Below are 115408 nucleotides of genomic sequence, written 5' to 3' on the forward strand. Positions count from 1 at the left end.
TTTCTGGTGAAGGGGTCTTCCGAGGCCTGCAGTGATCACAGGACAGGCTGGCGGCCTGTGCGTCCGGTTTGAGGTGATGCCGCCACAGTAGAAAACATATATCAGTGAAGCAGAAGCTATTATCCAGTTATTTACTACTATAAGGACTGCTGGGAGAAATATGTTCACAGTGGAGGAGGAGGATGTAGAAAAGGAGAGTCAGTGTTAGTCTGGAGCCTCCAATGAGTAACGTTCGACTGATTAGAACAGAAGTTCCCAAACATTTTATTTTTACCTGTGAACTGCATGAAAATAATGACATCATTGAAACTTACATACATTTCACTTGGTAACACTGTGCTCATTAAAGAATTACTAAAATGTAAACATGAAAACAAACATTGCTCCTTTATTTGCTCTATTTGGCTGAACAGCCACAGTAAATAAAAAAAGAGAAATAAAATAGTGAGAGCAGCCACTTAACAACAGCAGGAATAAAAATAAAAGTCCCCTGTGGAAAACATTAATTGGCCTTCAGAGAGCAACAGTCCCATCATGGTTATGGGACAGCAGAGATCGCCATGACCTGCTAAAAACAGACGCTACAATACTTGAAAATGCACAGGCCCTAGAACAAAAAGTCTCTGTTTGAAACTTATAATGTCCATTTTCTTTTGTTCAAACTAAGAATTTGCTTCAGCACTGAAGCACAATAGAAGCAGCTGCCATCCTAAATACAATCTTTGCACAAACACATAGTGGTGCGTGTTCTTAGAAAGTCATTACAATATTTTTACAGCTTCACAATAAATAAGAACAATATAAAACATGTTGGTCACATAGAAAAATGAAATATATCAGATATCTACCAAACACAGTTGCCTTGTGCAATTTGTTGTTTCTTCTCTGTCAATAGCTACTCTGACCTCCTGATGCCCCACTGTAAAGTGTCCTGAGCTGATTTAGGATTATTTTTAAATCAGGAGCTGTCAGTTTGACGGGATGAGGATGGGGTATCCCTGGAGGCCTTGTAAATCTGGGCAGTTTAAAACAGGGGGGGAGGAAATGGCCTCATACTCTCCCCGTCCAAGCCTGGTGTAATCCCACGACTTCCTCTCCTTCGCCCTGCTGGCCAGGCTCACGCCATAATGCATTTTCTGTAACTAACAGCCGTTGTTTCCCGATTGTCACGCTCCCATCCCTTTCTCTTGGAATGTGTGTATGTGTATATACTTGGGGTGTTGGGGTTTAGAGAGCTGTGGAAATGTGGAGAAAAAAGCGAAAGACTGATAGTAGAAGGTCTGGGATAGCAGTTAATATTAACACCACACTCCTCCATTACCGTTTACCACCTCCGCCTCCTCCTTGCCCTATGACTGAGCTCTGGCAGCCAGGCGGGGTGCTGCAACCTGGGCCCCCTTCTTCCGTCACGCTTGCCCCCTCTCTCTCCAGAAACAAGAACACATGGGTGTCAAGTCCTCTCGTGCTGGCAGTGTCCAGCCCCTTTCAACAGCTTTTACTCCATTTAATTAGCCATGTCCCCCTAGCTCCACATACAGGGGGCATGACAGGCTGAACACATACATACTCAACACAGGATGGCACACTAAGTGCGTTTTGGCAGCAGTCAGAGGGCAATCAATTCACACTCTTCTCTCTCAGTAACATTCTTCACTACGCTTCCTGACAGGTCTGAGTCAAGTAGCTCATGTGCTCCACATCACTTAGTGAAGCTGACTAGGAGGTCAAATCCCTCAAAGCAGCGCAACAGGTTTTCGGGATGTTTGCCAGCTTTAGGTGATGAGCACATCTACAATAAAACTCACCTGTCCTGTCTTGCTGCTGTCTAATTTATTTTTATAGGGATTTTTGGATAGTTATCATGACGTATTGGGCCTTTAAAGCTGAGATAGCAGGCTATTAATGATTCTTCTTCTCATGATGCTGCATAGAGTCCCGTGTCTTCACATTCAAGTGGACCAATCCTGTTGTAGGGTCTTGCTTTAATCATGACGTTGAAAGAAACAACAAAAAAAGTGACAGGAATGAAAGATAACCTCAATTCTTCAAAGCTCTCTGTAATCCCACCTTGGAGCACTCTGAACTCCAGTAATCTGCTCACCCCTGCTGCACAGGAGGTGAGGCTCGCTTGTATGAACTGCATGTTTTCACTATAATAGATCCTGGCCAGCCAGCCTGACCCTTGAGGAAGGGGATCACTGCAGGTCCAGTTCAGGTTGTGGCAGGGAATCAGAGCACTGCAGCCAGAGCTGAAGGCTAAAGGTTGAATGCTCTGTGAGGTAGCCTATGACCCCCCGATTTGGCTCGGGCGTTACATCTGAGCTCTCAGGGGGAAATCCCTGCATGACCCAGCTCACCCTGTGGGCAGGCCATGGCCAATACCACGATGCCACCACCACACTGCCTTCACAACCATAAAGGAGGAAGTAAAGACGACATAAAATATAAGGAGGGGTGAATAGAGGGAGATTTTAATGGGAGACAAAGTCTGTGTCGTGATTGCACTGGGACTAATGCTGTTTTAGTTCAAGTCTAGGTTAAATGCGTTGGGAATGAGTCAATGCTGGCCACAGAGAGTGTGACTAACAGTGCTGGTCAGTAACTGGGAGCCCTTTTCTGGCTGCTTTCAGACCAAAAACAGGCTGAGAGGAGAGCCAGCGAGGCCTCTTTGTGCAGAGTGAAACAGATGAGATGAATCCATCATCAGCTCCATATTCTCTCTCAACCCTCAACGGTAACGAAGGGTACTCTAAGGGAACAGGCGGGGGTGGAACTAAGTGGAGCGTGGGATGGTGGAATAAACAGAAAGTACCTGACTGTAGTTGTCATCAGGATTCATACCAGACCGCTGAAATGTGTTTTTTTCTAACATTAGGCTGGCAGCTCATTCCAGATCATTTTCCTGTTTCATAGTCAGTAAGTGTCAACATAAAAGCTCCTTGAAAAAAAAAAACAAAAAAGAAAATTATACTCAAACAATTCAACAATTTGCACAAATGAGCTACTTCCAGCAAAGCAGCAAAAAAAGAAAGGCTTGAAAAACTAAGACTATAACAGGGAAAGATTTATTTGCTTTCCTCTTGACTAATTATTCCACATTTTTCTGTTTTTCTATCATTACTATTCCCCCTAGTAAAACAATCACAGGTATGAGTCCATATGACTCTCTGGAACCCCAAATCCTCACAGACAAATCCAACATCTGCTTTGTCTGTTACAGCAAAGACCAAAGAGAACAGTGTTCAGAGCTGCTGCCTGCAGTTTCAGAGCATTCGCACTGTTTTTCAGGCTTATTGTAATTTAATAATATGGTTTTCTGTGTCTGCAGTATTGTCATGCTGTCTCTTAGCCTGTTTGTTGAGTTGAAGATTTGAAAACCATCAGTTTGAGAGTGAAAACGAAAGAACTCCTGAAAACATTTCATATCCTCACATGTAAAAGACATACAGACACTGACCTGAATGCTGGTGAACACACCACCAATAACATTAACTGCTCAGATACAGTGAATATGGATCTTCAGAGCCAGAATGAGCAGAGATCAAATACCAAAACAGCAGAAAAGAGTTTTGGAATTCCGCACATTGTGTGCAGGACTGTCTCAATTAGGCCGCGGCATCAAATCACTGAGCTTGGACTAAAATTTGTCAAGTGTAATTTCTCACTCTAACACAGGAATAATACAAATGTATTATGTTTAGGCAGGATTTTGTTCATTGCTTATATTAAATGAATAGTTTGATGTTTTGAGAAATATGATGATTTTCTTACTTTCAGAGATTTCGATGAGACAGTTGCTATCACCCTCACATCTATATGGTGAATATCATCCTGGCAAATGTATTAATATTTATGCTAAACTAACTGCTGGCACCAGCTCCATATTAGTCGTATTGAGTAGCATTGATCTTCTCATCTAACTCTCTGCAAGAATGTGAGGCAAATTTCCCAAATGTTGTCATATTCCTTTAAGACCATCGTATAAAACAGAGAAAAGCAGAACTCGGTTTGAGAAGACTGTTCTTTGTTTTGTAATAGAAATAGAAATTAAGAACTGATTAATTAGAAAGGTTGACATTGTCATATAAAAATGACTTTTGGTGAAATAACCTGTTGATTTCCTAAAGTGGATGCTTTGGAAAAAAGGATCATTTGGCTATTGATTTATGCCAGGTCTGGTCTCATGTAACTGCTCATGGAGATCACCTCCCCTCAAGGGCAATGCAACAGATAAGCAGCTCTCCCATCATTATCACTTTGGCCCAAACAGCGGCGCGTCGCTCGGCCAAGCTGCATTTCCTTTTCACTAAAGCCAGCATTTGTTGCTGCCTGCTACTGTCCCCTGATCCTCAGCTGCTGGAACCCTCAACCAATTGTTGTTTACTCATTCAGGGCAATGAGGCTTGATGCGGAGTAGACCACTGCAGGGAGGAGGAGGAGGAGGAGGACAGTAATAGTCAATATCTGTTAATAAACATACCTTCCTCTGCGATTTCTTGCTGTCTTTTTGTCTGTGCAGAATAGAGGCTGACTCTGAAAGTAGTAGTAACTGTAGTAGTAGTAGTAGTAGTAGTAGTAGAAGTAACTGAATCTACTGTATGCCATGCTCAAGACCTAATCTGTATACATGCATGTGGGCGTATTTTCTCTATACTTTCATGTGTTAATTGCAGAGTGTGTCTTCATGAAGGCACTGTGAGGAGAGGTGGGGATGAAGTACGAGTGATGACAAAATGCATCCTGGCCTAGCACCTCAGTGTTTGTGTGATTTGGAGACGTAGCGAGGCAGAGGTGTTAACAGAGGAAAGGCAGGTGCTAGCTTCAGACTGTGTGTGTGTGTGTGTGTGTGTGTGTGCACTCAGTCATAAAGAAATAAAACCTGAACATTTATAAAACACCAGGAGAATGACATGACTTTCTGTGTATAAATAATTCAAGCACCTTTGTATTCCAAGTCTAATTTTCTTAATTTACCACAAGAGCACACGTCAATTACATAATTACTAGAAACGCAGCCTGTTAAGAACAAAGGTAAACCAATACAGGTGCCAACATGTTGCACAGATTTGTGGTGCTACAAATTGCATTAACCATGCACTGCTCTAAATGTCACCTTTTATTCATTTGCTGCAGCCATGCATGGATTACTTAAATAAACTTGTAACCAATGCCCCTTTTTCATAAAACAACTTTAATTCATGTTTTAGAGAACAGCTATTAAGAAAAGAAACTCTTAGGTTTCCAACAACAACAACAAATCTCTCTACTGACTAAATGATCATGAGATTTCTTTACTTGCTAACAAGCAATAAAGTCTCTGATTTGAAATCATTAATAAAGGGTAAAAACATCAATAATATAATAATATGAAGTATTAAATGTTCATGTTTGAACAAGCAATCAACAAAAGCTTGTAAATCAGCTGTATTTATAGATTCCATATAAAGTTGGGCTTAACAGGATTTTGAGTTTACATTTAGAAATGCTATAAATACTGGACTGAAGGTCAGATGCTTCAACTGGAGGAGCCTAGCTGATAGAGCACTAAGAAAGACATAAGTGTTATAAAGACCAGCCAGAAGGATGTTTATAGAAACTGGCAACCCAAAAGTTTCTCTCAGTAATAGATCTTTCCTGATAATTAGCTGGTCATTTATCCTGAAGAGATGTTGCTATTTTAAAAGCCTTTTTAATTACTTAACGATTTAATTACTGCAGTTTGCTCTTCCGTTCCCAGCAGACGTTAAGCATGACATTCAGAAAACAAAGATGGAGACCGTTTTTGCCTCCACAAAGAAAACAAACAGGTTTGTGTCACAGCTTCTGCCTCTGTTCCCCGCAGCTTGCTGCATTATGAGTTTCATCTCTGGTGTCAGACCTTATTCCTTGCTACCTTATTTCCTTCAATGGGTGCAGAATGTCCCTGGTGAAGTATTATGGCCTTTAGAGGTGAGGCAGTAGGCAGGGGCACAATATAAACAGTAGTAAACAACAGTAGCGGTGGGGAATGGGTTTCCCTGCTGTGTTGATTATTGGAGGGCTGTAAACAGGCCTGATCCCCCCCAGGGGTTCACCGAGCGGGAACGGCTGCTGCTAGCTGCCCACAGAGAGGCCAACAACATCTGGGCCTCAGCTCAGCTCAGCTCACCTCATCATGCTCCTGTTGTTGTGGTGGAGTGTTTGTGCATCCGCACGGTCAGAGAAAACAAATAGCTGTAACAAGCAATCAGCAGGAAAAGAGGGATGAAGGCTGCAATTTGATCAAAAAAAACCTCAACTGGGGAATAATCAAGAGGCAGGAGAAAATAGGCTGTTTTGTTTTGAGAGTTGCAGAAATTGTCTGTGCAGGATATCAGAGTTAGGAATGTGTGACAAGGTACAACAGAACCAGAAGCCAGAATAATGAAATGTGACATGCTGGTACAGCCAAACTGGTTTCATTATTTTTTCACATACCTGAAAATGGTTGAGTTAAAAAGTTTCCATCGAATCAGCAGTGGAGCACCCTGTCTGGTTACAATATCTCATTTTTAATAACAAAACCAATATACATTTGCATAGGTGTTTCTCTGTACAGAGACTGTAAAATTCAATCTGAGATAGCAGCAAACCAGTGGAGCCGATTTTCTAATGGCTCCAACTGATAAAATGTTTGGATTACTCATTCTACTTTGTCTTTTGGCTCCCTCTGCTGGTGAACTGTAGCAATCAAAATAAGAAAAAGCTAAAGCAAGTAGATGTTTAAAAACTGACTACTGTTAAAATACATTTGAATGGTTAAAAATACAGCTGTTACAGACTTACTGACCACATAAGTGGTATAAATGGTAACACACACTACATATAGGTCATTTTCACCAACAATATTCATGTAACAGCAGGTACATAAGAACACAGGTACATGCTGCTTCACTGGGACTCGTCACACAACGATCATCAATGTGATCAGTAGCACCTGTGCTTTTCCTAAAATGACAAAATGTTTGCTGCCAGTTACCTGCTGAACACATCTGGCACGATAGGCTACCAAAAAGAATTGAGAAAAAAAAAACATTAATTCAAATGAAACTTTCTATCAATCCCCCTAATATTGACAAAGCTGCTGTTTAATAAACTGATCAACCATATTAGAAAGTCTACACAGTATTAAGGTAATAGCTCTTAGGTCTTACACCTTGGTATTTTTGTAGGTATGCCTATTTGTGATCATTCATAATTTCATATTTTTTAATTCAGTGAGCATACACTCATTTCAGTAAAAAACTGTCAGGAAAGGTTGAAAGCACATTATCTGTATAGATGAATGAATAAAACTGACAAATTACATTTTTTGTTCCTCCAATTTATTATGAAAATGTACAGAGCAATTAACGGTAGGACTTCTGGTAGCGGGCACGAGCTCCAGGTCCACCGAACTTCTTGGACTCGCAGCGACGTGGATCAGCGACCAGCAGGGTCCTGTCGTACTGGATCAGGATGTCCTTGATCTCTTTCTTAGAGGCCTCATCCACATCTGCAGGAAGACCAAAGGACTTCAGTTTGAATTGAACAGGCCTACTGCTCTAAAGTATTACTTCAATCTGCGTAGTTAAATGTATACTATATTACCATATTGCATGTACAATTTAGAATGCTGTTCTGTACTATTTTTTCACTTTGTGACACAAAACATGGCTATTGTTGTCAGGCTTATGCAACAGAGCACGAGTGTGATGTGTCTGCCCCAAAGCATTTTAACACTTACACTTCTGATAGTATGCAACCAGGGCTTTGGAAATGGCCTGACGGATAGCTGAAAGAGAAAAATACACAATGAAGTACAATACACACATCACAGATCCATATCACAGAAGGAAGCCATTGCTTTATTTACCGTAGATCTGTGCGACGTGCCCGCCACCCTTCACTCTGACTCTGATGTCAACTCCAGCAAAACGCTCCTTGCCCAGCAGCAGCACTGGCTCCAAAAGCTGAAGGATCATACGGTGACATGACACTTAACATTCAACTCTAGTTTAATTCAATCTATCTGAAAACACTCACTTCCTCACTCCATCACTTATTCTAAGCCCTGCCTCTTTAATGCCTGGCAGACACTGAGTCTGACGTCCAGGTGTCTGAGGACTCACCTTGTACTGGAGAGTGGCAGGCTCCACCATCTCCAGGGGTCTGCCGTTCACCTTGATCAGGCCATTGCCCCTCTTACAGTGGGCAACTGCTGTGGCAGTTTTCTATAACAGAAACAACAAACGGCATCAAAAACAGGCGAACACATGCACTTTACTGTGCACATACGCACAAGAAGCTGAGACGTCTGCTGGTCGTTTCTCACGCCATGATATAAATGTCTTTAAAATCTAAGCTTGACTGTATCACAGTACGTAAGCTAGAGGTTAGCAACCAGGCTAGCGGGGTAAAGTAATACACAGCAACAATCCTACAGGAGCTTTGCAATCGCGTATAAAAGCAGCTGACCTCCACGTAAAGGTTCAGTACCTGGTAGAGTTACATGTACCCACATAAGAGTTTAACTACAGGTTTATATCGGTTTAAAACCGCGACACCACTTCATGTTAGCTGCTTTAGCTAACGTGCTAGTAAGACCGTGCAGCCACAACACCACATGTGGGTTAAATTCAAACATCTACTTACTTTACGTCCAAAAACCTGGACTGATTGCAAAGGACCTTTAGCTGGCATGTTTCTGAAACACAGAGAGGACAACTGTTACATCAGAAACACGTTAATAACCATCATTTATTACAGTTTAATGGACCAAGCTGAGGAACATACCGTCTTCAGCTAGGGTGCCGTACGGAGAGACCGACGGGGTTTCACACGCCGAACATCAGGGGCTATTTCCACGACACCATCTGCTTTGTGGTAGGATTTGCGACAGTTGTTCTCGATCTACCTCCATTTTATATTTTACTATAATAGTAATAATTTTCTTCAAAACATATTTCTATGTAAAACTATGCCGATTTATTATTATTATTATTATTATTATTATTATTATTATTAGTAGTAGTAGTAGTGGTAGTAGTAGTAGTAGTATAAATCGGTATAGTTTTACATAGAAATATTTTTTTAAGAAAATCTAATTTAACCGACTGATGTTTAAAACGTATTTTCTACCTTTCCAGAATAAGCTAATATCAAGATTCTGGACTACAGGATAGACTTTCTGTGTGGACCTTTTGTCTGGGATAGTGAGATCTCTATAAAGATTTTATTACATTTGCAGGAGGTGCACAGGTGTGATTAATAAGGGCTGCAACCCTCTTGTAGCAATGGCTCAGTGGTGTTAGGACATGTAAACGGAGCTGAGCCCTTATAACACTAATAAGGGTAATAAGGAAAACCTGTGCTTTTCCTGTTTCATACTGGCTTCTGTGAAAAAGTTAACACCAGCTCCTCAACATAAAATATTTTAATCAAAAGCAACTATCAAATATATATATATATATACAACACTATTCTGCACCTCCGTAGTATTTTTCAGTGTTTTCTCTCTGGGTTATTGTGTTCTCATTTATCAAAAGAGTAATGGACATAAGTGATGTCAAAACATTTCATAAAACCATAAAACATCAAATAATTACATAGATTCCACAACAGAAAAATATACTTTAAAACCTGTTTCTTTGTTCTGTGATGGCAAAAACAAATATGGTCAAATGGTGTGAATATGCAAACATCTGGCAATACAGAGGTGACTGGGTTTTCTCTATGTTCTCCCAGGAAAGATACATTATGTTCACAGGAGGAAAAGTAGCTGTCTAAACAACAAAAACCAGAAGAAGCTGCAGCATTGTTCTGCTGCCAAATAAAACGGATGGGATATAACAGGACTCTTAGTTTCTTTACATGGATGTTTCTATAAATTGTGATAAGCTGTACCCAGCTTATAAACCATGTTGATGTAATGGTTTGTTAATGCAAGACCTTTTTATACACATATTCAAGTCTAAACATGTCTTCTCATCTTATTTTCCCTTAACAACAGCACCCTCTAATGTTAGGAAAACATATAACACAATTTTAAGTGTGACATCATTGCCATCTCAGCTCATGGCAAAATTCAGTCATCAGCCAGAAGCTGTTTGGCAGAGGTCACTGCAGAGCAATTTGCCCAGAATTAAAACCTGACAGCATACATTACAAACTCACTGGAGCTTGGTTTTATCAAACCTCATTTTTAAGCTTGTGGTGAGTCTAACCACAGGGATCATGTGGTTCAGCACTGCCTGGGGCTGAAGAGCTGAGGGTCAGGGTATGGGAATGGGACATGACATGGGAAAAAGGATGTGGGGAGCATGTTGGACACCAAATATCAAACCATCGTCTTACACAAGAGACAGTGTTTGATCTGACCACAATGTTGGACAATGCTGATGTGACCAAGCTAGACCCTGCAGTTTGTGGGAGGAAACTGGCGTCAAATGGTCCCCTCTCTGCTTTCTCATGATTCACCATTTACAGTTGACAAAACACATGAAGTCTTTGTGTTGATGGATTCAAGCAGATAGAAGTGAGGGTGAAAAAGGGACACTGGGCAAGATTCTTGAGCACACACCTCCTGCAGTCTGACACTGAAAATGAGAAAAAAGTGTCAGCATCAAGGTGTAGTTTTACCCTTAAAGGAGGGAAACAGCAGGGCCATTCTTGGGTCACTGAACGACTGGAGACGGATAGCATCTTGGGAATCTGTATACAGTGATGTGAGTCATGTGTGCGGTGCAGTGCCTACCTTTGCATGACATTTACTGCAGGGGGAATGGTGTTTATAGTGTCGGCCATGGCTGAACAGGCACCTGGCTTCTTTTATTGTCAGAGAGAATGCGTATGCTCCTCACTCCCCGGGCTGCCTGCTGATGAGTCAAAGGATGAATTTAGCTGTTTCCACTCTCTTTATCAGAACCACTGATATTTATGCTTAGTAGATTTAAATGTTGATGTTGGCTCAAATCAAGGTGTTACCTGATTTATTTTACAGGTTAGACCTATGAACAGAAGAACAATTTAGTTAAAAAAGCTTTTTTTTAACATTCTGGCCACTTGGGGGCAGAAAACAAACCATTAACACAATACTGCGATATTATCACCTTACTAGAAATAAAAATGCTAACTCACAAAAGCATTATTTGGAAAAGTGTAGTTATTAAGCAGCTAAATGCTGTTTGATGGCCATTGGCTAGCTTTGTTTGTGTATTTGCTGGCAAGTAGTGTATAGTCATTTTAGCTGAAAACAGCTGCATGCGAAGGCTGAAAATAAGGTGAGAGGAGTCAGGTAATAATTCTCTGTTAGTCTGTCACTGTAAGTGAGTGCTTTCAAAAAATGAAGCCATTTCATCATAGTTAAGGCAGAAATATTGTACAGTCCAGCCTTAAAGTGGTATCAGTGTATGTGTATGTGTTGCAGTGAATGGAGACATACATGCTATATTGATGAGTCTTTATATGATGAGTCTTTATATGAAAGGCTAGTTTGTTCTTTTCTGTTGCACTCTCTGTTTTCCTGAACCTTCAGCTAATGCGTGACAAGTGTGAGGAGTTTAATAGCCAACAGATAAATGTGTGGGATGCAGTGATGGACTGAGAGTGCCAATATCTACACCAGAGTCAGGCAGAGATAGGAAGCACTGTCTGGGGACCCCAGGCTGGATGATAAGCTTTCAGATAAACCCATATTTGTGTTATGGTTTACTAGAGGCCCTATCACCATCTGCATAGGAAGCATGTTAAAGCTGCTGAATTGTCCCCGATTCCCTGATCTGTTTGGCAGCCTGTGAAACCATACAATCCTTTTTCTGTTGTTACCTGTCAAGTTCATCTTACAATTTCCAGACTTCTCAACCATTTAAAGTTAAACGCTCTCAGATCACTGCTTCAAGGAGATATATTTTGAGAACAGGATCGAATACACAAGCACATGATAACTTATTCTGTTTTTATATGTCAGATGAAATGATAATGTGCTTAGAAGATTTAGGACTCTTAAATTCAACTTTCTTTTTAAAGAGACAGACATGAACCTAGAAGTGCAGAGCTTGCAGCAGGAGGAGAGTCTGCAGTCATCTGGTAAAAGAGCTGGCAATAAATAAAGACCACACCATATATGTGCAGTTTCTCTCTGCAGCCTTATGGAAACACATCACCTGGAGGCGTGACCCCTTGACCTTGTCTTGTCACAGCACCCTGAGCACGCTCTCAGATTTACAGGGGAGGAGATGCTGTTCCTGGCCGGCCATAGAGTCTCATTTGACCATAATAGGCTTTGCAGTGGTTGAAAAAGTGTTGCTGGTAATTGAAGTTTCCCTGAACAGAAGGAGAAGATCTGCTAAACCCAGCAGTTGGAGAGGCTGAGAGGGGTGCAAAAGGTTTTGTGAGGTATACAGAAGTGCAGTCGACATGGCAACGAGAGAAACTCACTTGAGCTCACAGAGTTGAAAAGTGTCTTCCCTGCAAAGCAGCTGTGAGGCCAATGAATCTGAAACTCAACAGAAGTATGGTTCAGAGGTCTACAGGTCTTCCCTTTTATATCCCTGTGTGCGGATCTGTAAATAGTTCACTCAATCTCACTATTTGCTGTGAAACGTTCAAATGTACACGTCGTACAAATCAAACTCATGTCTCTTAATGGCATAATGTCACCCCTGGAAGTGACACGTATCAAAATGCCCTGCCACCACCCCTCTTTTTTGCCTGTTGCTTTGTCATGGCAGCGGTAAATATTGATGTCTGTGTGAGAGGATGATAGCTCAAAGTACTAAAATGTAGCCCGGTATTGAACCCCAGTTTGGACTTGAGCCCTTTCCATTAATTTGGCTATTTCAGCATGCATTTACCACATAGCAATGGGCCTTGCAGCTGTCCCATGCTCTGTCAGCTTCCATCTGGCCTTGGAGTTGAGGCCACAGGATAATGCAGGAGAGGACAGGCTCAGTGGTGCAGTGGACATATAGTCTCTCCTCCTAGTAGGCTCTGCAGACAGTAGTATGACTACCTTATAAGTTAGGTCCTTTTTCCTGAAAGTCAGCAATGTTACTGCAAGAACCTGACTTACCCATTATTTATTATTTATGTGATTATGTAATGATTTGTTTTTCTGAGGGATTTGAAGTGGGTATTGTCCTATTGTTTCAGTGTTCCCTTTCCTTTTGTAACAGACGGATATATGTGTTGTAATCTAAAGGAGCGGATTCGTTTTCTATGTTGCTCTTTTTGGGAGTTGTTGAGGAAAGAAGGCATAAAGAGGGATGTATAAGAAAACATGTTGAAACTATGAGTTGTGTTACGGGAATGCAATGTTATTTGTCTGATAGTGTGTCTTACTTGTGGCTTTGAGCGCATTTTGCAAAGTATCAGCTCATGTCAGCCATCAGTGCAGGGATTTTATTGTATTAGTTAAGACTAGACTCAATATATGTAACAATACTATCTTTAGACCTGTACTTTTTATTTAATTAAAAATGCAGGTATGAATTATTTTGGTTGTTTCTATTTCTTATCGAAAACAATGAACCATGTTTCTAAAATCATAATTTATAAGTATGTCTAACTGATGTACTTTATTAATATTGGAATTCAAGCAACAACTACAAAATTCCCACAATTACCAAATTTTAATTCTCACTATTAAACTAAGTGACTTGTGAACTCGCTCTCACTCTGAGCTTCATGTAAGATTTAGATAGATCAGCCTTCAGGCCTCTGACTCAAGTAATGGAAAAAGGGCAGCTCTTCAAATTTTGTGGCTTTGTTCAGACTAATGGGTTGTAATATACCATCAAATTTGGTTCAGGAAAACAAAATGACTCCAGCCAGCTGACTGAAAAAGCCTCATTATGTATTTTTGTAAGGCTTATTGTTTACAGAGCAGGTAGAGGAGCTCAGAGCTTCACTTGAAGTGTTGGATTCATGGGACGGATCTGGCTTTCGAGTGGGGCCAAACCTGCCAACATAACAGCCTTTCACTCGTCATTTGTCTGCTCTGACACACATGCACCAGTACTTCCCCTCTATCAATCTCACTCACCCTCATACACATGCACACACACATACACTCAGCTCGCCCACACAATCTGATGCATCACCCGCCTTCTCCTCTTGTTCCATGCTGCTCTTGTTATTTCCCTCCTTCTCGCTCTTTTTGTGTGAGTTTGTATCTGTGTGTGGGTTGACTCTGGGCAGGGTTCATGCATGAGGCAGTGGCAGTGGGGTGAGACCATGGCCCTGTGGGGTCTGGCTGACATCGACATCGATACAGCCAGTGAGGGTCACTACTTCAGCAAAGTTTTCTTTATTCCTCACTTTTACTCTTTGTTTCCCTCCTCTCCTCTTTCCGCTGTTTCAGGCCGATGGGCTCTGGAACATGGTGCTCCCTCCTGCTGTGTCCCTCACGAACATCTGGGAATACAATGATAAATATATGATCACTGCCAGCAACTAGTGTTCCCTTATTTCTCTCTCCTTACTCTGCTTGTGCCTGCACACATGTTAAAAGGTTGACAAGTTAATGAAGTGCAGCCTAGACAACATAAGTACCTGTTATAATTTATTGTCTCTTCTCTAATAAGTGCATATGACAAATGATTGCCACGTCATGCCGGTGGACTTGTGTTTGGTGTAATATTTACACAGTTTGTCTGAACATTTTTGGTTTGTTTTAAAAGTATATATGATCCATATTGTGTTTCTTGGTCTATGTGTTAAGTCACTTTGTGTTCCAGGCTCCCAGGGGCAGAAGAGACAAGGCTGGGAAGCTCTGATGGGAAAGTGGGCCAGCTCTTTCAGCCCTCCACTGGAGAGTGCCTTAAAAGGCCTGGAGAGATGATGTCGTGGACTCTTTCCTTTCCCCCCTTATGTTTCCCCCCTCCTACAGCAGCGGAGAAGCCCAGCAGCAGGAACAGAGCCAGTCTTTGGCCAAAACTCATCATGAACATCAGAGAAACACACGGCACTGATGACTTCATTGAGCTGAAATAAGGCAGCTATCCATCAGAAGCTGGGAGGGCTTTTTAAGAGAGATAGGATTTCCCGCACTGGAAGTTATTCTGCCTTTCTGTACTCGTTTAGTCTGATTAAACTATGTACTTTTTGAATTTTAGAGAGTTACTAACAATTGCAGAACTGCGACAATGTTCCCTTTATCTGCAAAGCAAAAGCAGAAATGAAAAGAAAGTGCAACAGCAAACTGGCATAGTATTGTCTAAGTTGTGCTTGGCTAATAGTGAAACCCTATTATTTAGCCATTTTTCACATACGTCCACTAGACCTGCAATATGGTGGCAGTTTTGACCAATCAGAATGTCTAAAACTGTGGGCCTTTCTGTTTCAACAAGCTAATATCTTCCATCACAGCCTCTGCAATTGGAGGTAAGAACCACTTAATATACACAAAGTCTGTAAGGCCAAATCCCAGTGCTCCCTTTAACCCCCTACAAACGCACACAGTCATCTCGGAGCCTCCGCTATCCCTTTTCCCAGGTGAGCTTCCTTCTCCTGCATTGGGCATGTGTGGGCGAGCTCTTTACCATTTCCTCATGAGGTCCTAAACGACAGGCCATCTGCTGTTATCTGGGGAATGTACTCTGCACACTTCATGGACATATATGTACCAGTGGTTTGATGTCTTTGGTATTTTTAGCGGCAGCCTGCTGCTGGAGGTCATTATGATGATGTCATCCGCTCTGTTTGTTCATTTTCCTACTTGCTTTTCATGTTGCGTTTGCTTGTGTTTACTCATCTGTCAGGTTTTATTTTGGATCGTAGGGACTTGTTCTGCCTGACTTACATCTTCGTCTTCACAATGTGTCATTCTCAGACCATAACCAATTCCTAACAATGAGACATCTGCAAATGTGTGTGTGAATTCTTTGTGGAATCTAAACAAGGGACTGTAAGTGTATTTCCCAAAATGTCAGACTATTTTTCATGGACAGACTGAGTTTAGGGTATGGATACATTTGGCAGGAAGCCTACTTTAGGAGTCAGGACAAGATGCAGAAAATTCTGTTAATCCCATGTGACTGCAGAGTGGTGTTCTTTCTGATATGGTCACCCTTGAGGTGTGCCTGCAAACACCAGCTCCACCTCCAACACTTACACCCCTTCATCCATCCTCATCTCTGTCTCAGGTAGGAGCACACTGCGGCTGTTGACAGGTACCATGTGTGATGAACAGTGTCAGTTGTCGCCTTGTCAGCTGCAGCACAGTCACCCTGTACTGTGAGGCCCACAGCTAAAAGATAACACAACTGAATGAAATGCTACAGTAGGTCACCGCAATTGACACTTTCCCTGAACGCCAGGCTCAACATGTCATGTTGTCTCTGGGACACGTCCACATTCAAAATGCCCTTAATTTCCTTTCTTTTGGCTGCACTCAGGACACATGAGGAATACTGGCACTAAAACTGCCTTGACCCAATTATAGCGCACTCTAAACCTGAACTACATAACAGGGAGCAGTTCACTAATCAGGTATTTGCATTAAATAGTGCCATGATTTTAAACACGTACTATACTTCAAATGAGATAATATTTAATCTTAGACTTTTTTCTTCTTGTATTTCTGGGAATTTCAAGCCACCGAAAAAAGATTGTGGTGCAAAAATACACATTACTTTGAGGTTGCTTTACTGGTAATCATGCATAGTATAAATCTAGTCAGACAAACAACCCTGCACTAACCTCTTCTGAGCAGTAATTGATTGTCCTAGTATGTGAGGTGAAACAATAAATTCTTGATTTTTTCCCTGTAAAGATTATTCTAGCTCATACTGTATGCAGAGATTGGTGCTGATAATACTGTCAGATGGCTGCATAAACAGTAATATGTGGGTGGCTTCACTGCAATGGGGAGAGTAACACTTATCTATTTTTAAGCCGCTGCTTGAGGGCTTCCTTTGTGAAGTGTGTGCATGGAACTGAACTGCACATCATTTCTGTATGATAGAGAAAAGTGGATTTAAGATGGATTTCATGGCTGCTCCCTGATCTTGGTTGTTTAAATAAAAAACACTTTTGTTAGACATTGCTGTTTTAAACAGGGTTTTAGGAGTTTTCAAAGGTCCTTTACATAATTAATGTGGTGCTTGACATCCCTGGGTTAAGGTCTTAACCTGTGGCTGAAACAAAATGAATGTGATTGGTGCATAGGACACATGTGGATTTTAGGATTACTGAGGTTGTGGGAGATGAGCTTAGTTAGGAAACAAGATATATTACACCTGTTAATTGTTACATGCGTCTGTCCATATGTGAAGCAGAGTACCTTGAAGTACTGCCCTTAACAAATGAGATGACCGGTGACCTTTGACCTCAGAGAACGCACCCACTGATTTGCACCCACTGGTCATCCACGAGGTTCCGCTCACTTCATAACATATAAAAGGAATTTAAACCTGATAGGGCTGAGGCTTTAAAGACTGATCATGGCTCTGTTTTTCCACTCATGCGTCTTTTCACAATGGAAATAATGAGGGCAGAGGTTTTGAATTGCTAAATCTAGACCTCTAAATCAGGAGTACCTTGGCCCTCAAATAATTTAAGAGATAAACAGTATCAGTGGAAGAATGGGAGTATCCTGTTCAGCTTTCATGGAGTGCAGCTGGTGCACACAGTGGAGCATTTTCACAGAGCAGCTAAAGAGCCAATATTTGGACACAGGACCATTGGTAGAAGCAGAAGGACTATTGGACTTATATTCATCAGGTGGACACAGGTTACTAATTACATTAAAAAGGGAACACGTCACAGGCTCCACAATCATTATAAGGTATAAAACATTCTCATCTTCTGAAGCATAATTTTTATTTTTGACAGCAAAAACTGATGAGGTTTTTTCCAGGGCTTGCTTGACTGGAATGATTCATCATAGCTTTTAGCACTAACCCATTACCGCCTTCATGGCAGCTCCAGATTTTTGCCTATTATTAGCCTCTTTTCTCTAGGAAACAAGGTCACTCAAATAGCCTTGTCTTATTAGGCTGTCACTACTGATTTGCCCTTAAAGAAACATGCATCCCTGTCTACATCATACACTATATCTACTGCTCATTTGCACATACTTCACATGATATCACTGTACATTTGAAATGAGTTAGCAGAATCACACATCCGTTGTCATCATGCCAGAGTAATGGCCTGGGATTGAAAGAGCAGAATGAAGTGATGCTCCAGCTCTTACAGCCCTTGCTAAGTGAAAGCGACTGCCCTATTTCTGTCCAGTGTAAGAGCTCAGCTGTCGTCTGGGAGTAGATCACCTCATGAACACCCCCAACCCTCCACTATCCTCCCTGCACCCCTGTTTTGTATGCAGGGTGCTCTTGCTGAGATATCTGCTAATACCAATGCAGACCACAGATTATTTGATCAGATTTGTATTTTGGAGAAACTTCCCGATTACATGTGAAAAGAGGAAATGAGAAGTCTTATTTAAAGTGACATGCTCCCTGAGATTCCAGTTAAAGACCTGAATTTGTGCATGAATCACTCAATATCTGTTCTGTGTGATACATGACGTATTGCTGCAAGGCTTAGCATATTAGGTTCAAATGATGAATGGACCCAAAGTGGCTTTGCAGTGCACAAACACAGCAAGAGGCATCCACAGCTGAGAAGAAGGCCAAGCGTGTGACCACTGGCCAGATCAAGTTGCTATTATTACTCGTCTTGATGAAAATGATCTGACACAATCTATCTGCCCCCTCTTTTTTACTCCACCTGCCATTTTCTCAACTGCCACTCCTCTCTGTTTCTCTGCCAGCTGGTTTCTGTTCCTACACTTCGTTGCCCGACATATGATTGGCCTTACAGAGGGTGTCTTCTCATTCCACTCTGCCCCTAAATACTTTGACAGTCCAAGCCCCTAATGACATTGGAGAGGAAGGTGAAGTTCTACACATAGTTAACATGCAGTCGAATGGAGCTCTGTTCATCACTGATGGATGAGTGTTGAGCCCAGTCCAACGCTCAGAGTCACCTTGGGCTGTTGTTTCATGGATGAACTATTCTAGGAAGAATATTTTTCTAATTTATTGGAATCAGGCTTTTCAGTTTCTGTTGGCTCTCACCTGATACCACAGTCCAGGACAAGCTTTTCAGTACGCCTGTGAGTAATTGGAAGGAGTCTGATAGGCTGCACCATCACTATCAGTCTATTTCTCAACATCACTTTTTAGACATCCTCTGATAACATCAAAGCATGACTATTTCTATCTGCTCGATAGTGCTGTTGTCTGGACCTGCAGGTTTGGAAAGTAGTTGAGTGTGTCAGTGTCACAGGCGCCAACAACAAGCATTGGGTGACATGGGAGCAGGCGGCCGTTTGTCTGGCTTCTCTCAGATGGGTCTGAGTTGTCCGCACTTCACCAGTCACCCCTCTGTGAGTGCTGCTCGTCTAGGTCACCTGCACTGACATGCTGGTGAACATGACTGGATACAGTTACTGTATGGGCAATGAAAATAAGGAAACAACAGAGAACAAAGTGAAGGGTAATGAAAGAAAGACGTTTGTTTAGTCTCCTGACACATACACTGCATGGCCATCCTTATAGTCACAGCTGCCAGTCAGAGGCGATAATGACGAAAGATTTTTCTCTAGTGTTATATAATATCATATTACACAACATTTTGTACTGCATCCTCTGACATCCTATCACTTGTTCCAAACCCAAAAATTCTGGCAGTAACTACATTTTTTGCTCTGATTGCATTTAATTTATTATGTACTGTATATCATAAAGGACCTTAGGCTGACATCACTGAGATAAATACAGCTGTTGGGGGATGCATAAACAGGATGCTTTACAGTATAGCCAAGATATTTGTCACAGTGTTAAGTGGAGTGTGTGGGTATACGTCAAAGCGTTTTCACGGTCCCAGAGCACGAGTGGCCCCTCTTACATAACTATAATGTTGGCGTTATAGTGGAGAGTGGTTAGAAGGTTAAAAATGTACAACACATACTGGAAATATTTAAATCCCTTGGGGCTTTTTGCATTTTGACCTTTTACAGAATGAATTAATAAAGGATTCAGTTTGTGTTTTCTGACCCAGTGTTATGTAAATCACCATAAATGGCAAGTATTTAACAGAACACATTCAGTTTGGTGTTTTTCCACAAAATTAAGACGTTTGCAATTTCTTAAAAGCTCTGCAGATGAACGTAAATAGCAAATTAATTCCCCTTAAAAATGAATTAATTAGTCTGCTCAGTGAGCTATTTGAGTAAATCCTCATTGAAATCTAAGGGCACATGTAGCAGCATGTTTTCTATGTGAGCATAGGAAATTGAAATTTCAGTGCTATCACAGCCTGGTATTCAAGTGTTGGTAAAAAACGAATTACTTCATTTAAAACAACAGCACAGACCCACGAAGACGTACACACCCTGATACACTCTCATTACAGTCAGAGATGGATGGAACCCACATGGCTCACTTTGTGCTGCCAGCCAGCGTAAGATCAGCCCTCCCCACCAAACATCAGCGTACACATTGCTTTCTCTCCACCTCCTGATATCAGCACCCTGAAGCCTCGGGCCAACAGCGTCAGTGTCAGGAAGCTGTTCCATCATTCCTATGAGTGAAACCATCGAAATTTCCCATGACATTTCTGTAACATTAAGGATCAGTATCAGCTGAGCCGCTTGTCCTCTTGGTGTCTTAACCTTCATGTTCTGGCTCAAAGAAACATGTGCTGCAGGCCAATTCTCATTTGCTGTATTTGCAGGCTATAAATTATATAAATCTGTCTACATTCAGCGTCAATGACATGAAGAATTGTCTTGAAATGAGAAAATGGGGGTAACACAATGGCTTATGGTCACAGTTGTATAAATGTTTTGGATCATGATTCTGCTTGAACAGCTTGTTATTCAGGATGTCAACTTCAAGTTCAGTAGGTGGGTGGTATGTAATCATGCACAAGCAGCATTATTTTCTTTTAAATGTCTTTAAACACAAAAGTAACATCATTATCATCAGTAATGACACTTCAGCGTTAAAAAAATAGGCTGCTTGCTTTATACCCACAATTGCCTATGAGGAGGCAATACCGCACCCCCTGCTGAGTACACATGGGTGTCTGCCAACAATAACAAATGGTGGTGCCAAAATAAAAAATAAAAAAAAACATTTTATGCCCGGCCACTTTGTTTTTACTCCAGGTTGAGCAGGACCACCCTGGTGCTTGAGTCCACTAGACATTCCTAGCACTTCAAGTGTTACCTATCAAATCACTACAGGTACCTTGTGCTGAGAAGGTTATTATTTCCCCTCAGTGAGCGGTGTGTTTTTATTGGATGGAAAACGTTACATGTGAAAAAGGTGAAATCATTTCATTTCATATCATGCGTAGAAGAAAGGGAGAATTAATCTAGAATGAAAGTTTCGTCCTTTAGCATGGCAAATGCCATTTCCTGAAATAAAGAGGAAAAGAACGCTTTGAAAAATAATACACTTTGAACTAAGAACAATGGGTATATCATGGTCAGGAAGTTTGTTTTAATCACTATAACAGAGAAATGCACTCCAGCTCTATATACACCAAAACACAGAGTGACACAGTGCAGTGTTTTCTTTGTCCTGCAGGTATTATATATGGAGAATGACTATAAAATACAAAGATGTACAGTGCTAGATGAACTTCTAGGGTATTAGCATTAAATTTTCAGATTTCATTATAATATAACAGATTTGTTTTTATGTAATTTATGTTGTTTCCATTCATATTCCCAGTATTAAACTGATAATATAGAGATGAGATGTACAAAACCAGTGTTAGTAAATTCTGTTTCATAATGGAAGAGCTGAGTATTACATTGGGTTTAAATGTTCACAATGGACTGCTGGACCATTTTTCAGCTTGATGAGAAAAATAAAAATCTCAAACAAGGTCCAACATCTGATAACAGCCTGAACCATCTCCATGACAACTGAGCAACTCTTGCTGCAGGGACAGGCCACATGCTATGGGTAAAATCTTTAGAGATGGTTTTGTGTATATATATTTATATATTGCTTTACACGCTGTATTGTTCTTAAGAAAAGCAGAAATGGTAGAAAAAAGAAATGGTATGTTTTAAAGCATGGGTTGTTTCACTTGTATAGTGAAATACTATATTATGGTTGAACATAGGTTGAACTATGAAATATTCATTAGGAATCTTAAGCATATTTTCCTATCTTCCTTTCTAAATAGTTTTTTCTTTGTATACAGAGAGTTTAGTGAACCAAAGTCAAATTCCTTGTTTGTGTGCACAAACTTGGATAATAAAGCTGATTCTGTTTCTGACTTAACTAAATGCTTGGGGCTCATTTTAACTGTAAATGATTGTGGGCTGGCTGCATGTTATGTAATATTTTCAAGCACTCTTGTCTTATTTGGTGTACACGGCCTATAAAGGATTACCCTGACCACTCTCCCCTCATAATCTGCTGCTGATGACGTTATACTGCAGCTCCTGCAGATCCAGATCTCGCGAGACTATGGACAACAATCGAGACGCACTCGCTCTCTCTCTCTCTCTCTCTCTCTGTCTCTCTCTCTCTCCGCTCCCCCCTCCTCCCCAGCCCTCCCTTCCCACGCCCCAGTGCGCTGTGGGATAGTGCCACTATAAAGTATATCCTCTCTCGGAGAAAGATAAGAAGCCCGAGACAGGAGGGGGATGAAGATGGCGGACGCCAAGCAGAAGAGGAATGAGCAGTTAAAGCGATGGTTGGGCTCGGAAACTGATCTGGAGCCTCCTGTTCTGAAAAAGAAGAAGACGAAGGTGAAGTTCGATGATGGCGCCGTGTTTCTGGCCGCCTGCTCAAGCGGCGATACCGAGGAGGTGCTCCGAATGCTTGACCGGGGCGCTGACATCAACTACGCCAATGTAGACGGTCTCACCGCCCTTCACCAGGTTTGTGTTAGCCACCTCTATGTGTTAACATCGGTCACTGGTGCTACCGGGACGGTTAGACACAATCCCGGGTTTGCTGCTAGCAGCTGCTTACTCTGGAACACCTGTCAAATGGAAGCCATTCTCATCCCGTTGTTTACCTGCCTAGCACACCCGTCCTTTCGACGCAGGCTTAGGGATGAACGAACTGGCTTTCCCTGTGGAAGAAAACAGTGCTAACAGCTATCTGCATATAGCGCAATTCCCAGCGTGCAACCAAGTTTTAAGCTTCGCTTTCAGGACTGCGTTTTGCTTTGGTAAACTAGCCCACAGCCTCAGTCTGTGGGCGCAGTCTAATTGCTGAAACTACTGATCAATTTCCCTTCAGTATCGTTGGGTCGTTTTGTGTTTAAATTAAACTCTCACATACACGATTTTGTGGTTCAGTGATGTTGTTGCTAAACCTCTTCTCATGTGCTGTGATCGAGTCATGCCAGGTGTTTAACACGAATGTTGTCATTGATTAAAGCCACTATCATGGCTAAATGAACTCAGGCTATACCCTGTGTAGCAGTAAAAGTCGTTTTGTTGATAAACCGCGACTGTGGCTATTCAGCAGAGCTAGCTAGCATTAGTTAGTTACAACGTCATTCAGGCTAGTGTCATCCAAGCAAGGCCTTAGCTGTGAAGCATATTTACACAGTATTGACAGTGTTGACATCAGTGTTTGGGACATTAGTTGAAAAAGGTAAACAGTGCTAAATTATTGCAGTGCCTTGTTAGCTGCGCGGAATGTACTGTATGCTAACGCTACATTAGCATGCTAAGCTAGTTGCCGTTAGCTGTTTTGGGTGGTTAATTCATTCGTTAGCTAGCTTCAGAAACGACGTCAGAGGGTCACGACTGGTTTCCAAATCTGACGTATTGTGACGTTGTGTCTTTTGCTTTAACCTTAAACATATGTGAGCTAAATACTTTGCTGCTTGGTCTGAATATCAGAAGCGCTAAGATGAGCATTTGCCGCTAACCACCGTAGCTACGTTTAGCGCTACTAGCCTCTGTACTTCTAAAGCCTAGTAATGGAAATGGCACCAGGCGAGGCTTCTTGAGACCAAACACATCAAATTAACTAGTTTATTAGTCTCCTAAAATACCAGTCCGGTGATAGAAATACTATGGTAGTTAGGAGCTAGGTGCGATTACAGGAAGGACACCCCCGATTTGACCAAGTTGGGTTTACAGATGTGAACTGCGCAAAAAAAAAAAACTCGATAGCTGCAGTTTATGTTTGGAAATACCTGTTTATTTTATTAATGGTGTAGTGTATGGGTTCATTTGTATCGTCTGCTACTCGGTTCATCCTGTGCTGTGCTTCAGAAGTGACATCATCTTTATACAGTTTACTTTTAAGCAAATAGCTGGAAGATTCCTCAATATGTTTTCTTGCAGATTGATATGTTATGTGGTGAAGTTTTTTACAAATGTAATACGTTTATAGTGTGTTAACCCCAACTCTGTCAGCTGGTGTTCATCAATAACACTGTGTGAACTAACATTATGTGAATTCACTTTTTCTCATTTGTTTGGATAGTAAGTGTTTAAATGATCGAAGGTTTATGAGAAGAGTTCTTGTATTTAATGTTTAATGCGAGCGTAGGTCTTCAGTGATGTCGCCTCATTACTTGTGCCCACGTCTAGTTTTAGTAAGCCTGAATACTGTAATGTTCGCCAACTTGCAACAAGGTGTGTTTGTTGTCCAAGTCTTTGTTACACTTATTACAAGTTTTAAAGTCACATTTTCTGAGTTAGGTAATTTGCTTTATCTCTAGACAATCAATTGATTTTTTTTTTCTGTTTATTAATGTTGTTAAATCAGCTATTCTTTGTGCTCAGTCTGCTATAATTAAATCTGGAATCATCATGGCCCCCTGTGCAAACTCATTGGGTGGAAACGTTGCCTTTTTTTGGACTGATGTCCAGGGATGAGCTAGAGTGAAGAAAGAATTTGCACTGCCGCTCTCAAGCCTTAACCATCTCTGGAGACAAGAAGCTCCTCTGTGCATGTGTGTGTTTTGTTGGGCCAGCATGTGATCTCTGGGTTTTGGGGTCTTTATAAATGAGTTCAAGAAGGCTAATCCCAAAACTGCAGTGAGGTCAAACTGATGTTAGTTTACTTAGATGAAATGAAGAGGCTCAACAATCAGAGCCAGATGATGTCTTTATCATGCTTCTCCTGTTGATTTTGGACAATAAACTCTAGAGCATAACATGTCATGATTTTGTGGAAATTAACAAGTTTTGTAATGACAAAAACCATACAAAACAGGTCATTTTCACAGTTTCATTTTGTGCAGCGAACTGCAGTGTCCTGTTCTGTTGAGTAAATGACCTCTGGCTTTGTTGTAAGATGTGTCATGTTGTTACATGAGGGCTCACTTCTAGCAGCAATATCTCTCCCATCACTGGTGACCGGTGTAAGGTTATAAATACCACTGCCACAAGTTCTCCTAACTGGGTTTCAGGAGATGATACTAAGTTTGGATATGACTCAGAGTCTGTAGCTCTGCTTTGTAGTGCAGCTCTGGCATAATCTCACATTTTGGTTGTCTCTGTGTGAGTCAGAGACTTTGTGTCAGTTTAAAAATGACCCGTTGCTGAAAAACCTATAAACATGTTCTTTTGTTAATGGTGTCTCTGTGATTCATGAAGACCGTTAAAGACCTTTTTTTTTGAAAAGTGCAAATACACACAGCTTTTGGAGTTTCAAAATTACATTTATATTTTCTACTGAGTGAGAGAGACCGGTTCAGCCAAACACAGATGGCATATGTTCAGGTGCATGGCAGAGAAGATGTGCAGTCTAGCGACTAGTAGACAAGTGGAGATTCCAGATCCCATGGCATTCCAAGTCCTGTCGTCCTAGCCCATGCATTCCTCACATGGCAGTCGCTGGAAACCATGGCAAAGACAGAGCAGAGCAGACATTCCTCAGCTGTCACCTAAACCCCTCCCCACTAGGCATTCTCTTTCTGACTTGCCTCTCCCCATACGATGCCAAGGCCCAGCTGACAAGTGCCCACCAAGCTCCTTCAAGGCAGTTAGTATGGAGGCAACCAGGGCTTGTCACTTTACACTAGAAATCCACCTTGACCAGCACGTGACCTTTTTCTTCTATATTCATGGCCTTTGCTGTAAGGCTCAGCGTAACATGTCTGAGTAGTGTATTACAGTGCCTGTGCTCTGTTGATATTACAAACCCTTATTATGGCCTTGGACTTCATGAACATTATCTTGCACTGTCTCCATGACAGTGACTATGGGGAAGGTTGCTAATAACTTGTGTTGGTGGATTTGCATGTACAGAGTGGGAGTTGCATAACAGGCTGAACAGAGAGAGAGAGAGAGTCTTTGGCAGAGTTCAGCAGTTTGAAATGAGACTCAACTTCATGAATCTTGTAATGGAACAATTACAGAGCATGTGGTGGAAGATGGTGAGGTGGCTGTGTTTCTTTTCATCCAGACCAGCATCACTCATGTTAACAGATTACATAATTACTGTGGATCTCACTACAGACCCAACCCTGAGATTTTCAGTCGTGCCTGAGGATTGGACTTGGCCAGTGAGAGAAGCAAAAAATGAAAAGCTTTGTCTCTGTTCTCCTGATGAAGGCATCATGGCATCCTCTTACAATGTCAAGCCCTCTGTCTTTTCTGTTTTTTCTGCCTGAGACAGAAAATCCCAGCATCTCATGCGGAGATGCTAAGACAGGCAAAATGTATGCATTGCGTTGCGGATCTTGCCTGTTTCTCTCAACTATTTGGTTAGCCTAGACAACAGAGACAGGTTAGTGAGTTACAGAGTCTGTGGCTGAATCTACAAAAAAATCTGTCAGGCCTTTTTCCTGCGTAATAACATCAAGATCTGATTACTGTTAGATAAAGACTATCTAGGTTTACATATTCTGAGGCTGAGATGTAATGCATAATGTTGTTTTCAGTTTTCCAGCAGCTGCTTGTGGTGTTTGTTGGAATGTACAGAATGAAATCCTTTATTTTTCAGGTAGTGTTAAGAAGTCAGGTGTGTCTATTTTTTACATGTGTTTCAGAGATTAGAATAATACTATGTATTAATTGGATGAATGTCAGAGTTGAGGTAGATAAGACAACACTCAGCTTATCTTGAAGTGAAGCCATTTGATATCAGTTGTTTCTCATTAAGTAGCTGTGTAGTATAAATGACCAATTTTGTTGACACGACTCTATCGGCAGCAGGATCTGAAAAGCTTGACCACTACGAGTAATGCTGTACATGGCACAAGGGTGTTTTGGTGTGTAGATGAGCCCATCTGCTTTGTATATATCCAGTATGCCTCTTTTTGTTGAACATCTGAGGAGAACTAGCCATCTAACCCTGGCTTCTTTGGTGTAATCTTGATAAAGATCTACATTTAAAATTTTTGGTTTAATGAAATGGAAAACATTTCTTTAGGTTTTATGATAAACTACAGCAGCATTTAGGCTCTTATCACCCAAGTGCTGCTTTTTTTAGTGTCTTGCAGCATTTGATATTTGTCAGTTTTAAAAGACGTCTGCTTTCACATCACTTTTCTTGCAGAACGTTGCACAAGACTTTTAGGTTCTTTGTTATGGTTGAGGCTAGAGCAGTAGTGAGCTACTCATGCATTTCTGACATATCGAAGAATACATTAGGATGCAATTTAATAATTCATGGTCTGGAATCTAGACAGAGACTGTCTAGATTTTATTGTTCTTTGTTTAGCCTCCCTTGTCATGTGTTGATATTTTATTGTGGGTAATATTTGGACCTGATTAATAGCTGCTTTTATATGAGTTATGATTGTGTATTATTTCCAATGACACAACTTTTAATATTTAAAAACCTGCAGACAAGAGACTAATAATTTCATTTGACTGTATTCTCATTTAGCCTCTTGGTGCTATTGCTCATTATTTTGATGAATGATCAGTGTCTCATACAGTATTGCTTCCTTTAGGGTATAGCAGAGGAAATAGTATTGCATCATTAAATTATTAACCACATAAAACAAAACAGGTCCTGCAATAGTAAACTGTTTTCTGTCTTCAAATACAGTTCAAATAGAGGGTGGAGGCATAATTTGAAATACAGGGGGGAAAAAAAGCATGTCGGGATCAGTATGGATTAAACATGGCAGCACATCACCACAGCAAAAACAGGAGTTGGACAGTGGAGTGAGATTAAATAATGAATCAGCAGCTGGATTGTTTTTAGTAGCTGACCAGTACTGAAGATGTTCAACTGTGGTTTGAACTTCACGCAGGGCTTCTTTAGGGGGGAAGTTTGATTCAGGATGATTAGTATTGTAGTTACAGCAGAATAAGCATAATGCCTTGAGTTTAACTTTATACACAGAAGTATAGATCATCCAGTGACAGATTCATTATAGCACTATTGTAACCTCAGCATGCTTGATGACTGAGAGAGTTAATTTTAGAATTGGAGCCTCAGAACATGCATGTTTTACCTGTCTACAGTGTAATTGGCAGGCTCTCCTTCACCATGCTGGCTTGTTTCATTCAACCTCCCTGTCAACCCCGTAATCAACAGCAGGAAGTTCTTGTGTTTGTGCGCCAGAGGTTTGCAACATGCCAATTCATCTGCTGATTGAGACACTGATGTTTGCTTGTACACTCTATGAATATAAGATATATGGCTTGTGTTAGCTAAATTACTTGAGAGGATTGTTCTGTACTGCACTGAGACAGAACATATAGTTGCTTTGTAAAGATAGTTCCTTGTTTCAGTCAGTTTTACAACAGTAACTGCTGAAACCATAACCCTAACAAGAAAATACGTATAAAACAACTGTTTAACGTAACTGAGCATATAATAACAGGGTAAACTGTTTCATGTGAATATGTTTTTAGAAAAGGAGGATGTTTGTGACTATCTTGTTGAGATTCTCGAAGATGAAATTGTTTAGGCTTTGAAGAAAATACTCGTGTCCATTGTCACTTAAACTAAAAAAAGAAAAGCCTGACTTCCTCAATTCCTTTCTATATGTATTTAGGTCACTGCTGTGATAATGCATAGCTGGAATAAATTGCCAGAGGCATCTCCACTAGAGTATTTGGAACAGTGAGGGTTCTCTGAAGTATTTCAATTGAGCGTTGCTGCAGGTTGGAACTGGTTCACCTGGGGTCGTAAGAAGTATTCTTCAGTATAGCAAGCCTGCCGCTGTGTACATGAGCTGCACTGACTAGGCAAGACTACGGACACGAACTTGATTTTGTCCATAAGTGTGTTTCATATGGTGCATGGGGAGGCTTCTTATGTCACACTCAGGTTATTTATTGTTAGTCTTTGTAGAACAAGTGGATAGTTTTTGTCACAAAATGTAGCAGGCAAGCATGAGTACCTGTTGTGTTAGACAGGCTACACACTATATGAATGTATGCCTGTATTGTATTGTATAGAACAATGGGGCCATCAAAGAAAAGGCGTGGGTCACAAAGTCATATTTGATCACAAGAAATTCTGAGATCTCGTGGCTGTGGAGTCTACTCTGAGAGATGATTACGGCAGGTGTGTGGTCTCTCTTTCTGGCTGAATCATCTAGTCTGGTTTAAGAGGTTTAAAATTGGTTCTCTTTATGTCATTGGTCTCCCGCATTTTTAAAACCGGTCATGTTTGAAAATCTAGTCTAGTTTGTAGCCAGCCTTAACAGATAAATGCCCACCACGTGCTTTTCTGTCTGCCCCCACTTTTCCAAGCCACACATAGTATTGAGCTGCTGTGAAATGTTTGTGGGATGACCTCAGCTTGTTGTTTCCCACCCTGTGGCTAATAGTGTCTGTCTTCCACTTAAGCCAGGTCTTCTTGAAGCCATCCTGCTGTTGTTTGCTTGGCGGCAGCCATATGTCTCATGCTGAGTGTTTTTTATGAGCTGTTTTTGAACTGAAAACACCTGGATCCACAGACTGTGAATTCCTCATTGTCTTACAGAGCAGCAAGTACAATTAAAGCAGAGAGTCCATGTCTGTATGTCGTCTGTGGCAGGGTGAGGTTACATTCTTTCCATTTATTCTCAAAATGGCTGCATCTTCAGCTGATGAAATGAGGAATGGAGATAAACGCAGAGATTGGCCCTTTACACACAATCCAGACTATTATTGTTAAGCCTGGAAATATAAAACATGATATCCTGATGGTGTCACTTCCACCTGTCACAGAATTTTATAGAACAACCGTGTTACAGCACCTGCTTGTAAAATCAGCGTTTTTCCTTTTAGTGTTTAGGCGTTGACTACTGATGATGAGTATTTGTGAATAATTCATGCTGTTGCTAATTTGACAGTTGCAATAAATTACATACTTCACTATCTGTCTTACGTCACCAGTGAAGATAATATTGTGCTGACTTTAAAAAAAAAAAAAAAAAAATATATATATATATTTTTTAAGCTAATACCAGGTGATAAGATAATGTAATGCTGCATTTCTAAATGTCATGCTTTTCCTTTACACATGATTGATATTGATTTTTGTTTTTGCTGAGTGGCCATTGGGTTGAATGCTGTTTGCTATGAGACTGTCCCACTGCTGTTCGTTCTTGTAAGCACATACGAGTGATACTCTTCCTGCAGATAAATAGCAGTGTCAGTAAATGACTCTGGGACGTGATAGTCTGAGTACTTTGGCTTGTGATACAAATGGACTCGCATAAGTATGCACCCTCTGTGTTAGCTATAAGCTGTTTTCTTTTTTTTTTAAATTAGAAAATCAGTTTTTGCCTTATTTCTCTGACAGGACAGTAACTCTGAAAGAAGATGAGCAGGTCGTTACTTACGTCAGCATTTCCTGTCTGTGCCATACTGACGGTTGTCAAGAAATGGCAAATGTTATCAGATCTCATGAGAACTCTTCCTAACATCACGCTATTAAATTAAAAAAAAAAAAAAAATTAAAAGAGCATAATTTTTTAATAACAGCTTGACCTAGAAAATATTAATGCTTGTGCTCATTCAAAAGAGAGAGCAATAATCATACAGTTAATAGCAAGTGATCGCTAAATAAGGCACAATGAAATAAGTCATTACAATGTCTTGTTTCTAAACGTCATCTGCATGTTTTATAGAGCATAAAAGTCAGGTCAGCAACTCCAATCAAACTGATATGTTAATAGACTGATACATGGATAATTAATGAGCCAAAACCACTTAAGCTGATTCATAGAGAACTAAACATTTATTACCTTGCAGTGCCAGATCATATTATCTAATCAAGAAACAAATACTATATTTTAAAACCACCTTGCATGATGACTGAATTATCAGTTTGGTGATGAAATGGCATCTAAAGCATATTAAGTGATGATATGCAAAGATGGTGCTCCTTAATGGTTGTCTTTTGTGAACTGACTGCATGTGATGAATGTTTTAAGCAACTGACATAAATTATTAACTATTACGGTTGCTTAACACTTGCATACACACAGTTTTGTGGCCTATTTAGGCTATTCGAAGGACAGTAAAAATGGATACCACTGTGCTGAGCATTTTCAGGGCCTGAACTGGGGAAGTTTGGTGTTGCTCGTCTTTCCTTACTGAGGTGGTGACGGTAGGAGGGATTAGGGTGTTAGAGATTTCAGGCCAGAGAGGAACAGGAAGGGGCTGTTTATTTTTCTCATTTCCTCTTTGAGGCTCTACCACTGCGCCTGCTTCATCCACTCCCTCTGCTTTTATCACTGACACTAGCCTAACAAAGACACATGTACTCACATGTAAGCATACTGCTGTCTGCACTGCTGTGCCTAATAATTTCTCTAGAACTGAGCAAACAAATGTGCTTTCCCATTTAATTCACCACATCACGTGATGTTTTCATTTTGTTGTTTCTCAAAGATCACTGACTGAGGAATCTACATTGCATAGGTATCATTACTTTGCTACTTCTGAATATACTTCACACCCTTGTTAAAAATATATTGATTACAGTTTTGTCAAAGCAAGTTCATCACACTTGTTTACATGGGACTGGGTCAATATTGTTTTGGTGTAGGTTGCACTGGACTCAGTTGGTTTTGGTCCCCAAATTGGCCTGGTGTGACAGTGTACTATCAGTTCAAGATGCACTGTGATGCTGTGTTACTCTGGTGATGATGTGTTTTTGTGCTGGTAATGGGTATACACTGGTAAAATGCCTGCAGGGTAGACTCTGGCACCCACACTATCCAGTAAACCTCATGCGTCCAGAGTCTGTTGGAGTGAGCGATGACACAGTGCCAGTGTGCTTGGTGAAGAGGAGAGGGGGTGTACTGTGGATCATGCTCAATGCCTCTTTAGTAGATTGTCAGTGACTGCTGACTGAGCCATCTACTGTCCTCTGTATAGTAGCGTCCACATAACGGTTCTGTTATATGGAAATATCAACAGAGGTTGTATTCTGCGATCTGTCCGTGGCTATCTGACCTCTCTGCGTCTCCCCTCGTGGTGCCCCCTCTTGCTTAAGACCCCTGACATGGAAGTAAACTTGACTCTGAAGTGATGCTATTGTTTTAGCTACTGAGCAAAAGCCCAAGTGAAACATACAGTTACGATCTTGCCGGCATTTTCTCCCCTCGTCCTTAATACTGGTCTTCTTTTTCCATGGGAATCCCAGGGCCATATATGGTTGTCCTCAGTAGCAGCAGCCTGAGCACTGAAGGCAAAGGCTGTGTGTGTGTATGTGTGTATGTGTGCATGTGTGTAGCTACAGAGCTCATCTAGCGGAGAAACACAGCTGGTCACCCTGCAGCGCTCTAACCTCCCCCCTCGTACCCTCTGGCCTCCTGAACCCTGCCAATAGCACAGGAGCTGTGAGCTCTTTGTTTCAGATGTAAACACACAGGCAGACGTATACCACCTCATAGTATAAACCTCCATGCTATAGTGGTTCCTGCAAATATGGTTTTACCAATTACTATGAAGTTCCTGTCTTTTGCATGTCAGGTTTATTTTCCATCTTCAGGTTTACTTTTCAGTCGTTGCTCTCCGTCTGGCCTGATCTCTCTAACACATGCAAACGCAGACCCATAACGCACTCAAACTTGCATGCAGGCAGTAAGAAGGAATTCCTTTTGTGGAAGTGGCTGCACGGCTCTAAGCCGATGACGTAGCCTGTGAGGTGTGGCCTGAGCGCTGATGCCTGAAGCCCCAAGGCTAGGAGTATTACTTATCTGGGAATTTCTCCACTGGTATGCTAGTCCAGGGCCTTTCTGCATACTGGCTAGGTGGTTCCAGAAGAGAGCAGTTGTACTACTAGAGGGGGAGGGAGACAAGTTAAGGGAGCGACAGACCAGTTGTGAGTTGCTTTGAGTGGCTTTGCTGCCTGTACTGTTGCTTTATCTGAGAGAAAATTGGTCTTTCCCTGTGATGGGAAAATAAAAAGTCCTGTGTTATTAAGCTCTGCCTTGGATGCTCTGAACAGCAATTCTGAAAGCCACTAAGCTTTTTTTCTCTCTCTATTTTGTACATGTAATGTTTGAGAAACCTTACACCACAATACCTAGATAATGCTCTAGCTGACGCATACTAGGTACATTCAGCCATCGTCCATCTCACCACAGAAACGACAGCAGTTTGACTGCCCCATGTCATGACGAGAGGAAAACTGAAGAGGCTTCACTGAAAGCACCTGATGATTGGTGGGGATAACAAAAATTAGCAAATGGAATTTTTTTGTGAGCTCTTGTTTAAAAGGAGAATGGGAGTGGTATCAACTCTTTGTACACACCATGATTATAAGTGCTCTCAGTATCTTGTGGTTTTGTTCGTTGATCCCATCCAATTTCCTATCACAGTCAAACAGAGTTGAAGGTTTGTTTGTGGGTTTTAATGAAAGCTGACCATTGTTTCTAAAAAGACATGTTGCTGCTAAGTTGTGAATGTTATTATTACAAATAAAAAGCTTTATATGTAATAATCTGGAGATGTGGCCAAGACTCAAGAATAGATACTGGCAAGTTTGTAATTGTGTTGCTTTTCACTGTGTTACCTCTCAGCAACACTGTTGTGCCATTAACATGCTAATTGTATGCAGAAAAGCTGCTAGCTCAACAGACCTAGCTGTTTGCCTGTGCCACTGTCACTCTCTGTAATAAAAAGTACAGGAGCTCCAGCAGCAGCAGCTTTCAGTGGGGTGCTTAAGTTGGCCATCTGAGGGTGCTGCTAAAGGAAGTCAAGGAGGGGAGGGGTCTTCAAGTGTCTCCTTGTTGTGGAGTGCTGCTAAATTAAGCTTGGAGCTCTCAGCACAATGACCCTCTAGATAATAAACCTCCCCTTTTAAACGCACACAGTAGCTATACACCTTAACTATAGTGGGAGGAATGCTATGACTTTCTTTAAAGTGTATTGTCTGGGGTGTCAGATTTCTGTCTGAAGAGAAGTACAACATTCAATATATGTAATTTTCTTCTGAAAATATGTATTTCCCATATATAAAATTTTATTCCTCTCTGTGATCCCCAAATATTTATGTATGTCACACAGTCTTGGCTTATTTAGTGCAATGATGTAAGTTCTGTTAACATAAAGATTTGATGCTAGCCATCACACGCAGGAAAAGGAAGTAACTGTGCTGTGAACACAGCGCCTTGTATTTCTTAATCTTCCGTGGTCTGTTTTGAATTAATGACAGTAATAATCAGTGGTATTGCTGCCTTCCTTTTTTGCAAAAGAGAGTCATGGGAAAGTTAAAAGTCATGCCTGCATGATGTGCTTAAAAAAAAAGAAAAATAAAGATGGTACCTCAAGTTGTTCCTTTCAACATTAGTTTTTTGATGTTGTGCTTTTTGCCGTGCCTTCAGGGGCTATCCGAGCAACCCCTGTGCGCTTTAAAATGAAGTCTTTTCTCTATTTATTTATGTTTCTTACAAAAGCCTGACAAGGCCTGAACCCGTTCTCTTTTTGGCTTTGTTGTCAGGGCAACAGACCAGCCTTCTTTCATAGGTGCACGTCATGGGTGCATTTTTGGGTTCTCTCCGAGAATGGCTTAGACCATCTTTTTTGCAGAGCTAGAAGGGAGTAGGACTTGAATTTCTCCATATTATTCCAGGATTAGAGTGGTGCATATGATGGAAAGTATATTGTTTCTGTCCTAGTCTTCTCCATATTTATCCTTGTTGGCTTGGGAACTGTTGATAGTGCCTATAACCAGCCCTACACAGATGCAATGGAAGAAATGGGGTATATACACATGATCCCTGCCTTACTTACCTTTCCATCATAGACATGTATTGGCCAGGTGCAGCTTTTCTCTTTTAAAAACTTGTCTTAAAAGTCAACATGAACAACACTGAAGATATTTGCACATATCCAGCTATTTATCTAACAAGGTTAGGTCTGATGATTTTATGCCTGTTAATATTTGTCTATGCAACAGTCTGTTTTCCAATTATAGGGCCAGAAATTTTTTTTTGTCATTTTTCCTCAGGATGACTAAGGTCAGGTGTCTCATTCCTACTCTTTCATAAAATGCTACTTAAGGCCAGTATGTATATATATATATATATATATATATATATATATATATATATATATATATATATCCATCTGTTGAGGTATGTCTGTTTATTAAACAGACTGTCTGTCTATTAAACAGACATACCTCAACAGAAGGATATATATATATATATATATATATATATCCTTCTGTTGAGGTATGTCTGTTTAATTTAATATGCTCCCATCACGGTGCACTCACTCATAAAAACATGAGACACGTTTTACTATTTAGAGCTGATGTTTGGTTTAGATGGGAAGCAACATGGTAAAAGCAGCTTTGTGTTGTGAAATAAGATACGCTGGTCGTTTGTCACGTACCTACAGAAGTAAATAGTCAATGCCAAGGAAGTATAATAGATATTGTACTGTGCATTATAAATGTGAAATTATCAATTTGACTCACATTGACCACAGTTCATACTTTTTAACTTTAATCAATTTCTAACTGCGATTAACTATTTTCGCCCCACTGCTAACCACATCCCTCCAAGCTTAATGGACAAAGCAGAGCTGTTTTCAGTAGCTGGCCCACACAATGTACATTAAACTCTATCGCCCAATCAAATGGAGCATCCTGTGTCCATTGATTAGATTAGGGCTTGATTTTATTTTTGCTGTTATGGCAACTTCCCAGAAGGCTCTGTTTCCATTAGAGAGGGGAGCAAGGACTCATCCTGTGGTCCTGTCTGACAAACTGACACAATGCATCAAGTGATACCTGACATGCTTTGTTCATTCACAGTCTGGACTAAATGCGTATCATGCAAAACAATAAATGTATTATAACAATGCAAACAAGTAAAGCAATTTAGATTCACTTCACTAGGTTTAGCATCTGCTGCATCGGTATAACTTAAGAAGCCATTCTGGCTTTTGTGTTGTGATCACATTCTTTGTCCTCTGCTGCTTTTTTTTTTTTTTTTTTTTGCTGTATGGTGCCATCCATCTCATTGCCTGCATGCCTGACAAGGCCTCTCTTTTCCCCCTCTCAGGCACACTGGCCAAACAGGTTTAAATGGCAACGTGTCTGCTTGTGAGTGAGTGAGTCATTATATGTCTGAATGTTTCAGTGCGAGCACTGCACAGTCCTATACATCTACATGTCACATGGAGGCTGAGTGAAGTACACTGGAATAAGAACACACTGTTTCTTAATGTAATTCCAGTTAATAGACAAATCACCCGCCTCTACACCGCTGCTGACTCATTCACTCTGCCTGCTCTCAGATATCTGTGGATTTATGTAAACCGTGGATGTGAATTTAAATCTTTGCTACACCCTTACATTACTGTCTGCTGCGCAACGTGTTCTCCTCCAATCAGTAGTACACACAGGTGTATTACAGGATTTTAGATACTGCCATGCTACATACATAAAGGCTAGAGGATGTCATGGTACTTTCTCTTGACTCTTGGCTGCTACGCTGGCACCTGTCAGCCATTAAGGGATTACCTTTGTCGGGCTCCAGTGGCTGCTGGGAGGAGCCAGTGTAGAAGGCAGGTGACGCATTGAAGAGGGAGGGTACAGCCAGCACTGTGTTCACCTTAAGGGGCTTGTTTTCATTCTTAAAGAATTAAAAGACTTTGAAGAGATAAGAAGTGTGTGTGTGGAATGACTGAGGGGGAAGATGAAATGTATAGGGGACTACTTTCAGAAGAGAGGCAGCCATTAAAAAAAAAAAAAAAAAAAGACTAGATGTCAATATAATGACGCACCATTTGTGAAAGGTTCATGACACCTCAAACCAGTCACCCTCACATATTCTGTGATTGCATGACAGGAAATACTTTGTCTTTTTGTGATCTGAAAGCAAAACTAGACGTCTGTGCTGTGAAAAAATGAAACTACCCTGAAAATAACCCCGGAGTTTCTTTAAACCACATTTGCTGCTGCCAGTTATTGGAATGATTAAAGCATAAATGCAATAAAATTGAAAAATTACTTGAAGAATGACTTTAAATAAATAAATTCTTTATATTAATTCCCACAGGAACTAGACTCTTATTATAATGAATCTCTGGAGAGCAGGCACAGCAAATGGTGGTGTGATCAAAGACTGTGACCGCTAGTGATGAATGAGCATCTATTCTTCTCTGCCCACTTTCGGAATAAATAGTCATAAATATCTTGATGATGAATAAAGCTGTATATAAAGAATGTCTGTTCCACGTGAATAGATGTTGTGTTGTGATTGATATTGGGTTGTGTGTCCTGCTGTTTGTTTTTTAAAACCGTGAACCATAGATCTGTCTTGAACATCTACTAAAACGTGGGCTTGGATGGGAAGCATGAATGGTTGGGATGGAGTTGCCGCATCTGTTGCAATGAGGATGAAATTTCATTGCTTGAGAGGTGCAGCCAGCAGCAGTATTGGCGTAACCTCTTGTTTTCCCATTTGCCCAGTCTGTTTAAAAAAAAAAAAAAAAAAAAAAAAAGTCCATCTCCACCTGATAAGAAACTCTTGTCGAAGTACTTGCACACCCGCACCTAACCAGACGACATCATACATAAACAAACACACACACACTGTGTCAGATAAGCTCAGTGAAGCCTTCCCAGGCGCTCTTCATCTCTGGCCATGTACGGCACTGTAAACCGCCCAAATTTGGACAAGGATTCCAGCCAGATAGTCGTGTGCCCCAAACGTGAGGCCGCTCTGTGTGTCCATGTGTATCTGTTTCCCTTGTCAATGCTTTTTTGTTGTCATAGCAACCCCACGAGCAAGAGCAGCACAGGCTCACTGTTCAGTGATGGGGGTGGTGTTTAGGGGGGAGTTTTGTTTCAATATTGTTAGGTGGTAATTGTGCTGGATTTCAAGTGTTTATCTCTAATGATCATTTTCTACAAAAACTGTCCCTTGGTGAATGTGTAATTTTTTTTTTTTTTTTTAACTGTTTGGGATGTTTTAAAACTATTAGAGAGCTGCAGATCCACTGGAGAAGAAAGATTAGCTGTTTTTCCACTTGAGGACTTTGCATCAGACCAGTGGTTGCAGGTCACCTTTTGTGTCTTTGATGTGAGGTAACTTCTTAACCCCAGGGCCCGTGTGTGTCCTGAATAAAAAGGGCACTGCAGGCGCTCCACTGCTGCTGTTCCCTAATCTTGTTGTGTTGGATGTTGAGCAGAAATGTGAACTATCTTGACAGCTTGCTCCCTCTCAGGCATTTGGCCAAGTAAAGCTGCTCTTGACCTGTCTGAATATGACTTAGATCTTTCCTTATACATTTAAATAAAACCTTCACTAATGTTTAGTGGATATATGGTGTAACTATGCCTGTGTGCAAATTCTGCTTCATAATGTAGGTAAAACGGCAACACCTCCTGGGTTATGAGTCAGAAGATCTTAAATTAGATCTCTCCCACTTGCAGCTGCTGTTTATTTTTGTGGGTAACACTTTTGTTCTGTCTGTGTCATCAGTCATAAATAGTTTTCTACACTGGATGTTTCAGAAGTGCAAAGAAAATTAAAATGTACACTGTTCTAGTGGGGAACGGCACTCTGAATTTACACAAGGTATGCCAGACGCCCACAAGGAAATTGCCACCAAATCCGTTTTAGCCGAAGTATAACTCTATAAAAACTATTACACTGCATTTGACCACAGATGTGGGTTTAATTGAGTGATTCATCAGCTGTTTAGTGCAGAGTACATGGTGTGTGTGATTAGTTCAGTGGTTTGATTTATCACACTTAAAAAAAACATTTGGCTAATGTTCAGTGCTTAAATCATTTCTCTTTTTGCATAAAGTAGCAGCATATAGGCACAGCACCTCAATGGCTCCAACAGCAGTACTATGCTATAAGGTATTTCAGGCACCCCTGTTATTTCCTGGCATTTTGGGAGGTGCTCTGGCTGCCAAAGTTCCCCAACAATTCTGGATATATGAGGCAGTTTATCAGATTCGGTGCATTGCTTTCCAAGCAAGATGTTTGTCACCATAGCACAGACCATCCCACTGACATAAGCTCACATGGATATTTACATTTTCACATGTAAATAGAAGTAGACATAGACAGGCTGGGCCGTATGCTTTGATTTTTTTCAGTGTCCTCACTGCCCTTCTGTCTCTCCCAGGCATGCATAGATGACAATGTTGACATGGTGACTTTCCTGGTGGAGCATGGAGCCTGCATCAATCAGCCTGACAACGAGGGCTGGATCCCCCTCCATGCTGCAGCCTCTTGCGGATACCTAGACATAGCAGAGTAAGTACTGAGGCCAGTTCACAAATGTTTACTCTGAAGCAGCAGTAGTGTCGGTTTCATCAGATTTGATTTTTGCAAACTCATGCTTACATTCTGTTTTTGATCTCAAGATGTTTTTTTCTAATAGAAATTTCTACAACTGCAGCAGTGTTGATTAAATCCCACGTCTGTGTAAAGTCTGTAAGGTAGTTGTATAAAAGTCCATCTGTTACTCTACACTTTAATTTCGTTAAGCTCAAAGTGACATCATGGTTGACATGAGTGACCCAGCTGTCACCTCTCTGAGCACCCCATTAGTGACCTCAGCCTTCATATTGTAGCTAGCAAGGACCCCACTCTGTAGGGTTTAATGTATTACTCCATGTAATGAATTACTCTGGACTTCTGCTGTCGGTGACCATTTAAAATTACAGTTTCATACAACTACAGTTTATTAGTTTGGTACATGGTCTAACTGGCAAATGATGCATATTTTATCCAGCGTTCTTCATGCTGCTGTTTTGGCCAGTTTGCCATTATCCACATGTCAAGAGCCATCATTTTTGGTTGCACACAGTCCTCATTACGTTTTAGCAGGAGCACCGGGGCATCTGATAGCTCAGACACACACTGTTACAATGATGTAATTTAATATGCAGAGATCAGGGTCGGCCACTATATCTGGGATCGAGCTCTCGAGTTGTACTCTCGTCCTTTTCAGGTAAGAAGACTGTTCATAGAGCACAGAACACAGATGTTATCAGAGGATCTTTAAAAGGGCTAAAGTGGAAGGAGCTCAGTTGTGCTCATTGTTCAGTATATTGGGGGTGTGCTGTGACCTGTTTTACTTCTGTGTTATATTACAGGAACCTTGCTACAGACTTATCACCTCTATTGATGTTTTCCCAAAAACCTTCTAGAGCAACTGGACCATAGAAAGATTTAAGTATGTTGACAAATTGATAGGCATTATTGAGCCACAACATAAACAAATGATAGCTTTTTTTTTTTTTTTTTAAACCTACATGTCTATATGATTTTCAGCAATGTTTTCACTGAGGCAACTTGTGTTCTACAGTTTGAAAACAGCATGAGTGCTGGTCTAGTATTACAGAAAACAAGAAGTTTTTGTTGTCACGTACTGAATGAAAAGGTCATTGGCTGGCCTTATATTGGTGACTAATAGACACATCATGTCATGGAGAGATACTTTAATGCCTGATGTGGCTGGTGAGTTCTCTGTACTCCGATTTCAATCCCAGGATCTTCATTCATAGCAATGAGAACCGCAAAGCAGGAGTGTATCCTTAAACCCCTGCTGTCACCGCAGTTAATAGTAGGGTTGGTTAAGAAGCCCACAGTGGGTTTCAGACCACAGAGCCATCAAACCTAGTAAAGTGCCCCAAAATAGGGAGAATAGAAAGTCTAATCAAGAAGACATGACTTTGAAATGTAGCTACAGTCAGTCAGCTGCCATGTGGGGGGAGGTCATAAGCACTGAGAGTGTTTCAAGTGGTGTGTTGGCCCTAATGTGAAGGGCCTGAGTCTCACCACAGCTTTAACTGGAAGCAGTCGAAGTAAAAAAAAATGGTTAAAGTCTTGAATCACTGCTGAGTGAGACAAAGGTATCAAGAGTTAATTTCCTGAGTAACCATAGAGTCCATGTTAAATGCTTTTGATTGTCTGGTGTTATTTATAGAGCATTTTATGGTTTAAGTAGATTTGTCTGGAAAGAGTCATGTGGACAAAGGCTGTTGAGTTGTCATTTACTTTAGTCACTACAAAAATAAATCTTTGAACTAACGGTTAATGTTGTGGGGAACTTCTAGAATTTGGCCCAGTGCTGTTGGGAAGATGTGAGAAAACAGGAGATGCAAACTGGTTTAGTGTCAGCCAGTGTTGGCATTGAGCCAAAAGCAAGATTACACTGCTCCTGTCCTTCAGCTGTTTCCTCATCAGTTAAAGGAAGTGACACTTGCCTTTATCTCCTTTCCTTTTCAGCCTGTTAAAGCTAGAGTTCTTTAGGCAACTTTTGAAGATTGTTTTCAAAAACAACTGGTCTAAATGCCCTTATGTATCTTGTTTTTTGCCACAGATATCTCATTAGGCAGGGTGCAAATGTAGGAGTCGTGAACAGTGAGGGTGAGACACCTCTGGACATTGCTGAAGAGGAGGCAATGGAGGAGCTCCTGCAGAATGAGATCAACAGACAAGGTACAGTACTGCAGATATCTTCAATTCTACCTTCACCTTAACCCCCCTGCCTCACCACTCAGAAACATCTGTACAAAAATGTACTGCAGTATCTCAGGTGGATGTGGCATGGAAGTCTGTGCTGGCAAATAGAAGAAGTGTTGAACCCCTCTAATGGTATCTGATCAGTACTGTGTTTTTGGTTGTCACCAAGTTCCGGAAAGCTTCAAATGAATATGTTTGAGATGAAGTGTTATCATATAATCCATTTTAATCATATCTAGAAGCAATGCTTCTATGACAAGTATGTTAAAGGCAGACTAGCTGGTAGGGGCCCTATGTGTTCTCATGCATGTATGAGTATGTTGTCAAATAGAAATTGAGTTCCCATTGAGTGTCAGTCACCTGCTGTTTTTCACTTGGTTGCTTCAAGAAAACTTACATAATACAGAGATGTGATCCAGCTGTGTTGGGAGCTCTCGTGATGATTCAAAACGGAAAAGTCGAGTCTTTCTATTTTTGGCCAGGGCATTCTTGAGATGATGAAAGGCCCTCCCCTATGGTGAGAGGCCATGCACAGACGTGTTTACTGGCCCAGGGCCACAGGGATGCTCTTCATATTCACTAATAAGGGTTGGCTGGTGTGCCTTGCTGCGTGGCACATTTTGCATCCTTTTAGAAAAACCTTACATTCCCATTATGTTTTCAGTAACGTGTCAAATGTAGATCTTTCACACGCAGCCTGTTACGTATGCCTTGCTGTACGTGCATGTAACAGGATGCATGTTGGATAACCTTATCCACAGGACAGGATGATGCAAACTCTCCATGTGATTTGCCCCATGTAATATGTGTTAATACAATGGGCATACATTGATTTTTGTCTGCTGCAGTGTTGAAAACTAACGTTTTGATCAGCCAGGACATGCATGCTTTCTGTAAACTGTCTCTCTTGACAGTCCCATTTAATTCAAGGTCCAGGTGTTTGCATTGTGTAATGATGCCAAAATTTGCACACACCCAGACATCAAGCTTTTCAGCTTTGATTTACTGATTCCAGATGGATGCACTGCCTCAGATCCATCACTAAAGGTGTTCTTAGAGCGCAGCTCTGAACCATTGCTGTCGAAGTTGATGGCTTTTCAACTTGAGACCATGGTCTGCTCTGTGACCATGGCAACCACAGAAAGTAGAGTTTAAAAATACATAGAGCCCATTTTACAGGTAATGGGTTATGTAAATAACACACCTCTTTACCAGCAGAGAACAGTGTTAATGATACTAGTTAGCAAAACCTGCTATGGCCTTATGTCACAATTGCTAGGCGTTGCTCCACTATTAAGCTTAGCCGCATGATGAGATTATTGTAGGTGCTGTAGCAGCAGCAGCAGCCTGTGGTGTACAAGCCGGTTGTCTTGGCCCCTGTTCAGATTTGATCATTTTATGTATTAATGCAGACTTAAAACTGTGTTGAAATGCTATTGAAGAGTGACATTGCCGGAGTAGCTGCTGACAACCCACAGCTCAGGTCTCTATGCAAGAGGTAGCAGGCAGAATTATGCAACTAGCTATTGTGTAATGCTTCTGTGTGTTTGTAAAATGACTTTTCTCAGAAATATATCAGTCACAGGCCTGAAGTTTTTTAAAAAATGGCCATTGTTTCCCCATGGCTTCTCTCCCTGACCCTGAATAGGTCAAGTGACTGGACATTGCTGCTGCTGTCGTTTCCTTCTACATCTACTGTAGCATTAAAGCTGCTGCTGGTCCTTGTAATGCACTGAAGGTGGGCAACCTCACAAATGTTTTTAACTGACATTTTGTCCCTGTTGGCTGAAGGGATGTGCAGGGTCATTTAATTTAGACCGGCAGCAGTTTTATCTACAGCTCAGATTCAAACCGTTAATTTTGTAGTTCTTTTCTAAAACCAAAAAAGCCAGATAGTATGTTTACCTCAGAAGATCCTGTAGACCAGAAACACTGTAGAGATGGTGCAAGTAAGAGGGAGAGAAGCGTTTAGCTATGTCAGGTTGATCGGGAGAAGGTGTGCTGCTCTCTTGTAAAAACTCAACTTTGAACTGCTGTCACCTCTCCCTGTCCAGCTCCCATTCCCCTTCACATGAACTGCCCTTCTGAAGCTTAGGTTGATTTTTCCATCATAGTAGTTGTGCTGTACTTTCTCTTTCTTATCAAGATGGGTTGGATTTTCATAATGGCTGCTCAAGGCATTTCTGTGTTGCTTTAACTTGATTAAATAGATGTACATGGCACTGTCTGTTCTTTTACCATCTAAAAATGAGTTAAGTGACATTTTAATACAGAAATATTGACAGAAGAGTCCACAGCACTGTGAAACTCAGCAAGGCTGAATCACATATTAAAGTAAAACATCGTCACATTTGTGAACTGTAATTGTAATATCATACAATATGTAATTATTCAAGTGAAACTTGAAATCATGTCAAACCAAGACATTGAATGCAATATGTCCAATGTAGAACAAGCCTGAAAATGACTGATGTCTTGCCTGGTTTAAAGTGTGTGTTGTGTGTTTTTCTGAAATTAGAAGTAGCAGAAATCAAATGAGCAGGTGTCTCATTAGCTTAGTTTGTGGTTGTCTCAGCTGGGTTTTCTTTAACAGGTCTCTGTGTACTCCTGTCCAGTTCTGTGGGAATAAACCTCTGGGTGAAGTTAGACTTGTCCTTCTTCCTGTTTTTTTTTTTGTTTTTTTGTTTTTTTTTTTCCCCTCAACCCAGACTTGTACTCATTCTCTTCTTTCATTGGTTTAAAAAGCTAGAGATGATCTTAAAGCTTTCTAGGGTGTCAGGAAATGAGTGATATAGTCTTAAGAGTAGGACAAAAAAACTATAGGATGAGCTGGAGCTTTGTCTCCTGCCCTAGAGCACTTCTTGGGTCACTGTTTATGTAGTTCACCACAGTTGACGCTCGGCTGACGAGTCAACAACTCGTGCAGCAGTGCATTTCAGACCATCTCGTGTTTCCACCAGGTGTCAACAAGACAATACAGGCGTGTTTTCACTGTTGCTGTGCATGCAACATATAGCTTAGACATACTGACCCATTTAAACGGCTGAGACCTGTATGCAGCCACTACGTCATTGTCAAATAGACAGAATTTGGCACAAGCTATTCCCCAAAGCAGAATAAGTGCTTAACAACACCCTCTAGTGTTTAGCAAAGCTGCCAGAATAGTGTATTCTCTTTCTTCCTGGTAGAACAACAGGATAGTGTCGAGACCTGTATTAATAAAAACAGTGCATGGATTACATCTTGTGGTTACCGAGACATGTCATAGCTACTATAACAGCTGTGTTATCATAGCAATGTTTAAATATGCAAAGATTTATTGTATCTCATGGCAAAGTATTGGAATTTTTTATTTTTTTTCCTCTCTACTTCTTTTTTGTAATCCATAGCCATAAATGTAATGTGTTCCAAACATCCACATACTTTACTGTAGTTGTAAGACCAGTGGAACTCATAATAAATATCTTGATATAACTGAGCCTTATTCTTGCTCTCACAGTCTCTGGGTTCAGTGTTACAGCTGGCAGCTTGTTCCTGAGTAGCAGGTAATCCTTGGATGACTGTATCGGTCTCCTGTTTCTTCAGGGGTGGATATTGAGGCAGCCCGCAAGGAGGAGGAGCGGATCATGCTGAGGGACGCCCGGCAGTGGCTCAACAGTGGCCAGATCCAAGACATCCGGCACGCCAAGTCTGGAGGAACAGCACTACATGTAGCTGCTGCGAAAGGATATGCCGAAGTTTTAAAGTAAGCAGTCTTGAGTTCACAGGTAGTAAACTAAGCTTTTTCAGCTTTAGTCACTACTTTCCCTTTTGGGGCAAAAAATGTAATGGCCACCTCATTAATGCTTTATGACATAAATCCTTTCCTGTATGTTACATTATCTAAATACTGTTCACAGTGGAGGCAGTGTTAAGGTCTAGCATAAAGATTCTCTTTACTGGCAAACATGTCTTAGTCTCTGTATCTTCTCAATGCTTTGTTCTGACGCTGTCTCTGTGGGCTGTTAACACAGCTACACTGCTAGAGGATAGGAACTGCAGCCGTCTGTCCATCTGGTCTGGGAAGCCAGCCAGCACACTATACTGCCATGGAGAGCTCTAAGATCTCGCATGTTTAGTATAACTACCAACCACAAGACAAGGATCAAAATGTTTTTCTCATCGGGGAAGAGTTGTTAGCTGAAATATTTAGGTTTTGAAATTTGCCAATATCATCCTTCAGGGATGAGTATGATTGTCTTCATGTATTGGGGGGGGTGGATAGTTTATAAACCTGGCCCAAAGTTGCAATGCTGTCACAAAATCCTGGACCCTGGCAGCACCTATGAAATATCACCAGTCATGTCTGAGAAAACCAGATCTGCTCATTCTAAAGAAAACTATTTTCCCCCTCCCTATCTCACACTTTCCTTGTTTGTGCAGGCTTTTAATTCAAGCAGGGTATGATGTAAATATTAAGGACTATGATGGCTGGACTCCTCTACATGCAGCAGCACACTGGGGCAAAGAGGAGGCATGTAGGATACTGGTAGAGAATCTATGTGACATGGACCTTGTTAATAAAATGGTGAGTAACTAGGACTGTCATGAGTGTTGTTAAGTACTGTGCAATCCACATTTTAGACACACTATTTCTTTCCCTCAGGGCCAGACTGCTTTTGATGTATCAGATGAAGATGTTTTGGGATATTTAGAAGAACTACAAAAGAAACAAAATCTGGTGAGTTAGTGTGAGTGCTGGTTGGTTAAGGACTCAGGCAGTTTTAACGTTGGTTGAGTTTGAATCAGTTCTGTAAAAATGTTGTTTCTTGAGTTGCTAATTGTTTGTTTTTGTTTTGTTTTTTTTTTCCTTTATTCCAGCTGATGAGTGAGAAGAAAGATGTTAAGAAATCTCCTTTGATTGAAACAACCACCACCGGGGATAACAACCAATCACTGAAATCGTTCAAGAAGTAAACACCCACCTACCAATACCAGTCAATACAAACTGTTCTAAATTAGGTTTAGAATTAAGCCACCTATAGCACAGAACAATTAAAACTCTGAATACTTCATTTTCTTACTTTGATTCAATTTATCACTTGCTATTTAAAATATTGTTCAAACTGACACTGTTTCTGTATTGTGTTAAATTTATGTGCAACAGCGAAGAAACACTGCTTCTGGAACCAGAAAAGAGCGCCCCACGCATTGAGACCTTAGAACCGGATAAGGTTGATGAAGATGAGGTGAAGAAAGATGAGTCAAGCTGCTCCAGTGACGACGACGACGACGACGATACAGAGTCAGAGACTGAAGCAGGTACCACTTGTCTTATTTTCGACTTGTTGTGTGGTGTCAGCCAAAGCATTTACTGGTTTCCACTTAAATTACTCAAGACAATTTAATTAAAATCTTTGTCTTCATTAATTCTTCTTTGTTGACCCAAAAAAAACCATTTTCTTTTTCCAGACAAGAACAAGCCTTCAGCCTCGGTGAGCAACAGCACAACACCTGCCCCGGCCAGCATCGCCACATCCTCTCCAACTAGTCCAGCTAGCCCAACCAACCAGGTGACGACCCCCACTTCACCAGTAAAGAAGGTATAACAGTTTTCTCCTTCTATACCCAGCACAAACAATACTGCCATTTAAAAAAAAATCAAAACAAACAGGTTTCCCTCTAATTAGGAAGTAGCTGATTGGTTTGAATCGGCCTTGGAGGAAGATGCAGCATATCCCTGATTTAATCACGTCGCAATTCTGTGGTACCTGCACATCCTGTTACACGAATCCCTGACAGCCCAAACCTAATTTCACAGCCAGCTGAAGATACTGGGGGTATTAAGTTCATACTCCAGGCCATAAGACAAATAGTTGTTTGCACACAGTGTTTTTAAAAAAAAAAAAGTCAAAGAAGCCCAGAGAAAGTGGTAGGAGTATGGGTTGCTGGTGTTTAACAAACATGGCAACAAGCAGCCCAGGGTGATGATTGGCAGCCAGTTCTGGATTATGTAAGTGGTATAAGACTGTTGGAGGAGGTTAGTGTGTAGAGTATTAGTTTGGGTTGCAGTGGTTTCTTCTTGAGTCTGCTGCCCTCTGCTGGAAAAACAGGCCAATCATTTAACTAAAATGAGGCTGGTGAATTATTCCAAGGCCATGGCTCTCTCCTTCAGTCCACTGGAAAGGCATTATGTGCCATCATACTGGTAGAAAGTGTTTCGTGTGGCCACAGTTCAAATCATTGAGAATTGAAAATTCAAGCTGCAGTGCTCATCTCATTAAGTTAGTGACATGAGATACCACTTACAGTACACTGCACTACACTGATTACTATTCTATACTCATGGATACAACATAAATACAAGGCTACTTGTACAGTGGTCTGTCATTTTCTGAATTTGCACCTTTTAGCCAATATCTTGCAATTAGTGCCCACCTATCCAAGTCTTTCTGAATGGTTTTTTTTTTTCTTTTTTTTTTTTTTCCTCTTGCATTGATCTTCCTGTTCCAGTCCTCCTTTGAGGCCTCACACATCACAATGTCTTCTGTCTAACAAGAGGGAGCCAAGCATTAATAATTCCCGTTTTGGCACTACTTGTTGGATCTATCAGTGATTCCAGCTGAGAACATTGATAATAGTTGCCTTTCCTGGCAGTAAACATTGTGTGGTGTGAGTAGGCCTTAAAAAAGTCTGTCTTCAAGTATGTTTCTTTTGCTGCTGCTTGTGTCTTATTCTGGCTTTTTCTCTGTTTCATCTGTCCTGCTCCCTCTCTCCTCTCTGTGTTTCTCATCCTGGGCTCTTGTCTTGGTTGGCTTTAGTATGATTATATTACTCCCCTCATGCCTGTGGCGGAGCCAGGATGTCCTGCATTGTGGCGTCAAGGCTTGCGCAAAACTGGCATTTCTCTAGTGCCCAAAAAACTTATGGTGAGCCATTGGTGTGCACCAGAGTTGTCCTCTCATCCTCCATGCACCTGTGCACTGACAAAATACCTAACACCCCCCCTAACATCCTGGTTTGATCCAGGTGACACTGATTGAACCTCCCTACTCATCAGCCTTTTATATAGTGTAATCTTCACTTGTAATCAATAAATGCACTGTCCTATTTGTATTTTCACCTCTTGTCCATGGTTTAGTGGCTTCTCATCTTCTGATGGTTATTAAAAATGTTTAGGTTGATGACCTTTATTATTTTAGAGTATTACAGTTGTGTTGAGAGAATAACATGTTTTCAGGAATATTTAGAAGAATTATAATTATGTGGTTTACTCAGAGGTACAAGTGTCTATAAATATTTACTCTGGATCACAAATTTGATTATTACTCTTAACTGGCATGTACCTCCTTAAAAACCTCTTCCTGGTCTTGTTATTAAAGGCTAAAAAGTGCAGCCCCTTTAATCCAAACCATTTTTGACTTGTTTTAACCAGATTGACTTTTGTGTTACTCACCAAGATGACTAAACATCTCATTTAACATCTTAATACCTTTGTATGTTCTTAACTGCTTCCCACATCCTCCTCTCAGGTCCCTCAGCCTGCTGCAAAGGTCTCAACTAAAGTGGAGGAGGAGAGAAAGGATGAGTCTCCAGCCTCATGGCGTCTGGGTTTGAGGAAGACGGGCAGCTACGGGGCGCTAGCAGAGATCACAGCCACCAAGGAGGCTCAGAGGGAGAAGGACACAACCGGGGTGATGCGCTCAGCCTCGAGTCCTCGCCTCTCCTCATCTCTAGACAACAAAGAAAAAGAAAAGGTTTGTAGTTACATACAGTTTTTTTTTTTTCTGCATGTCTGACATCATTGAATCACTGTGATGCTTAGAAACATACACAGTAACAGATTAGGAGGTTTCTGGTTCCACTAATGTACTTAATGCTCAAATGCAGTGCAGGATGAAGTGCTTGAGTCAATGAGTTTAAATTTTTCCCTTGTTTTTCCCCCTGTTTCCCTTTGCCTTTATACAATAAGCTCATGTCCCAGCTGGCTGATATATTTATGTTTTTGAATGGTAGAAATCGTTTACACCAATTTGATTACTTGATACCATCATGAAGTGCTGTACTTTTTTTTTTAAAAGCTCATGTAAGACTGACTTCTTAACTCATAGAGCTGAAAATTCCTATGGTGACATTTGGCATCTCTTCCATAAACAGCCACTAACCTTGGTCCTGTTTGTCTACAGGAAAAGGACAAAGGAACCCGACTTGCCTATGTGGCCCCCACCATCCCCAGGAGGCTGGCCAGTACTTCAGACATTGATGAGAAGGAAAACAGGTGAAGCTCTAGAGCTGCTTGGCTCTGTACAAACATGCATTGGCATGAACAGCTCCTGCTGCACTGCTGTGTGCTGCAGGCAGAAGGCCTCAATGCTCTGCATGGGGTGTGTAGTTCTAAGAAATGCTTTTGGTTGTAATTTTGTGATTTGGTAGACTTAGACAATTGGTTAGAAATGACAGATATACAGGGGAAGAGTAGGTGTGATTAGATGAAGACTACAGAAAAGCACATCTAGTGTATGTGTCAGGATCTGTTTGTTGGAAACCTGGGGTACGATTGTAGCTTGTGGTTTCCCAGGGACTCTGCTGCTCTGATACGTAGTGGCTCCTACACCCGGCGACGCTGGGATGATGACCTGAAAAACAGCGAAGGAAGCACTTCCACCAACCGAACCCCCAGCTACCAGCGCAGGTTAGCCTCCCCTGCGGTACTGATCGCTACCGAACCGCCCTTCATCATCAGATCTGACATACTGATTCATGTATGAGGTTGACTTGCATAGCTTTAGAAAATAAAACCACTGTGTGGACGATGTTGATGGTTGTTTAGAGTACATGCTTAGATCATGTAATCAGATATGTATGTGCATGCTTTGATGCACTAAGACAGCTATGCAAACAAGCCCAATGCCTTTCTTGATCACTGCCACAGTCTGTTGCATGACTGTACCTGTCTTGCTGGGTTGCTGTGCCACTGAGGTTGTAAACATTACTCAAACATTTTAACAGGTCTACATATCTGTCTGACTCCCAAAATAAATTGAATTCCCAAAGCTGTTCATGGCACAGAACCTAGACAGGGGCTTATGCTGCATTCATGTCCTGTGGGAAAGATTCTGTCCAAGCCACCAAATTAAATCAGCCAAATATTCAGTTCTTGGGAACTTGTACCAAAACATCCTGGAATTAAGTATAGTCATTTTCTGAAAACAGGTTTTACTTATGTCATCTTGTAAAATATATTATAAGTAAATTTAATGTGATGTCATCTTCACAACTATTTAGATAATCAGTACTTCTCTGTAGTTATATTTCAACAGCTAATGCCACATGACATGAATGCAGCAGTAGTTTGTCAAAGCTTAATTGTCTTAAATATGTATGTTTCTGTGTGTGCGCCTCCACTGCTAACATGCCTCTTTCACCCACCCGCCTACCAACACGCCAGCACGTCCCATACGCTAGCACTAGGGCGGAGCGGCAGCACGCGGGACGTGCCAGCCAAGTCTTCGTCCACCTCCAGCTTGGACCCTAACACCTGTAATACTAAACCCTGGCAGCCACCCGTCTCCCACTACCAGTCTTACAGCATTTACCGCAGGTACACCAGCCCCACTGGGGCTCCACCATGTCCACATCCACCTGTCCTCTCGTGTCTCTGCTCTGCTGAAGTGCCTTCCATTTGTTTTGTGTTTCTCTGCTCACATTTATTGTTCCAATAAATATTGGAAGAAATGTTTGTTTGGATAAAGCCTGGTTTGGAATCAATTTGTTCAAAGTCCCTCTCTGAAATATAAACACAATTTAAATGCAAAGCCTGTAGTTATTTAGTTAGAGGGAATATTAACAAATACTGATTATCAAAGCCGTATACTAGCAGTTTACAATGCCGGGGGTTGACTGTTTTGAATTATAATACTTGGACTCAAAGCAATGACACCCAAAATGCAGCCTTTTAATCTTAGAGTGAAAGAAAGATCTTCCAACCCCCCTGAGTTAATAATACAATGTAGACTGTGTGGAAAAGATGGCCACCTCCTCCCAAATGTTTAAGTTATCAAACAAACATCAAAACAAATAAGGCATCTTTCTCATAGAGAAAACACAAGAGGCAGAGTACAGTATAAATGTAATTTGCCCTTTGCTTTAATAACTCCCTGTACTGCCCTTTAACTCCTGAACCTCTTATTTTAATCAGGGTTTACTTGTTTGTAAATCCAGAGAGAAACATTTAGATGTCACAGTTAAGTTTTAGAATACGTAGTTTAGAAAGTATTAATTTAATCCGAATTATATGAATACTAATCATGACAATGATAAATGCCTCTAGCAAAATGATTGCAGCCAGCTCTATTCACACAGCCTTACTTGTATCCCAGTCTCTCACTGGCAACTCTGTTATCCTACAGCGGCTCTTTTGGCAGAAGACATGAGGACTTAAGCTCCTCAACCACATCCTCCTCCACAACCACCACCACCTCCTCATCGGTTACCTCGCCCACAGGCCATCGCAGCCTGCTTTCTAACCTGGGCTCCTCCTCCGCCCGCACTGGCTCCACCAGCCTCACCAGCAGGTACAAGGCTTTGCCAGTTCAGGAAGATGGCATGCATGCAGAAAATCCTTCTTTTATATCAGTGAAACAAAGCTGAGCATTCAGCTCCATTAGGGGCATGTAACACGTTGTTAATTTCTGTATTAGAAAATTACAAATCACAATTTGTGCGAAGGGTTTACCAAATACAAACGAAGGTATTTTAAATGTAGAATGATTGATTAGTGAGCCAGCATGCCAATATTAAAAAGCTATCATATATATAAAGCTAATAATGATAATATGCCACCCGAAGTGAAGTGACCTGCTCACCCTGCATAGACATAAACCTTGTTTTATGGCTTATTTTTTAAAGCTTCCTACAGTCACAAAGTCCTGCTTTCTAAATGCAGCTGTCTCATGCTGTCAGTCTGAGCAAGGTGTTTGTGTGACCTGTGTAAACAGGTACTGGTCAGAGGAGAGTGCAGAGAGGGAAAAGGAGAAGGAAAAGGAGTCTGCTGCAGTCATCCCCACTATAAACACTGGCTCCACTACAACCACATCTACCACTACCACCTCTGCCATATCTACCACTACCACCACCACTGGCACAGTCATTGGCTCTGAAAGACGCAGGTAACGAACGAACGAACACACACACACACACACCTTTTTACTTCACTAAGCCTTGCATGGGAATAAATATACGTCCTTATTTATTGGATTTTTATCACAGTTTCTCTTATGAATTTGAATAATTCTGCTAATTTGGGTTTAGTGGAGCATTAACATACCGAGGTATTTCTTTGTCCTGTTATTCTGCTGTTTTCTGTTTATTCATAGTATTTTATTATCTGTATATGTACAATTGTCATCTTAGCTTGGACACTGGTACAGTGTATTTACTATCAGCAGCTTAAGTAAATATTGGCCTAAATCTTAAAAACCAACTAAACCATAATCCGGATGCATTTCTTCTGTTTGAGAACTGGGTGTGTTTGATGTCCAGCTCTTTATACACACACACACACACACACACACACACACACACACACACACAGGAGAAAGAAGAGGGTTTGTCTCTGTCCATGAGAGTGTGCATGTGGTTGCGCGTGTGTGTGTGTGTGCGCAAATGCATATGCGTGTTTGAGCCAGGTGGAGTGCATGTTTTCCTGTTGTAGTGCTGAAATAAGCCACCTGTTGTGGTGGGAGTGGAACTGGGCTGCTGTTTCAGACCCTTGACTGCTTCAGAGACTTCTCCTTATAAGGAAGAAGGGCAGAAGCTGCACATTTTCCTCAAGGCTGAGGCTCCACTGTGCACTGAGTTCATACTTGTGTGTGTGGCCAACAGAGGCACGCTCCAGACTCAGAGAACTGCTAGAATAGCTCAGTTTTGTTTCCCAAATCGCTCCATAGAGTCTAATTCTGTTGTAGCAAAACGTTAAAAACGGACAGGCAAATCCTATTTTACCACAGTAGCTAAAATACAGCAGCTTCATATACATCTTTATAGGAAAATCTTCTCACACTTACATGTTTGACATTGATTTCCACAAATGTACATTTGGATCTGCAGATTTACTGTTGGCAGGTGAAAGCTGCTGAATCATGGTCTGTTTGGCCCGTGACCAATTCTGTTGTTGATGCTGTATGATTAATGTCATCACCCTGAAGTATTTATGTATTTATTATGTGGTAAGGTAGATCATTATGTTCTCAAGCCACCTCATAGGACCATTCCTGCAGACACAACAGTGACACTTACCAGACATATTTATGAAAGATGTTCATTCAGAAACATAGATCGATAGTTTCCTCATCCCTGCAGACTCCTAATCTTAGAGTTCAGTGTTCGTGCATATTGATTATCTTGTGTGTGTTTTTGTTTTGTGTGCGTCAGGTCATACCTGACGCCTGTGCGGGACGAGGAGTCGGAGTCCCAGCGTAGAGCTCGATCGAGACAGGCTCGGCAGTCGAGGAGGTCCACCCAGGTTAGTTAACCTGTGTCATCTATATATTTTGAAAACTATTTTGACAGCATTGTCCCTTTAAAGTAAAAATACAAATCCAATATTTAATATTACTATTTATTCAGTATGTTAATTTGTCTTCCAGGGTGTGACACTAACTGACCTGCAAGAGGCTGAGAAAACTATCGGCAGGAGTCGTACCTCAAAGACCCGCGAGGAGGAGAAGGAGGAGAAGGAGAAGCAGGACAAAGAGAAACAGGAGGAGAAGAAGGAGACTGAGACCAAGGAGGAGGATTACCGATCGAAGTACCGCAGCTTCGAAGAGGTACATTTCTCCACTTTGTAATAAGTGACCCATAGGAGGTCACTGTAACTTCACAGTAATTTACACCTTGAATATTTGACTCTGACAGTCTTGCCTGTCTTTCTCACCTCCTCGCTCCCTGTAGCGTTACCGACCTTCATCTTCCTCCTCCACCTCTGCCATTTCCACAATCAGCACTGCCTCCACCCCGTCCTACTCTAGCACCACGTTGTCCTCCAGTTCCCTCAATAGGCCTAACAGTCTGACAGGGATCACCTCCTCCTACATCCGTTCCTCCAGAGATACAGAAAAAGGTCAGTAACTTATGTCATTCAAATCCAAGAAAGGAGATGCTTGGGGAAGAGCAGTTTTATTTTAAAAACAATACTTTAGTCAACAATAACCACTGATTTTAACAAAATATTTGCCTTTGTTCAGTCAAACTATCAGCACTTTGACTATAACTTCATTAAGTTGGTTTTCACTATCATTACAGTGAAACGAAAACTGATATGAGGCCATAGGAGGCCCAGTAAATGTAGATGCATGACTGCTAAATTCCATCCTTTGCTAGTATCTGTCGCAGCATGTCCACATTCGTATGGGCAGACGGCCTCATGCTGACTAAGAGCACAGAGACAGAAAGGGTTTGGGTTGCCTTTTAAATTAAGTATCTCTTCACAAATAAATCCATGAACCATCCCTGGGAAAACAGACGGCAGCTTTAGTCTGTTTAACTACAGGAAACACTGACTGCTTTGTTCTCTCATGACCAGAGCCTTTCTTTTTCCCTCTGAACTCAGGCCAAGTCAAGTTGTTGTGCTCACCGTGCATTGTGCAGTCAAGCTATTGCTTTGTTTAACCTGGACTTTTCAATTACAGTTTTTATTCCTGTTAGGATTTAAAGGCATTTGCACTGTTGGTGCCAGAATAATAAAGGTCAACATACAGGATGGACGTTCAAAGCACGAAGTTATTTACTAAGTCAATTGATGTCTGTCATTTTCATTTCCTTCACACACTGAATGTTATAAGTGGCTGCTATTCTTCTCTATTATTATAAAATTTGACCAAAGCACAAAGTTTCCTTGGTTCTCATGCAAAGTGCTTACTTAACCTGATGCAAGAGAGAACCGAAAAAAGAATTTTATAGGTTTTATTTTTGTTTGGTCCTTGTTTGTACAGTTTAGTTAATACTGTAGTTTAGCTGTTGTTATTTTTTGTCATTATTCACAGAAACGGACAAAAAGGAGGAGGAGAAGGAAGGAGAGGACAAGTCCCAGACTCGCTCCATACGGGAACGCAGGCGGCCCCGCGAGAAGAGGCGCTCCACTGGGGTCTCCTTCTGGAGCCAAGATGTAAGAGAACAATGTTTTTAGTATTCATTGCACTCTCCAGGAGGTGCAGCAGTTCATAAGACTTGCACAAAACCATCATATTCAGAGATCATATTCATCTTTGATTATGTGGATAGTGAGGTCCAGAAGCCATGTGTAACCATCTTATCTGCTTGTTTTAATATTTCCAGGGTGATGGAAATGACCCTGACCAGCAGTCAGACTCAGAGGAGGGCAGCACCAAGGGAGAACCACAGGTGATCCAACACACACTTACAGATGAGGCAGAAAGTAGATAAAACTGACGCCTGAAGTTTTGACTGATGTCTGCACTTTGGCATTTATTCTCTATTCTAGTCCTTCCTCATCTAGTCAAGGCCAAGCAAGTTCACTAGATTTTGATGTTCACTTCTCTGCCCTGCTTATCTTTCCTCTCTGTCTGGGGCTTTTGAAATGTTATTGTTTCCCGTTTCCATCTATTGGTGGTTGCCTGGTTGGTGGGATGACCTTGCAAACCAAAAGTAGCCTCCACCCTAAACAAAGCCAAGGACGTCTGTGTCAGGATATTTGCTCATTTAACAATGTGAAATTGTAAATGAGAATTTTAACCAGCGATACGCATCATCAGACAAAAAAGAAACTATAAGAAACATGTCAACGCTGATTCAGATCTTTCTTATTCTGTGTGGGCAGTGGAAAAAATGCCAGCTGGGTGAACATCCGGTATGAATAGGAATGTGTGTTGCAGTAACATGTAGAGCTGACAGTAGTCATTTGCTTGAGCACAATCAGCAGGGGGATAAGTACATAAGCAGCTGCCAGCCATCACATACAGTAGGTCAGTGTAAAGGGTGGAGCAGGAGCAAAGCTCTACATAGGAAAGAAGCAATTATCTTTGCTTGGAGATGCAGACGTGTACAGGAAAAGCCTTAGAGCCTCTTCCTTTCCTGGCACTCTCAATTAGAAGTTCCAGGATGTTATGATTGCAAAATAATGACCAAATCATCCAAACTCATGCAGATTTGAATTTAAGCAGAATGGCTACTATTAGGGCTTTAATCTGCCTGGTAATGAATCCATCTTTACTCCCAAATTGGGTGCCAAGCTGGCTTCTTATCTGATCAGCTGCACTTTGTGTTGATCATTTTTCTGCAAGGCTCTCAGGACTTCTTGACTCAAATTGTGCCATTGTTGTGTCACCGCCCTCTGTCTGCCTCAGGAAACTGACTGCAATTTCAAAATAGCTGGAAGCTCGACCCACCAACCTGACTTCCCTATCTGATGTCTGGCCCCATTCTCAGGGCCGCTGCTGTGGCACTGCAAAGGCACAGCAGCGGCCTGTTGGCCTCGAGGCACTGGCAGACAGGGCAGCTGTTTGGGGATTAGTGTGTATGTATTTGCATAAAGAGCAGTTAGTTTGTTGGAGGCTGGCTGCATGTGAGTGAAGGTCAGGGATACAGAGGAGGCTGCAGTCTAAAATTAACAAAACGGATGTGATTCCTCTGTGCATAAGCAAGATACCCAGTGTGCACTGATAAGGTGCAGTTTATACCAGATTAAGCTGTTTTATGTTTCTGTGTGTGTTTGGATATTAACATTTGCTCCGTTTCTTTGTTTCCATACAGAGTGACAGATTGTCCAGGTATGTTTTACCTCCTTTTCTAATCCTTCATCTGTGTCTGTGCTGCTAAAATATTTGGTAATGAACAAATTCCTGTGGTTACTGTTGCAGGAATGAGAGCACTTCATCCTTAGATCGCAACGACACTCTTTTTAGCCGGAGCTATGGGGAGAGTCGAAGGCCATACTCGACCCGAATGGATACCACAGACCACGCCACAGACTATAAGAAGGTATTTAGATAGTCAAAGCACTAATGTACACAAATACAAAAGTAGAAAGTGAATAATTCATGAAAGTGATTGATTGTGATTGATTTTCCTGTTCGATGCTCTTGCTCTTCAGCTCTATGAGCAGATCTTAGCTGAGAACGAAAAGTTGAAGGCCCAGTTACGTGACACAGACTTGGAGCTGGCAGACTTGAAACTACAATTAGAGAAGGCCACACAAGTATGCTGACCTCACACTGCTTTGGCTCATTAGTAGAGGCCTTAATAAGATAATCAAATTAATTGATGTGTGTGATTGTTTTCTCATTGCAGAGGCAGGAACGCTACGCTGACCGGTCACAGCTTGAGATGGAGAAAAGGGTAATGACCAAACTCCTTCATTCACCCACGTCTCTCTCTCTCATGTCTTCCTTTGGTTGACATTCTGAATTTTACTGAAGGTTTTACTCTCAAGTTGATCTCAAATTAAATGCAGAACTGAAAGCTTTCAGGTATTTTGATCATCGGTTCAACCTGCTTCAACATTATAGTAACACTGCCAATGGCTTTATGTCTGAAGGTAACAAGCAGGCCGCAATATCATCTGGGTGGTGGTATGATTTTACCCTGAGTTTTTGTATCTCTCTGCTCTGGCTGTCGTTTCACACATGCCCTTGTAGCCGGAGTCAAAGAAACACCGCCACCTTCTCTTTCACCTATTTTTTTGAACCTCAGAGGCAGCGTGTGGTCACCACTTCTCAAGATTGCTTATTTTTCTTATTTTTGAGTGTGTTAAAGTGTGTTTATCTCAGTTTGTGGAGGACTTAGAATGATTTTAGACTGATAAATTCATCTTGATAGAAGTTGTGCATGCCCCCCCCCCCCACTTATTCATTAATTACACAGGCGTCTTCAGCTGCAGCTGTGTAGCCATGACATTATAACCTCCATTAATAAATTCATCCACTGGTTTTTATATGATTCTTTTTTTTTTTTTTTTAATTCATGCTGTAATCAAAGACACATTCATGATCGTCATCATCCATTTCATTTGTCCCCACAGCTTTTTATATGAATATGAGAATGTCTTTTTGTTTTTGTTTGTTTAGAAAAAGACACCCTGACCTCCCTGTCCAGAGGTCATTTCATTACTTACCACCCAACACACCCTCTAAACATCAGTGTCCTCCTCCCTGCCTTTGGACAGCCTTACATGTAAATTGTGGACACATCACCAAATATGTTGGTCTGAACTGGCTGTTGCTTGCAGACGCCTCACAAAGACATGCGTGTGTTCAAGTGTGTGCTGTCGCTACACCCTCACCTCTCCTGCACCTTATTTTATGCAGTGTATGAAGCCACACAGCAGTTTTCTGCTCATTGTCTCTGTAAGATGTGAGAACTAAGCTGCTGTCCTCTCCCCGACAGGAAAGAAGAGCTCTAGAAAGGAAGATTTCTGAGATGGAGGAGGAACTTAAGGTACTGCCACACTCGGTCAACACACACACACACACACACACAATGTACATCTATTATTTTCTGTTCATGTTCACGTCTAGTGGGGTTCAGTAGCTCATAGTGTGTACTACTGATAGCTGTGTCTTTCATGTCTTTTTAGCCCCTTTCCCAGATCTCATTAAGAAGAATGGGCTAAACTACAAACCAGAGCCCTGGTCTATACGAAAAACTCAGTATGTCCAACATGTGTGTTCCTAAGAAGACAGAACAGATGTGACATAGTTTTGACCCAAAATACATATTGGCTCAAATATAAGTTCAGACTAAACTCTACAACTCCAGACTAGTAAAACCAGGATTACAAACAATTGATGATGGTTGTAATCTACATAAATAATCCTGCCCTTCAGTATAATTTTAATAAAATATGTCTTTCAAAGATAATTTTCAGAATATCTTACTCAGCCCACCTCTGTGTGTTTCAGTCTTGTAAAGCTGCTAAATGTGCGTTTTATTATTCTGTTCAGTCCCAGGTCATCTGTCGTGACCTGTGTTGACATAACATTTAAGCTGTCCTATTAACACAGCCAATTAGATGTTTCTCCATGGAGCAGAATAGAGGGGAAAATTCATTAAACTCTAATAAGCAGATGTTCATCTGTCTGTGATAACAAGGTGTGTTTATTTTTAGGTCGTAGGCAGCTGGCTGATTGTATCAGTGTCACTTTTTCATTCTGTCTAGCAGCTTCACGCTGACCTGGAAAGCTCTTTATCATTCCTTCAGTTTCTAAAATCTGGCCCCATTTTCTAACAGTCTTTCTTTTCTGTTTCCCTTCTTCCTTCTCTTGGCCCCCCCTTCTCTATTAATTTATATTGTGCTGTCTTTCCTTAATCCTTTCTTTCCTAATTTGTTTCTTCAAACACATTTCCTCTTTTCCTCTTCTTTCTCACTCTGTCCCTCCATCCTCTCTGTCTCCTCCCTCTCTTTTTGTTCTCCTGTGTTGTGGTTGTTATTTTCCCCCTCCTGCAGAACCTCCCCCAGGTAAAGCAGGTTCAGGCCCTGCGGCAGGTTAAGGAGCGGCTGCAGGCTGAGAACCGGGCCCTGGCCCGCGTGGTGGCAAAGCTCTCGCAGTCCGCCTGCAGCCAGCTGCCCACCGTCGACCTCTAAGCCACGTCCGTCTGTCCACCGCCATCTCCTTTTCCTCCTCCTCCTCTTCTTCCTCCTCACCTTCCCCCTTTCCAACCCCATTGTTGTCATGCTACATTCGCGCTCTGCCCCGCGCCCATAGACAGGCAGGTGTCCAGCCGCCCAGCCTTCACTGGTTTTGTAACCTCCCCTTTCTGTCCCCCCCTGACTCCCCAGAGCTTTTGGTTTTCAGATTGGGGAGGGTGTCTTTTGGTTTTTACATCAGGACACTCTCCTTTTATAGTATCTGACTGTCAGGTGCTTTCTGCAGTTCTCAGTCTTAGGAACATCCTAAAATATCAAACTGAATCAAGGTGGGTGGAGAAGAAGTTGTGGTAAGTATTGTTCATCTGGAGGAGGCTAAATTTACTTACTCATTTTAAACATCTTCAAGTACTGTAAAGGAAAGTGTCCTCTGTAGTTTGTAGCTGTGATGCTTCCATCACTGGTAGCTCAGTTGTTCAGTTTGGCTTGTTCTGGTTGTTCTGGCTCCTTTGCATGAACTGGCTTCTTTTATGGCATCAACTTTTTTCTTTTTTCTTTTTTTACTTAAACCTTCAGGAACTGAATCCTTTTTTTTTTTTTTTAGTCCAACCTGTACTGCCCCGATTTTCATTTTTAACAGATGACACCAACAAGGGGCCACAGCTGCATGCACACAGGTTCATTTGGACACTGGTCTAGCAGTGTGCCTGATCAGTGTTACGTATGAAGTAGCTCACTGTACGTCTGAACATGATCAGGCAGCATTTGATTGTCATCTGTAATGAGGAATTGAGATGTTGTTCAAGGCACTGAAATCTCCTCAGTGTGTCAGTAAAGAACCTCTGCAAACTGTAGAACACGTGATCTATGCCAGAAGTCCTCGACCATGCACCCTCTGTACGTTTGAGCTATTAGCTTTATTTAGTGATATCTGTCATTATTTAGTGCAATTGCAGTTTTGATTGTCATTATTATATGTTACAGGCAAATGTCAAACCAGATAATATGACCTGAGTCATATGAGTCTGCAGTTAGACAAGAAGTGGGCTGGATTTCACCCAAAAAATACCTCAAAAATAAGATGCAGTTTTATTGTAGATACTACGTGCTGTGGAAAAATAAAATACAAGTAATTTTTAAACTTCTTAATCTATACTCTTCATTTCTGCACACAAATGATTAATGTTGTAATATAGGTTTAAGGGCTATTTGAAGTGAATGGGTAAATTCACGTATCTCCATACAAAACTACATTTAAATGAGCTTGTGTCCTTGGCCAACAGCCTTCACTTTATTTCATACTGTGGTGTATTTGATAGCAGCCACAGCAGGAAAGTTGAGTGTCCAAAGGAAATGAATGACACATTTTGTCTGAGCTCGGGATTTTTCTGGCTCCAGTGGAGCAGCAGTCCAGGTTCTGCATGGCTTTCTGAGGAACTTTGGCCTGTGGTGTGCCTGCTTTCCTTTTCTCTCTCTTGACTTGGAACAAGGATGTGATTTTTTTTTTTTTTTTTTTTTTAAAAGGAGAAATCAACACGAGAGATGCTGTGTGGCTCCCAAGACTGCTTAAACAGGCTGCAATTAACAGTTTGTACAACTGGCCTGACTGGTTTAACATCATGTGTATTTGTTGAGACTTGTCTAAGCCTCCTCTCTCTGTCTCTTCCTCCCGTCCCTGTTTCCTTTTATTCCATTTCAGATGCTCCCAGACTTGAAAGCAGACAACCAGAGACTAAAGGACGAGAATGGAGCACTCATTCGAGTCATTAGCAAGCTTTCCAAGTAGAACAGTCCCCCCCATGCCCCATCTTCTGCACCCCCTAGTCCCCCATGGCAGTGACTAATGGAATTGCACATTTAGATATTAATTGCAACAGACATCAGAGACAAGACTCCTTTTTTTTTTTTTTTCCCCCCCCCCCCCGACTCTTTATCTCCCTTTTGCTCCTCCACCACCACTGCAGCACCGACCACCCATCCATCCTCCCCCGTGCCACCTCCTCGACTATATTCCACTTGATTGTGTGGCTGCTGTCCTGATAGAACCATTGAGTTTACAGAGCAAAAGGAAAAAGGGTTGTGTGAGCAGCATGTAAAAGCATTGTGGGCAGGGAAGCCTGAAAACTATTTAACCAATAAGCCTTAGTTGTACATAAAGAGGAAAAGAAAGTCACTTGCATCGATCTCTTCTCTCTCTCTCGGCTATCACTGAAGAACAGATATTATCCAACACCTGATTTAATTTGTGCCACAATCTTCTTCGTTTTTTTTTTTTTTTTTTTTTTTTTTTTGTTTCCTCTTCCTGTGTAAGTGTTGTGTGCTGTGCCGCTCCCTCTTAAACCCCTGAAAGTGCCACTATTGCCCCATATCAGATCCTTGTGACCCTCGTTTCTCCTCCTTTTTCCTGCTTTTTGGTTTTTGTTTTTTTTTTTTTAACACACAGATCACCAGTGCACACTCACACTCGCCCACCCTCCTCCCCTTTTCGTACCTGTGTGTCTTCCTCCAAGAGGGAAAATGTTGAATTCTCGCTTTAGCGAAACGAGGCGGACCTGGTGGAATTTAAGCTTTCACTGTATGTGCAATATGCATTTTATTTTTTTATTTTTTTTTTTTTGTAATGCTTTAATGATGAGTCCATCACAAATAGGATTTTTCACTCTTCCACCGCTTCCATTGCTCACTCCCCCTCTCTCTTTTTTTTTTTTAAGTTTGTAGTGTAGTCAGTTTATACTCTGTATTTCTCACTTTGTTTTAGCAGGTACTGAGTGACGCTGTATATACCTGTATGTATTTGTTTGAGACCAGCACATGGCATGCGTTTATGGTTCCCGTCTGTTACTATTAAAAGTATACAAATTTCAGAGGACAAAAAGGTGTGTGTTAATTATTATTTTTCTTTTATAGTCTAAAAACATTGGATACAGTGCAGCAGAGCCTCTCTCTTACACAAGGCTGTGTTCAGTGCTTTTTTTTTTTTTTTTTTTTTCCAGTTTAAAATAAGTGTTCACATAATTGTGAGATTAAAAAAAAAAATCACTTCACTACATTTCACTTTCATTGTATTCAGTATCTTGGAAGAGTGCAGTTAATTTTGTTTCTTTTCTTTTTTTTTTTTTCTTTTTTTTTTAAGCTGTAGTATTATAGCCAAGGTGTCGTCACTAAAAGAAGAATATCTTAGGTATCGCTAACCCAGTCCTTTTTACAATGTCTACATGCACTGTCCATGCCATGTGAGGAGTCTTGATGTCAGGTTAAAGCAAATCACCACCATCAAATATTCCATGCATCTAAACACATTTTATGCATTTCAGTGGCCTTTTAAGGATATTTTAGTAAAAGAAATTTAAAAAAAAAAAAAGTCACTGCAGATGGACTGATGACCATCTACTCTGGTTAAGACTTTTTTTGTTTTGTTTTGTTTCTTTTATTTTTCCCATCATCTTGTAAAATAGGTGTGTGGCTTAATACATGCAAGCTGTGCTGTGACTACCAACCACTGAAGAGTTCATTAAAAATAAACTTGTACATTGTAAAGTTCCTGCGTCTCGTTATTTTCCCGTTGTTGAAATGGTTTGAAAAGTAAATGATTAGCTTTATATCTTTGAAACGTCTTTCAGCTTCTCTGGCAGACTGGCCTGAGGGTCAGGAGGTAGTGTTGCTACTCTTTACTATACCAGTAGGTGGTGCACAGCTTTGCAGGCTGTTGGTCAGGTGCTAGACACATTATTTTACTGTAGTGGAATCTGCTTCTCCAGTAACAGTAGTAAGTGTCTCGGCATGAGGTTTGAAGCCCTGCGTCAATAACAAACATGTTGACTGTCCTCTGTCTTTGCTCCCTGAGCTGAAAATCCCTACAGATAGATTCACACTCTGCTTTTTATTCGAATCCCAGGGGCAGCAGATTGGCAACAGAGAGACAAAGCTGGGATTTAAAAATAATATATAAACATACAAATATAAAGTGACTCAGTAGTAGTGAGCAGTTGCTTCATATATTGTCAATAAAAGCTCAGTGGGTGTGACTTTGTCCCCGAGGCTGTGATGGAGAGCTCCCAGCTTTGGGGATAAGCAGTGGAATCTGCTGTAATTGCCCTGAGTCATGCAAAAGCGTCTCGCTTCGCAACTTTCCATTGCCTCAGCCTGTGGTTATAAAGTCTGTTTTGTGTCTGTACTGTGACATGGACGTGCTCCAAGCAGAACATCTTCATCAGGACCTTGACACAAGATAACTGGAAAAAAAAAAAAGTCTCTTGGACAGTTTCCTGGCCTTGAAAATGAACTTGTGCTGTTACTGTAACTAAATCAAAACTTTGAGCCTCATGGTGGCACTAAAAAGAAAAAGCCAGAGGATCACAAACGTCATTAGGATTTCTCCTCTGGACCACGAAGGTCTGACCAATGATTACTGATCATGGCTAAAATCTCCATCATAGCTTTTCCGTTTCAAACATGCATTTTACATGTGAATGTTTGCTGCTCACTGTAATAAAAGCTAAAAAACGGCAGTGTGACCCTTTAAGTGTCATAGTCGCAGCTCAGTGAGGCGCTGGAAATCTGACCAGTAATAACTCTCAGCAGGAGCTTCAGAGATCTAAAAATTCTCATGATTGCTGCCTGGTCTCTTTGATTCCTAACAGCAGCTCCAGCAGTGGGTGACAGGCTGTGCTTTTCTAGGTTGAAAATCATCCATAAAGAAGAAATTAGCTCTTGGCAGCTGCTGTCACACACAGGGACACACACTTATCCTCTCTCTTTATTTCTGTCATGGCCTAATCTCCCTCTCTTCTTTTACCGTAAAGTGCAACAACCCAAACAAACCTCCTCCCCTGCTGCAATTTTAAACACCCGACACACACTAGACCGAGACGCTCTGGATGAACACAACCTCTCTGCTCCGAGGGCGAACAGCAGCAGGCTTTCTCCCCGATGACAGACGATGAGAAACGGAGGCGTTCTGATGAAGTGACAGCTCGAGTCTGTCGCTGAAACAAAGACGAACTCAGCCGCTTTGAACGTGTGATTCACTGAAGTGCTGGAAGCTTCTAGAAAACAGACATCTCTCACTCTGTGGTGTCACCAGCTGCATTTACTAGGACACTTATATATCCTGTCATTTATCACGGGAAGACGTTGTACATAGAAAATATTTGAATATTAAAGTTAACGGTGTGTGCAGCTGATTCAGCAGCACAGAACTGGGGAGAGGAGGTGCCCTGACCTCCCAGTTACACTGGGACGGTACTGGGAGCCGTTGGAGAGCACAAAGGGGATAATGGAAAAAACCTGTGAACTGGACCCAGTGACCCATCCTGGTAGCCTCACACTGATGCTCACCCTCCGTATGTTTTATAGGAAATGTGTCACCTAAAACTCTCTGCTGTCCCTCAGCTGAACTCCCCCCCGCCTGCTGTAGCTGACTGCAGAGCCCCACTGACTCAGTCATGTGCCCAGAGGAGGCCTGGAGCTCATCAGGTCACATGCAGGAACATCTCAGTTAAATAAGATGCTCCTCACCCTCCACATAAAACCCCCTGAGCAGGTTTATGAAACTGAGCTGCTCCTAGAAATCCATCCATCCATCTTCTGTACCCGCTTTTTCCTGAAAGCCAGGGTCCCAGGGATCAGCTGGAGCCTATCCCAGCTCTCTTTGGGTGAAAGGCAGGGGTCCACCCTGGACAGGTCCCCAGTCCATCACAGGGCCACATAGAGACAAACAACCTCACACACTCACACTCACTCCTATGGGCAATTTAGAGTCACCAATCAACCTGACATACATGTTTTTGGACTGTGGGAGGAAACCAGAGTACCTGGAGAAAACCCACACAAGCACAGAAAGGCCGGGTTGCGATCCCACGACCTTCTTGCTGTGAGGCAACAGTGCTAACCACTCAGCCACCATGCTGCCCCTGCTCCTAGAAATTCGGATCAAAAACAAGATTCCCAGTATTCCCAGTCTCTCTTCATTGCATAAAGCCCACACTGTGACTGCAGTGGAGGGGATCTCCAGAACAGCTGCCTTAACTTGACGTCTGCGTTCAAACCAAGGTCTGGGATGCTTGGGAGAAACATTTCTTGAATAAACATTTCAACAATTTCATGGGGGAGTGAGCTCAGTGTAGGCTCCTCACTACAAAATTACCCACCTAATGGCTTCTGACTGAAACCTTACTGTCAGATAAATGAGAACGTGAACATCGGGCAGCCGTCACACACTGTGATGTTTAATATGAACTTCAAGTTTCTTGCCATCCTAATTTTACACCTGGGCAAGCAGTACATTTTTCTGCTTCACTACAGACATGTTATCAGTTAAAAAACACCTGATGTGACCTTTCATTATTTTACAGCCTTCTGATGCAAACACTTTGAATCCATCCAAACACTCGACATGGAGTCTGAGTGTGCTTATTTGGAGAAAAACATCACAGGAATGTTAATTGGGATTGAGTTGAAAGCAGCACAGCAGCATTTGAGTTGGCATGAAAGGAAACACTCAGTGACAACCCTCCTGCTCCCTCATGCCTTTTCTCCTCCTCAAGAACAGATAGAAATATGCTAAATATGCAGCAGTGTGACCTGAGTCCATAGATCAGGGTTTATTTTTAGGACAGGCGCCTCACGCTCTTGCTCCTCCCAAGTTTTCTCATTATCTGTAACAGGACTGGCACATGCCGAGATAATGGCTGAATGCCTGGCCTCCCACTTGCTGATGTGGACGTGTGTCATATTTTTAGCCCTTTAGGGCAAATAACATGGGTCCATTTGCACATAAACAGCCTTTCAGGAGAGAAATTACATATCTGTGCTAAACCTCAAAAGTCACTGCACCTTTGGGAGCAAACCACACACATAAATCTAACAACATAAGGCTCATATCCTTCAGCACAGCGAAGTTATTCTACTATTATCCTACCATGAAATTAGGTTTCTGACAGTTAGCACCTATAGCAAGTTTAAATCACTACTCAGGTAATGGCAGAATGCACATATTACTGAAATGCCACGCAGACTTATTACAGTGGAGTTTTGCATGAACACTCAGCGATGACTTGCAGTTCGTTCGATTAATTATAATTTCTCCAAGCTGCCTCATTACACAGCAAAGCTGCAGCAGGGGATGAGATGGTGATGGCGGCTGTTTGAAAAGATACTTGACTGTTCTGTTATAGAAAACATAGCGAGATAACCAATTAAAGTACTTAAGTTGGGTATTTCCATTTCATGCTACTTATACTTAAGTATACTTATACTTAAAGCATTTTAATCTATTACAGTAGTTACTGTTTTAATTTAATGATTAAATTTATAGAATAAAATTATAATTATCAATGGTCCAATACTATAATACTTTATATAACAGTATAGCACTTCTGCAGCCATTTCCTTAAATAGTTTAGTTTGAAGTAGTAGTAGTTTTAGTTTCAGTAAAAACTAAATGTGGGGTGTGGTGGTTAGCACCGTCGCCTCACAGCAAGAAGGTTCTGGGTTTGAATCCTGTGTGGTGTCACTGTGTCTGTGTGGGCTTTCTCCTCTCACAGTCCCAACAGGATGGGTGCAGGGTGGGTTTGGTTGGTGACTCTAAACTGTCTGCAGTAAAAATGATTTCAGTAAGTGAACAGTCGGTGTGATGTCCCTGGGAGAACTGAACGTGGACACGGGGGACGTCAGGCGTCTGTGGACTGTAACAACAGAGGAATATTAAAGTGTGATGAAGATTTCAGTTTTCAGGATTCATGTTCCTCGTGAATCACAAAAGGACGGAGATGGACTTGTCACTCTTCTTGTGTTGTTCTCGACCTGGACGTTAGCTGGAATCCAGTTCATACATCAGCATGAAGAGACAAACAGGGAGGTTTTTCTCTGATCGGAGCTGGCTGGGTGACTCATCCAGCGCCTAAGGGAGTCAGTCTGTGGGATCTGCGTGGGAGAGCTCAATTGTCAACAAACACTCTCCTGCAGAAATGTTGCACTCCAACTGTGCAATTATCAAAAGCCTATTGAAGACTAGAAACCTGTGATACTGATGTGTAGGTGTAGAGCTTTACAGAGGCTTTCATTATAAACACACCTGTAGCTGATGGAATAAATTTACCTCTGAATTTGTTGCTGAAATGTTCAAGGACCTCAACTTCTTCACGTTCTCAGTGTGGAAAAAAAAGTGTCAATGTAGAGGTGGGAAATAATTTTAGCTTCAATATAAACATCAATTCATCCTGAGATTAAAGCCTGTATTTATAATTTATACACGGTCTTTACTAAGAAAACTGTCATGTGGTTTATTTAAGCCTGTGCTGGCTTGCAAACTTTATTATTTTCATTATCAATGAATTTTTTTTGCTTTTATTGCTCAGTTACACGAGATAAACATTTCTTTCTGAAACTGAGTGAATCTGAAATATAAGGTAATATAAGGTATACACTGAAAATAAAACTACCTCAGATGTGTTCTCAGGAGCAGTAGACACTTACAGACAGATAGATAGATACATATAGATAGATAGATCAAATAAAAACACAAATGTGTCATAAAATACTGTAAATGTCTTTAAAAAGTCCCTGACACGAGCTACAAACCCCTGTGAGGATATTAAAGGACTATTAAAGTGACTTTTGGTGGGGGCTGAGCTCCCTCTTTGCTTCGGCTGAAGTCGGAAGTGCTCGTGTCTTGTCGGACTCGCCCGGTGAGCCAGAGGGCAGAACGAGCGCGGCGGCTCTGAGCGCTCGAGACCAGCGCCATTGACGTGTGCGGAGCGCGGGCACACCTGGACGCAGCGACGGGAGCAGCTCAGACACGGACACAGGTGAGTCTCTACCTGAATTCACGCGACTGCGGTTGTCTCGGCAACTTTTGCGCACTTTGCGTCAACTTACCGGAGAAGGTTTCCCGCAGAGAGAAAAGCGAAGAGGTGAAACTTTTAGACATTTAGGCGAATCAAAGACGCTGCTTCGCTCGGAAACACGTCTGTGGCTGGTGAGAAGTGTTGGGGGGAGTTTGTGTGTGTTTGACTTTGGCTTCTACCTGTTTACAGGACCCGGTTAATGACCGAAGGAATGTGGTGCCATTAGAGCTGAAAGTTCACATAAGCGTCCACTTTGGGGTTTTCCGAGCACTTTGGCGTGAGGAGGAACTTGTCAGACCGGGAGCATGGCCACAGGCGGATTTAAGCCAAACGCCACAACTGACTTTTTGGAGGAGTGGAAGGCAAAGCGGGAGAAGATGAGGGCCAAAATGTTGGGGGACATCGCCGCAGCCACGGGTGCAAAAAGCACCAGCAGGCAGCCCGGCACCGAGCTCACCAACAACGGAAACCCGGACCGAAGCGCCTCCTCTGGGAACTGCCTCCCCACCTCCTACTCGCTGGCTCGGTCCTCCTCCGGAACGGCTCTGAAGAGACCCGAGGAGGACGCGCACCACCTTGCCCACCCTCCTGCGCTCACAGCCACCCCGGTGAGCAACCTGAAGAAGGCCCCGCCTCAGACGGAGAAGGCTCAGTGCGCTTCCCTGGACTCCAGCCCCATGGCGTGCAATGACAGCGACAAGGAAAGTCCATCACCCAGCAAGGGCAAGGAGAAGAAGAGCGCCGGGCCCAGCGCCAGGAAGGGGAAAGGGCAGATAGAGAAGAGGAAGCTGAGGGAAAAGAGGAGATCAACAGGTGTTGTCAGCATACCATCCAATGAGGTGAGACACACACACACACACACACACACACACACACACACACACACACCAGGTGCAGGGGGAACAGTTTGTTTTGAGGTCAGAGGTTAGGTTAGAGTCCAACAGTCACCAGGTCTGGTGGTGCTGAGGTTTGGATGTTTTTAGATCTGCAACAACCAAGAGTCCAGAAACAAAATAGTTTTTGCTTTACAGCCAAAAAAAAGCAGAAAATCTTCATGTTTGTGTCTTTATGACTTGACAAATCTCCTACATGATTAATTGATGAGCTCTTACTGATCAACTCATCAGTTCGCTAATTGGCTTTTACTCCTACTTGTCTATTTGTCTGATACAACTTGTTGGTCAGGTGCTGGTTGGTCAGCTTTAGACTAGTGGACTTGAGTTGCCGAGTGTTTGTGGCCACAGGAAACTATGGACCATACTTTGCTGTAAGACCAGGACTGGTGTGCATCCATGTACAATTCACCAAAAGTAGTTAGAAACTGCTGCTGCACCAGCTTTCTATTAAATATGAAGTTGTCCAGATGCACAGGGACTTTAGCTCAGGGGTCACTTGAAGTGCACGGTGACTGATTTACTTCCCTAAAGTTTAATAGTGTCAGATTTTATATTGAGAATTTATTCAGAATTGGGTTGTTTCTCTGCGTTTTGGCATTTTTCTCCTTCGTAGCATTAAAACGTTACCTAGTCTCTGTCTGTCCTCATCTTTGGACCATGTTGGGGAAACGTTCTCACTTTACCACGCTACCTCTTGGACGCTTTGTGTGTTGCGGATCCATAAATAATTCAAATCAAAGGACGCCGCTTGTTTTCCAAAAGTCTCCAAATTCCTCCCATACATGTGTCTGCTTTAATCGACCCTCTGCAGCGAGAGAAATGAGAGCAGCTCTCAGATGTTGGGGAAGGAGGGTGGGGGGAGAGCGGCTGGTGGTGTGTGTGTGTGTGTGTGTGTGTTGGAAGGCAGTGTTGAGGCGTTCATTGTTATTGAATTTAAATCATGTCACACTCTTGTTCCTGTGGTTCAGACACATGCAGGAACTCTGATACGAGTCCGTGGCAGCCAGTGCTGTGATTATTCGCGTTCGCTTTCAAAAACACTCAAATTATAGAAAAATTGTGGGAAATGTTTTTTTTTTTTTTTTTTCCATTAAGGTGATGCCTTTAAAAGTGCTCCACAACCACCCTGTGTTTCATTACACTGCTCTCTTATTTGATAACCACCCAGAAGTCACAGCATTTAGGGTCGCACCAGTTTGGAGTTTGACCAGTTCGTCAGTCGGCCACTCACGTCCTGTCATTAGGTGCTCAGCGGTGCCGAGCTAAAGCCGTTTGAAAACCGGTCACAAGCCAGGCGGTAATGCTGAGTCTCAGCACTCTGGGCTGTGCCAGATAAGTTAGATCGAGCTCACAGGCAGCTGATTGTGCAGTAAAGTGGGCGAACAGGCTGTTAATGGGGACGTAACGTAATGAAGTGGTGAGCTGATTTGTGTGAGTGATGCAGAGAGAAAGGACTGGAAGCGTCTATGTTTATAGAAATGTGCCAGAGTCGGGTTCACAGGGTCTCTGTCATGCGTTTGTGCCTGTAAACACTTTGACAATAAGGATCAATCCTCAACCTGTGAGTCTCTTCAAGTTTCTGCAGGCGCTTGTCACTCAAGTTAATGAGATGTGTGATAATATTTGATGAAATGAAAGTGAAAGTTTTGACACCGGGAGAGCAGAAGGAAGAATCTTGTTTCATTATTGATGGTGATTAATTGACGAAGCACTAATCACTGCATTATATTCTTGTGTTCAGTGACAGGTAACACTTTTCTGTTTGGCCACACCTCACACTTTATTACTTTAATGTTTAGCTGACACAAATCAGCTACTTCCCACTTTAATGGTGGCAGGTTTGCCTACGAGCTCTGGACACAAACATAAAAATACCAAAACTGGATTGAAGCCTGTGTGTAAAATGCTTCCCTTTCTCCTCCCGTCGCATATAAAGAGGACCAAACTATGCAAATGAAGACTCCTTCTCACAAGCTGTCTTTGTGATGAGAATATGAGTGGACAGGTGTGAATAGAGATGGCTGGGATTATCTCCCGGCTTGTTCTGTGCGGCATAATAGCCGTTGAGCTGGATTTCAGAGCATCTGGGGAACCCAGTCTTCTGCCTGTTGAGGCTGTAATGGCCTGATAAAAGCTCTCTGGTGTCCTGGAGAAAAGACACTTCTGCACAGCATCAATCAATACAACCAGGAAGGTGCCTCCTTTCTCTCACCCTGCCTGCTGACTCTGACTGGAGGGCATTGTTGTAGATGTTGACCTTTGACCTGCTCACAGGCAGCAGAGGAATGTGGAAATGAGTGTGTTGAGTATCTGTGTGAGCTCCTACTATTCTCCTCTCATAATGTTTTAGGCTGGGGATGTAAGTGTGTTTCCTGTCGGTCGTGCCACATGCAGCCTGATGGCTCCTTGCTGCTCATTGTGCTGTTTTTTTTTTTTTTTAACAACCTCGCTGAGTCATGACGCTTTGGTCACACACGTCAGTGGGGGGGTTCGTTTAATGTGGACTGGATCTAACCTCAGAGCCTGGGATGTTTGGAGCCCACTTAATATGCAAAACTGTGCCAAGCTCAGTTCATACAAACTCCCATTTTGTAGTTTCAACTTAAAAGTCAGAGTTTCCAGAAATACCAAATATGTTTGGATCAGATTTGGGGAAATGTGTATTAAATGATGCACAAATCGTCTCAGATAGTTAAAGTGATGCTGCCTTAGCAAACATGGAGTCCTGCATTTAAATATCTCCCTTACTTTAAAATTCACCTAGTGACTTAAACAACCTTAAAGCTACTTACTGGGTTAATAAAAGGGAAATAAATTAGTTTAGTCATGTTTATGCTTCAGTTTGCCTTCATATTGCACATTTGCCCGTTTCAACATGCAGTTTGAAAAAGTGTGTGAGGCATCATTCAGTTTTAATGTCAACCCCTGCGTCTGCTCTTTTTAAAAAAAAAAAAAAGAAAGCTGAATGCAAAATCACATGCTCGTGCTTTGTTTGTGCCCAAATTTGTTTCTGCTCCATTTTGTGGCAAAGCTCAGTGAAGGGTGTAGTTGTATGTTTGGACAATGGCCTCGCTGAGAGCAGAGTCTGAAGAATGTTAAATCAACATTTACCCCGGTGCAGTGGCGGTGAATGCATGGTTTACACTGGTTTAATGAGACAGACACTGTTTCTGTTGCCTCGCTAACATGACTCGCCCCAGATTTGGGTGAAATTAAACTGATATCACATCCGCCTTCAGTACTAATGCTGCTGGTTCACTGTGCTGCTCTGTCGTTTTTGGACTCTCAGTAGATTATGACATGTTTTCATATATACATTAAGTGTTTAAAAGTTTGTTGGTGAAGTTTTTGTTCGGCAGGTAAAGTTTAAAGTTGCAATAGTTTGAGAGTCCAGAGATGAAAGTCCTTCTTGATGAATCACTTCTCCCCATAATCTTGGCTGTAGTTTGTTTGTTGTAGCCTCTCAGTTCACAGATGTGCAGAAGAATGCAAGAGAGGTCAATTGGATGGGGTGGAGTTTGTTTCACTTGCTGTTAAAACCTTCTCCAAACAAGGTCACATCATCACAGTAAATGCCACAAGGATTTTATCATGGACTTAGGTAAGCAAGGAGCTATGTGTGCAGGGTATTTTGTTTCCTTCTTTTCACTTGCTGGGCGAACAACAGGAATGTTAAACTCTTTAATTAAAACATGTGTTTCTCAAAGTGAAGTTTCCCAAGCCAGAACCTCTAGCAGTGATCCCAAGAAGAACATTTTGTTTAGTTGACTTATTGGAATGAACTGTGGATTGTTTACAGGGTCCACTGTCACTGGAAATGTTCCTGACTATTAGCAAAAAGTCCCAGAAGAGCGGTTCTGTGAAATTTAAGGGAATTCCAGTGGAGGGGGAAAGGAAGCGAGGAAGCGTGACGTCATTAGCACCTCGACCCCTCTGCGTGCACGCACACGGGGGGGAATCACTGCATCAGAAAACACGCAGCACCCTCATAATGTGCCGTGACACGTGGTTTCATTCAGTTTGCAGGGCTGTTACATAAACTGAAGTTTCCCCAAATATGCGAACGCCCATTTTGCTGTCAGATGGCATCAGATCACCTGAGTGAAGCTAAACAGGCTGCGAGATTGAAATATCAAAGTCCACCCAGCAGTGACTTTGGTGTTATCTAAGGCCAGGTATTGACCTTTGGCCTCGTTTGACGTTTGGGGAAAAGGATTTTGTCGTAGTTAATACAGCAGGTAGCTGTCACTTTAATATCCATTGTTGCATTAGGCTTATTGTAGGAACATGACAGCTTTATGACCTGTGATAAAATAGATTGCATTAATATTTACTGAGCAAGGCTGCACTGGGTTAAGACTTAACAAATATGATGCCTCCCTCATTTGATGTTGGCGTTGCTCATCTAATTTTAGTGAGAGTGAAGGCGTGGCCTTTCAGTTTGATAGTTTCCATGTGGGTTATTTACACTCACAGTCTCTTCAGCAGACTGTAGATTATTACTGAAGAACACTGCCCTGGAGAGCGTGCACAGGAATGCAGAGTCATGCTGAACCTGCTCTGCCACTGAGCGCCGACGTCACATAAGCGAGACCAAGCCTGCGTGTTCCACAAACTTTTACTGTATGGGTGTCAATGTAAAATCGAACATCAGGTCCTAAATATAGCAGAAATGATCGATCATGGGGAATTTGCAGCAGTTAGATATTGTCCTGCTTCACCAAATAAACTGGTTAACCCCAGTATTCAACATAACCCATGTGATAATTTCACAGAACCCACTTTGGCTGTATTCTCTGCAGATGCAGAACAATGTCAGAGTGAACGTCCTTTAGGACTTAGGCCTTTGTTTTGCCCTGAAACTTCAAGTCGTAGTCATCTTCACTCAGTAATGCTGCACCTTTTATATTTAACTTCATTTACACATTTTCCAGAGCCTCTGTCGTCGTCCCCCTTCTCGTTATTTCCTCCTCATTACCAGCATTCACGCTGAGAACATTAACACGAGTTGGTGTGTGTCCTAATAATTGATATGCAGCTTATAGAAATGTTCTGTTTGGAACTTTAATCAGTGCAGTTTTTGGAGGCATGCAGAAATAAGTGGTAATCAATTTCATGCTTCTGCCTCTTTGGAAACAAGTCTCTCCCTGTTGTGTGGATGCAGACACACGCAGACACACACACACAGACACACACACACACACACACAGACACACACACACACCGCTGGGGGTGTTAAGTTGTGGGTTAGAGGAGTGGATGTGTGCATGTTGTGATCTTGTGTGTCTGCGACATGTAACCTATTTGTTGGACATTCCTGCGTGTTTGCTGACGACTGTAGGGAATTCGTGAGTCAGCCCTAATCAGGCCACTCTGCATGATTAGTCATCTGGGAGTCTGTTTGTATTCATTAAAGTAGAATTACTTTAGAGAGACACCCCGGTCTCCCTCTCCCTCTGTTTTAGATCGGGTTTCCCACTCCTCCTAATGCTTTGTCTGGGCTTTGTTTGATCGGAGAAGTCAGATATTTTACAAACAATGACTTTAAAATGAGACTTTTTAAGTAGGAATAGGAAAAATCATCAAATGTCCAACATGCATTAAGTTACAATTAAAGAGGTAAACGTAACATACTAATGCAACTTTAGCTGGAGTTTACACCTGCAGAAAAGTGTGTTTAAGACTCAGCTTCACAGAATCAGTCATTAGACATTAAAAAGAACTGAAACTGTTGTGAGCTTTACTCAGTTTACTGTCACAGGACAGAAACATAAGGCCTCATTACGGTGGGTTCAGTCCAGATCAGACCAACCTGGCTCAGATATCACATTTAAAACACTGTGAGCGTCAGTTCGGAGTCAGAGCAGTTCTGTCTGAGATACGATGTGAGAGTTCATGTTGAGCACGGTCGCACTCTCAGCCCTGCTCGCTCTGCCGTCGAGTCGCATGAGGCACAATGAGGCTCAGTTGTGTTTGTATGAGTGAATGCACATCAACAGACCGATTTTTGTCTGCAGGTTTCACGCACTGTCTCTGTGTTATGTCATCCTGGATGGAGCTTCAGCGGTTTTCTCCCGTTTCACAGACGTAACCCGACTCGTTGAACGATGAACGAACGTTATTTCCTCCCGTTTCATGTATGAGGGAAAATGAAACGCTCAGACGGAGGAATGTTGGCTTCACAGGATGTTTTTGAGTCTCACCAGTGTTTTGTTTGGCCATTTTACTTCCTAATTCTTGCCATGGAGAGGACAAACTTCATTTTCACAAACGCAAACTAAAATGGACAAGCCAACCATTCGGTGCTGGTGCTCTTGGCACAAGTGTTGCCTTTGTATGAAAACAAATAGGACATATTAGAAGAAGACATATATGGATTAATGTGGTAATTTAGGTTGAAGGGTGAAAATATTTTCGGCACCAGGAGATTGATTACATTTTCCACTTTAAACAGTAATGCCTGAATATGATATAGATATAAAGGATTTTCCCCCCACGGTTGTTTAAAAAATTGTACATGGCCCACAGAAAGTAGTGCTTCAAAAGGTCCGAGGACTGAAAGCACAGTCCAGTGAATCAGTCCAGGAATGCAACTGAACCCCTGAAATCAAATATATATGTGGCTCTAAAGTGCCAAATGCACACTGGCTTGATCTTTAAGCCTTTCTTCCGAACAAAGGAGCCTGAAACCTGCTACAGCTGACAGTGGCCTACCTGTTTTCAATGCCTTGAAGCTCGAGCGCCTTTGTGTTCCTGGATGTCCTGTTTGTGTATGTGTGTTTGTTTTGTTTACCAAGAAACTGTGTCACACTGGAGGGAGCAGTCGTATAGTTTACCACCCACAAAATGCCTTGTTTTCTCATTCCATCTGAACTGACTTTCTATTTTTACAGTTTTCACTGCAGCTCTTGTGTGTCCCAACAAGGGCCAGTGTTTTGTCGTTAAGACTTTAATTGTAAAAGAATATGAAGTGTATTCTGTAGCTCCCGACAGCTGCACGAGCAATGCCACGTCACAGCTGTATTGCAGGAACTGTATGGAGCACAGTGTTTACAACACGGAGGCCAGTGTGTGAGTGAATGTGGGCGTGTGACTTTTTTTTTTTTTTTTTTTTTTTGAAGCAGCTTATCAGTAAACTTTAGCCACAGGTATGTTAAGACGCCAGAAGCCTGACATTTGGTGGCCTCAGGTCACACCGGTAAGTAAACACGGTTCTTTAGCAACATGTAAACAAACAAAACACTAACCAGTGCCAGGTTAATAGTGTTGTCATCATTGGCAGGCACAGTGGTCATTAGTGGACAGTGTTAGGAAACAGTGTGGAGGCTTTTCCACCTTCAGAAGATGATGCCAGCATGGCTCATCATTCATCAGTCATCCACCTTCGCTTTATTTTCCTTCATATTGTTTCAGATGTTGTTGTTGTGATGACCTCCCTGACCTGCAGGGGTTAACCTCACCTTGACAATTAGGTCAACAGTGGTTATCGGCCCACTGTGTCCTCCATGTTGTGATCGACACAAAGTAAACTGTGGGACATGCAGACAGATATGATAAATGATGGAGCTTGACATTTTCTCTCGAGGCTTTATATCTTTACTGTGTATATTCCTTATGTTGCTGCAGCTGCCTGCACACTGATGGCTTCTGACTTTGATAAATGAATTTCAGATTCCTGTCATGATCAGAGATGAAGGTCAGGGCACAGAGCAGATGAAACTCATGACGTTTGAAAAATGAGCAAAAATTTCAGCCTTTTCCTTTTAAGGTGCTTTATTCACACCATTTAACATATCAACAAATCTGCTTTGGCTTCCTCGGTAATTGAAAAGAGATGACACAGACATGGGAAGTGCTCAGATCTGCAATGTATCAGTAAAAAACAACCTGTTAAAGATAGTCAGTGAAGTGCAGACAGACCATGTAATTTCCTCCATGTGTGTTTCCTCAGGGATGTGTTCACTCACCCTTTCATTGTAGCATCTTCTCTGCTGTAAACTATTTATTCTGTCTGCATTGTTTTTTTTTTTTATTTTATTTTAATATCCTGTTTTCTGTTCACTGTGTCCAAACCTGTGAGTGAAAGTTTCAGCCTTCATGTTCAGAGAAGGAGAAGTAACCTTTAGCGTAGCGGCCAGTGAAACTTCTCTGTTCAGCGCGACAGATTGGATTTTTATCACGGGCCACACTGGTGGATTGAATGCTTTGCTTTCTGCTGTATGTCAAGAATCCCTCTCTTTCCAGCACCAGCTAATTGTTTGTATTTTTGTCTGGGCCCTTTCGCTCTTCAATTCATCTTTCTGCTGGTATTTCGCTTGCAGACACATATGGTTTATTTTTCCTTTGTCCGATTGTTCACTTGTTCTCGCTTTTATTCTTCTTCTGTTTGCTTATTCCTCATCTGCCCAAATAGCTCATTAGGAAATCGGGCACTGAGCGTGCATGCATCTCTGGTCATTTGTTTGCATCCAAACAAGTCAGGCATCACGCTGTTATGTAAACATGAGCTATAGCTGTGTGTGTGGCCGCTGCCGTCTCCTTCTCATCTCTATTTTTCCTCCATTCTCCCGTTTTCACGGTCGGTCCAGTAGCCAAATGCGGAGCTGTCCGGGCCACAATGAATGGGCCGATGTCACCAGCTATATGTGTCCAGAGGGCTGGATTTATCTTCCTCGTGTCAGCCTGAAAGGTCACACAGTGAAGTGCAAACGGTGTCGGCCCACCATTATCTAGAGGACAGAGTGAACGTTGCATACCCCCCTGGGAGTCTTTTCGAGACGTGACTGCACGTAAACAGGGTGCTCCAGGTGAGCAGCAACTTCATGACTGCCACTACCAACCAAATGCATGAAAGTTTGATAATATCTGACTTTTAAGTACATTCAGATACACCTGAGGCTTCAGCAGAGAGCATCGCATAGCTGGGCCCCTGCAGGTCATCACGTTGAGTGATTATTGTGACTCTTTCAACAAAAACTGTGCTGCAAAATGTGACTGTTGTGTGTTATTGTGTGAAATATTTATGAGCATTTCTGCAGAAACGTAACCTTCTTTTTTTTTATTTAAACGCTTTTCACTGAATTAAGACTAGCTTCGGTGCTTCGCTAACACATAGCATGCTGCCAGTAAACTCAATAATCCATCAAAAAGTGGCATTAGAAATGGTTCCGTTTCGGTTCCCTAAAAATAGGTTAATCTGAGCTTGTGGCCGAAGCAGTATAGCCTGGAGAGTAGGGAAGAAAAGCTGAAGGGAAAGTTTTAACCCGTGGTGCTACCAGGAAGTTTGTTTGTGGAGATTGAGGCTTGAATTCTGTTCAACTTGGGCTCATAAAAGTGGTTCTGAACTGGATCGTTGTCCTGTGGTTAATTTGGCAAGCATCTGTGGAAAAATTAAGTGGGTTTGGAAAAAAATGCATCATCTTGCATGATATTGCATGTATCTGTTGGATGAAGATTAATAAATAATACTGTGTGTTAAAGAGCAGTGAAGTAACTCTCCCAGATAAATGTAGAATTAAAGACATGGTGTATGTTCTGTCATTGCTTTAGTATATAGAAACCAAACACAAGAACTTTTCTGGCTGTTTCAAGTAAAATTAAATAAATTATGCTCTTTTGTGGAAAACCGCTATATGTCTAAGTTACCAGATCCATATTCGTGAACCCAAGAGAACAGCCCACAGCGACTCAGCTGTAAGAAATGATCGTTTCTGTTGAGTGAAAGCGAGCACCCATCTGATGTACAGAGTGTGACATGTGAAATTGAATTTTTAATGTGCAGTGTCTTTTTTTGCACAGCCGCATGGTTTCAGGAGGAACACCACTGCTATCGTCCATGCTTTTGTCCACTAATCTACTTTTGGTTTTCAATCTCTTGTACTTGTGTCATACCTGGTGCTCGTCTCCCGTCATGGCAGCCAGGTGTAAAGGTGAACCAGGCTGGAATTCGAGCTGATTCCAAATCTGCGTGGTGAACAGCCCGTAACCTATTCCAGGCCCCCGCTCGGTGATACTGGAGGGAGTCCAGACTGTGCTTAGCATGACTCATGGTCTGGTTTAGTGTCTGGCAGCAGACAAACACAATGGCCTCTGTACACAATGCTTCTGTCCTACTGGAATGCAAAACATGCTTTACGGTTTCCGAGACTGTATATCTGACTATTGTATTAGTCTGCAAGCAGGCAAGGTGTGCTCCACAATGTAGAAACGCAAACAGAATCAATGACCCATTTTTGAATAGTCAAATGTGTCGGCACAGAAAATAATGGTCCTTCAATGGTCCATCAAGAGCAGAGTCAAATGAGACTAGAAAGCCACAACAAGATCTTTTTAAAATATCAGTTTTTGTTATCGAGTTTCATTGGGTTGGAAGAAAAAGTCCTTTAAACAGGAAGCGTCAGCATGTGAGAGCAGTGCTTCTGATGTCAGTGCCTGGAAGCCGAGGTCCACCGGGGCCTGTGGCATGTTCATTAACAATAGGGAGATTATTGTGGCGGTGCAGCTTTGAGAAACGGCTCTCGGGGTGATTCTCATGTGCTTCAAACTTTCTGTCCTTAATCCCTCTCAGAGAAGAAAAACAATACTTGCAGCACGGTGCTGTTTCTGCTGAGTAATAACGATTCGCCGTCACATAACAGCCAGTTTCCCGTCTTTATCACAAGCTTTCCCGTGTCACTTAAGGTCAATGGGCCTGTAGCTGCTGAGAACGTCTCCACAGGACGATGAAACTGTGAGACAGGTAGCGGGATGTGTCTCTGATGTGTAGTTGTGATGCTGCTTTCTCTGAACAGCTGCCATGCAAATCCAAGTAAATCACAACTGCCTGAGTGGAAAATGACTCATGATGGAGATCGATGTGCCCTCGAGATCAGTTACATAATTTTACAGTCCATGTGCTCTTACGCAACTTCATCCTTACACATGAACTGTCTTGATACAGCTCTGTCTGGTTTTGATCAGAATTATTTAGGATTTCATGAAAAGAGCTGCAGTAACTTGCGAGTCACTGGCTGTTTTATTTAGCGCCTGGATTATTATTTCCAGCAGGAGTCTGAAATGCTGATGGACATGTCTCGGTGACTGAGTGTGAGTTCAGGACCTGCTGTGCGCTGTTCTGGAGCGAGGTGCTTTCGATTAATCTGGCTGTTTTCCAGCTGGCTTCCTCATTTGCATGCAAAGCTCTGTCGCTCGCTCAAGCTCAGAACTGGCCTTCTCTCCTCAAGTGACGCTTCATAGAACAGATAAAGAGCTTTAGTGTTGAAAAATTAAGAGTGCGCAATCAGCTCCCTGTGCTTATATGTTATGTGGCAGGTGTTGTAATCAAATATCTGTGTTGTCTCTGAGGAGGCTTTCACTTTTCAAGCTGGAGTGCCAGGCCATGATGATGCTTCTGCAGAGATAAAGGGAAGTTTAGTTCTTTCAAATTTGTATTTGCAATTAAGTTCAGGCTCAACAGGCTTAGGTTTGGCCTCAGGACATGCCTGAATGCACATTCATTTGATTTGCACTTTTTGTCTTCGTCTCTGCATATTTTCTCCAGCCCTGATGAGCCGTTGGGCTTTTTCCAAGGATATCCATTATCGAAGTACTGAACTAATTCCCCTGCTCAGTCTCTTCTCTTCCCTCTTTTCTCTCTCATCCTCTTTTCACATACTCACCAAATCCAACCCTCTTCTTTTTCTCTTTACATTACTGAGCCTGATAAGCCACAGCGGGGCGCCGGGTCATGGAAGACTGTGGATTGACGGCAGCCATTTGTTCCCAGCGCTGGTGAAAAGCTGGACCCACAGTATAACTTTCCCAGAGACTCTGGGGCAGAGCCAGAGTTCTCGTGAATAACAAACAGACACACACACACACACACACACACACACACCGACTCTCTCCCTCTTTGCTTTTTCACCTTAGACCTTCAGAGCCTCTGAAAGCCCCACAGTGGTTTACTGCAAATTTCTGGGGTGATCATCTCAGCGGTCTCAGTTTCAGCAAAGGGAGCAGCGGGATGAGTGCAGTAAATCTAGCAGCAGCAGTAATACCACAAACACAACAGAGATGGGCCATAAGGAGCATGTAGATGAGCCCTGATTTATAATCCCCACAGGAGGAAGCTGACAAGCCGAGGTGGCATGGACAAACCTTTATTTAAATGAATATCATCCCCCTGCAGCTGCCACCTGTGTATTCCTGTGTGAATGTACATTTATTGCTGCAAACTTAAATCCTCCATCGTGTTGGCCTTATTCATATCATCTCCTGTTGCCTTATGCAGGTTAAAGGAGGCTCCAGAGCCGTAATAACCCACTGTGAACCCAGTGGCCTCTCTCATCTTGACAACCCCATGGGCTTTTCAGGAGAAACTGGCAAATAAACACAAACATGCAGACACATAGAGCAGAGCAGTGACTACACACATCCACTCTCTTATTTATATGTAAATACAGGGATGCAGCGATGCATTGAAACAGCCCTTCAGAGAGCTCTAAAAGGGGCATGTTATCATTGCTCTGAGCCTGTCCACTGACTGTCTGTGCTGTTGCACCGGGTGGGGTGTGGAGGAATGCACTAATCACGTAACTGTGCTGCCCTGCCCTTGCCACTTAGACTTTTGTCTGTACTTGAAAGCCAAGACAAAAAACTGCTAAGGCTTTGAGCATTTCTCTCTTTCTATACAACACACAGGGAAGTTAAGCTTGAAAGCAGCTCTGGGAGTGGGGAGTGGGAAATGCTTTTTGTCCTGGTCTTCCAGGAAGACCCAATCCCCCCTCGCCCCACACACCCATCCCCCCAAACTTGCCAATACCTCTTCTTCTCTTGCTATGATGGGAATGTTGTGACACAATCGCCGATCCAGGCCGAACTGTACAGAACAATAGATCGCATTCACGGTCTCTTCTCTCCTTCTGTCCCACCTGCCCCATCGTTTTGTAAAACATATTCGATACAGGTGTTTGCGTCATTTTGGCTCGACTGTGACCCAGATCTCTCCTCTTTTAGTCTACAAACTGAAGCAGACTGTTTGAAAGTCCTTAGTGCTTAGCTAGAAAAAATAGTTTATGAGACAGTGAACTCCACAGCCAAAAACTCTGCACTGGAGCTGCATGTTTTACATAGCAGAGAGATTTTTTTCTGAGCTCATGCATACAACTTATTCTTTCCTAGAACATGCTGTGCTCTACTGCAGTAAAACTATACTGCAGCTCTGGTTTTTCTGATGTAATGTTGTAACAATCCACATTAATAGACTGCACATGGTTTGATGGTTTGGCCTGAAGCGCAGTGCATTTTTCATTAGGCTTATGTTATTTCCCTCCAGTGTATTTTCGGATTATGTTCCATTTAGAAACAAGTGATTGACAACAGAGAGCAGACAGCTGAGTTTTAAGGCAGTCTGAATATCTTGCTCAGGGCACAGTCATCAAATTGAACAATAGAGTTTTGCAGTAAGTTAATCATGTTTGTTTTGTTTTGCCTCTTTTTCATATATCAATATTTGAGCAACACAAACGAGATTCCTCTGTGTATACCTCTGTTTTACTGGGATGGCAACAGAATCGAGCAAGAAAAGATTTACTCCTGTCGCTTTACAAAGCAAAAAGCTTCACAATAAAAACATCCAATCGCAGAATATAAGACACAAAGGAGAGTGCAACAGATGTAGTGTCGGTGGATGTTTCAGTAATGTCAAATTGGCTAGATACGATTAGGGGTAAGTAAGAAAATAGGTTTTATTTGTAGTATGAATCATTACTTGTAGTATTTCAGTTGTGAACAACAGTTGTGGTAAATTGCACTGACACAAGTGCAGGGGAAGGCTAACCAGGTATGCTGTAACACTCGTATGTCAGTACAACTGTTTGTCTTTCCTTTATGGCCTGTGACAGGACCTGTTTAATCTGTATTTTACAGCATCTGTATTTACATGAAACCAGTCACACTGTAGAATTATGTAACACAGAATATACCCACATAAAGCAGCCAAGCAGAGTATAAGTTGCAGAATAACAACCCCATGGCACCTCGTACACTTCAGCACCCAGTTTTTGCAGGCCACGTCCGAGTGGGATTTCACTGGATCCTGTCGGGTTTGGCCGACCTGCAGGGCCATGTGATAAAATAATTAAAAGGACAGTAAATATCCCGTATGATACAAACAGAAATATAATCCAGTGGCTTATGTAACATGAGTAATTGCAATTGCATGATTATTCTAATATTAACTTCCGACTTGTCAATAAAAAGTCATTCATTATTTCTTACAACGTCTATGACGAAATCGAACGTGAGTCACTGGTTAAATGTTTGACCTGTAAATGATCTGTGACGCCAAAGCTTTTAACAGTCCTGCAATAAGTGAATTTTATTTACTAAAGCACTAAAACAAAAAAAACCAACAAGTTGTTTGTGGGTGTTTGCCTGCATGGAGCACAGTAAGTGACATCAGGGAGATTCAGAGCAGCTTCTGTCAGTGTTTACTCTGATCAGGTGCATGTCAACGCACATCGTCAAATAGTTTTACTTGGAACTTGTGAAACCAGTTCAGTTGGAGTTTTTATTAGATAGCAGTACATGAAATTATTGTAGTGCTATTCTTTCTGTTGTTTTTGCCGCAGGCATGCTGGGATATGTGGTCAAGTCCATCCAAGACTTCACAGTTTTTACTGTCCAAATTTAATTTCACCCACATAGAAATTCGATCAACAAGTGTTTTGTAGTTGAAATTGCAGCGCTGATTGCTCCTGAGAGTTTGCCTTGAGGAGAGCAGCTGGCAGCTTGAAGTTTCCTCCATGTGTTTTTGGCCTTGAGGAATGAGGGAAGAGGGCATGTGCAAAGTCACCCTGTGTGGAAAAACAGGGCCCTGCCCCAAAAAGATAAGGGTCCGTTTTGACCCTGTTATTGCCAGGAAGGATGTAATCGATGTGTAGAGGGAGAGAGCGGGCCGCTGGCAAACAGCAGTAAAAGGCAAACTATTGTTACCTTCAGTGGAAATGACATAACAAAGTTACAAAGTGCAGCCTCAGACACAATTTAGACGGCTTCTTCTGTCTTTATCAAAGCCCGACACTTATTTTTGAAGCTCTTCCTGTAATGCCTCTCCCACATGTTTACTTTGGGCTGGAAGCTTCACTGCGTCCCACTTCAAACTGCAAAATGAAATGATGCAAAGAGATCAGTGCGCATACTAAAGTCATTACATTTTTATTTAAAAAACAGCTACAGCTTGACAAAGTTAAAATAAACTGTGGGCAGTTGTGATTCAGCTCCAGGAACATCTCAGAACACAAGTGATACGATCTCAACAATGTTTAGTCTTTCCTCTTTTACATTTAATCAACAGTAACTTTCCTAATGTCAAAGCCAGAACAGCATAAAACAACTTCCAGGTGCCAGCAAGCACTGGAGTTATTTGTACCACAAAACCACCTCTGAACCACACGGACTAGGACTTCCTCCTTCCTAGTCATGGCTAAAAGAGCTGGTACCCTAACACTTTGTTGTTGCATACCAGATATATATATGTATTTGCTGAGGCATGTTTTTTCTTTATTCTACAAAGATCAAACAAAACGATTAGTATCCATTTGAAATGCTGATAGTTTAATCTTTTACAGTCCATGGGACAATAGCAGAGCTCCATGGGGGGAAGATGATCTCCAGATCAAGTCTCTTGTCACAGAATGAGTGTATGATCCATGGAAGAAGCCAGAGAGACCAAACAAACTGGAGTTTGCTAAAATTTCTGTTGACAATCCATAATGTTTTTGGTGGAAATTTGTAGGAGACGTGACTTTTTTCTTTAAAAATGTAAAAAATATCAAGAACAGCATCCCCACTGTGAAACACGGAGGAGCCTCAGGGCCCTTTGAATGTAAAATGAACCAATCCCACAGAGCTCCATCTTAGCTGCAGGTTGGGACTCCTCCAACAGAATAATAACAACCCTCAACATTCATATAAATCACTGGTTATTGTTCTGAGGTGGCTGCTATGAGTTCTGATCTTCATCCAATTGAATATTCAGTGAAACAGCTGAAACAAAACATCCAACCTGAGCACTGGTTTGGTTTTCTCAGGAAGAGTGAAGCCAAACTACCAGCTGAGAAGTGTGGAAATCTCATTATCGATATATGAAGATTTATGCTCCCACACTATTCTATTGCTTTGAGCAACAAGTCTTCTATTAGACATGAAATAGAGAATAGTGGCTGAAAATATAGTTGTTTTTTTTCTTTTTTACAACACTTATAGTCTGTTTACGTGAGAGAGATAAAAGATGCTCAGGTGATGCATCATGTAAAAACAGCTTTGAAACCAGCTCTCCTAGATCCTGAAAATCATCCAGATTAATATAATCTAATCCTTTATTAGAGTTTTATGAAGAGCTAACTTTATGTCAACAGTCATAAAATCTGTACCATCTCAGAGCCCATTTATCACCACTAACTAACAAGAGAGCATCAAAACAAGATAACAAGAGGAGCAGGCTTATATCTGCAGTCGGTTAAATGACTGTCTTGGCAAAACATCCTTTGTTTGTCCTCAGCCTGAGGGGATGGCATGCAGAGCAAAGCCCATCAGTGAAAGAAAAGTAACTCGCTTTCATCTTCTTCTCTGCTGTATCTTTGCTGTCTTGTGTCTTGATACGTGTCTGTTGAAGTAAGATAAGACTCTACCTGCCATTGACGTGAGGCTGCTGTCTGTCTGTTTATTGTGAGGCTCTAGATAATATCTCTTCAGTTATTGAACACTGGTTCTGTTCAGGGGCCGCTGGCCTGTCTCGTCATATTAATCTCGCAACGTTCCTTCCCGTGCAAAGTCAACACTGTCTTTGTGATGTGGCTCTCCTGGCCTGAAAGCTATTCTTTATGTTTTACTCTACATACATGAACGTCCGCGGTGTGGTAGCCAGGCGGTTTTTGGCCAGAGTGGTCAGTGGCCACACAGGTTTAAACACTCCACCAGATGTAATTTTCATGTTCTGCAGCTGCGCACTTATTTTCCTAAGTGTCTGCATCTCATCTCTGCTGGTCAGAAGAGGCAGCTCTGCAGAGAATCAGCCGTGACCTGCCAAAGCAAACCCACAGAAACCTGATGAGCGTCCCGCTGCCGTGGCTCTGGGGATCAACTCTCAGTTCATTGAAATTCCTCTGATATTGGAACCTGGCTTGCTGCTCGCTGCTGAGCTTTTCTTTCAGAATGATTACCCTTTTCTCCTGAACTACAGACTGGCACCTATGGTTGCGCTTATTCATTTTCATATTGATTCATATTGAAATAACAAACTGCCACTCTTCTTGGTTATTTCTTTTTGTAGCTTTTCTCCTGCGAATTATTATTCTCAACTCGTAGAAGTAATGTCACAGTCCTTTTGCTCTGAGTGCTGGTTATTGAGCTGTCAAATCTCATTGTGCCGCTCCACTTATACACGAACTCAAGTAATAATAATGTGAATGTAATATTAATAGTAGTAATAAAATGATTTCCTACTGAAATGTAGTGGTACAGAAGAATAATGTGACATTAAATGGAAATAATCAAGTAAAACAGATGTTGGCATTTTGCAGAACATGTCTGAATGAATGAATTTTACTTTACTTTACTTTTTGTATTCAAATCATTTATTGTTTTGGCTGTAAGAGAAGTTTTAAGTGTTATAGATCATTAATATTGATATAGGTCGAGCTGTTACACCATTTTTATAACAACCTCTAGTCAGATTTGATCCACAAGGCACCTGCCTGCAGCTCATGTTGACACGTCACATTTTACACGCAGTTTAAAAATTAGTCAAGTCTTGATTTACAGAGGAAACGCAGACATGCACAGGTGTAAATAATATACATATGTTTGGTTTTAATTTGCAACTATCAAACATGCCTCTGTAACATCTCATTTCACCACTCGTGCCTTTCACGACTAAGAAACTCAGTGTCGCCCTGTTTTTCTTGTGATCTTTTTGTTTTCCGTCTCTTTCATCTGGAGTTATCATGAATAGAAGTGAAAAGAGCGAATGCCATTACAGTACACGTAGAATAGGCTGGCAGGCGTGAGCTGTAAATAGAAGTGTTCCCTATGTTTTCCACATTGTTTTTCTCTCTAAGCCCATGTCAGTCATAGCTGCTGCAGTCCCACAGGCCCTGCCCTGCTGTGCGGTAGGTAAATGGGACTCAGTCTGCTTTAGTGGGCTGCACTATCACTGTGAATTCTACATATGGGTTCAGCCACGTAGGCTGTTGTGCAATATGAGGCACAAATGGCAGCTTAAGGGCCTGATATTAATAGGGACCTCAAATATGTTGTTATTTTTAAGCAAAGTCTGGTTTTGGAGTAGGTTTAATTGGGATATTTTATATTTAATATTAGCAGGTGGATTTATAGCGTGTGGATAAACTACTGTACTCAAAGATTTAGCTGCTACTGATGAACTGAGGCCAAATTCAGAAAATAATCAATCAGTGCAGCAGAAAGGGCATTTCCTTCATTGATTTCTGGGAGATCCCTGTATTTGTGCAGTGTGGATCCAAACACAGAGAAGTGTAGCAGAACAATGCATTTACATGTGACAGCAAAGTTCAACAGGACTCTGAACAATAGCATGGATGCAGTATCATCCTGCAACGTGCTCCAGGGGCTGAACAAATAGCAGTGTAGACCTCGCTTTTGTCGAGACAAAGGATAAAATTGTTGACGCATTGTGACGTGATGAATTTCATCTTGTCACCTGCACGAGCAGCAACACACCAAAACCAACACGGCCACTTTTGGCTTGTTGTCTTTCAGGGCTGTTCTCTTTTCAGTTTGAGAGCTGCTTATTGTTACTCGCTGTTGATAACAGGCTGAAAAGACTCAGTACATTGAATCACTATTCTGACCAGACTGAGACAAAGCTCAAGAGAAACCTGGGTGTGCGAACAACTTGTTAGTTGAAAGTGTTAGATGTGGATATATTTACTCTTATTGTGCCTTAACAATGTCAAATGCTTCCGATAGTCCAAAGGATTGCTGTGTCCTGTGCCTGAATGGGTTTTGTCTAAGCAAAGATCCTCCCACAATAAAAAGTATGTGAACAAATAGCACAACAACATTTAGAAAAGATGGATTTAGCTGTTTTGTTGAGAGGATCTCAAGGATTGAGGCTTGGTGATAATTTCAGTTTCGTAGGCTATTTTTTCTGTGTGTCCTCCCGTGTATAGATGACTGAGATCTGTACGAAGTGGGGAAGAAACATTATTTTTGTGTCAATCTTTAGTCAGAGTTATTATTCCATTTCGAGCAGAAGGGACACTGTGTTTGCTTTTCTTTAAAAAACACACACAGGAAAGGCATGCTGTGAAAACTACAAAATGAGCCGGTGCTAGCAAGACAAAGAAGACAATTTGTTTCCTATAAATCAGCCTAATCCCATTGCTAAATTTGATTTTTAAGACACAGCTAGATGCTCCATCTAAAATAATTGAATTGTGACCTGTTTCGAAGCTGCAGGGCATGTTGCTTTCCAGAGGTATTTGTTTTGTTTCCACAAGACATTATCTCCTTAATTAGGCTCTGATTTCGCCTCAGAAATTCCTCTTCGACCGGCCAAACACTTTAAACGACAAAAAGGAAACAGTCTCAGGAGGAAATCTTTGCGTTTCAGACCATTCTAGACTAATGACTGGACCAAGGCTCTGAGCAACCTACAATACCCAAGTGCTCTGGCATCTTGAGTGGACCACAGTGTTTTTGTGAGGTATCTGATTGAATGCTAAATTTTCCCTGCCTCGGTCTGAAAAGAGACACCATTCCCTTTTGGCTCAAGTATGTGCCTCCTATAGGAATGTTTTCAAGTTTGTTTTAAATCGGTGCCAGATGTTTCCTGTATCTAAAACTCTGCTTTAGACATGAAAAATACTCAAAACTGTGGAACTTATCAGTTCAATGGACATAGTGAAAGTACTTAGAGAGCTACTTGTCATAAATTAGCATCAGTATTGAGAAGTCAGACTGTGCCTGTTGACCTCAGATCCAGTCTTGTCTAGGACGGTTTTTGATCTCTGTGCTGTGAGGCTGCAGCTGTGTTTGCCCGGAGACGTGACACCGACTCAAAGCATCACCAGGTGTGTTGTTCAGGTGCTAGTTAGGAGCCAGGATGGTTAGGCACTGCCATCAGGTGCGCTCAGGCTGCTACTGCTCTCCAGCCGCCCAGCATTGACTCAACACACACACACACACACACACTCATGCACACTGAGGATGAGCCTGACTCGCACCTTCTTGTTCTCTCAACAGCTGTCTTAATTTGCCACTGAGCAGGCACAGGCTGTGCCTGTTAGAGTCCTTTGTTGAAGCATCTTAGGGCTTATTGTTTCAATTGGTCACACATGTGGGGTTGAGCATGTTTTACTTGTTTTATCCTGATTCTGCCCAGTGATTGCAGTTTTTAACAAATTCGTGTTTCATGTTTACATTTTTTTTGAGCATGGAAGAATCCAAATATGTTAAAATCAGAAGATCACAGTTTTACCTGCAGGTTTAAGGTGTCATAAAAAGTCATCTGTTCTTTATTATTTTTGGGATGAATTTAACAAAGAAAATCCACTTCGCGATGGTGTTTTGGTAAAGTACTATGCACTTGAGTTGGATTCTGTAGTACTGGGGGATTTTTTGGTTTTATATTCATAATGCGTAATGTGCTGCAGTGTCTTAAATGCTGCCATCACCAAAGAAGCTGCTTTAATATGGTATATAAGTGGTAGATAATACTCAATACTTAATTTACTGCATTCAGTTATTTTTCTATTGTTGGGTTTAATTGCCATCTAATCACACTTTACTTCACAAATGTTTAATACAGTTGAATAAAAGCAGGACTTACTTCCATTGACCATGCTTTGGGATACAAAGACAAACAACATGAAGCTATTACTCGGCCTGGTGTTAGACATTACCATGCAAATGCACAACTGGCTGCAATGGGCTTAACACAGTTAATTTTGTTTTTATTTGTTTGTGAAGGTGACTCACTTGTTTTATAGGCAAATGCTTTTCATACACACCTGGAAGAGAGCAACCCTCTGAAACGTCTGCACTTACACAACATAGCCCATGTTGAGCCATTCCCGATAAAGTGTTTTGAATACTGCAGTATGCAGCGTAATTACACAGGACCATTATCATTCAAACCAAAAGCTTACATACCAATTCTAAAACATACTGTTCTTAATGTGATTGTGTTGCTTTAGTGCATTTGTGTGTGTATTGTATTTGGTTTTTTTTTTGCTTGTCAGTAATTACTGTCAGGTCACTTTTGACATTTTGGAGGCTGTTTGGACAGTGGTATCATCAAGCAGCCTGACTGTGTGTGAAAGCCATTTGTGCTGGGATTGCTGCTGCCACTTTTGTAGCTTCCTGGATGCTGTGGACTTGGCTTCACTCCTGCCAAGCATGTGTGTGCTTCTTTTGATAGGTCTATGAAACCTGAATAGTCCCAGAGTTGTTGGAGCTCTGAATGAGCTCAAGCCCCCGGCCAAGAAAACCCAACATCAGCAGCCAAAAAAAAAAACAACACGATGGCCCAGCAGAAAGGCAACGAGGGCTGAATGGCACTTGGCTGTGCGACTGCCTCGTCCTCATTAGATAAACCCAGTCGACAGAGGGGCAGGACAGAGCTCCACAGTGGCCCAAGACATCTCTTCTCTTTGTGAGGTACCCACAATACCTCTCTGTCTCAGTGCTGGGCTTGTCTCTCTTCTGAGTCCATGCCAGTTTGCAAGAGCAGAGCCAACACTCTCAAGAGGCTTTTTAGTAAAATGGAAGAATGACCTGGGATACCAGATGTTAAACAACCCATCTGGCATCCTGCTGAGGGCCAGGGCAGTGATCGGTTGCACACGTGAGGAGATAACAAAGGAGGAAATTTGTGAAGAAGTGGAAGCTGTCAGCCACAGCTCAGAATCAGGCGTCTGCTCTTAAAATGCCCATGAGATAAGCAGTTATTAACTCCAAATATATCCTTCCTATCCATCTGTGCTACAAGACAAGCATGCATACAGCCAGATGTTTATAGTATCAGTTGCGGTGAGTCCTCTGTGGATGTTCATGCAGGAGACTCACCATCATTTGTCCATACAGTGCATGTTTGAAAAATATCATGTCAGTTTGCATTTATTTGTACAGATCCTCAGCATCCCTTTGTCTTCTGACCCCTCTGCTCTACCTCTGTATGATTTTTAGCTGCCTGTGTGGTTTTCTAAATCCTGCCTGCATTTGGATGATAAGATGAGAGATAGAAAACAACAGGGTAACTCAGCAGTTTTGTTCCGCCATAAGTGCTGCTGGAAAAACACGTACAGTCAAAGCGTCAGAACACCGTCGTCACGCCGCAGCCTGACTGGAGTGGTGGGTTTCTGCTTTGTGCAGTGCTGTGCAAAATAACATCATGACAGGAAGGAAGAAATGTGCATGCCAGCACCAGGCCGAAAACAAGATTAGGGGTTAGACAAAACACAGGGCCACTTCCCCTTGTGGCCTCCGTACGGCACACAGCAATCGTCCCGTTATTACTGCTGGTTTGCAGCAACAGGAGTCATTACTGGGACGGAGGACTCAGGACAGGCTGCCTGGATGAATGCTATAGCAGCCATCACCACCAGCCCGTCGTCGCTCTCTGGCTTGATTTCCAGCTGTTCTGGTCTGTGGTCGGGACACACAGATGTTAGGACTATCATGCCTCTCTGAAGACGGCCTGGAGCTCTTGTCCTAACTGAGGGAGATTATTCAATGTCATGCATTAGGGGGATGAGCGTCAGCATGGGCATGTCGGGATAGCTGAGCATTCTTTGATGATATCGTTATAGACCACATGTAATTTCCCCGTATGTGCTCTGCAGTGTAAGCTGGTCAGGTCACGTTAAATTCACGGCAGCATCTTCTAGATAATTTATACACATTTCCCCAAAACAAACAAACTGCTGACTCACTAATAGGCTTTAACTACAAGCTGCATCCAATACACATGCAGGGCACTGGTGTTTATGGGGAGGAGGCTTGAACAAATATACACAGATAAAGACTTCTTGCACAAAAGGACAGGAGAGACGAGCCTGCTCAGCATTTCCTGGGATGAGGGTGTTTATATCAGGAGGAAAACACAAAAAGACGTTTCAGTCATGTTTGTACAATTGGCTTATTTAGATCTTGGTCAGATTTAGGTACCATGGATGCTTTGGATGCATGCTGCTGTTTTGAGAGCTGCTTTAAAAAGCACAAGACTTTGGATTTTTCTCTGCAGTTGTGTAAAATCAGTCAATTCAAATTCAACCAGTAACTAAATATTTATCCAGGATCCAAGGCAAGAACATGTAATTGCACAAATTTCCATGATCTTGCATAATTTCACAACATTTAGCATAATCAGCTAATGTCATCCCTTAGCAATTTCTTACAGTTTTACAACACCTGTCATGTTGTCCTTCTGTTTAACTCGAGTGTTGCTTACCTCCGACACTTAATATCATTTGCCTCCAGATGTAAATGCTTTCAGACCTCACCCACAGCTGGATTTTAGTTTGAATCGATAATGATTGTTTTGCACCTGAGGCTGACAGGCAAAATACGGCTGTTTTTTTCAGACCGATACATGATTCATTGGGTTGCTAGCTCGTGTACTTCCAGTGGGGTTGATCAAAAGCTTGGTAAACTACCCTCACTCACTAAGCCTGTCAGTTTCAGTTCATGCAGAGGGGTTATGGCCGCAAGACTATTATGGTCAGCTGAGGGTCAGAGGCACAGCACGGGCTGCAGCAAAGCTGTTGTTTAAGGTCACTCCTGGCCTTTATACTCTTCACTGTGTCCTAAACTATGATGAGGAGCAGGTTTTTTTGGTGGCACTGCAATAATGACTGATATTTCTTATTTATGCAATTGATAACACAAGAACTGCAGTTGTGGCTTTTCTGTCATTGTAGAGTATTTTCTCTAGTTTTATCTTCGAGAGTCCGGCATTGTTTTATATGAGCAAATGAGAAAATCTCAACACAGTTACCTTAGAGGGCCATATGTTAGACCTGATCATATATATTGGATGGATCTGTCTGTCTATTGTGGTGGTGCTAGTGTGCTATCAGTGCATGGTGAGCTAATTCTGGACTTGTGAGGGCAGTAAACATACCAGTATTTAAGAAGTGGAATAAAAATAGAGCCATCTCTGCAACACTATGCTGATAAGTGCCATATACATAAAAATGCTTCATTAATTTCTGCAGTTCTCTGCTTAACAGCTTCTTTTTGTATCTCTGCCAACATACCTGCAGACACCACCATCTCTGTGGTAGCCTGTTGCTGTAATGGCCAGCTATAGTTTCGAGCCCTGACAGCTCTGAGCAGAGGGCTGAGTTGGGGCCATGTGGTTTTCTCTGGAGGTCTGTGGTGTTGGCATATAAAGTCCCATTTATACAGACTGAACTCCCCTGAAGCCCACCCCTGTCCTCTCAACCCCGCACAAACACACACAGACTCTGCACAAGCCCGGTCAAAACCCCAGCTCCTCTACAATTTACATTGGAGTTTCTAGATCAGAGTAGAAGTCTGGCTAACTTACAGTGCGCCAAGAGCCGTTTCCCACAGATGTATTAAAGCTCTTGCAGACAATCTCAAATCTCAGCGCAGCCCCGCTGAGCCCAGCTGACCTGCCCTCAGGCTTCAGCTCCATCTGACACATCCAGAGGAATGCTGATGCTGCTGTGCCGGACCCCTTGTTTGCCAGAAGTTCTTTTTTATGTCTCACCCCCCGTGTAAAGTAAACTCATTTTGAGGTCTGGTGAAGTGCTGATTAAAATATTATAGTCTCACTTGGAGTGAAAATGAGGGTCAAACAGACTTCCAAGCTCAAAGCCAAAAAAGTGCAAGGCTTTCTTTTGATAAACACACGATTTTTAAGAAAGCAACCCAGGACTCTGTGGCCAATACAAGCTTTGATTCTTGAGAATGTCTTGTACGCTGCTTGACTTGACTGTCCCCAGACAACCTCCTCACAAAATACTCCACTGTGCAAGTTTAGGACTGCAATGAACTGATAAGGAGTCAGATTCTGGAAGGGTCTAATTTACCTAAATTAGTGGTATTGCCAGTTCTGATAATTCTTAAGTGGGAGTGAAAGTGAAAGTTGTTGAAAATGTTTTATAGTTAACTTTTAAGACATAGATTTTGAGCTCAGCGGACTTTGCAGTTTAAACGTTTGAGGTGCACACACCATTTTAGCATCAGCAGCTACTTTCCACTTCTGAACCTTTTGCTTTGACATGGCAATAAAACCTCTGGTGATATTCTAATACATTTTCTGGCTGAAGGTCACAACAGGTGACAGAAAATATATATTTTTCCGTACAGGACTCGAGGTAATATCTTCGCCACAAGTCAGAGGAAATCCAGTCACACCTTTTTGGGGCTTTCAAATGATGTCTCACTCCTGCTCAGAATTGGTGCACCTCTCCTGGACCTAACAGTGACCTGGGCAGTCTGTAGAGTCACATTAATCAGCCAGCAGCTCCAGGGTGGATGTCCTCACTTTGATCTGTGCCATATCTGAGTGCAGCACTGTGCCTGTCTGTACAGCTGTCTGAGCTGACTGACAACCCTGGACACCAGTGTGCCAGCGTCCCTTTATCTAATAGATCATCTAAATGAAGTCGCTGTGCTGCAGCAATGTCAGGTGATATATACATGTCATTAAGGCCGCTGTAGTCGGTAATACGACACCAGCGGAGGTGCCCTTTGCTTGTTTAGAGATAAATATGACGACTAAGTGGACCTGGCAGAGTAACAAGCAGTAAACTAAACCCTGCATTAAATATTATTTTGATTTGCCATATTGTGATATGCTGAATGTAATGTTGATTTAGACCATATTGCTGAACCCTGGTCTGTCGTCATTATCTGCCTTTAATTTTGATCAAAACATTGTTCGGTTTGTTTTTCTCTGAAGAGACAAACTGCTGTTTCACATTCAGTCACATCACACTGAAGCTGATTTCTAATCAGACGCAATTGGAAAATGACTGTGCCAAAAAGATGAAACTCCTTGTCTACTGACGAGACAAAGATACAGAATTGTCATTTGTTAGGATCTTTCAGAAATTACCCAGAGATGATCAGTCTTTTGGTTGCTGGTTTAATGCCACATGGTGAATTTAGTGCATTTGTTTGCTTTGCTAGACCAGTGGTTGTTCGCTCATGTTAATTCATGTTTTAAAAAACTGACCATCATCAGAAAAATATAAGTACCTACTTACTGCTGAACATTTGGATGATATCAGCCTTTGGCAGCTGATCAGTTCTAAACGTTCTGTGTTTATTCGGTCTAGTGCTGCAGGTCTGCTGCCACCACAAACTCAAATAAACCATCAGACAGCGTCGCTCTGAGCACAAAGTCCGCAGTTGTGCTGACAAAGAGTCGGATGCTTTCAAATACTTGCAGCCAGGACCTTTAGAATAGATGGCTGATCATTTTCCTCCCAGTAGAGTGTTTCCAACCACAGAAGACATTCCAATAGACCGTGAAACTCTGCTCCAGATGTAGCGTCTTTAATTCTTTATGTGCAGAATGACAGATAGTGAGGATCTGGATCAGAGCAGGAAACGTGTTCTACGTGTTTTAGTTAAGTAAACACTCTAGTGAGGCCATGACCCTTGGTGCTGTTGTAAACAGGAAGCAGAGAGGAATCTGCTCACTTTTAAGTTTTTATTCTGTTTAACTTGGCGTGTGTCACGGTCACAGACGTTAATGGTGGTTTATTTATGTGCATGGGCCTTCAGTTGCGTAAAATACGACTTATTATTGTGCAGTTAATCATAAATGATGTTTTGTCAACTTGGCTTCCAGGATTAAACATAAATCAACGATATTTTACATATTTTAAAATTAATCCGGAGTCTCTGTTGTATAAAAAGAGCGTCCATGTGGGCTGAATCCACCTAATGGACTCAAACAGAAATTAAGATTGAGAGGAGGAGACTTTTTAAAATAACTATTTTAGGGAAAAAGCTGCAGCATGTCAGTAAAACACGGTCCAAATGAACCCTGTGAAGCGAGTGCAGAATCCCCCTGTATGAACTATACACAAGTTAACATCATTTGTTTCAATAACACAATGTGAGTCATGTGTAATCAGAAAATGTCAATTCACTGGCTAACATTAGCTATTACGTTACGTGGAGTCAGTAGTTTCATTTTCAAACACATTACAGTCTTCAGCTGCTAATATTATTTACAACACTGCTTGTTATTTTTCCATTTTTAGTAGCTCTTAGTTTTGGATCCTGCCCAGTGATGAAATGTGAACATTATCACATGATTTAACAGTATCAAAGCCAAAACATCCATCTAAGCATCACTTGTTCATCCTTCTACACCTTCTGTGCTTGTTTCTATGGTCCAAGGTAGAAAACTGGGCAGAAACCTACACAGACACGTTTTGATAATGTCAGGAGAAAAACATCCCTTATATGGTTGCACACAGATCCCTGTTTTCCTTTATTTGGAATAGAAGAAAATGCACAGCGATTTGGAATACTAGAGGGCAAAATGGGCTGTATTTTTATCCAAAATAAACTTTGAGATTCCCAATTCCACACTTCAGGCAAGTTTGTGCATAGCAGAGTGGTTAGTCACTGTGCAATTCACTGTGTTGACACAGACAGACTTCTGTTTAATTTTTTTTATTTTTTTTTTTATACCTCTACCCTTCATTTCCCACATACTGTTTTGTCTTGATCCTGAAATGCTGCCCTGGCAAGTTGGCAGTAATAGATGGTTGCAAGACAGTGTTTAATATCTTTGTAATACAATGCAGAAAGGCCACAAGCTATGGAAATCAAAGCCTCTCTGCCCTAAATAAAGTTGTTTATTTATGTATTTGTTTTTTTGCAGGGATTGTTCCTGCTATTGTGTCCACACACCCCCGTACATGCATGTTAAAGCACTGGTGTGCACAGAGTTACATCAAGAGGCAGCAGAGCGTGCTAGCATTAGGCACTAAGAGCGAAAAAGAAAAGGAGTTGGCATTTTCCCCAAGGACAACTGATAAACCATTTGGCAGGAAAGGCCTTGCAAATGACTGCATTCCTTGTTAACCTTGTAAGGTTATTTTTACCACTGAAGAGCCTGTTGAGCAGGCAACGTCTGTTCACCCTGCAGCATCAAACGGGAAAGACTTGTTTGCATTGTGCCCCTCTGGGAGTTTGGCCCCAGTCTCTGTCTCTCGTCACGAACCAACCATCCATCCTAATGCTGAGCCCTGCTAACACAATGCATCTCCAGCTCTCCCAACAGTTGAACTCAGTAACTTTGCAGCACCCCTCACTGTAAAGTAATGCAAATAGGAAGTTGAGGTCGTGCACATATTTCACGATGAAGCTAAGAATCCAGATTTTGAGGAGAAAAGTTGGAAGTTTTCCCAGGAATGTGCAAGATCTCTGTCTGAATAATGAAAGCTAACTCACCACTCCACTGTCACAGGGATGTTTGCTCTCGTCCTTTGTTGTGTCTCCATTGGTCAGAAATCCCCCTCTGCCTGTCCTCACACAGACCGTCTTCCTGCTGCTGTTTGCTGTTTGAGCTTCAGCTCTTTAGGGATTTCTGGAAGTGAATGAGAATCATGTCTTAAGAGGATTAAGAGGAGGCCCAGGCTATGTTGAGCAGGAGGTCAACTTTGCTGTTATGGTGGGAATGACCTTGTGTGTCTCCACACATCTGTCTGAGCATTGATTTCACTGAAGTGACCAAGTTACTGTGGACTTTATTTTAGGGGCCTGATTTGATAAACTTTTTATGAACAAAAAAAAAAAAAAACTTGATTTGTTAAACCCAGAGGGAAGAATCAGAGAAACCTGATCAGCACAGCAAGATTTTCTGTTGAAAGATGGTTTACTGGCTGTGTTTAAGGATACACAGCCTGTTAATAACAAGAGAGTGTGTGCGTGACGAAACGGGAAAGGTATACAGCAGCTGAGCCGTGTGCCGGTGTGGAAAGGAACTACCATAGTCACTGAAGAATCGAACCAGTCAAGTTATTGAAGACATTAGATTACCAATAAACTCTGGGTATAGTTTTCTAGTAACCTGGGGGCCACTTCATAAAAGCAGTCGAGAGCATAACTATTTTCACAAATGCACAACTTGATTTCTATATGGTTCTTGCATGTCTATACATAGTTTGCAAACATTTGCTTTTATTAATGAAATTTGTCACAGTGTGTAAATGTGGTAAAACAAGCTGCGTCTGCACGTTAAGTTATTCTCTAATTTTGTGTGTGTGTGTGTGTAAATGTCGTGACTCTTAGTGACTCTGATCTGAAGGTTTTTCTAATGATTGTCGTATTAACCCCTTCTTCTCTCAGAGCCTGGATGAGCTGGATGGTGATGATGCAGGGGAGAAGGACAGGAGAGAGGAGGAGGAGCTGGTTCAGGCAAACACTTTCCAGAATGAGGCCATGGCAGCTGACCCCACCGGCGGACTCTTAATGGTAAGAAATGACTTGGCAGCAGGAAGAAGAAGAGAGTTGGGATGTTTTATAGGGGTCCATGTTTTAACAGATAATGTCCATGAGGTAGTGCTGATGTTTTTCACTCTATATTTTCTTTCTCAGAATCATATAATGTTCTACTTTCTCTTCACACTCTCCATGAGCAGAATATTGTACAGATCAGTGCTGCCAAACAGAGGCACTGTTGTTCAGGGAGACACCGGGAAAGCTCAGCAGTTGAGTCTATGTGAGAAGCTGCAGTGCTGCAAAAAAAGCAGATCTGTCTCTGAGTTTCATCATAAGCAGTTAAAAGCAAAAGGTAGCACCTTAACATACTGTTAAAGCCACCCGCAGAGATGGAACCTGGTCTGGTCTGGGGGCAGTGAAAAGCCACGTCCATCAAAATTCATTTGGAAATCAGTGGTTTCCATTTGCTCTGTGTATAAGGTGACTGGTTCCTAACAGTGTGAATCAGATACTGTGGACGTGCTGTAATCTTGACAAGTCATATTGCATTTATTTAATAAAAGTGAGCCCATGCGGAGAGAGTCTGCTCATCTTCCAAATAAGTCCTGGAGTGAGGCTCTAAATGAAACGCTGCAAACAAAATCAAATCAGAAAAACGACATGTTTAGAATTCGAGTCTTTTATTTTTAATAAGAAGCTCATATTCAGTAGAGCAGTGTATGTAATTTCAACCTCACTTTAAACACACACACTGTGTTTTTCAATAGGAAATGAAGCACAGGCAGAATATGAAAAGCATCCAGCTGTGCAACAGCAGCATAGACCTCCACTCTGTTTGTATTTCTGCACCAAATCATCTGACTGACATGAAAATTGCCCTTTGAAAAAATAAAAAAGCGAATCAAATGGTTCTGCTGCTGAGTGATAACTCTCATGGATGTAGCTAAGAGTTGTGTTCCAGCTGCTATGCATCAGCAGACTTATTTTGTTTTAGGCTGGAACTGTCTGAGGCTGTTGACACAAATCGAAGGCCTGTGTATAAAATGTGTGCACAAATACCACACTAACAGGAAGAAACTGACAGCACCTGCTGAGATGTGGCCTGGTTCAAGAAATAAAGAGCCATGAATTTGAATATTCTCATAAACTAGTGTGTACATAAACAAACAAACATCAAGCAATTCAGTCGCTTTCAGGGGAGACTGTGTGTCCGTCATTTGAAGTGAATTTGTCCATTCAGGGCTCATGAATCTGCTCACATCTCAGCCTGAGACCTGCATAAACTAACCAATAGATATCTCACTGTCACTCATATAAAACTGACATTCATCTTCTGCTGCGGGTCCTGGGCCAGCTCGTATATAAGGAGGCAGGCCGAGAGGAGAAAAAGAGCAGCGGTGTGGTCAGCGGATGGACTATAGAGCTGTCAGTGAGACATTTGTAAAGACAGAGCATCCTAAAAATGTGCTGTTCCTCTTGGGCTCCATTTATCAAGAATGAGACAAGCTATTGCCATGTCAGGCCCGTTATGATATACTGCATCCAGTCCAGCCTCTTAGCTGTTATCAAGATATGTGGATGAAAAGTTTTGAAAAAGGAGCTTAGTTCAACTTCTACTCAGAGCTGTAGGGCTGTTAACAGTCTCACCGGGTCTCAGAGCATTTCACAAGCCAAACAAGCTGTAATTCTTCTCTCATAGCCGCTGAAGACATAATAAAAACCCACAAAGACCCCTGGACATACAAAATATGTTATCAGATGTTTTAAACTCTCCACTGTTGTTTTTTCATATCTTTCTGTAGATCCAGGATACATGTTCACTGGTTTGATATGTCCCGTCTCTATCACAGTGCATATATGTGTGCGATAATGTGTAGCCAGTCAGAGATGCCCTATGAGTGCATGTGGTCCTGGTTATCAAGCCTTACCTCCCTCTGGTATGCAAGTCCCAGACCTGTTTCAGTCATCCAGCAAACAGAACCATATGGAACATTCCTCAGGATCATCTGCTTCTAATGTGGCGCCAGATCCACAACAGAGCGGTTCAGGTCTCTTTCTGTCTCTATCACAATGGAAAACACGAGCCGCTGGCAGTCTCCGTCTAGCACTTTTTAACAAGGCTCATTTGAATTTTTAATTAGCACTTTTCAGTCCAAAACGATGCAGATGCAAAGCGCGTTGTCTGAACAGACATCTCCAACCACGAGCAGAAAGCCACATTTCATTTTGCCGCCTGAAACGGTATTTGATCACATTCACGCCTCTACTGAATAAAGATTTTACGGATTATATAACCCAGCTAGACCACACCAGTAGCTATCTTCAGTACCAGTGAACAAACTTCAGCTGGTTGATGAGAAAATAACAAACAGTATCAAGTGACACAGTCCAGTCACCCAATTTTGCCAGTTTGTCTTCGGTGTGTGTGCTTCTTCTAAATGCCAATCATGGATTCCTGTTTGAAGAGCATCTCTGTCTTTCTCTCTCTCGTTCTCACTGTCGCGCTTGAATTTATTGAATTCCCTCAGTAAGCTGTGATCTTTATCAGCTTTGTGCAGGGTAACAGTCTGAGTGATGTGCTGTTTGGCGACTGGATGGAAAGCCAAAGATCACCCTTTGGTGGACTAAGATGGCATTCCAGATTTTTAAATTTAATGAGCTGTGCAGACATAAATCTCACCTCGCATCAACCCATAAATGTCAAACCAGAACATTTGTTGTTTTTATAACACATTTAAAGTGGTGTGTAGTGAAAAGGTACACAACCACACAGAAATGCACAATAATCGTCTCAGGTTTAGTGATAAAGGACTTGTTTTATTGTTGACATTTGTCTCTGTGTGTTCGTAGCAGCTCTGAGCTCTGCAGTCGGGCATATGGGAGCTGTCAGCACAGCTCAAGCATGATAAAGTTGCACACGCTTGTACTGGGTGCAGTGAAGTAGTTGTACATGAGTTACTCTCACCTTGCCTCACAGATTCATATCCTGCACAGGAGGTGCACGTGGCCAAAAGCTGCCAAAAGGTGCATTAGAAATGGAGCAAATGAAGTCCGGGATGTGGCCTGTGACCTGATGTGTTGCTTCAGTGTGCATGGCAGACCTGCCCTGGTGGACAGGCAGACACAGTTTGAGTGTTTAGATCCTGCAAACCAAGGCATGAACACAAATAAACACATCTTTTTCTAATTTTCTGTCTTTTGTTTTTTTTTTTTTTTACCTGGAATTCCACAGAAAGAACATTGAGTTCAATTTAATCTAAATTCCTGTTTTTTTATATGGAAAATGTAACAGATCAGCTGCTGACTTGTTGTGACCTTCTCTTATATTGTTGTTTTTGCTCATATTTCAAGACCTTTTCACCTCAGAAAACAATCAGTCCAGTTCCACCGACCCTTGTTTCTTAGCCAGTTGACTCATGCAGGAGATGTTTTCAATTTTCTGCAGCAATGCGAGAACAAGTAATTATTTCCTCTATAGTCCGGTTCCCATAGAACCCCAGCAGAATGGATTTCCCAGCCGTATATTCAAAGAGACCTGTCGGGTTATTTAAGTTAAACTACACTCTGTAAACACATTTACATTTAGACTGTGTTTTTCATTTCTATACTGCAGTCTGATAACAGAAACCTGCTTTGTAAAGTTATATGCATTGTATCTCATCTGAAGTGGGTTCTCTGAGGACCTACACACGGTTTCTTACTTTTCTGTCTTGTCCTTACATCACTGGTTTGGTGGTTGATTGACAGAACCTTGTTTATAAATGTGTCTTTGTGATTTGTGCTTCTCAAATCAGACAAAACAGGTGATTTGGAGAAACACTGGAAAGCTGTGATGGACATTTAGACAGAACATTCAGAACATAATTGATATATTGCTCCATAATAAAAGCAGAGTGAGGCACTGACCTTCTGAATGTGACTCTAGCTATACCTATACCAAACAGTAGTCTCAGTCCTTTAGGTTCAGGCTCAGTCTAACATGGATTACAATGCTTTTGTTAAGCGCCACCATCTGTCTGCTTTAGACGAGATTCCTGATAAGATAGTTCATGGAGGGAAATTGAGCAACTAGAATTGGATTTTTCTAGTGTGGGCTTGGCAGCTGCTGGATTACACAAAATCCTAGAAAATAATAGATTCATAGACAAAATCTATCAAACGGTTTTTAAAGTCATGTGCTGTTTGTACCAGGCCCTATGGGCAGATGTGCTGTTGTTTAGTGTGAGGCTGCTGCAGACTGCCCTCTTACTGTCCTCCATCTTAGCACATGTATCCAGGCCTGAGCCAGGGAAGAGATGAGGGCTGGGATTTTATCCACAGGTAATGGATGGTGTGTCACTGAGACAGAGAGGCTGGTGCATGCTAAGAGTCGGACGGTGTTTCACTTCATCCTCTAAAGCCAAGTTGTGACTGATAGATTAGAGCAGAACCAGGGACGCTCAATCAAACCCAGGATCCTTCAGTGCACAGGACCATGGGAAAGAGGAGATGTGTAGTCGTCTCAAACAATATCTGTGGCACACAACTCATTTTTCTGGGAGCTACTATTTTACCAAAGGCGGTCCTATCAGAGCATCACTGCTGTATACATCTAAACAACCTTTAGATCATACAGTAATGGGAAAAGAAGATAAATATGCTCCTTCATGTTGCAAAATAAGATTGCCTTCTATAACTTGGGGCTATAAGGCTCCTGCTGAGCTATTAAATGCTACAAAGCTCATCGATATATCAGCTCAGCAGCTGCAATTCTCAAACGTTCATACACAACCTGAAGGCTTTCTACGAACGCTGCTCCTGATAAGTTTCTCTTGTCCCGAAGATGAAAGTTTGTGTTTTTTCCTCTGTGGTGAATCAGCTCAACCCAAGTCACATGAACACAACAGATGCAGTATCTGTTGTTTTTAACAAATGGCTATTTAAAATTGAGGAACTTACAGCACTTACTCTTTAAAATGCAGAAACGCTTTCACTTATGTTTTTGTTGTTGTTTTTATTCCTAGGATACTCCGAGATCCGGGAGCGGCCGGCACAAGAGGTAAGGACCTTTTCCTGGTGCATCACTGCTTCATGTTTTCTCTCAGTGCTGCTCTTTTCATGTTTTATGGTTCAAGAAGGATGACGGTTGATGACTGTTTTAAACAGTGGCTGATAGGAAAACATCTGGACCCTGGACACTTTGTTCAGGCCAGCACTTTATTGCAGTAGAAGGCTGGAAGTGCTGAAAGTAAATAAGACATTTATATATTACAGATTCATTTCTGAAAGGCAAAACTCTTGAAAATAACATGTTTTCCTCTTATGATGTTTGATTTCTACAGGATTATGAAATATATCAGTTTATTTATGGAATTAAACCATGAAAATGCAGCAGATGAAAGTAGTGAAGTCCTTCGGGAACCTCTGTGTGTCCAATGTGTATTTATTTGCATTACTTGCAACCAATCTGAGAAGTTGTGTCCAACCCCGACAGCCAAGTTCACCAGCTGACATTCAATCTGGCCTTGTAATTATGGCTGCTGATCTCCTCAGCTGGCATGGCCACACTTGGATGCTCTGCAGTTCTGCAACGTATAACCCGCCAGGTGGGCTGGGCTGCACAATATGAGAACTTCAAAAGACCAACTTTAGACATAATTGTCTCTGTGATTTTCTGTCACTTTCTTTTTTTTCCTTCCCTTGATAGGAGCCGTTTCATGTTCCACAAAAGCTCCTCACAGGTTGTCCCTGCTCTCCACAAAATTATTTGTATTGTGAGTTTAAAAAAGAAATGATACTAGATGTTTCAGCTTATATGGAGATATCACACCAAACTCCATTCAAATATCTGTATTTTACTATTTGCCTGGTTTTATTTCAGCCTTTTGAGAACAGCCCAACAGAATATGACTCAAAATATTTTAGTTTTTCTAGAATCCACTCATAAATACAGCATACCAATGATCTGTTATGCAGCACTTTATTTCATAATATCGCACCTGCTAAGTGATTCACAGTACTTGCTACTGTCCTGCCCTTCAGCATGTGCATTGGTTGGAACTAACAGTTTCCAGCCGTGTGAATTTTCTTACAAAGACTTGTACTGTAATAAAGCAGCAGTATTACAGTGTATTTTTAGTCCCTATTCCTGTCCCTCAATTTGTCAAGTTCTCATTGCAGCACTTGTCATTTATGATGATGAGCCGTCCACTTGTAGCATGTCCAACGCCAACACCGACGTCTAAAAACAGATACAGATGTTTCTGAGCTGTGCCTCCAGCACAGTTTTACTGTGAAATATTCTTCCACCTTTCCTTTCAGAGTTTCTTTCGTTTGGACTAACACTGCCCGAGTCTTCCCCCACAATCCCAAGATAATTTGATATTGTTTTTACCACATTATACAGTGATAAGACCCAAGGGTTATGTCATAACAATGTTTATCTATAACTAATATTCTCACTGGGAGCTGTTTACATCTCTACACAGTACAAACTGACTCAGGTGTGTTGGTGCTATACTTATATTAAAAGTTAATCTATGTAGAGTATGCACGATGCATAATTATTGCAGTATGTGACCAAGAACAATGCAGTGGCAAACTGTCTTTGTCTGTGCTGCATCTAAAAAACAACAGTACCTTGGGGGGGTTTATTAATTTGCATCCCAAACCTTTATCAGTCCTGAAAACTAGGTACCGACACGTTTTCAATAACATGCCTGTTAAGAGTCTGAAATCTGAGCTGCTAGTGAGATAAGAGAGAATTTGCTCAGCGGCGCCTGTAACCCTCCTCCCATACGGTAAATCATGGTCATGTTTTGGAAAGCAGCAATGGGTTAATGTTTTCTTTCTTTCTGAAGGGATGGGATGTGTGTTAATCGGGCGGTTGAGTACACTTGAGTTTGTGGACAGATGTTGTTATACTCGCCTGACTGTGTCTTTCTCTTTCCCACCTGCTGAGGTTCCCAAGAGGGGGTAATTGGCTCAGCCTCTTTCTCCCCCAGACCTCACCCTGCAGGGTGCTAATGGGCCATGGTGTGATATTTAGTATCGAGGCCATGGATGTTTAGGCTTGGCTTCAACACCTGCTGAGCACCCTAGTGTACCTGTGTGTGTTGTTTCTGTGTGTGTGTGTGTGTGTGTGTGTGTGTGCAACCATGGAGATATCTCTGGAAACAAGATGGCATGCATTGATTGACACACACTTCATAAACAAGACATGTCAGAGTTTTTTGTCTGGTTCCCTTTAGGGCCTCGTGGTGCACGTGTGTGCACGCACAACCATTTTGCATGTGCTCATGCCAGTAAAGGCAGAATGCCATTGAGGAGCAGCACTTAAAGAGACAAACGAAATGCACTTATTCAAGAGTCCCTCTTGATAAAGAGCGATGGCCGCTCTAGTGTTTAGCTCTCTGTAAGAATGAGCGAAAATAAGCTGCTGCTTTTGTAAATGTCAAGGTACAGAAAAATGCCACCTCCATATGTGAACGGGAAATAGCACAGTAGACTCAGTAGTGAAATGAGGAATGCCTGGGTTGAGTAAACCTTTTGTTTTCAGATGATAAATATACCAAAAATAATCTGGTTATTGATTCTGAGCATCCTAATATCCAAGTGGTGAAGATGGATCCCATCCCCACGTTCAGCCGGGAGCCTTTTGTTTCAGGTCCCACCTCTCTCTTCCGCTCTGTATTTCCTGTCTGTCTCTACACTGTCAGCTATCCAGTGAAAGATAAAAGTGCAAAAAAAGCATTTTCTGCATTGTGACAATGTGACATCCCCATTTTGCCCACTCCTGTCACTCCAATCGATGTACTTTGTAAAGTAGTCTAATAATGGAAACATCATATTTGGCAGATCCTGAAAGGAGTGCAGATGGCACAAAAGAGTTATATATATATATATAAAACGCCAACGGCCCCCATCAGACTATTCCATGAAGCCTTCAGCCTCCTAACAATTTGATTCCCAGGGAGATTTTATTTACCTGGCACAGACTGTTCTTACTGTGGGCGATGTTGTAGTACAGAGCCAGAAACTTATTTCAACTTTCCAGATCAATAACTAATAAAATAAGATCAGTAAGGAAATAAACTGCACATGAATATTCTCTTTCAGCTGAATCCGTCTCTAAGCAGCGAGGAAGTGAATGGGTTAATTTCCTCTTCCAGCTGGATACAAAAACCTTAAAAACCTTTTATTTCTCTTAAGAACAGTGACACTCAAGGTGCCACTGCCTTTCTTGAGCCCATTTGAAATTGTAAAATGTAAATTGTTTCTTAATTAGGATCCTTTCTTGCACCACAGTTGCAAACCCCTGACAGCCTTTTCTCCATTAACGTTATACAAGGCACAGGGCTGTTAATAATGCATGCCTAATTGAAAGGGCAAACACACAGATATTCCCACCTGTTCTTTTGATGATGGATGTGTCATCCCACTGAAGTTTTATAATGTGATTATGATTCATACCTTCAAACCACTTCAGCTTGAACTTAATACTAGACTCTTTAAATTTGGGGGGGTTGAACATAAACATCACTCTTTTTCCAACTTTGTGTTCCTTGTGCAAAATTTTGCTAGTGAAAACTATTTGTGTTTGCTGTAGTTGTACAAGTTGTGTTTGTTTGTGTGTGTGTGTGTGTGTGTTCGTAACAGCTCTACAGGGCCGGGACCTGATGACGAGGTGGGTGGGAGCGGCAGACACAGACACAACCGTCACAGCAGAGATGGAGGAGCTGCAGCACCAGGAAGTCAGGAGAAAAGGATAGAGGAGCTGGAGAAGGTACATCTTCTGCGTCTTACTGCGAGGGTGGAACAATACAGTCATTATTAGCTTACGTTAAGACTAGACACAGAGGGGAAGTGTGTCTCACTCCAAAAATACCCTTAAAGCTCATATATTAACACGCTACATTTTGTTGTGAGCTTACTGCGAGTCATGTGCTGTGACCAGAAGCCAAATATAACGTAATTAGGGAGCTTAACAAGTGCTGCTGGACTAACTGTTCCCCGCCCGGTTTCCAGTCTTTACGATAAGCTCAGCTAATCAGCTTCACACTTAACACACAGCCATGAGAGTAGTATTGATCTTCTCATCTAACTCTCAGCAAGACAGCGAAGAATGTGCCAATATGTTATATATGTTGTTTTAATGGTCCCACATGAAGGTTCATAATGTCCTTAAAGCGTACATATATCTTTACTTTTGCTGATAAAAGGAGCAGTAAATATACTGTAGACTTCTGCTCTGAGACTGAACCGGTTGCTGTCATGGTCCTGATTAGTCTGAATACACACGTCGGCAGGTTTTATCACCCCCCTGCTGTGAAAAGGTCAGCTCCTGTTGTTCTTGAGAGTTCAGCTGGAGCCAGTCTGGAACGAGACTCGCGAGTATCAGCATCAAACAGGCTTGATATTTCCTGGACTATCATGCAGATTGTGTCAGTCTTTGTTCAGATATTGTTTCTTTTTTCATTTAATGCATGTTTGTATTTTTCTGCATAGACAACAAAACATTTATTACAGACCAGTCTGCTGCCCTGTCCTGATTCTTTTTGTTTGAATGTGCTGTCCTGAGGCCTTAAAGCATCTCACACCCTGGGAACAAACACTTTGACCCAGTTTCAGTGAGAAAGGATAAATGCTACAATGACTTTTAGTAGCTTTTGCTATTTCTATTTTCCAAGTCGGAGGTGAAGAACATCACACTCAACCCAAGACAAAAAGAGCAGTTGAGATACATCTAACCCGAGCACAAAAAGGAGCACTCACCTGGCTAAATAAACGGGATGCTTCATTTTATTTTGAAGAGCAGCAAATTGTTGTGTTGGGGTTTCTTCTTCTTCCCTAAATTGGCCTGAGAGCACAACGGAAATGGAAAAAGACAGAGAAAACAACAGTTTTTCATTGACATCTATCGTTCCCAAATCCTATCAACTTTTCAGTGCTCCCTGAAATTTGTTAGTGTCCATCTCGAATTCTGTTGGCAGACCGTAAGTCTCTATCAGCAACAATTTGCCCAGATGAATTTTCAGTTTGAGCGGCTGCCTGAGTTCTGATTTTCTGGCTGGAAACTGCAGGTCAGCACTGGCAGAAATTCTCCTCAGCGATGTTGAAGAGGCGACCTTTCAGAGTGTAGATATGTCCTTCTCCACCAACCCTATCACACACTCAGCCCTCACTGCTGCCACTGAACAGGCTCAGATCAAATGTCTCCTGGGGCTGTTTCAAAGAAAAGTTTTTAAATTAAGTACCATGTGACCTTAATGCGAGGTGTTTCTCTGGGTCCGATGACTAGAAACTGATTTTTGTTTGCACTTTCTTACATGGGGTGGTGGGTATGATGCAGGGCTGTTGACAGGAGAATCTCTAATACTCCAGGTTTTCTTCTCCAGGCTTCAGACTAAAGTTATCTCTAGATATGAATTAAAACAAAACGAGAGGAGTTCGATTGGTGAGCATATTTTTCATTAACCGTTGTGCCTTTGACCGTACCTGCCTGACGAGTTTCTATGGAAACAGTTTCTTACTCGCACCAGAAAGAGCGCCGATGTCACTGCAAAATACAAGAGCCGAGATACATGCACCCCTTCACTTAGTGCAGCAGCTTAACCCTAACCCCCAGTGTGTTTTACCTTGTGTGAAATTCATTGGGTTTTCCTCTCAGACAGCATCGTTCACTTTAAATGGTTTGGAGCTGAATGTGTCCTGTATCACTGTGCTACCACAGAGAGTTTTAGTCCCACAGCAATTGGTATGAACCGAAATGTAAATTTCATCCTGTTGTTATGTAAACATGTTTGTCATTTGTCTGTGTCTGTGTGTGTCTGTCTGTGTTTGTGTGTGTTTTCAGGAGCTGGCCAGGGAGCGTCAGGAGAACGCCAGACTGCTGAAGGCCCACCAGGACAAAGACGATCTCATCGGGAAGCTGAGGGAGGAAATCGACTTGCTGAACAGAGTGAGTCCAGCATATGTAATTTTCTGCTCTGATGTCTGATATTTTGAGTGTTCCTTTGTGCTCATGTGTGGGTGGCTGAGGGGGTTGTAAATCATCATCTGGCATTTTAGTGGAGTTGTGTATAATAACTGTGTTTTTCTACAGCGATTGTCTTGCTGTCCTTTAGGATTTTGACCTCAACAAACCTTTATTTTTTTATTTTATTTATCGACCAAAAACAAAGTCGTGATTTTATACATCAAATCTTTTGTCTGCATTTTAAGGCATTTTCTGTCATACTGGTCAAAACACTTGCCAGTTCTGTTTTAAAGGATTTGGACTGAGGATAACCAAAACAAAAGGAGATCAATGAGAGACCAGTTGTGCAGTGACATCTGAAAACAGCGTTGAAATACCCAGCTTCTTTCTTTTTATGCTTTCACTCTCTTCTCAGTCAGGTTGATTCTTTCACTCCACATCGATTTGATTTACTTTCAGGCCGTATGGATCCAGGGTACGAGTTAAAGTGCTCTGAAAGCATTCTAATCCCTTCAATTAAAATTTAGTGTTAAAGTGAATTGTAGCATTCAGTTCTGTGATTTTACATTCAGGGATAAAGGGCCACAAATCAATCTGAACGATCAACAAATTACGACCTCGCCATCTTCAGCCAATCAATGTGGTATTGTCAGTCTGTCTCTGGTGTGAGGAAAAGATTACAATCAGCCGCCATTCAGAAGAATGACTATATTTCACTGTCGGGCTTCAAAGCGAACCATACTCCAACTCAAAATTGAGTTTGTTGATTACAGTTTGGCCTTTATTATTGAATTATTCGAATAAAAAAGACCAGCTCCTCCAGTGTTTCCACTGTTTCTAGTGTCTTGGTTGTTTAACATGTATGATTGGATGCAGTCTGACCCTGGGTTATTGTTACTGGTTTAGTCATGGTCCTATTTTCTCCTCACTCCGCCATGTTAGCTGATGAAACCTCCCTGAATCCTTTCAGTCATCTTCTTCTCCTCACTCCAGATTATTAGCAAATAGATGTGTACATTTTAGAATCAAGTCAAATGGATGTTGCTTGGTTATTATCTGGGCTTTTTTTTTTTTTTTTTTTTGGATTATACACACAACCCACCCTCAAACGTGGAGAGTGCTGTATTGCAGGAGACATCTCACTGATAGCATCACATGGACAGGAACCTGGTCATAAGAGAGGGCTTTATGTAAGGATGGCCCACGTGGTGATAGCCATCACAAATGTCCCTGAGAGAGGCTCCCGCAAGGCCTGATGGGAAAGCAGGAGATAACAGCTGATCCAGTCTGGCATCTCTGTAGAGGATGATTGAACCTTCAGTCACTATAGATGTTTATTTGGGGGTGAAAGAAAAGATAAAGTTTGACTGCTGCTGTACCTGTGTCTCCCTCCTGGTACATTTTGAGGAGAGCTGTGCCATACGTGCCGACGAGATCTTCCACTTAACGGTAAAACAAGCTGTTTCTCTTGGGCGCTTTGGGGACTATGTTAACTCTGATGGTAGTATGTTGAAATACTAGCTGATATGTGAAGCTCAAACAAACTGTAGCTTCAGATAATAATTCTCATCATCCCTATTAGCAACCTTTTTTCAGCGTCACATTCTTGTAATTAAAGAACCACATACGGGTTCTCTTTGTGCATAGAGCCAGTGTGTTTGCTCTGGAAAAATCGTTTTAATCCCTTTTCCCCTGCAGCAGAAACAACACGCTGTGTAGAGTCTTGTGACCTCCTTAGTTTGACGTTCCTCACGGTGCGGTGAGGCTCTTTCTCCACAGTCATGGGATCATGACGGTTGATAGAAGAAACCGAAAATGAGGAGTGTCACTTTGATGAGACAGTGCTGTTGCAACTGAGAGCTTCCCTCATTTGCAACTAATTGAAGCTGTTAATGTCTAATTAGTTGTTATCAAGGCAGCCTGTCTGGAGGGGGGGGGGGGGACCTGGCAGCAAATAATTCTCACTTTAACTCAGAGTCTAACACTCCACAACCTGACTGGGGCCCTCAAAGGTTTAGAAGCAGGGTCTTGAATATTCTTGTGGCTAAATCCCTCTAGAAAGTGCTGACCTTGATTTGTGCTGTGCTCTCTTTCAGGACCTGGATGACATTGAAGATGAGAATGAACAACTCAAACAGGAGAACAAGACTCTGCTGAAAGTGGTGGGTCAGCTGACAAGGTAGAACCTCTCTGCACAAACAGCTCAGTGTCACCCTGATGAATGGAGCGTCTCTGTTCTCCGGGCCTCCCACCCTGGGTCAAGTCCACCAGCGTTTTTATCGGTTTGATTCTGTGCCTTTGTTTGATAGAGGTGAAACTGTAAAGTTGTCCTCAGAGCCTTAAATAAAGCCCCCCCCCCCCCGAGGAGAATTTATTCCATTTGTTCTGAAAACTGAACAAACAAGGGCTGACATTCTTACGTTAGTGTCTCATGGGGATTGTCTGTCATCATACGCATATTTAATGTAAATCTCTTGTATATAGGCCACTTGGATTTGTTCATTCGTTTGGTAGGGTCTTAAAAGCGAAAGTTAAATGAATGTACGTGCTGCAAATACAAACGCACACAAAGTCTTTGCAAACTTGTTTAGATGCGTAAAAGGTTCCTACTTATTTACTTACAGCAGCCACCCAGGTCAAATTAAGAAGATCTCCAGTGTTGTAGTGTTTCAATTGTGTCTGAGGCCAATGCAAAGTTAACACTTGGACCGGATTCAACACAATTACCGCTACAGTAGCATCAGCCAAAGTGGGCAGAGTGCCTTACGGTGCATGGGAGATTTTTTTGTCAGTTCTTTGAAAACCCAGTTGAAGCCTGGTGCTTTATTATTGAACATTAGTGCAAGATTTACTTCCTTTCAATGATTTCTTGGTACATTCAAATCCCACTGGGGCGTCTCCAAACTTGAATGAAGAAAATAATGTTTTAAATATTTCCAATCTAAACGATAAAGTTGGCACAAGCAAGACTTTCTACCACTTTTATGCTTTACACATTTCAATGTTAACATCTTAAGTATTAGACCTGTGATGAAATGCTAGGCTGGAACCCTCGTTTAGTATATTTGTGGATTCGTTTCTTCAAAGCCTTTTGCTCTCGTTTACAATTTATGGTCTTTGCGATATTTGATAGGTGTTTAGCTGCTCTGTTCATAGTATCTGACACATTTGGAGTGAGCTACAGTGCGTTCTGTATGATAACCAAATGAACTGAAGGAACAAACCTTTTGAAATGCATCTCTTCTGTTTACTCAAGGGAACAGGCTTGGCTGGTTAGCGTTTTACTTTATGTATTTAGATCATCTTATTCCACTGAGGAGCTGCTCGGTGAGCTCTGGCACTGTGGTAACTAATCTACAGGTTGCAGACATAGACAACTCTGCAGACAGACATCACAGACCCATCTCTCTCTCCCTTACATTATGCATGTACAGAAGATTAAGTCATTTAATAAAAGTTTGATTATCTCTCTCCTCAGTCGACTCGCTTGTGTTCATTAAGACTAATTTGATGTGATGATACCATGCCACTGAGTTGGTAATGCAATGTGACAGTGGTGGGGTTCAGTTCCTCCACCCAGCTCTCAGTACACACACAGAGCCAGCTATGACGATTCAACATACCAATCACCAACCTGACTGGGACATGAAACCTCCATCCAGCCCACCGAGCTTCTATTATACTATTGAAACAAATTAATCCCTCACCTAGTGACAGTGTGTGCGTGGGGGGGAGCGTTTATATAGGAACCATATCAGGACTAATGTCAACTACATTTCCTGATATTGGCGTCTTTCAGCTATTGGAAGGTGCTGGAGGCTCTCTCCATAATCCCCATTAGCATTTTTATGAAAAGTTTTAGAATTTGTCATTTGGAATAGTCACAGAGGGCAAAGACAATTCATATCAGCCTTTAGTTTGTCACAGCAGGCTGCTGCTCCACTCTCACCAGCACCATGACACGCCGTCAGACAGTCGTTGCTCTCTCTTTATTGCTCTGTGATGTCTGGAGATGGCAAAAAATATTCATTGGTATTGTGTTAAAAGATGGGAAGATATAATGCAAAGCACTGACAAAAGACAAAGGCTAAATGGTCTTTTTTATTTTATTTTATAGGGACATAGTTAATTTCTGTGGGTGTTTTTAATTCTTAATGATTTAACGTGGTACTGCAGCATTTAAAGATAAGTTTTTATTTTAGTTAAACTAGTTTGTAAGCAGCTTTTTTCTAAGGAGAACAAATGATTCATTGCAGAAATGCTGATTTTGTGGTGGATCTGAGGAGACTAACTCATGACCAACACAACTGGCATAACGAATGGCTGCAATATTTTTGGATTGTCATTAAAAAAAAAAAAAAAAAAAAAGTAAACATCAGTGTAACATACCAAAGAGTCAATAGTCCCTTTCCTTTTCTATAATTACAGGAGAGCTGTATTTCGTCTTATTAGCCTGACAATGTTCAGTCTGGTTTGTTTGTGAATATCACCCTCCATGAAAGGTATTAGATCCAGAGAAGCAGAGAGTCAGGATGGAGATGAGAAGCAGGCCTCATCTTGTTCTTAAAGAAGCCCAGCTATATTTCATTATCGTTTGGTTTCATGCTCTTGGTTCTCTGGCCAATCTCCTCAATCTCTTGGGTCCCTGGTGCAAGGAAGCACCCATCCACACAGACGATGGTAGAGGTCAGACTCCCAGAAAGATCAGATGGATAATATGATACTGGACATATTTGTGCAATTTCTCCTGCCTATTTTTTCTGGTCTACTTTATCACAGCAGCCCATTTGCTCAACCACCAGCC

The 115408-nt window shown here is 41.8% G+C and overlaps 3 protein-coding genes across 8 annotated transcripts; 2 read left to right on the plus strand and 1 right to left on the minus strand.

The window, feature by feature from the left end:
- Positions 1-7321: 7321 nt before the first annotated feature.
- rps16 (ribosomal protein S16) lies at positions 7322-8865 on the minus strand. The gene is made up of 6 exons (XM_026326828.1): positions 8794-8865; positions 8653-8704; positions 8130-8231; positions 7874-7970; positions 7745-7792; positions 7322-7513 (listed from the first exon to the last, which is right to left on the minus strand). Exons 2-6 carry the CDS (start codon positions 8698-8700, stop codon positions 7368-7370), a joined length of 441 nt encoding a protein of 146 aa, XP_026182613.1. The 5' UTR covers positions 8701-8704; positions 8794-8865; the 3' UTR covers positions 7322-7367.
- Positions 8866-22578: 13713 nt separating this feature from the next.
- ppp1r12a (protein phosphatase 1, regulatory subunit 12A) lies at positions 22579-63421 on the plus strand. Of its 6 annotated transcripts, XM_026327013.1 has the most exons (26): positions 22579-22915; positions 39515-39645; positions 41720-41838; positions 45448-45607; positions 46285-46429; positions 46508-46582; positions 46723-46814; positions 47009-47163; positions 47314-47444; positions 49374-49598; positions 50028-50119; positions 50420-50533; positions 51290-51442; positions 52251-52415; positions 52839-53009; positions 54274-54364; positions 54489-54668; positions 54793-54961; positions 55884-56005; positions 56176-56241; positions 57610-57626; positions 57717-57837; positions 57950-58054; positions 58147-58194; positions 59242-59292; positions 62142-63421. In XM_026327013.1, the coding sequence occupies exons 1-26, from the start codon at positions 22679-22681 to the stop codon at positions 62226-62228; spliced, it is 3222 nt and encodes a 1073-aa protein (XP_026182798.1). In that variant the 5' UTR covers positions 22579-22678; the 3' UTR covers positions 62229-63421. The 6 variants fall into 6 exon arrangements, with proteins under 6 accessions (XP_026182798.1, XP_026182801.1, XP_026182800.1 ...); XM_026327016.2 differs by lacking the exon at positions 51290-51442 and having other exon boundaries at positions 62142-63420; XM_026327015.1 differs by lacking the exons at positions 59242-59292; positions 62142-63421 and adding an exon at positions 58923-59233.
- Positions 63422-69104: 5683 nt separating this feature from the next.
- pawr (PRKC, apoptosis, WT1, regulator) lies at positions 69105-114081 on the plus strand. The gene is made up of 7 exons (XM_026327115.1): positions 69105-69249; positions 69478-70127; positions 99555-99680; positions 104651-104685; positions 108285-108411; positions 110482-110586; positions 112701-114081. Exons 2-7 carry the CDS (start codon positions 69594-69596, stop codon positions 112785-112787), a joined length of 1014 nt encoding a protein of 337 aa, XP_026182900.1. The 5' UTR covers positions 69105-69249; positions 69478-69593; the 3' UTR covers positions 112788-114081.
- Positions 114082-115408: the final 1327 nt, after the last annotated feature.

Source organism: Mastacembelus armatus, chromosome 23 (assembly GCF_900324485.2).
Source record: "Mastacembelus armatus chromosome 23, fMasArm1.2, whole genome shotgun sequence".
NCBI classification, from domain to species: domain Eukaryota; kingdom Metazoa; phylum Chordata; class Actinopteri; order Synbranchiformes; family Mastacembelidae; genus Mastacembelus; species Mastacembelus armatus.

Excerpts from the sequence above, each read along its gene's own strand:
- pawr (XM_026327115.1), top strand. The coding sequence starts at position 69,594 with ATGGCCACAGGCGGATTTAAGCCAAACGCCACAACTGACTTTTTGGAG. Across the intron at positions 70,128-99,554 it reads TCAGCATACCATCCAATGAG|AGCCTGGATGAGCTGGATGG; the intron begins GTGAGACACACA and ends TTCTTCTCTCAG. Across the intron at positions 108,412-110,481 it reads GGATAGAGGAGCTGGAGAAG|GAGCTGGCCAGGGAGCGTCA; the intron begins GTACATCTTCTG and ends GTGTGTTTTCAG.
- ppp1r12a (XM_026327013.1), top strand. The coding sequence starts at position 22,679 with ATGAAGATGGCGGACGCCAAGCAGAAGAGGAATGAGCAGTTAAAGCGA. Across the intron at positions 47,445-49,373 it reads CCACTTCACCAGTAAAGAAG|GTCCCTCAGCCTGCTGCAAA; the intron begins GTATAACAGTTT and ends TCCTCCTCTCAG. Across the intron at positions 59,293-62,141 it reads AGATGGAGGAGGAACTTAAG|ATGCTCCCAGACTTGAAAGC; the intron begins GTACTGCCACAC and ends ATTCCATTTCAG.
- rps16 (XM_026326828.1), bottom strand. The coding sequence starts at position 8,700 with ATGCCAGCTAAAGGTCCTTTGCAATCAGTCCAGGTTTTTGGACGTAAA. Across the intron at positions 8,232-8,652 it reads TCCAGGTTTTTGGACGTAAA|AAAACTGCCACAGCAGTTGC; the intron begins GTAAGTAGATGT and ends TTTCTGTTATAG. Across the intron at positions 7,971-8,129 it reads CTGCCACTCTCCAGTACAAG|CTTTTGGAGCCAGTGCTGCT; the intron begins GTGAGTCCTCAG and ends ATGATCCTTCAG.